General features: G+C 45.6%; 7 protein-coding genes across 7 annotated transcripts; 2 read left to right on the top strand and 5 right to left on the bottom strand.

Moving 5' to 3' along the window:
* Positions 1-15,454: 15,454 nt before the first annotated feature.
* LOC144119572 (Na(+)/citrate cotransporter-like) lies at positions 15,455-31,859 on the bottom strand. Its single transcript, XM_077652151.1, has 12 exons — positions 31,686-31,859; positions 29,976-30,161; positions 28,745-29,033; positions 27,092-27,128; positions 25,015-25,134; positions 23,800-23,916; positions 22,382-22,456; positions 22,088-22,195; positions 21,020-21,203; positions 18,736-18,894; positions 17,176-17,313; positions 15,455-15,652 (listed from the first exon to the last, which is right to left on the bottom strand). The coding sequence occupies exons 1-12, from the start codon at positions 31,857-31,859 to the stop codon at positions 15,455-15,457; spliced, it is 1,785 nt and encodes a 594-aa protein (XP_077508277.1).
* A 5,842-nt stretch (positions 31,860-37,701) lies between these two features.
* On the bottom strand, positions 37,702-38,925 carry LOC144118375 (uncharacterized). The gene has a single exon (XM_077651326.1). It carries the CDS (start codon positions 38,920-38,922, stop codon positions 37,855-37,857), a length of 1,068 nt encoding a protein of 355 aa, XP_077507452.1. The 5' UTR covers positions 38,923-38,925; the 3' UTR covers positions 37,702-37,854.
* A 16,490-nt stretch (positions 38,926-55,415) lies between these two features.
* LOC144120737 (peroxisomal acyl-coenzyme A oxidase 3-like) lies at positions 55,416-79,958 on the bottom strand. Its single transcript, XM_077653399.1, has 14 exons — positions 79,592-79,958; positions 77,086-77,319; positions 75,011-75,085; positions 74,837-74,926; positions 72,953-73,185; positions 72,205-72,301; positions 71,396-71,578; positions 70,807-70,929; positions 67,408-67,528; positions 66,341-66,574; positions 65,610-65,764; positions 62,968-63,100; positions 62,156-62,310; positions 55,416-59,391 (listed from the first exon to the last, which is right to left on the bottom strand). Exons 1-14 carry the CDS (start codon positions 79,739-79,741, stop codon positions 59,275-59,277), a joined length of 2,100 nt encoding a protein of 699 aa, XP_077509525.1. The 5' UTR covers positions 79,742-79,958; the 3' UTR covers positions 55,416-59,274.
* Positions 79,959-82,736: 2,778 nt separating this feature from the next.
* On the bottom strand, positions 82,737-87,352 carry LOC144120736 (RRP15-like protein). Its single transcript, XM_077653398.1, has 4 exons — positions 86,876-87,352; positions 86,246-86,325; positions 85,212-85,362; positions 82,737-82,905 (listed from the first exon to the last, which is right to left on the bottom strand). Exons 1-4 carry the CDS (start codon positions 87,335-87,337, stop codon positions 82,801-82,803), a joined length of 798 nt encoding a protein of 265 aa, XP_077509524.1. The 5' UTR covers positions 87,338-87,352; the 3' UTR covers positions 82,737-82,800.
* A 5,400-nt stretch (positions 87,353-92,752) lies between these two features.
* On the bottom strand, positions 92,753-99,341 carry LOC144120735 (uncharacterized). Its single transcript, XM_077653397.1, has 4 exons — positions 99,208-99,341; positions 97,396-97,496; positions 95,550-95,642; positions 92,753-93,178 (listed from the first exon to the last, which is right to left on the bottom strand). The coding sequence occupies exons 1-4, from the start codon at positions 99,230-99,232 to the stop codon at positions 92,918-92,920; spliced, it is 480 nt and encodes a 159-aa protein (XP_077509523.1). The 5' UTR covers positions 99,233-99,341; the 3' UTR covers positions 92,753-92,917.
* Positions 99,342-101,448: 2,107 nt separating this feature from the next.
* Positions 101,449-111,938, top strand: LOC144118374 (uncharacterized). The gene is made up of 8 exons (XM_077651325.1): positions 101,449-101,709; positions 102,180-102,244; positions 103,767-103,842; positions 104,938-105,032; positions 108,893-108,997; positions 109,103-109,141; positions 109,495-109,545; positions 111,631-111,938. Exons 2-8 carry the CDS (start codon positions 102,185-102,187, stop codon positions 111,808-111,810), a joined length of 606 nt encoding a protein of 201 aa, XP_077507451.1. The 5' UTR covers positions 101,449-101,709; positions 102,180-102,184; the 3' UTR covers positions 111,811-111,938.
* A 1,827-nt stretch (positions 111,939-113,765) lies between these two features.
* LOC144118373 (uncharacterized) lies at positions 113,766-116,932 on the top strand (the record flags this gene model as incomplete). Its single annotated transcript, XM_077651324.1, is given in 4 exon segments — positions 113,766-113,935; positions 114,725-114,797; positions 115,937-116,031; positions 116,828-116,932. Coding segments are annotated over 4 exon segments (333 nt in total), but the record flags the coding sequence as incomplete, so codon positions are not given.
* Between the last annotated feature and the right edge of the window lie 568 nt (positions 116,933-117,500).

Raw genomic sequence — 117,500 nt, 5'->3', positions numbered from 1 at the left:
AAAAGCTTGTTGGTGAGATATTTAAGACTTCGAATATATATATATATATATATATATATATATATATATATATATATATATATATATATATATATATATATATATATATATATATATATATATATATATATATATATATATATATATATATATATATATATAACGCCTGCGATAGATAAATACCGGAAAATTTTCCTGATGAAGTTATCAATGCAAATTACTTCGCATCCGCCGCACTTCTGAAGCATTCATGGCAAAATTACTTTTGAAAGGTAATTAAATTACCTTGTTAGTTACTTCCATGAAAATTCCAACATTTAATAAGTTATTTTACCAAATACTGTTCGGACAAAAGTAATGACATTATACTGAAGTTACTTTAAAAAAGTAATGCAACTGCTCTTAGATTACTTTTTTATTTCTCACACAGAAAAAATACACTAGATGAAGCTCCTAGAATAATTTCATATTTCTGGGTTTATTGCATCTTAGGAGCAGCTGAACTTCGAAGTGGGAGTTGAAATTTATGCCCTGCTTCGAAGAAAGAGCGCGCTTCACCATCCTGAATAGTTGTTCTAGTCATGGATTTTAGGACAACCTATCTCGTGCATGATGAAATACGTTTTCAGCCTCAGGTACAACTAAAAAATCATAAAATCGCGTGCCGGTATATATGTGTTCGTATATAGCGCCAGAAGCAATATACCTTTCCCTTTTCCAATTTTCAAGATGGCGGCTAAGGCCACGCGCGTATCGCCACTCACCCGCGTGTACAACTTAGCTGACTTGCTGGCCCAAGCCTATAGCCCGTAGCTCCTGCTTTCAAGATGCAACACCAGGGAGACGAAAGATCAAATCTTCGCCGGCACAAAAAACAGTGCTGCATTCTTAACAAACGTAATTTACACAGTAATTAATTACTTTCGCTCCCAAAATACTGCCTACAAAATTCATTACATTAATAAATTACAACACGAGAAAAGTAATTAAGTACATTAATGATTATAAAAAAAAGTAATAAAATTATTGTAACTTCGTAGTACTTTATTTACTGTCATGTCTGTTTTGAAGCATTCTGCAGCATTACTAAGCATATTTCCACAGCCTCGTCGAATTGCTTTCTTCCTTACTTTGTTTCTTTTTTTTTATCAGCTTCTTTTTTTCTCCGCAAGTTGGAAGCCTGGACTTGACGATATCCAGAGCTGACAGCGCATATCCATCGGTTAAAAATAGTAGTTCCGTCTTTCGAGATGACCGGGCGGCGCACATGGCAGCGCTTGTGGTCATGAACACGGTACTCAAGATGGGTATACAGGTGTTTATAAGACGCCCAGAGCAGCTGGCGGTGCCAAGGTTGGACTGAACGGCTCCCTTTGAATCGTTCGACGAGTAAACGAACTACCGGTCACGCAACAAAAACAAAGATGAGGCCAAAAAAAAAAACGTATAAGGCAGCGCGCCTTAACACCGTGCAGTCTGGGATGACTGCAGTCACGTTTTACGGGTTCTTTTTTTTTTTACACGAAGGGCCAGGCATTGAAGGTTCATTTTGACGCCAGTGAAAGCCAAATGAACGATCATCTGTTCGAACTAAACAGAAATAGCCCTGAATGCTAGCGATATCAAACTATACGGAAGAAAAGAAAGCGCATATCAAGGAGAACGAAACTGCAATTCGATTCACAAAGCAATAGGCTGGAACGCTCAACAGCATAGTATGTATTGTGAGGTAGGCTGGCCTTGGCCTGTTTCATTGTGACACTGAAACAGGACATTGCATTAAAATTTAATTACATGTACGTTTTTAATTACTTCCTTGTATTAAATGCACGTGCGACGGTTATAGAATTTGCGGCCTCATAATCGACGACAGAATGCCATAGCTGCAAAGCCACCGTGGAAACTACGATAGGGTAGGCGTGAGATGGCATGGTATGCTGTTGTGTTGTGTGGCGTGGCCTGGGTGTGGGTGTGGGTTTCGGTGCGGGTAGGGGTGAGGGCGCGGGTGCGGGTTCTGCTCGGTTCGGTGTGGTGTGATGTGGTGACTGTATTACAACTCGCTTCCAAGGACAGAAAACTGAACGAATTTCCGTCGCGAGATCCCTAGGCCCAAAGCATTGGCAATGTGAGCGAAATTTAGTGCAACCCTTGATGTTTGCGATTCAGCTTTACAGTCTTCATCCATCTACTTACGCGCACGATTTTCTGTTGACTTATACTCGAGCGCTGCAAAAATAAAGTTTAATTCAGGGCTGTCATTTAGGCTTTCTTAGCCTGTGTATCGTTGCAGTGCGGTATGTACATACATGGATAATAACACAGAGAGTGTAGCGATGTGCTCGCTGCAAACCTGCAGCTCACTTATAGTGAGGGCTACGAAAATAGTAATGCACCAAAGCTGCCATCCAGCCGATACTGAACAGTTCCGGCAACGAACACGCGCACAAGTATGTGAAGCCGTTCCAGCCGCCGACAAGCGGAATATACGTTAAAAACAATAGACCACATCTTCCTTTCAAACCTAACCTGCCTTTCTGAAAAGCTCCATCAATTTGAAGCCTGGAACGTTTCGCAGCATTTTTATCCTCAATAGGGCTTAGGGAAGCCCGCTTAACTGTCGGCTGTTCTTCGCCTTTCGCGAATACTCTGGAACTTTCCAAAATCAGCGTGTAAGCGTCACAGCCGCTGGAGGCCATCGTAGCCATTGCGTCAATGTCGCACGTAACCGAACAGACACCCACGAGCTTCATCCTGGACTCACTGACGGTGCAGTTGGCTCTAGGCAGACAAGGAGGACACAGCGTGAAGCGTGACACTGAAGACAGAAACGATGACGTCAGTGTTTTTTGCCTGTCTTGTATCCGCGAACCAAGGGCCGGTGAGCGTTGCATAAAAGAGATTGTCAAGTCGATAGCACCGTTCACGCAATGGCCTCAGGGCGGCTGAGTGACCTCAGTCCCTTCATTACAGAAGCTGAAAACCACACAAATCGACAAAATATAACAGTGGATCTGAGTTTCATGCTTCATCAAGGCGGTAGAGATCTCGAACATCGCTACATTTTTTTTATGTCTATGTTACGTTAGTCGGTTGGGATGAAATGATTATGTTGAGCAGTCAGGTAAGCGCACTTTTGTGATATACATCGTTTTTTTTTCAGTATAATCGGAACTAAATAAAATCCGACCCTTTGCAGGTATAGAATTGAGGGCCATAGACAAGTCAGGGCAGCCGCTTTGCAAACTAAGCTAACGAGAATGGTTAGCTAACCGGATGACTAAATAATACCATGACTCGGGAGTAACATCTAGTCTCAGGAGGTCCCTGTATGAAGCATTGCTCCAGCTAGGTGCAAAGCCAAGTTATAAATGCCCTTCGAAAGGATTCTCGACCATTATCACTACATTCCGAGGGCGTACCCAATTGGGAGCCGTGTCCCACGCAGAGCTGGAAGCCAAGCGCATTGCAAACAAAAACCAGGGCTAGGGCAACAACAGGGAACGAAGGAAGCGCCGCCTCCTAGCCTCATTGCTTCGGGACCAATTTGTCACCAAAGCGACCATCGTTGTTCGTCCTTTGTTCCTCTCGAGAGAGTCAGCCGTGGCGGCGCCAATTCCCTCCCTCCCAGCCTCACCCTGCACATTTTCCTCCGCCCCAGACTCTTCTCCTTTCCGCTTTCTATCTTTTACCCACCTGCGTCATGCAAGCGCTGCTGAGCTCTGCGATCTCTGCTCGACAAATCTCTCCGTTTCATTGGACAGAAGAGCGTGCTTTTTCTAGCTACGCCGCGTTGCTGTTGGGTTCCTTCTTTCTCCACTCCTCCTCTCCAACATTCAACCCCGCGCAGCTGCGAAGGAACAGAATAGGTTTTGTTTGTCATGGGCTCTTGTTTCGTGTCCCTTGTTATCTTAGCTTGTTGTTGATGATAATGTTTATTGACTAAATTCAAAGTGAACCCCTTGGTTGGAGTCCCTATTTCAGGATTCTATTGGTGAAAGGCCCCGCCGCGGTGGCTCAGTGGTTAGGGCGCTCGACTACTGATCCGGAGTTCCCGGGCTCGAACCCGACCGCGGCGGCTGCGTTTTTATGGAGGAAAAACGCTAAGGCGCCCGTGTGCTGTGCGATGTCAGTGCACGTTAAAGATCCCCAGGTGGTCGAAATTATTCCGGAGCCCTCCACTACGGCACCTATTCTTCCTTTCTTCTTTCACTCCCTCCCTTATCCCTTCCCTTACGGCGCGGTTCAGGTGTCCAACGATATATGAGACAGATACTGCGTCATTTCCTTTCCCCAAAAACCAATTATTATTATTGGTGAAAGCTGCTACAGCCGAAACAAGGTTTACGGGTACAATTCCGTTTTCTGCACATTCTGCATAAAAAGCCGGAAATGTACGTGTTTTGTTGGTGGCGATGAAAATACAGCTAGTTGCTGAATTTATCTCTGTAGTCCCCTATGTAGAAGGTGCTGGACCTCTTGATGTAAGCATCGTGTTTTCGTGTGAACTTCAGAAAATTTTCAGCACAATTTCTGACCTTCCTTTTCAATTCATTGTTGCCCGGTTGCTTTCTTTTTAATTTACCGTCTCTAAATAGTCTATCTGATCTGCTGCATCATGTCTGAAAGAGGCACACAATTTGCTTCATTAATGCCAGATATTTTTTCATGCATATTTTTTTTTACCGATCCAGCACCATCTTAGATTATTTCTCTCATTATTCTTCGTCTTATTGTAGTCAATAAGCCCTGAGGTTTAGAAAGGCACGTTTTGAGCCTTCGTTTTCGAGTAAATTTGATATGGCAAAATTCTTGAACATAGCAAAAATTTTTTAAAAATCGGTTTAGAGACGACTTTTACCCGGAAATGCGCCTTCTGGAGAATGCATGTTTTTCAGTCCACAAATCTAAACACACTGCACAAATCTTAGCGCATATGTTGTGCTTATTTCAAAGGCGTTTTTTTGGCTGACTGGTGACCCTGAACCTATTTTAGCTTTTGTTATTAAAACGATAACATTGCAGGTACTGTGCACGAGAAAATACGGCGTCTGTCCGTCCGTCTGAACGCCCTTGCAAATAAAACGAAGGTGGCACACCTGCCCACCATTGCAGGTGGGAATGAAATAATTCAAATAAATTCAATGCGAGTGCCACCTGCATACCGTGACATTGCGCATCAGCTCATTGGTTGAGAGATAGACAGCCTCGAGAAAAACTGTCTCTTCAAAAATGAGCCTTACGGGAGCTCATGCTCTGGCCTATCGAAGAAATCAGTTAAGAGCATTGCCGACCCACCCGAAGCTTAAGACGGATAAACGGAAGTTTTTTGAATAAGCGCCGGCGCCGATGTCTCCCGAAGGTGCCGCGGTTGGAAGGGCTTTGGACTGCGTGGGGAGCACTTCGTACGCCGAACGTTCCGAGGGAAGTGCAGTGGTTGGCTACTGGGAGCGTGCCCTCCGGTCGCCCGACCTGGTTGATCAGCGCCAGCCGGTCACCCGGGCTGCGGCGGACACGAGGGCTGTTGGGGCCCTGAACTAAGGGCTCAACTCCCAGGCCGAAGTTACTCACGACCGGACCAATAAATATATGTTCCACCATCCTTGTTGCCTACTGATCATTTGTGCTTAATGTGTAAATAAAATCAGTGAGCTAAGTTTTTATCGACTGGATCAAGTTTTATGATTAGGCCATCGAATAGCGGCAGCGACGCATAGTTACAACAGGTGCCCTCCACCAAATAGCACTCAGCATTCAACATATAGGTCTCGAATAATAGACCACCAGAAAAGGCTGGCATATCTTCCCTGGGCATTTTAATCCTGGTAGTTTTTACTACAGATACACAATTTCAAATTCTTGTGCACCCTCTTAGAACAAGGTACAATGTATCTTATGTCTTCAATGAAAATCGCAAGCTGCACTATTTGGTTTCACACTGCTTTTAGAAGTGAACAGCGCGATAAAACGACAGGAACAAAGAAAGGCAACACATCACAAGCGCTGCCAACAGCACCTTATATTTCCGTAACTCTTAAATAAGTATACGTGTATTCTGCAGGTTACCTTGTAACCTTCGTTTTTTTCCCCCTCAGTGGCTAGTAATTTAGAAGTCACGCAATGTGCCAGTCAGTCCTTTTTTCTTTTTTCCTGAAGACAGAACGACTAATACGTAACGCTAAACTTGAGCGTCTCCGCCCAGAGACTTAAACGCTATTTTGTCGCCCCGCCGTTCTCTAGGTGTTGCCCCACCGCGGCAGGCAGGCACCGCAAGCGCCAGGAAGAAGAAGAGCTTCTCGCGTTATTGTCGCGTCGCCGCTGCCCTTTGTGCCGTCCCAGCAGCCCCTCCCCCCTTCACCTCCCCCACCCTTCGTCGTTTTGGTTATTTTCGCCCGTTCTTCGCCGTCGTCGCAGCCTCCGCGGCGCTTTCAAAATAGAGCCGCCGTGCCCTGTGTCCCAAACGCAGGCCGCGGGGCGCCCGAATCTCTCCTCTTCATCGGGCACCCCTTCCCTTCCCTCAGTCCTCCTTGCCCCTGATGGCTGCAGCGCGATGGCCGCGGCCGCTGCTAAATCCGATCGCTGCGCGCAGGACGACGCAGATCGGCGCACACCTGCGCGAGTTTGGCGGTCCTACCATCCGCTCGCGCGTGGCGACGCGAGCCGCACGAAGAGCCAGAACAGTTGGCCGAATGTCGAATGTCGCAACGCCGAATGTCGCACACGCAGTGTGACGTTGTTTCCAATTTGCCGCAAAACGAGAACCTCACGAGCTTCAGCAAGTCAGCTCCGATGAGGGCCTCATACTCCTTTCGAAAGACCCCGCCGACATACTCGCGAGTCTGCAGAATTTCTAGCACGAATGCATGCTTCACATCATGCCACATGGAACGACCCAAGCTACACAAAAGCTAGATCCTCACCAATCCAATGCCCCTATCATCCCATTTCCCCTGACAACGGCTTCAAGCCTTCCTTTCCTAAAAAAAATATTCTCTTCACTCAATGCATTAGCATTGACAGGCTCAAATATGTACCCCTACTCCCACCTGTGGCTTAGTGGCTTTAGCATCCGGCTATTAAGCGTTGCAATCTAGTGGAATGGAAACCAGGCCGCAGAGGTCGCATTTCGATGGAGGCTGAATCCTAAATGGTGTCCGTGCTTTATACGGTGTCAGCGCACGACAAAATAAAACTCAGGTGGTCGAAATTACTCTGCAGAGCCCTTAATCACGAGTTTTTTTATGTATCACGCTTAGTTGCGGGACGTGAACGCCGCACACCATACCACGCCACACCACACCACACCACACCATATCATACCACACCACACCATACCATACCATACCATACCATACCACACCACACCACACCACATGATACCATACATACCATACCACACCATACCAACTATCCCTACCATACCGCACCGCACCACACCACACCACACGATACCATACATACCATACCACACCATACCAACTATCCCTACCATACCGCACCGCACCATATAGTGTCATACCACTTCATATTATTTTTAGCGTTGCGCTCAAAACCGTACCAAACAATTTTCGGACCAATATCCAGAGCCTAGTTTTAGGCCTGATGACACACATAGGTCTGATACACACTGGCAAAGATTGAAAAGAAGCGTATGACAAAAAATACAAGCTAGAAAAGGAATAAGCGACACCGAACGAAAAGCTAGACGGTCAGGTAACAGCAAAAATTAAGGGGATGCTTAATTATCTTTATAGAAAGACAATGCGTTAGCATTAGGTCCCTTGCTTTCTATTTCTCCTCTTGTTTTCTTATCTTCTCTTCATATCTCTTACATATTTTGCCAGGTATTAAAGATTCCTCATTAAAGATTCCTCACTCAACTTTGCTGTGTTTTTTGCTGTGTATTTCGCTGAGTCATTCGTATTTCTTCTCGTTGCAGCCGCCTTCGTTCTAGCCTTTCCCTCTTCTCCTCAGAACACGTGGAGAGGGGGATAAGCCTCCCTCCCCCTTCCAACAGTGGCAGGTGGAAAGTGTAAACAACACTACGCCACCGGACACTATTTTACGATGAGGCTTCTGATACTAACACGTTAAAAGCAGCAAATTATCTTCTTTGCAGCAAAAATAAAATGAGCCTGGCACAAATTGATTTAATCAGAAGTCAATTGGGGAAATCCCGAACTAGCCACGCTTGCGCATGCTCATTTCTGGCCGGCCGAGGCCGAAACGGCAGTAAGTGTCGAAGCGGGCAACATTGTGCGGAACTTCCATCCCTTGTTGCGGTGCAGCGTTTTAGGATATCACCGGCCCGGCCAGGCCTGACCCGAACCAACCACGTTTACTCGCGCTTTGAATCGAATCGAACTGGTTCATGAGGCTGAATTTGGCCTCTCGGACTTGCGTGTTTTTTTCTTTGAAATGATGCGCTAGACATTATTATTCACATAGATCACCGCGTGATATTCGCCATTCGCCTACGACCACTAAATAATTTATAATTGAATTTAGTCTTGACGCTATTTAGGTTTCATCAACCGGACGATGACTATGACGCGTAGTTGGCCTTTAGGTAACGTGAGGCACGACAAAGAAAAAACGGAAATATAACTGCTGGTACGTCGTTGGCGTCATTCCAGCTGTTGAAACATGCTGGTTTAATTGTGAAATGAACTAAAACTACGCATCAGCGTTTATATTGGAGTTTTTTTCGTGCATCATGTGACCTAAAAGCCAACTGCACGTCACAGCTATCGTTTGGTTGATGAAACAGAAACCGAAACGTCATGAGAAAAGAAATTAAATTTATTTAGTGGTCGTAGACGAATACCACGCGGTTATGTATGTGTTCTAATGTCCAACGCATCATCTGAAGGAAGAAAACACGCAAATTAAATCGGGTGTTTATAGTCCTCTAAGCGAGCGTCTCATCCGGCTGACTCTGCCCATTTCCCGAAAGCGGCTGATTCCGTCGGATTTGACGTTCTTTCAACCCGACCCTCTACCCGATAGGCGAAATTCTACATGACGAGGCAATTCGGCTCACTTCTGTGCGGTTTATTTCGACGTTCTGCATCACATCTGTGCCAAATAAACACACACGCACGTCTCTGAGCGCATGCTTACTGTTGTTGGCGGTACGCGTAGAGGCGATGTTATAAAGCTTTTAAACAACGAGAGGGGCACGTCAGTGTTCCAGTTTTACAGGAGAGAGGCCTCTTTACATGTTCCCTCCGGAGAACCCTTAAGAGCTTCGGAGAGCCAAGAAGCGACTGCACAACACGGCCCAACGACCTCCGAGAATGCGTGGTGGCCTATGTGTGTTCTGAGCAGTCTGAGACAATGTGCGCCTGCCTTCTCCAAGTGCGCAGATACACATTGAAAGGTGGCGGAAGAACAGGCTTCAGCAAAACAAACGGTTCTCGATTTCGTTCGAATCGCACATTCTTGCATTCAGAAACTCCACAGCCGCAACGCTGCTCTGTGCTCCTAGAGCTTTTAGGGATGGCATTACCTCGTGAAAATTCCTAACTGGTAAATGATTCTCTTTTAAAATACTTTTAAGTATGCCCCCCCAGTGTTGCAGCTTGGTGCACCGAATGTACATGTATCCGCGTTTATCATATGAGTACATTAATTTGTGAATGTACGTTCTGTATTCAGACAGTTGAAAACACTCGTTTCACTCCAGCCTAATAATGTGACAGTCCGGTTAGAATATAAAAACCCTCGTTATGGACAAAAAATTGGCTGGCGGTTTAGCATCGCTAAGCACGAAATATTTAGCCAAAGCACATTTCTTTTGTTTTGTTTCTTGCAGGCGGACACCACCGCCACGTACTTGAAACAGCGAGTGAAGTGTCCACTGCCCTAGGAAGCCAGTTATGCGTGTTTTCAACTTGTTCATCCTCAGTGCCAATTTACCCAATGTATGCCGGTGGCCTATGTTCCAGTGCCGCGTTTGTGCAGCAATGTTGTCAACGCCAACGCGTGTCGCTCTAGTGCCATGTTTCTGCCACAACGTTGTCCACGCCAAGGCATGCAGCGCACATCTCTCTGTCACTACCGCCACATAGCTCAAAACGCGAATATTGGTTTGACAGTTGATAAAGACGACGATGTGCAATGCATAGGGCAAGAGTGTGTTGCAGTTTACCACGAGGCAAGATCGGCTGCGGCTATTCCCATGGAATAAAGAAAAAAAACTACGGCGATAGCATAGTGCTCTCGTGCAGTGGCCAGCGCGGCTGGTCTGTTTGCGCAGCCGCGGGTTCGAATCCCTGTCACAGCATATTTATTTTATTTATGGCTTGCCCAAGGTCATCCTCAAGGTCAAGCTTCACACAAACCGATGAGCCGGTTTCACCTCGTGCAGTAGTGGTTTCGTACTGAAAGCGCACTGGGAAAGGGCACTAAATAGAAGTCCTGTGCACGCGCATAACGCTAAATTTCTTCTCTCACAATTTGCCTAATTTCCCATCGGTAGTGCGATATTTTTTGGTACGCTAGAACAAAGACCACCACCCACCGATTTCGCCGTTGTCTGTTTGGTTAAACTTGGCTTGAAATAAAAGAAATAAAAAAAAAAATTATGCCTGCGAATGCGCTTCTAATCCGCGGCGGCGCGAACCTGTACTCCGCCTTTACCCCACCACTCTACCTCCTTATGGGAAGCTGTTCTGTCCAACTCTAGCCCGGGTGATCAGCAACGGCTGATCGCGTAGGCCTGCAAGATAACAGAAGCTATCGGAGTCGTGGACAGAGGACCCCGAACACGAAGACGTGCCTCCCGTCACCATTTCTGAACAAAGTTTTAAGTGCGAAACCACTAGTTCACGGTGTCAAGCCCAGCCAGGAATCTTTTGGCGTCCTTGATCTTGAGGGTGCAGAAATAAATTAAATATTGCCGCAAATAAGTTTCGAACCCGCGGTGCCGAGATCAGCTACGCTGGCCACTGCACGAGAGCAGTACGCGATCGCCGCAGCCGATCACGATTCTTGTTAAACTGCCACATACTCTCGTTGTTGTTGTTGTTGTTGTTGTTGTTGTTGTTGTTGTTGTTGTTGTTGTTGTTGTTGTTGTTGTTGTTGTTGTTGTTGTTGTTGTTGTTGTTGTTGTTGTTGTTGTTGTTGTTGTTGTTGTTGTTGTTGTTGTCCACATACTATGGCACATGCCCACATAGGGGAATTGGCCAAGAATTGGGGAGCACAGAGAGTTTTTGAGGTAAATAATTCCTGGACGAAATTCAAATGATTGGTAAGGACGGAAGAAGTAAACAAAAAGGAACAACAAAATGAAACTTGAAACGCATAACGCACGCAGGAGATCGAGACTGATGTTTATAGCCCAGTAGTTAAATGATAATGATAAATGTAAGAATAAAAATAATATTGAAGAAATTTAAAAAAAATTAACAGGGTAGCCGTCTTGATTCCATTAAAAAAAATTTGCACAGCAGTAAAAACAGACTTGTGGCTGTACCAAAGTATAGTGGCTCCAAACGACAATAAGACTGGGCTGCTCAAACAAAGGCCAAGCTTTTGCAGTGGTTCCTCTAAAAGCCGTCTTCTCATCATGGCGTATCGGGGACAAAACAGCAACAAAATGGTCTATGGTTTCTTGCTCACCACAGAATACACCGACGGGATTGAGCTGCGCATTGTTAATCGTAGTCTTCATCCATCTGCGGCGCTAACAGATCAGATCAGCTTAACCTCAGTCTGATATCGTCGCCAGACGTGCCGACGACTGTGCAAAGCGAAATCATTAGCCAACGAGGCTAAACACATGCTTTCACAAGTCTACTCGTCTTAACTACGTTAAAACTATACCACTTTTTTCACTACCAGCACCATGGAATGAAACTACGAGGTGTAGAACAGCCGTTGTGGAGGATATTATGACCAGGGCCCTTATCAGGTAGTTTTCAGCCTTGATATAGCTGCAATGCTTGACTTCTAGGTTCCTGTAAAAATATTAGTACAGAGTCGATCACACTTGTATAGAGTGCTCAAAAGGCGCCGTCCGAGGGAATTAAGGCGAAATTCTAAAGCAGCTATTAACTTTCACAGATAATGCTTGCGCTGGAGAGCAGCCGAATAGACACGTGAACCGCACAGGCATCAGCGCCTTAACGCTAGCATAGCGGTTGCGAAAAGATTTCGCTTCATTTGCTTCGCAGCACACGACCCGAGCGCTCTAGACAAGTGTGATCGACTCTGTACGCGTTAAAGTTGTTGCTATTTTCCAGACTCTTGAGACAGCATCCAAGAGCGCGAACCGAAAATTCACTGCAACGCCCGTCGCCGTCGAAGCGGTGGACCCAACCCAGCCACTCGGCGCCCTGGCAGGAACGGCCGGAATGCCACGCGGTATGGAGGGACAATCTTCGAGCCCCATCGGCCCGCTGCGCAGCCGGCGCGACCTGGCCGAAGGCACGCGCCAGCGACGCGGTGCGGATACTTGGAAAGCTGCCGCGGCGCGCCACAGATAAGTCGGCGTGTCGCTGGGGGGGGGGGGGGGGTTCGCGCTGCGCAGATCGGCATCGGTCCCAATCCCATTAGGCGGCGCGGTCGCGAGTGCGACGCGCGTTCGGTTAATGCTGCGGGCCGCCTCCGGAGCTTGAGCTGGAGTCCGGTCACCGGAGACGCTTATATCCACCAGGCCAAATATGGCTTCGGGAAGGCGTCAGGAAGGCGTCGGGAAGGCGTCGCGGCGTACGGAGGAAGAAAAGCTGACGACCCGCGTATCATTTCTCGCCCAGGGAAACGACTTCAAGAGTTTGGATGGTTTCAAGAGGCAGAGCTTCCCTAACGATCGTCGCCATATGAGGTCCTTCGGCTTTGAGTGCATAGCATCTGTTGTCAGCGGTGTTGTCGTCTAGAAACGGCTGGACGCAGGGTAGATCGTGTGACAACTGATGTTTGAAGACTTCGAATACCTCTACAAGCAAACAGGGCATCGCTCGTAGACTATGGACTAGAGCACTGCAATGGCCGTAATTATTGGCCCCAGCCGGAGCCGCCACTGAAGCGCAAATGTTTTTACAAGAATTTCAGTGAAAAAAAGTGAGTCCCTGTTAGAATAGAGGTCTAAAATTCTCCAGTGTCTGCTTGTGGTTGCTTTGGTCCTGTTTTTTTTTTTACCATACACAATGAAGTACACTGCCCCAAATGCCACACATACCAATTTGCTGAACGTAATCAACTGAAGCCAGTTTCCGGCCTCTTAGTTTCGGATTCAATTTTCGCAAGCATATGTCAAAGCAAATGGTTGCGGGCCTGGCTCAGGCCCGTCAGTATACACACACCGAGCCCGACCCGATCTCCGTGCCCTGCATAGACCTGGTAAAAAATTGCTCTGCCCTGTCTGAGCCCGTGCAGTGCTCTACTCTGGGCCTGGACACACAAACTAGATGAAAGTTGTGCGGGTGTCTCGTGTTCTTGTGCCACATCAAATGTCTGACTGTGACGGATTCACAAAATATTATGCCTCCCTTTTTGGCTGCCCTCATACCTAACAATTCTGGGCAAAAGCATTTTTGAGCAGGGAACAGCTTATTAACGCAATTTTTTCATACAATGCAAGATTTCGCTTTAACAATCGGTATATCTGCAGGTTACACGACGGCAGTCGTGTATTTTTTTTTCTATTAACATTTTTGCTATCGTCAAAAGCGTTCCCATTGGTTTTCTGTGACAATCCTAATATACATTTTGCTATATATCTGAATAATGGACCATTAGCTTCATTATTTCTAGAACAGTGGATTACAATTTTCCAATTTTCAAAATTTTTGTCCGAGAAAGTTGGAAATGCACTACCCATATTATAATAAAGTTTGAGGAAAAATCAGCTCAACGAGAACGGTGCAAAAAATCATAACAGAAGTCTTGAATCGGCTAGCCTTTTTCCATTAATTTAATCATTAGTACATCTCTCATCACACCTTCGCCCATCATTTATGCCCCGAGGCAATAAATCTCGCTTAAAAAAATAAAACTAGCGAAGATTGACTCAGAAATACGGTACTGCTATTTTCTTTCCGTAAGCTTGCACTTCTCGTCCTACACTACGCCAGGATTCGTAGTGTCACGTCGAAGTCTCGTGTTGGCCTCGTGCCGAGCCAGTTTATCATTCACCAACTCACCCACCCATACATACTGTACATACTAAGGCCACGGACGTGGCGAACTTGAGCTACACTCGGACCCAGCCGCGGCGGCAGAGTTTCGATAGAGGCAAAATGCATAGGTGTCCGTGTGTTGTACAGTGTCAGTGCACGCTAAGATCCCCAGGCGGACGGGGTAACTCCGGAGGTCTCCACTAAGGCATCTTTCTCCTCCTTTCACTCCTACCTTCCTCCCTTCCCTCAAGGCGTGGTTGAGGTGTCCACCGAGTTACTCCGCTGTCATACAAAATTTTGTGGTGCCGGTACTGGCACTGCACAGACTACGTTTTTGTAAATAAGCGACCGCGAGTGATCTAGAACGAAAAAAGCCACGCTGCCACATTGATCAGCCATGCTCAGCTGTTATTTCTTCAGCCAAATCAAGGTGCCGAGACGTCTGCATCGCAGGCAACCAAACCCGGACCAGGCCACCCAGCCTCTACATGCGCACGAACGAATACACACTGAAGGAACTGCGCCTACAACAAAAGTTCACGATGTGAAAAGTTTTGCAAAAAATGCCACGAAGCGGTCAGAATTCACGATATAGCCCGATTTCTGCATAAGGACCGATCACAATCATCCGCAGTCTCAATCAACCCAGCCTTCACAGCGGTAGTTCAAAGACCGCTTACTACCGAGCAACAGCTTCAGACAAAGCATTTGAGAAAACGCAGGTAAAGTGTTTGAAATAGTTTTCATTGCAAAAATTCAGATTTTAACCCATTAAGGCGCTTCGTACACATTTTCGCACATTGCGAACTCAGCTTTGTTTCAGAGTGTGCTTTAGCTAGCACTAATTTTTCATAGAATTTAGCATCCTCGACCTTACAATTATATTGCTTTCAATGGCACCTAGCGGACGCAGCAAAGAGTATTTCACACGGCGGTCACCTTGGTAATACGTTCTCTGCCAGTTTCTTGCACAGTTTTTGCACGAATACAATTTTTTTCTGGATTTCTTGCATCATCTAGAAAAAAACTGTATAGGGATCGTTGTGTATGTAGGGATTATACACAGAGATCAGGGATGATTCCGTGATCCCTTCAGATTTGATTTCATAAATCCTGGCGTTTTATTATTAGAGTAACTATTCGGACAAGTTTTGTTTGTGCGCGTAACAAATTAACCATTGGTGTTTTCCGCTGGAAAACTGTCGAATTCGCTTTGGAATCGAAATGATAAATAGCTTCTGAAAGTGCATGGTGTTTTCCGACGCCATATGCTAATGATGGTAACAATCGCACTTTATATACGCAAGCGCGTCATAGTGACGCTCGCGACGCCGTCAGAGAGGCCACTCGGTCGTTCTGGGCCCGGCGGTAAGGGGCACCGGGTTGGGGAAGCCGTTCTGCAGCCGCGCCGCGTTGAAGACGGACGAGTTGTCGGAGGGGTCGTTGATGCGAAAAAGCACCACGCCCGTCGTGAAGAAGGCGACCATGCTGAGCACCAGCGACACCGTCTTCATGAACAGGCCCGGGATGATCTGCACAAGGACGCGCGAAGACCACTGTAGCAAGGGACATCGGCTCAACGCGGCAACAAATAGGATGTGTTTCGAAACAGTACGGTGACTAAGCGCATTGTGATTGAGGGGACTACAACGCACGTCTTCCGCGTTTAACAGTATTTTATTTATTTATTTATTTATTTATTTATTTATTTATTTATTTATTTATTTATTTATTTATTTATTTATTTATTTAAACAAGAACCCACAGCGCCAAGGCATTGCAGTGGGGGGGGGGGGGGGTACAATAAGAAATACATAAACTACACAAAGTACCCACTAAGTTCCCACGGTACACAAAGTACACACAGTAACTATTTCCATCCAGTAGCGCTGATTGAGAAAGGAATCAATCGAGTTTAACCAGACAATAAATAGGAGTTCTAACGTGTTAGCGTTAAGGGTCGTCTTGTTCAGGGCGTCGTCGTGGTGATCGGCGGTGCCGTGAGCGAAAAAATCCCCGAGAAATCTTCACACGTGACCTTGCACGTCATCAAAACCTGTCCACAGTGGCAGGTGGCAATCTTCCCAACGGATTATGAGCGAACTGACCACCGTGGCAGGCAGTTACATTAATGATTGGCCGCGAGAGGTTGCTCTGGGTCGAATAAGCCCCACCGATCAAAGCAGCTGCCATCGCAGCGCAGTGACGCATCTACGCCACTGCGCCAGCAGTGGTATGAGGACTCCCAGCAATCTAAGTGTGTAAAGTAGAGAATTACCAATTCCGCATATAAAGGGAATTAACCCTTTAACGCTATCGCGTCATAACATTAAGGCGGAGCTTATAAGTGTCCCCTCCAATTTTTAACAGGCGCATACATATGACGTTCGCGTGTGGCAATAACTTCAGCAAAAGGCACAGACAAAACATTCTTCAGGTGAAAAAATACTTACTTAAAATTTTTCAAATTTAAAAATTTTTATGCCTATTTCTTCACCATCACACCCTTCCCTCAGAACGCGGTTCAGGTGTCCACTCACAGTAAAAAAAAAAAAGTTCTGCGCACTTCCTTGCCAGCCTTGTACAGGAAGATAGCCGCCAGCAGGAATTGATTGCCTCCTGTACAATTGGTTTTTGTCCTTCTCGAAGTGAAAACAACGTGGCTGAGATCATAGCTTTCCATACTACATTTAATTTCATTTCATTTATTCTACCCTCTGAGCTTTCGCATTACAGAGGGCGTGGGCCAGTGAAAAACAATACATGATCAAAAAGAGCACTATGTGTACGAGCAATATCTAAAAATGCTAAAGACAGAGTGCCAAAACATTGAGAACAAAAGTACAGAAGTAAATAAAAGGATTACGAAAAGAAAACCTTAATTATAATCTACATATGGATAAATAACACATCACAATTGGTCTGATTCTAACAGTCCGAGTAATTTGCTTTTAAAACGCGCAGGGCCGCTAGTACAAGTGGCTGTGGGTGAAAGATTATTCCAGTCACGACACGTTCATTTCAGTTAAGAAGCATTGCTCGCGATCAGCACTACCATGTCAATGACGGAGAGGCCGCCAATCTCGAACACAATGGCGTTCCAGGCCTCGGACGACGGCAAGATGAAGGCGAAGTTGTTGGCGAGGCCCATGGGCAGCATGAAGTACATGCCGTTGGCGTGGGTCTCGCGTTGCTGCGTACGAGGGAAGGGGCGAAGTGTAAAAGAGTGAGAGAAATTGTACGATCATGAAAGTCTATTGCAGTACAAAGCGTCAAAAGGGCTATTACGTCAGCGATGACAATTAAAAGATGGCGCAGGGAACTCTGCCTCTCGTATGCTTGTTTTGGGGCCACTGTTCTTTTTTTTCTTTTTCTACCCTTGAGTTTACAGTCGAAGACTCGGCTGGGGCTTTTAAGCGAGAAACAAGGACGACGCAAGCGCTGTCACTCTGTTTACGAGTCCTGTACATTTCAGTCGCAGACAAAAAAAAACGATTTCGCGAGGCGAAGTTCCGGAAAACAACTGCACGCTAGCACTGCTGCCAGAAAGATTTAATTACGTTACACAAACGTCATCAGAGGCTTACAGTCGCTTATTCAGCCACAAACTGAACAAGCCAACAGCAACGACAAAAAAATACAAACATCAAGCAACACTTAACATCTTCCCTCTACCATGGCTCTGGTTCTATTTAATGGAGACTTTTTAGTAACTCAATCAGGCATCCACTGAACTGCGGAGCAACTCTCAGATTAAAGAACATTTTATAATTTCTAGTATAACTTGGTAATCACAGTTCTGCTACGAGGCTCAGGAAGGCATTCAATGGTAAGTTTTTTTTTATAGCCGCACAGTGCTAAAACTCACATTCAGTTGTATCAGAGTCCCTGGTTATATTCAATTCTAAATAAGCTTACGGCTCAAACGTTATGAGTTCCTTCGCAAAAAAGGAACAACTGTCTCTAATTTATCGGACAGTCTGCGAAAGACTGAAATCTGATCACGGCGCCTGGTGAAATAACCACGAACTTATGGCTGGTGAAATACAACTTAAGGTTCAGATTTGAACACGTGATAACGTGACAATGCGACTTCGAGACAACAGCACGATTTTTGTAGAGGGAGGTCGTCGCAATTATTGTTTCAACGGATCAGAGCGGAGAAATTGAAGTTGGCCTGTGCCTAGAGATCGGCTCGTTCTAAGGACGAAGAGGCTACTATCAGTGAGAGCGGAGTTTTTATAAAGTATAAAAGCGAAAAAGAAAAAATGTATAGGTGGCGCTCTCACAGGCACATTTCGCAAGCAAACAAACAGCGGTAACTCCAAGAAAGAATTCCAAGCGTGTATCCCTGAGGCTATTCTACAGCGCTATTCACTTTCGAACAAGTTATCCCGGAGTCCCTTCCTCTGGCGTCGCGGGTCTTAATCGAGTGTTGTGACCTTTATATAATTTTTTTCAGCAATAAATGTTTGTTCTGCTGCCGAAAAACATCAACAATCGATCTTTATAGTACGAGCAGAAACTGGGTCCAGTCGTTCTCACTGTTCCTCTAAAGCGTGACGCGCGTGGTGCATACAAGGCCGCGGAGCCACGCTCACGACTCGCAGTTCACCTTGGTCTCGGCGATGTTCAGTATATGATGGAGGGTCATCTCCGCGTTGGTGAACTCGCTGATCACGGAGCTCATGAACACGGCCACGAACAGGTTGGACACCTGGTTCAACTTCACGGCGCTCGCCGCGTTCACGGCGTCGTAGAACAGCGTGCTGCGCTGTTTTCGCAGATGCGGAAATTAATTGTTGAGGAGAAGAAGAGGGAGAGAAAGAAAATGGAAAGGCCGAGAATGTCTACAGGACGGTCCACTGTTAAAGGGAACATGCGATAATGTGGCCGCATTTCTAACATCGAAAAAAAAACGGGCTCACAAGTATATACAGAAAGTCTAAGGTAAATTTAACCAGTGAAGGTCTGAACATATGCGTGCAAGAAAAGAACTCGGGGAACACTCTTAACGGTCATCGAACGCGCGCAGAAAGAATTTGATAAATGGGGGTTAACATCCTGAAGTTACATGTTGGTTATGAAAGACGTCGTAGTGAAAAGCTCCGGATTAATTATGACCATCTGGGTTTCTTTAAAAGAAGTTGAAATTATTTTTTTCAGAATTCGACAGAGTTAAAAGATTCGCAAGCATGAAGTTTGTATATTCGGATACAACCGAAGTCTGCAGGGAAGCTGCGCCCACATTCAGGACCTCCGCTCAAAATTCCGCCACAACAAAAAAGCAGTCCGTTGTTAAAACTTCTTGTTACCTAAACAAGAAGCTAACCACCAGGCGAAGATATTTTGGTGCCCCTGGCTTGTTTAATGCAGTCTAAAATTAAAAATCTTATTCCGTTTGCTGTTTTCATTAGTCAACGCAGTAACACAGGACGTCGCGGATCGTGGCCTATGGTTGCCAACTGCTGCTGTTCTTTTTTTAAGTTTATTCTGTTTTTTTTTTCTGCACCAGGACGCAAAATGGTGACGTAATCGCTAAATACAGGGAAGATGAAATGGTTTTTTGAGAATTCGAAGTTATATAATAATTCGAATCTACGAAGCTTCTTGTCGTTTCGCGCTTGCTTTTAAAATGATGACGTAATAAACCGCGCCAATGCTCAGGCTTCTTCTCACTGCGCTGGAGTTGTGTGAGAAAACTCGTGGTGGCGTCATTGTTGCCGAAATTTCAGATGTCTGCCGCCTTCGCCTATATGCTGCCATGCGTCGTCCGATGCCTCCAAACAATGCTTCGTGAGCCTCATCTTCGATGGCGTGGGTTTTCTTTCTTGAAAAAAGTTTCTTCGCTCAAAAAGTAGCCGCCGTATGTGATGTCATCACTGCGGCCTCTGCTTGTTTCTGTGCACTGCAGAGAAGCCTGAACGCCGACGCCGCTTTATTCGGCGATTACGCTTCGCATGCTCTACCTGCAAGTTTCACAAATTCGGCCCCTTTAAACTCATCGAATTCCAAAACCTCTTCAGTTTCCCTTTAATGCCGCAACAATCTTAATGCTTCTCCTCACCGCTTTGATGACGTGCGGTGAAGCTTAGTAATATCATGGTTTCCGAATTTTCAGATTTCTGCTGCCCTCGCCCAAATCCTGCCATGCGTCGTCTGATGCAGCCAAAAAACGCTTGGCGTGCTTTGCCTACGGCTCCCATGTTTTTTTCCCCCTTCAAGGAAACGTTTTCGGGTTGAAAGTGTACTGCCGCTGTAGATGACCTCATCGTAACCTCGCCCTACTAGGCACTGTAGCGCGTTTGGCGTTGCAACAGTCTATACTTACCGTTCACCAATGATGCTAGTTCTATCCTCCCTGATTCAAGCCCTCTTAAACTAAGACTAAAATAGTGTGACGCACCTTGTACGTCGAGCAGGCATCGGCGGTTTGAAAAAAAAAATCCGACTAAATAAGTTAAGAGCACTGACATTAACCATAACTGCAATCGAATCACGTAATTACTCTGCGCGCTTCGGCAGCATTGCATTTTACATCGCTTTAGGTGCATAAAGTGTGTTTTATTTATTTCCCAAATGACTTCACAGTCGTGTGTGGGCCCTAGACGTCCATATGAGTTAGGCCACTGCAGGTGATCTATAAAGTCAGTTTAATTATCATTATTATTTGTCTTATTATTCTGTAGAGTGCCCATGACGTCCTTTTCTTCGGACCACTGAGAATGGAGCGGTTCAATGACGTCATGCGTGACGTCGCTGCATGCTGCCCAATCAGAGCGGCGCGTCATCACCGTGGAGTGGTGTTACGCCAAAGACGCCGACACCGTAGGACCAGGAAATGCGCCCTAACAGTTTTCGCTATAAAAGAACTAAAGCAACCGTTTCCGCGCACGTACTGTGATAACTTCGGTGAGCGTGGAACCGCCACCTATGATGAAGATGATGGCCCAGGGCATGTTCTTCTGGATGAACTTCCACTCCATGAGGCGGTGCTCGAGCGAGAAGTTGAAGCTCTTCACCGGGATCATGAACGCAATGAATACAATCAAGAAGCCCACCGATGAATCTGTCACGTAGCTTCTGCACAAACAACAGAAAGTACACAAGTATTTTAAGCGCCGAGATTTCCAGGTCTCATGACATAGATAAAGCAATGCTAAACGCGAAGGCTATACAAGAACCGTAGCGCTCCGTTCCCGGTGAAGACCACGTGAAGACTTCTCGCCGACGATGGAACGCTTTCAAGAGGCCTCTAGATGCATTGCATATTGAAGCACGGCACACGCACATTTAAGCGTTTTTAGTACTCATTCCGAGTGTACAAAAAGCGTTACATTAAAAGGACACTGAGGATAACTCCATCCAGTTTTTGTTCTCAGAAAAAAGAAGTAATGCTATGGCTCTCTCTCTCTCTCTCTCTCTGTTGATGTTTGTTATGCAGCAAAAGACGAATTTGTACCTGAAAAATTGAATACAAATATCCCCCCTCCACTAAATTCAAACTCGTGACATCAAACACGGCAAAAAGGACTCCGTGATCACCGTGCACCGTGAGGAAGTGAATGGTGGTTCAGTCTTAGCCTCAGGGAACCACGCACAAAAAAAACTGCTTTGAACCCCAAACGGTCGCCGACAGCGACACCCGTATTTTATTTTTGACTATTTCTAGCTTATGAAAGCTCCGTTTCGTTGAAAGTAGTTCATTTTTGTCATTAAAAACACGCCAATAAATCGATTAAGGCCAACTTTTAATTGTCCTCGGGTCACCTCTAAATTGCAAGAAGGACTTTTTTTAGCGCCGACACGCCAGCGCGCACTGCTTGCAAAGTATTTGCGACGCTTCGTATTTCATGAATAAAATAAATTTTAGTGCCCGGTATATTGTGTCACCGCTCAAAGTTTTCGCTTTCCAAAAGTGAAGAAATCGCTCGAAATAAATGAATGCAAGTAGCTCTTTTACTGACTCGTCAAGTCCAAGAAAGTCGGACCATCCGCGGACGAACACGGGTCTCTTGGTAGCCCACAGGAACAGGCACAGGCAGAAGAGGAACGTGGACAGGACTTCGGCGTGCCTGTCCATAAGAGAGTTAAAGGAGGAAATGACGAGTCTGCCGTTGTTTTAAGTCAATTTGGTGAAGATGACGATAAAAAATTTTTGTTGGTATACAGTGAGTCAGTTTGAAACAGCCGTCTACGTTGAAGTTTGGAACTCGGCAACATGCAGCTGAACAATGGAAACAAGCAGCTTTCCCACTTACGTCCGTGGCATATTTTGAAGTTTGTCCTTGACGACGTCCTTCACTTCCCTGATGTCCAGACGTGACTGCTGCTCACTAGAGCGGTGGAAAAGCATGGGTCGACACGATCAGTGTGCGCGCCAGTACAAGTATCCGATTCCTAACAAACAAAAATAATAAAGGAAAGAAACTGTGGAAAATGTTGAGTCGACACGATCAGTGTGCGCACCAGTGGAGGTATCCAATTCTTAACAAACAAAAATAATGAAGGAAAGAAACGATGGAAAAGCTAGGGCTTTACATTGGGCTAGTTAATGTTGAGTCGACACGATCAGTGTGCGCGCCAGTGGAGGTATCCAATTCTTAACAAACAAAAATAATGAAGGAAAGAAACGATGGAAAAGCTGAGGTTTTACACAGGGCTAATTAATGTTGCAAGACTGGGCAAGCAAAAAAATTCATAGTCTCGTCGTCGACAGTAGATGTAAGGATTAAATGCGTTTCAAGAGAGAGAGAGTATTCTAGCAAGGCTCATACATATACTGACAGCCGCACTGGAGTGCTGGTGAGCGTCCCACATAAGCCAGTTTTCTTTCTAAGCTTCCATTCGCGAGCGAAGCGAACGCGCTCGGCTATATTTGCCGCTTTTTATGCATGGAGGCCCGCGCGACCAGAGCTGGTTACTGGCAGTGCTGATGGATGGCGCCTAGGGACTTGTGTTGCCAGCGCGTGTTTTACGTAATGACGGCAACTCACGCGGCGTGGCGCTTTCGCCTCGCTCATCAAGTTCTACTTGGACTGCACGTGCGCCTCTCGGGCTGCAGGGCAGCCGCCAGAGCGCATGCGCAGATAGTCCAAATGTAGCAGGTGTGCCCGCAGATGAGTACTGTGGCGCCTTGGAGCGGTCTGCACATGCGCATAGGCGGCTGGTGGTACGTGGTAGCGGCGGCGCTATACGCTATGCTAAAGGTGTGCTGTATACCGCTACTGCTGGGTCGCGTTTAAGTAGGGCCATCTAGTACCTGAGGAATGTCTTAAACCTGTTGCGCATGCGCAGGAGGCGTCCGGTAATCCGGTATACGTCTACGCCCGTACATCTCCGCTATGTACTGTATCGACTGTTTTAGCGCATACTATAGCCGGGCAGCTGTACGACAAATACCGTAACGCGTTGCCGTTGCTACCATTGCCAGTCTTGCCTAGCAACGTTTGCCGTACGGTACAAGTACGGTACAGCGCATGCAGATATGGCTAAGTGCGACCGCACATGGTGAAGGCCAGCACCAGGCCAGGTGGCGGATGGCGTTAGCTTTCTATAGGGTGAATTCTAAATTTTTCTTTTACAACGCGAAAAATGTTGACAGTTGATCGGTTCACGTAAAGGCACAAAGGCTACCAACGTCCACGTTGCAAGAACAGTGCAAGCAGTGTGCACTCACTATTCCTTGAGGTACACGGTGTAGAGGAAGACCCATCCCATGAGCATGGAGATCATGCCCACGGGGAAGCAGTACAGCATCCACGTGAATGACGTGATCAGGTTGTCGTGCGCCACCCTGCGGGAGGTAAACGCGGCTCTGACAAGACGACAGACGACGCAGATGTGTACGATGGACCACGAGTAGGTGGCCAAAGACTGGCCTCAAGGACGGCTGGTATGAGAGGCTTCAATGCGTGATGCCTATACATTTATTGATCGGGCCGCGAAACGTGATGACCGCTGTTTGGTCACGCCACGCGCTGGCTAGGGAGCTAGGTAGCTCCTAGGGAAATACTAGCGCGGCTGCCGCCGCCTCGATAAACACTGATTAGAACATTTCGAAACATATTAGACAGATTAGAACATATTAGGCTGGAGCGCAGAAAGTACCCACCCCCTCACAAAAAACTCGACTCCTCCGAAGCCATAGACTGGAGGAAAATTCAGACCAACACTTTCCCTAACCTGTTCATCCTACACAAGATTAGCCCCACTCAATATCAGAATACATGCCCTTGGTGTGGAGCTTGCCCTACGCTCTACCACATATCGTGGGAATGCACAGCGAAACCAAAACACTTAACTGTGTCCAACCCGACACATGAGTAATGGGAGGTGGCCCTGATCAGCGAGGCCCTGGATCAGCAACTACAGTTGGTTCAGCAAGTCCGTCAGTCAGCGAAAGCCAGTGGCACCTTCGACTAGGGGTGCCACCCAAATTGCTCAAGAAACTTTCCCGAATTACAATAAAGTTTTGTCTCTCTCTATACATTTATTAGTAGAGCTCAGAATCCCAGCGCCAGCGCTCGAGCGTTCCACTGCAAGTGGGTCTTCAATAGCGCAGCTGGGAAGGTGGTGTCTAAGAATAAACGCAGAAAGCCCCAGCAGCTATACGCAATCGCTGCTTGCAACACGCTGTTTGCAAAGTAGTGCTTGCAACACGTCCATGCACTCGTCACTTGTAGATAAGAAGCAGCAATGCATGCGGGCTGGCGACCTGCACCACTATACTTATGTACTTGCACTGGGCTAGTGAGCTCAGGTAGGCCTCGTCAACACTACTTCGTTTGAACAATCCCGTGCCTTTCACAGCAAAGAACACTACGATGTTCGTAACGAACTTTTAACGCCGCTACCAACGACGTGAACCGGCGCGCGCAATTAAAATACGCACCTATTGATGCGGCTGGTCATCTCGTTGTTGATGCGGTTGCCCGTTATGAACGAGATGCCTCCGAGAGTCGCCGAGTACCCGATGCTGAGCAGGAAAGTCTTGCGTAGCTGCTTGCTCTTACTGCGGGTCGAGAGAGCGAAGAAAAAAAAGAGCAGGAGGGAAGGCAAGGCTCCAATGCGAGAGAGAGAGAAAGATATCGTCACAAGCGAAACAGTACTGAGTCTGAGAGCGAACATCAGGTACAACGCTGAGCAATAAGAATCGGGAGAATGTCTGAGAAGTAAGATGCATGAGCGCGAAGAATAAAAGGGGGCAAGCTGAACGCATAACATAAGTCAGTGCAGCAAATACCTCAATAAAAGAAAAAGCAGTCTTCTTATTCTCAGCTGCTTGCTATAAACTATGTGATTCGCTCTGTCATGAGCTGGAAATCTAGGCATTGCTAACATGGCCACACAATCAGTCTGATGTAATGAGGCTCGTGAGTGCAGTTAGCTTCAGTGCTTCACAACAAGCCATTATCAACACGACCCATAAAGACTACACTATTAGTGCTTAAGTACTGATCCGATGGGTGCCAACCCCGGGAAAAATCGTCCGTTATCTGTTCTTTTGTTTGTTGACAGCTAGCCTAGAGCGAGCGCTCCGTCCCGCAGCACTGCCCGCTCATCGACATCTTCAACGTAGCTGAAATCCGTGCTTTCGCTCTAATTTGAATTTAGTAAACATTGTCTTTTTCTATTTATGTTGTGCAATATTGGAATACACAGCGCGCTTGGAGCGCATGCCGACTGGAAGGTGAACTCTCCTTCCCAGCTTGGGCAACGATGAAAGACGATGAAAGAACGAGGGGACAAACTAATGTATTCAGAGAAAACAAGCATGATTTTTCTTTTTGCAGACCTTTGGCGGGAAGCAAATGACGAAACCGAGATATACAATTGGCGCATTAAAATCGGTGCAGGAATTAAAACTGCATTTCATGTCAGAGAAGTGCACACAGTGCATTAGTGAGGCCTCAGTCATTTTTCATGGCTGAATTTTTTAACGGTCGCGGCAATTTAATATCAGCTGTTAGGAAGAATGATTACTGCTATATCCAAGTCTTGTCTCTTTTCATACGTGCTCTTTTGTTGCCCACCGCAGGTGTGTAAAAAAGAAGAAACTCGCGTTTCTCCATGAAAACCAGTTCCTAGTAAATGCTGGTCTCATCGTTACTCCGTCATTTTCTCTGTTCTAAATTTTAAGCCAGAAAGGACAAAATGAGTGCGGGGTTTTGTCCTTTGAGCAACTAACGGCGCTGCCAAGCCAGTAGTCCCTGAAAGGATAACCGTTCCCCCAAAACAGACTAAGTGCAAAGGAAGTTGCTACTTTCCGTGGACCAACTGTTCCTCGCGAGGATAGTGTGCTAAAACTAGCCTCACTTTACCCCTTTTTGAGTGAGTGTACGTGCTTGTGCTCAAACATTTTCTCCAAAGCACCTTATTTTGTCAGCGCTCACAAATCGACGCGACATGCCGTACTACGGGTCTCTTATAAGGCAGTTTGCTATGCATCAAGATATAAGGATAACCATAGAAATTGCCCGCCCTAAAATCCGGCACACATCACGCGAACCCGGTACATGTCACACGATGCTTTTATGGCGGGTGCGCTAATTACCAAGCAGCGATGAAAAACTATAGCCCCGCCGCGGTGGCTCAGTGGTTAGGGCGCTCGACTACTGATCCGGAGTTCCCGGGTTCGAACCCAACCGCGGCGGCTGCGTTTTTATGGAGGAAAAACGCTTAGGCGCCCGTGTGCTGTGCGATGTCAATGAACGTTAGAGATCCCCAGGTGGTCGAAATTATTCCGGGGCCCTCCACTACGGCACCTCTTCCTTTCTTCTTTCACTTCCTCCTATATCCCTTCCCTTACGGCGCGGTTCAGGTGTCCAACGATATATGAGACAGATACTGCGCCATTTCCTTTCCCCCAAAAAACCAATTATTATTATTATTATGAAAAACTCCAGAAAGGAGATGCCCTGTGAATATCTGAGGGGAACGAAATGTAGATGTTTTGGAGTGATACGTACACTGATTCGATGTGTACAACCTCTTCGTAGTCGGGTTCTGCAACAAAAAACAAGGTCCAGATTACTTTTCGCGTTATTTCCACATATGGAGATGAACATTCACTTGTTTGAAACTCCTTACAATCACTAGCAGCTCTTGGCATGCAAAAAAAAAAAAATCTGATACGCAGTACAATGAGGCCTCAAGTGCGTTTTCAGATATATAGGCGAAACATTACCCTCAAACTGCATGTGCTCTGCCGGCTAAGCTTTGTTCTGATAGAAGGCTGCAATTTATATGCTAAAAGTCACGAAAACAAGCGCTGTTTAAGCTGATTAAGTCCTGATTTAATCTGCTTAAATCGCGAAGCTCACGGAACGGTCACCTCAGCCTCAGCAGTTGTGGAAAGCTGGCCTAAAACTAAGAGGCCTGTATTTAATAAAAAACAAATTAAAACCGCTGATCTATTTTGAGCTCCACAACCGACGACTCATAGATTAAATGCAAGAGTGTTCCGTGAGAAATAAGGTTCACATAGGTAATATAGAGGCTTTTGTAAGGCGGCTTTATGGTGAAGCAAAGTGGGTTTCTATCACAGTTTTAGCCTCAATTGATAACTAAACCATGGTATTAATTTCGCCTAAAAGAAAATGATCGCTGTTGTAGAAAGTTACGTGGGCGACCTTAATTTCTGAATTTTACATGCGGCAAAAACTGTTGCTTTTTCTGCCCTTGAATTTCACGCGTTTAAGGCGACTACAGATCACACAAACAGCACCTAGTAGTTCAGAAACGGTTTCATAAAGTTACGAAGCAAGATTACCTGGTTTTACTTTAACTCCTAAATTATAACTTTCATCACGATCTCATTCTTACGATGTATGTGTGTTTCTATGTGCAGGCGCTTTAATGTGCAACAGTGAACGCGCATATTCACGTGCTACGCGCGAACACAAGAGCCGCATTTTCTGAAATTTCAGCCTTTTAATTCGCTTTTAGTTTTTCTAATGGAACGACATGGAAGAGCCAGGCGGCCGCTCTTGTCTTTTATGTCTTCCATTTGTCCTCATCTTTTGCGCCTTTTTACAATCTTGCAAATGTGGACCAACAAAAACCCAAACCGAATCTCTACACGAATAATATTCTAGTGGAGGAAGACTCGAAGCTTCTGCAATCCTTTCGAGTAACAGCCAGATATTCGAGCACTTTTCAACGCACCGACTACCCAAGTTTGACCTTTTACCTCTTCCAATCCCTTCGTTTAGAGCTAAAGCTCTACTCTTCACACTGCAACTACCAAGGTCAAGTTTGGTGCGCGTTTGACCTTGAGCCGGCGCAGCGGAGGTGTGGAAATTGACGTCATACCACGTTACTCGCTGTGGAAAGGCGTCGCAGCTGCCCGCGCTCGGAGCCTCGCCTCTGCTGTACCACGTGACTAGCGGGGAGTGTAACAGCTGCTTCGCTAGCGCTCGCTCGCTGTCTTGCCATTGCCATGGATGAGGAACGCGCCGGACCGACTCCGGCGCCAAACAGCGCGCGACCATGCTTAACAGAGCTCTCGCTCGTATCACTAGGTTTAACAAGAGCTAAACTTCTGCTAGTTTTTTTTCTATCTTTTTTCAGCAAGTCTATTGAGTTTCGGCAGAGGAGCCGACAGTCGCAAAAGGCGCTACCGTCAGCCTGGTTTTCCCGCTTGCGGAGCAGCTCGTTGACTCGCTTGCGCAGCTTGCTCTGGGAGATCTCGTAGATCAGGGTGTCCACCACGGTCATCATCATGCTGGTCACGGCCACGTTGCTGATGAACATGGAGAGGAAGAAGACCATGCTCATGAAGGACAGCATGAGCCACTTGACGCGGGGCCCCACGAGCAGGATGAGGTTGTACGAGAGGCGCCGGTTGAGGCCGCAGTTCTGCGCGATCAGCGCCACCGTCAGGCCGGCAATGGAGTTGGCGATGGGCTCCTGCAGCCGAGGAAGAAGAAGTACAGCGAGGGAGGTGTAAGTTGGTCGCGACTCTTGCCATACTAGGTGACCCGGTTAGCTGTGTATAGTAATGTAGCCATTCGCCTAGTCAAAGCCGGGAACACGCACATGCACACACGCACAGAAAAAGAAGGCGCTACTTTTTACCAGCTGCTAGGTCTTGTGAGAAGAGCAGCAACACAGGGGCATCCCTCAGCTCATTCCTTAGAAAGATTTAGCATAGTGGGAGCGTATTAGCTCATACGTATACCGGTTTACCGTATGCGTGCTGCGCTCAAGGATGTGCGAGATGTGCTCCCTGTAAAATTAGCCGCGCACCGGCCACTGCGCGTGCACACTACGCATACGGTACACCGGTACACGTCTGGGCTAATACGTCTCCACTATGCTAAATCTCTCTATTTTAGTGAAAAATACGCTGTAGAAAACCGAAGGCTGGAAGATGAGGAAGAGGGGCACGACGGGCAAGAAAATCTTCGATTTTTTGCGCAGAGAAACTGCACAAAGCAAGCGGCATTCACCTAAGACGATAGAATCATGTTTCTAAATTGTTATGTAATACAAAGTTTACCGCGAAATTTTTCAACCATTTTAAGAAACCTTGATGCGCAATCATCTATATGAGAGCTTCGTACGAAGCGTCGAGGAGAGCATAAAAAAGAAATGCAGCTTATTTGACAAAAAAAGTCGTTCTCCAAACAAAGGTTATGTCGTAAATGAAATCAATGCATATAAAGCCACTTGGGACGCTACCACCTATCAAGGCATCTACCACCAAAGCAGCTTACAAAGGAGCTTAGGCAAGTTTGCGAGGGAAAGTCGAGGGAAGATCCATCGCCATGTTTGGGCCCTCGAGAGCATTTGAATCATCACAAATGTAGCGCAGGCGTCGCAAGTATTGCATAAAGAAAGGCGGCTCACGTTGAAGTAGTACCTCGCCAGGTACCGGGTGGTGGTGAGGTTCAGCATGGGCCCCATGATGAGCGGGAAGAAAGAAGTGATCTGGTAGGGCACCGGCTCGAAGATCCACAGCATGATCATCACGGTCATTATGTAGATGCACTTGATGGGCTGCGTGAAGAGCACAATAGCCCCTATTGTGCCCTGCTACTGGCGAGCTGCAGTCCCCTAATCTGGCGATGGCCTTCAGCAGCTGTTATAGAGGCAGCACCAACTGCGCGCATTGTCAAGTCTCTTGTTACATCGCGATATAAAGCGTGCTGAAAATGCACTTGCGAAAAGGAATAAGTGGCTAGAATTTATACAAAAATCTAGCAGGTAGACGACATCTTACCCGACAACTGGGAATGCAATAAAATTTCGTTATCTGTTTCCGCGCAAACTGCTTCGTGTAAAATGAACTTGTACAGCTTGATAGTATTGGCAAGACATTTTTTATTTTTTTCAAATCCGAACATTGGTATACGGTCAAATCTCAAGAAGCAAATGAAAACGGTCGTAACTGCAAGCCTTGTTTTCGCTTCCCCACAGTTTCGAGAGGCTTGATGCGAGGAACTCCCGAATATTTTCTTCACGCTGCCCGCTAGTCCCCATCCATGTAACTGCGTTGAGGAAATATATGGGATCCGCATTTCTGGTGTGTGGAGATAATGTCCCCTCTTCAGCTACCAGCTACTCACGCCCCAATTATTTTCACACTGCGGCAGACTCAACCCGCCAAGCTCCGAGGCTGCGCTTGAAGCATGCGGCCAGGCAGTGCCTTCGGTGTGAAGCAGCCATCGAGTCCCATTTAATAATAATAATAATAATAATAATAATAATAATAATAATAATAATAATAATAATAATAATAATAATAATAATAATAATAATAATAATAATAATTGGTTTGGGGGGAAAGGAGATGGCGCAGTATCTGTCTCATATACCTTTGGACACCTGAACCGCGCCATAAGGGAAGAGGTAAAGGAGGGAGTGAAAGAAGAAAGGAAGAAAGAGGTGCCGTAGCGGAGGTCTCCGGAATAATTTCGACCACCTGGGGATCTTTAACCTGCACTGACATCGCACAGCACACGAGCGCCTTAGCGTTCTAAAGATCCCCAGGTGGTCGAAATTATTCCGGAGCCCTCCACTACGGCACCTCTTTCTTGCTTTCTTCTTTAACTCCCTCCTTTATCCCTTCCCTTACGGCGCGGTTCAGGTGTCCAACGATATATGAGACAGATACTGCGCCATTTCCTTTCCCCAAAAACCAATTATTATTATTATTATTATTAGCCGAGCGCCCTAACCACTGAGCCACCGCGGCGGGTCTCCAATTTATCGCAGGGTGAGCTTTACGGCTCGTATCCCGCGCATCAATATGTCCGTCCGTGAACCGTCACGCTACAAGAGAGTTGCCTCGTCCGTCATGTCATGAGAAATCGCCATACATCCTGTAATACAGTGTCGCGAAATCGAATAACAACCTTCAGAAATACGCTGTCTTCGTAGCACTCCCGCGCGAAATGTCCTCGGGGGGGGATTCCCGACGGAGTGGGCAATGTATACCACACCTGTACATGCATCCGACAACAGGTATGACCTGCCGTCGGCGGGCGATCCTAACTTTTCTTTCTCCGTCGCAGTTCGCGTTACTCGCGACCCGCGAGTGCGGGTGGTAATGCTCGCCTTGGTGCCGAACACGAAGACCATCGGCAGCAGGAAGAAAGGCGTCATGTATCCGACGGCGAGCTTCATTAGGCCGAACGTGGAGCTCTGTTTGACCGCCTCGCCGCGATGGTGCTCGGCCTCTCCCTGTGCACCCAACGGCACGGCGGGAGCCTGGTCTTTGCGACGCATCATGGCGGTCTCTCTCCTTCGCCCGCAGTGGCTGTGCGAGGGAACGCGGTGGGGACGAGCTCTGGTGCTCTTCCGACTGAAAAGTAGAAGATACGGCCGCGTATATGTAAAGGAAGTTGCAGCTAACCTCTCGGAGAACAATTTCTCCTCGGTGATAATTCATCAGTAAATTGTAGAATCTTACACCAAAAGTTTATTTTGTTTCTTAGCTTATCGAGACGGAAAAAAAGAATGAAAATTCGTTTCAAGGAAAAAAAAAAGCACAGTAACTGTCTCACATATCGGCGGACGCCTGAACCGCGCCTTCCCGGAGGGAGTGAAAGAAAAAGGGACGAAAGAGGTGCCGTAGTGGAGGGCTCCGGAATAATTTCGGCCACCTAGGGATCTTTAACGTGCACTGACATCGCACACCACACGGGCGTCTTTTGCGTTTCTCTCCACCAAAACGAGGCCTCCGCGGCCTCACTTGTCGGTGAAGAGCACCTCAACTGCGCCGTGAGGAGAGAGAAGGTGGGAGCGAAAGAAAGAAGAAAGAAATTGGAGCTGTAGTAGAGTGTAGAACAACTGCACGGGCCGCATGTTGACGCCCGAGCCCTGCCCGAGCGTGCTTTAAGCCTGGGTTCGCAGCTTTAAGCCTGGGCCCAGCCCGGATCCGCTACATTATCACCCTACGAGCCCGATTCCGGCCCGCCAACCGGGAACAGAAGCCCGGCTCGGCCCGGGTCCGTTCCCGCTGCAGATCAAGTGGCAAATTTCTCACTGAGTACAAGTAGTCTCCTACTACAAGCCTTAAAATCGCAATACCACTTGAAAAAATTCGTTTGCTAAACACAGAAAGAAGAGAAGGCACGTTCGCCCGCTCGGCTTTTTGAACAGCGATGTCTGTGAATATCGCCGAAGCACCGAGAGCAAATTGTAAAGGGCTTCGAACTCGCGCAATAAACTTTGCCTAATCTCTAGATTTTAAATAAATCATTTTTATGGTAAATATTAAAACAACCTCGTAGCTGCAGCAATGACTTTTTTTTTAATGAGCACGATTTCGCAGGTTTAATTCATGATGGTCGTACCAACCGCGTTTCTATGGAGATGAAGAGCAAAGGCTGCCGTTTATTGCGCATACAAGTGTTCTAAACCAATATGCTCTAAGTTCAATGACGCTTCTGGTAGCGTAGAGATACGTTTTTTGGAGGCGAATGCAGACATTCAAAGAGCATCCTGGTACAGACGGCTGCCCGTCCAGCAAGTGAAGGTCCTTCTCCAGCGGTTTTTATGAGACTTCAATTGCCCAATCGTGAGTGCAAGCACATAACCGAGCAGATGTGGAGCGCCGCCTGGTAGATCCGTTGGCGTGTGCTCGCTGAAAGCTCAAACAGTCCAAGCCAGCGGCGCTGTGTACTTTAGTAGGCAAACACCCCAGCAACCCATTATTCCACGACCTACGGATATTACCCTTCGATTCACTACGCCTCCTAGAAACAGCAACTGTCGTTAACAGTATCGTAAGAAACAACCACCCCTTCCATATGTCCCTCTTCCATACATCATCGCGTACTACCCGAAATGTAGCATTAGGCAACTATCTACCGCCCACGCTCAACGTTTATGGAGAACGACGGCTCTCTTTCATTGGTGTTCAGATATGGAATACTTTTCCACAAGAAAAAAAATGCGCTCAAAATTTTTCACTTACAGCTAAAAAGTTCGTTCAGCGCATGCATTGGATATGTTAAAGGACATCTATCTGCTGTTCGCATCCCATTTATTATTGTAATTGAACATGCACAATTTTTTTAATTGAAGCGACTGTTCCTTGTTATGCTTTCTTTTTCTCATTTGTATTATGTATATATCACTGTCTCCACTCTTCCAAGTTTTTATTGTGCATGCAACGAAGTGTCTGCATTATAGAATTTCATTCTTTGGACCCATAACTAGCCTGCGGGTGCGGGTCCAAACAGTGCTGGACACACTTTTATTGTGTTTTCATGGATAAATAAAGAATTTGAATTTGAATAAGCCAGGTTTCAGGCAATACAAAACTCAACTAAGGACGTCGCTCTACTGCAGCCCGCTGCTGGATTTTACTCGATTTAACTTCTCTTGCATCGTTCAACGCGGCCAGGCGTGCGCGTCTGAAGTTATTTTTTATTTTTATTTATTTATTTCAACTTCAAATGCCCGATTAAAGGGGTGTTACGTTAAACGGGTATTACATGAGGGAGTACAGTTCAGGGCACATGGTTGATTCGATGCATAATCTGAATGATGGGTCGGAGTGAAGTACGACGGCGTTGGGCAAGGCATTCCAGTCCTTTGCAGTGCGGACAAAAAATGAGATGACCACTAGTCCGGACAGGGGGAGGGTAAACGGCTTTCTGGTGGTTCGTGTGGCTGGGGATGCGGTAGGCAGGGCTGATAATAGACTTTATCATGGGGTGATAGTAAAAGTTATGAAAAAGGCATAGTCTTGCAATAGTACGGCGGTCTGCTAATTTTGTAAGATGAGCATTACGTTTTAGTTCAGTGACACTTACATGAAAGGAATAGGCCGAGTGGATGAACCTTGCTGCGCGGTTCTGTGTTGCTTCCATAAGTTTGAAAGGTTACTTTGATAGGGGTCCCAAAACACGCATACGTATTCCAGTTTGTGAAGAATGAAGGTTAAATAAGTTAATAATTTTACTGATAGGGTAGCTATAGGCGAAGGGTTCGGCGCAAATAACCGAAAACATAATTAGCATCGTTAATGATCTGCGTTATGTGATGTGACCAATTGAGATCGCGGGTTAAATGAACACCCAATTATTTATATTCCATTACAGCAGTGATTACAGCAGTGACTTAGACATAGCACTGTAAGTGACGCTGATTAAACTCGGCCTTTTTCTAATTCTTTCTAAGCTATCTCTAATTCCTAGTCAACAGGAATGTTGTAGTAGTGGTGGTTTTAAACCACTAGAAAAATTTTAGTGGCGCGACTCCTATACTTTTGAGATTTTCTGGCCAATTGCACTAAAAAAAATTATTGTTTATAATTTTGTCTCACGAGGAAAATACAAATATAGCAGACGCCAAAAATAAGTCAATAAGCACCGAGCAATTTTCTTCACAGCGAACCATAGCCCTGATTCATCCGTGTGGATACTGAACAGCACCACGTTGTTGTTGTTGTTATCCTCACACAATGGCACATACCCACAAGGGGGATTGGCCATAACCAGGCGGTGACTATTTAAATGACCAGTTGCATGTGGCAAGCATGGGATGACCTACCAAAATTTGGATCGCACAGTTTTCGTAGCCGAGGTGGTTGCAGGAGGTTAGGGGGGTCATACAAACTAAAATTTAGGCAAAGAAGGGGTAGGGATTACTATAAGAGGTTGTAACAACCGAAATACAGAAGCTGATAATGGGATGGGCAGGACGAAAGCTCATGAAGGTAGACGTTTTGATTCTAGTAAATAATTTTGAACGGCAGAGCAAACATTCCAATTGGTATGGCCAAGCATAGAAGCGCCAAGAGACAGAACAACCTCAGAAGACAGGCGCAAACTGAGATTCTGTATTGGAACTTCTAATAGTCGCCTCCTAATCGATGAGTAGCGACGGCAAAAAAGAAGAAAGTGCTCTGTACTTCCCTTTTGCAATAATGAATCAAAAGCCGTACTCAACACTTTTATGTAAGGCTGCAGCCCGGTCCGGGACCGCCATTTCAAGACCGGGCCCGGCCCAAGCTCAAATTCAAAGCTAATTTTCCGACCCGCCCAGCACGGGGGCCGGGTCGGGACCGGGTTTTGGGCCAAACCGAGCCCGTGCAGGGCTCTAACAAAGGGCTCTCGAATAATTTCAAACACCTGAGATTCTTTAACGCCGGCTGATATTGCACAAACCGCTGGCTTCTTTTTGCGTTTCGCCTCCACCGAAACGCGGCAGCCGCGTCCGGGATTGAACCCGCGTCCTCAGGATCAGCACAGAGAAGGCAGGAGGGCTCGAAAAAGCAGCAGTGCTTGCAGCTCCTCCCGCACAACCCAGAAGGCGCTTGAGCTTAGGAAGCCGCAACCTATATAAGCCTAATCAGCCGTAGGGAGCTTGACGAAGCGTCCGGCAGTCGCAGAGACAGAGTAGTGACGCACTACTCTTTATCACAGGGCAATGACACGCAGGAAGCACGGGACAAATGGGGCCCAAGTCTTACCTGAGTCGATGATTGCTTAGCTGGCCGGGTTGCCGCAGCAGTGGACGTTGAACAGCGGCCTCTGCTCTCTCGAGGCTCCTCGCGCGCCCTCTACCGCGAGGTGGTTCCTTCTTTCTCTTCGTTCATCTCGCGCACCCTCAAGGCCCGTGCTACCGGCACACACTATATTGTGGTTGCTCACAGCCTGTGCCTACTTTCTTTTATTAAAACAATAGTACTCTGAGTAGCCTGAATACTGCTCTTTTATTAAAATAATACTACAATGAGTATTCATAGCATTAAACAGTAATACTCTGGATAAAACACACTCAATAATTCATCCCAAATTTCTTTACATAGCTCACTCTCAGAAGATACTTAAGAATGGCAAGCTTGGCGCCTGTCCTGTTGTGTCTCCCTTGTCCATGAGTACTCAGAGCATTAAAGAGTAATACTCTGGATAAAATACACTCCTTAATAATTCACACCCAGTTTCTTTACATAGCTACACTCTCAGAGGCTTTCATTGTTCAGTATGCTTAAATTTCGTTGTTTTTCATTTACTCCACTTCTCCTGAAGGTAACAATATGCGGCGCTGCTGCCATCACACTGGATCCAGTGACTCTATCGCCACTGCTGTTAGTAACGGGGCGTGGTTCCTGACATGGCAACGATTTCGTTGGCTTTTTTGAGCACCTCCAGAATCCAGAAATGATGCTGACTAAACTGAACTCGAACTAACACGTGAACAGCCAAGGAAGAATTCACCTGAATTCACCTTGCTAAATGGCTAGCCCAATTAGCAAGGAGCGCTGTTAAAATCCTGGACAGCCGATGTTGTTTCATTCAAAACATTTGCGTCTGGCACGAGGGGATTGGGCCCAAGCGAGCCCAGGTCTGCAACGGAGAGCGGTATCTGACCCCCGGACGGTCAAGGAACTGGCTGCATTTGCTCTCGGCTTGCAAGCGGCTTTGTCCGTCTTTTCCGAGGCTTGCCGGGCTAGCGTACACAGAGCATAAGAACCAATGAAGGCTGCTATAGCTGCTCGTTGAGCCTCAAAAGCTAGTACGCATACGTCCCGACTGTCCTGGCCGGTGGTCAGCAGTGCAACTTAGAGTAGCCACGGCCTGCCAGACTCATATGTGGGGGCTTTAAATTTCACGCCATGAACAGATTTGTGGCGGCTGAAATGCGGGGCCTGCTGTTTAGCTCACAAAGCCCGCGCCGTGGTTTCATAATGCACACTTGCAGCACCGTGCATATCGCTGATATATTTTTTTCACGTAAAAACGTCTCCTCACAAGTGTCATTCATTTCTTAAAATTGTGGCGGTATACGCCACACTTTTGATGTCTGCGAATGACAGCTGTCACAACCAGCCAGCAGAATGAGGTTGCGACATAATGCTTACCTAATATCAAGTAAAGGCATCATCTGAATTTGCTCACCAGAACATCCTGACAGTGATTCGGTCGCTGTCGAGTTTTTCGATGACTTCATGACAGTTCAAAGGCAAGTTTCGAAAGTCCGTCCGTTTATTCATGGCACAGGTACAATATGATTGCTTAAAAAAAAACATCGTATTCAAAGACTCTACCTCCGGAGTTCGTTAGCTTTTCATTCTCTCAACTTGAACGTCTCCGTTTTTCCTGTCAGTTCTGCTGCTTCGACATACCCGCGACGTCATTTAGACGAAATAGCCTCATATAGCGTGCGATCTATTCGCAGTGATGTGACGAACAATGAATGTCTGTAATCAATTCCATATATCCAATGGAACTCATGGCACTGCAGCCTTTCTGACCAAGACCGCCATCGACTAGCCGTACACGTAGGGCGGCAGGCGCGGTAAGCTAAACCGATCTGGCAGTTTAATCAGGAGGGCATCACATCCAGGGCAGTATGGACGACCGAAGCGGTTAAACAGAGCTCGAGTGGCAAAGAAGCTTTCCGGAACCACTAATGTGTCTGATGGCGGGCGCTTGGTGGTACGCCTTGTCGACGCACCGTGCGCAACAGTGGGGTTCTTAGACTCGTACATAACAGTCACTCCATGCTTCGATGCGGACTCAATCGTGGAGGCCTGTTGTGTATCAAGTGAGTCACGTTCGCCTTGTGGACGGACAGTCGTAGAGCTCGGGGTCGCAGTGACAGCAGGCGTACTCGACGGCCTGCGTACGATGATCCAAGGGGTAAACCTTCGCACGTGTACTGGTTTGTACCGCCTGGATGTACTGGTGGTAGCTGTAGTAGTAGTAGTGCCGTAGTCCACTTCCTTGTGAGATGAGCGGGTTTGTCCTGACGATGAAGACGACATAGATGAACTAGTCGGTGCTTGCTGCAGCACCGAAGTAACATCAAGGTCTACGTAGTCTTCGCTCGGCGTAACATTTTGAGGCTTTGTGGTATAGCTAGTGGGAGAGGCTGTCGTGCTGGTATCCATCTTAATGGAAACGGCACTTGGAGCAGTGGTAGCAGGTGGCACTTGACCAATCTCTTCAGCAGAAATTGTACCAGGGCGAGTAGCTGATAATGCAGTAGCGAAGGTCGTATAGTCTGCTTCCGGCTCTGTTACGGGAAGGTATTCGCCATTTCCAGTCGTTGTGCTGCTGTCATCCTTAGTTGCACGAATGGCTGTGACTTCCATATCGTTCGATGTTGACGGAGACTGAGACATAGCAGTCGGCGCCACTGTATTGACTGGTGTAAGTGTGGACATATCCGTTGCAAAAGTCAAGCTCTCTATAGTGGCGACAGTATAGTCATCTGTGGGTGTCCGAAATGTACCATCAGATGTCAGTACAGAAAACATCGTGGACCCTGTCTCAACTCCGTCTACTGTGACAGTATTCGAAGCTGAACCAACATCAGAAACATAAGGAACCATGTACGTCTTGGGAACACTGGTCTGAGTCTCGGCAGCAGACGTGGATACATCTTCGAGATGCTTTACGTCATCGCTCGTTGCAAAATGAGAAGGCGAAGAAGCAGTTTCTACACCCCCGATAAAAGGTGATGTTGCTAGCTGACCAGGAGCAGCCGTTTTTGTGTCCGAATTAACTTCATTTGCAGCCACTGATGTAGTGCTATCCATAAATCCTGAAGCAGGTGCTGGCATTGTAGCATCAGCATGCTCCAGAAGAGAAGGGCTTGATATAGTGGTCATATATTGGGCTGTTGGCGTTGGTTCAGTGGCTTCCAAAGAGGTAGTGGCCACGTGGGCTACGGAAAGATCATCCGTGTGTGGCCTGAACGCTCCGTCATCAGGCGAATCTGTATCAGAAGCGAACACGTATGTCTCAACAGGCGCGAAGACACGCGTCGACGAAGCTGTCACTGTCTCCGTCAACTGCACATGTGTCGTGGCTTTTGGAGTGAAAGTTGTTGCTTGCGACGTGCTGTCCGTGCTAACGATGGCGCCAGCCACCAGATTGTCGGATAAAGGCCGGGGAACAGGATCTCCGTCGAGAGCTTCACTGGTCGCTAACGTAGGCGTCACCGCGGGATCAGCCACTTCTTGGTTCGTCGTCGTGGGTGGCGCGGTCTCTGGAGCCGAGGTGGTGTGGTGTAGAATGCCGTTCGCCTCGTACAGCGCAGCTGTGGCTGCGGGAAGAGTGGTTTGATCGTTGCTCCCGAAATACCTCTTCAGTAATTGGCTGGGCCACCAGTAGGCTGCGCTTTGAGGCGCGAAAGATGCCACCGTCATGGCCAGAAATAACGTCGCCACTGCCTGCGTGAAAAAAGGCGCGTGATTAGATGGCAGTTAACGGCGATATCGCCACAAACACTGTGCGCAGAAAATAGTTTACCAAGTCAGATCTTAGGTAAAGGAACACAGCCACAGTTCAAGTGTTTTCTGCTTCCTGCTTGTTTCTCAGTGGTCGTCTGTTGCGTGCCGCTCAGTTTAATATTGTCACGACCGAAGGAGAGCCGGGCAGGTATAGGCGTAGGGGAGAACCCAAGAATGAGGTCCGTCTTTTTAATCCATAGCCAGGTCTAGCCCAAGCTGTTGTTTTTGTTGCTGTTGTTGTTGCCTCAAAAGCGATGGCACATACCCGCGGTGGGGGATTGGCCAGGGTTTGGTGCAGATCCAAACAGGAGAAAACACATCTAGGTTTATCTCAAGCGGCTCATAAATATAAATAGAGGAATCTGTGAAGAAAAAAAACAAGAATTTTGAGAGATGCTAGGCGGTGGCAGTATAAAAGATGTGTTGCTATAGCACGTAGTGAAAGACTACCCGAAGCTTGTGTTCATCGGCTGCTCGTCAATGTTCTCTAAACAAGTAGCATTTCTGAAAAAGCCTCGTGGTATTTTGCTCTTTTTTTTAAGCGTAAGCAATATAGAACAATATACCAAATCTTAAATTTCAGTCACCGCCGTACTCACATTTTTTTTTTTTGCTTCAGGTCCCGTAAGCCTTATTATAGCGCAGTTGTTGCCAAATATGTTTCACTGTATTAATAAAGAAATGGGTAAAGACGATGGCGCAGGCAATGAGAGAATAAGTCGTCTTTAAAACTTGCGAGATGTGTTACTATATAGTGTTTGGATAGGACCAAATAGCGGGAATGTAACATACCTAAGCGAAATTTAATCAATATTTAAGCTGCAAGTAAATTCTGCCTGTTCTCTGTTCACAATATGCAATCCATCGGCATTGAAGACATTCTCGTCTCTTTCAGGCGATCTAAAGGCTTCAACTGGTGGTCACCGTAGGCAAAGCTCATTTTGTTGAAATCAGTCTTTGTTTTGAGTTTTTTTTTATGACTCCAAATATTAGATGGGCCTGGATGACGTCTTAGCTAAGCATATATGCATTCAAAACGTGATTCCATAATGTGTCATAACAGTCATAACCCGTTGCAGCTTAAGGCACGCACAAGACATATGGGTACATTTCCTACTGGACGGATTCCTGTAAGTGAAGCATAGATTGAATAGATTTCGCTAGAGCCTTGAACACTGCTGAATACTTCACGCGAATAGCGTGTAGTTTAGTGTATCGGAACATGCAGGCATGTGCCGTCACTAACTGACTAAGCATGCAACGCGTAAGTTATGTATACAGGAGTAAAACGACACGTCCTGACTTTGTAAAGCAAGCGACGCGAAGTACGGCTGAGTGTGCACAAATACGTTAAAAGCAACCAACAGCTCCGATATTTCGGCTTACCTAGTCGTTTATCCTATATGTCTTTCTTTACTCCCTCTTACAGGCAGTTCTGCTGCCTTTGTTACCATAAATCAGGAAAAGCGCGCTGAAGATGATCGCACCACGAATTATTATCCGTGTATCAGCAAAATGCTGTGTGACGGACTTTAAAAACAAGTCGTTACACCACTATACAGGGTGTTTCACCTGAGACTTTACACAATTTTTAAAAATAGGCTTTTTGGGTTAGAAGAGCGCTTTTTTTTCGGAGAAATTTCAAATCAGCATCAAGAGATGTTAAAGAAACACTTTATTTCTTGCACGTGAGATGCATCCTCGATTACGCCTCCATTATTTGGGCCCATATCAGGCATACTTGATTGAAGCAATAAAAAACTCCAAAATCGGGCTGCACGCTTCGTATCAAATAATTATAACCCCTTCCAAAGTCTCACTGAGATAAAATCATTGCTGGGCTGGGAACCGTTAAACATCAGAAAAAGAAATTTGCAACTTAAATTCTTCCACCGCATCTTCTATAATCCAACAGGAATTGATAGCCGGAACTACCTTTTGGAGGCAACTTACGTCTCGACTCGGCCCGACCACTCCAAGAAGGTGCGCGAATACAATTCTAATACAAACAGTTTTTCTAAATCAATCTTTCCACAAACTGTGAAAGATTGGAACTTGTTGCTGGAAGAGTGTGTTTCAGTGTTTGATAATCGCGATTTTATTGTCGTCTGTATTCCTGAGAATCTACTCCTGTCTTACTATTGTTCAAGCTTTCTGTTACCTTCGATAATGTTCACTGATTGTTTTGTTTTACTTTGATGTTAACTTCGCTTAATGTTCTTGTTGCATTTTCTGTGAACATAACACGTTGTTTTCAAACTGTCTCCCCTGCGATAATGCCTTCGAGGCGACGCAGGTATTCTGTAAAAAAAAATAAATATAATTGTCAGCGGTGTAGTTCATCAGAATGCAGCAATGGCGTGCTAACTAGAAGGCTAGCTAACTAAAACTAAATAGTTAATTTTTTAACAATTACTGCTATGCTTCTTAATAGTTGAGAGGCGTGTAGCCCACCGTAATTAATATCCATATCAGTTTTTAGAATTTCGAAAACGCTGTTACCATAGGCGCTGTGGCCCAACAAATTTGGACTATTTAGACGAGTTACGTGCACTGAAGAGCATGGTAGAGAGAGATTGGTAAGATGGTTATTGATAATCAGAAAGTGAACAAGAGAGGGAGGGAAAACCTCAGGGTGCTTGCCAACGTTTCGACAAGTAGACTTCTCTTCGTCTGGGAGGTTGCTATGCCTGCAAGCTTCTCGAAAGCGCATGTATTTTGGCGCGATGTAGCCAGAATTTGTAGGCACGCAGTGCGGAAGGTAAACGCGTATTAAACATTCTAAAAAACTGATATGGACATAACACACGGTGAGCTACACGCCTCTCAATAATTAAAGAGCCTAACAGTAATAGTTAAAAACTTAACTATTCAATATTAGTTAACCAGCCTGCTAGGTAGCACATCTTAGCTGTATTATGATGTACTTCACCGCTGACAGTGCTATGGCCGAAAAAAGCGCTCTTTTAGCTCAAAAAGCCTCTTTTTAAATATTGCGCAAAGTCTTAGCTGAAACACCCTGCATAAGGTGACGTCGTCTTTGTGCTCTTGAAATTTAAAATTGGTTTTTGAAGAAAGTAAATGGCGCAGTATCTGTCTCGCATATCGGAGGACACCTGAACCGCGCCATAAGGGAAGGGATAAAGGAGGGAGTGAAATAATAATAATAATAATAATTGGTTTTTTGGGGAAAGGAAATGGCGCAGTATCTGTCTCATATATCGCTGGACACCTGAACCGCGCCGTTAGGGAAGGGATAAGGGAGGGAGTGAAAGAAGAAAGGAAGAAGGAGGTGCCGCAGTGGAGGGCTCCAGAATAATTTCGACCACCTGGGGATCTTTAACGCGCACTGACATCGCGTTTCGCCTCCATCGAAACGCAGCCGCCGCGGTCGGGTTCGAACCCGGGAACTCCGGATCAGTAGCCGAGCGCCCTAACCACTGAGCCACCGCGGCGGGCGTGCTCGTAGCACAGAAACACCCCTTTTACGCGCCCGCGCTTCCTTGCGAGTTGAGCTCTCACCAACTATATAGTCCACGCGTGTTGCACGCTACACTGACCGCGATAGTACGGCCAATATCGGGACTTCTCGGCTCACCTTCATAGCGGAAAATTCCGATCTTCTTTGCTCCGTTCCCAAAGCATGGACTTCGACCGTTTCCTTTCGTGAGCCGACTGGTCCCGATGAGCACCGCGTGAACACTAACTACACCGACAAGACGCCGCCGCTTGCCCCGTTCCTCACACAGTTCCTGGAAGACGGCGAGGCGAGGACAGAGTGCGAGGAAGCACGCGGAGAGGTGACAAACGCTGACCGGCACCCCCCTCAGAATGCCGTGCGCGGTCTTTGTAGAAAACTAGCGCGCACAATGAACACCATCGGAAGAATGGTTCCCGCAAGACGAGCCTTCTTCGAGGAGGAGAGGCAGCCCCTTTTGTGCGTGCCGCGAAGCCCGCTTGAAGAGGAAAGTGCGAAAAAGACGTCGTGTTGCCGCCCACTTTTCTTCGCGAGATTCTTTTTCTCCTTCGTTCTATTCGAGTAATAGTAGGAAGAGGACGGCGCCTTTTGGTACGCGGCAGAAGAAAAGCGTCTCTCTTTTTTGCGCTTTTCCCTGTTTACCGAGTGGCGCGGGTTGCGAGACAGACGACATTGACAGCACGGCGCCGCCCATTGCAGCCGGTCGGTTTCGATAGCAAAACATGTGAATGCCTACGATGCGAGTGTCTCTCGCCAGTAAATATGATCACTGCGGTGGACTCCTCATAACTATTTTGAACGACAACGGAAATTTCACTCAAAAACACGGCCTTGCAATCACCGTAATTGCAACCATGGACGCTCTTTCTAGAAACTGCGGCTCAGGTAGGCTGTCCTCAACGACTTCGTGCTGTGATTGGTCGGCTAGCCTGGCACGCCGCTGGGTGCCGCCAATGGACAGCACGCGGAGGCGGGGCGCGCCGCTGGCAAATCATTATTCAATCTTACCAAACAGTCCAATTTATCCGTCAAGAGCATTCTGAACAACCCATCGTTCGAAACCTGCAATCAGTGAATGCCACGAAACGAGGGCGCTATGGCAGTTGTTACATGTGGCCAGCCATGAGGTACCAGCTGCACCTGACAAGTTAAAATACGAACCAAACGCCACTAAACGCAGATAAACGTCTTTCAGACATTGGGTGTGAAGCTATCACTTCACGCTACTGTAAATTTCAGTGCGCCGCGAACTATTTTAGTGCGATCTAAAGTACGCGTTTTTGTCGCCGTTTTCGCATTTCTTTCACCGAGTAGATGTTTCCTGTACGCCTTACGTGGCTTCCGTGACGTCACCGTTTGCACATAAGGGTAGGAGTTCGACTTGGCTTTATTTTCTGAAAATTCGGTGAGCTTTTGTTGGTGTTTATTCCAGAACGTGCTTTTTTGGTTTTTTCGCCAAATATTACTTCCCATGTAAGAATTGCGATTTTTTTTTCGTTGGTATATGAGGCACCACTGTGCGCTCACGCTATTTGGCTCGTTTTATTGCAATAGCAGCTTATGCACAGGGTGTGTGAAAAGTTACCAGGCCGACTAGTGGAGCTTTTACGAAACCGCGGATCTCAAGATTTCTGTAAAGAGGCAGGATAATTATCATTCAAACCTCTAAGAACCTTGGGCGCCTCATATACTGTAGACGTCTTAAGTGCCAAAATATACTGCTCAAAAGCAGACCTTGTGGCCTGGCGCACCCTGTAGTAGCAATTAAAGCAAAAATTGCTGTTTTTAGAACAACGGCTGCAATTGGAAATGCTTCGAAAAACTGTATTGCGTAAAAACACAAATAAACGAGAAAAAAAAATGTGACAGCTACAGGTGAATGACACACATACACTCGTGCCAAGAGACTCTGGAAGAGGGGGGAGGGGGAATCACCCCCACACCCAGAATTTCTGCTGATGGGGCGGTGCCCCCCAACCCCCCAATTCCTACTGTTTGCACCCAGTTCAGGTTTCTCAACAACGCTTCATTACAAACCATAGTGTGGCTAAGTTAGATGGCTTCATACAATCAATCTTAAAGGTTTTCGTTTGAGTAACCTAAACCAATCATTTCCAAACAGAAGTCATTTATTTCCTGACCCCTGTTCATGAGCATGAACATGATACTTTTTCGTGATGCTTACGCGCGGTTTAGCGTTGACGCCGGTTACGTGTGTTGTCAGCGTCCTTACATGCCGTGAGAAAACTCCTCAGCCAGGTAGCGGCTCTGATAGAGTAATGACATTCTGTGAGCAGTACACGAAGCTTGACGAGGTTTCAGGGCATCTCGGTGGCCACCCGACGTTTGTCTAAAGCAGTTGCGCAATGCGTCAAAACGTACAACTGCGCTACTCAATCCGGCGATCATGTTAACAATTGTCTCACCGCGCTTCCGACTTGCGCAGTTTGTCAATTCTCTTTTGTGACCGATTGTAAGTCGTACTCATTTGTCAGAAAGTTGGGCATCGCAAGGATGCGTACCTTTTTCGGCCAAAACTGAATTCTACACAGCACACGGGCGCCTTAGCGTTTTTCCTCCATAAAAACGCAGCCGCCGCGGTCGGGTTCGAACCCGGGAACTCCGACTACTGATCCGGAGTTCCCGGGTTTGAACCCGACCGCGGCAGCTGTGTTTTTATGGAGGCAAAACGCTAAGGCGCCCGTGTGCTGTGCGATGTCAGTGCACGTTAAAGATCCCAAGGTGGTCGAAATTATTCCGGAGCCCTCCACTACGGCACCTCTCTCTTCCTTTCGTCTTTCACTTCCTCCTTTACCCTTCCCTTACGGCGCGGTTCAGGTGTCCAACGATATATGAGACAGATACTGCGCCATTTCCATTCCCCCAAAACCAATTATTATTATTATTAAAATGAGTTCGTCATACATTTAACGTTTTCTTTCTTTTTTTGCTTAAACCGAAAACTCCAACTTCTGTACATATGAGCCAAGGTCTAAAGTAAGATATGCGGATACGCAATGAAAATAGAAGCAGTAATTCATAAGTACGAACTCTCCACCCTGACAATGACATGACATGCGGAGAAGAGTAATGCGACGTTTGGCCTGCAAAATAACGCGACACCTGCAGGAGGCGTGCCAGTGGTGCCCGAACTGGTTCGACCGCTCTCCCCATACGCGCTGAAAGGGCTGCGCAAGATCACATGTCTACGCGCACTTAGGTAAAGGCAGCAAACACGGCAGAGTGCTGCTAGCAGGATAAGCAAAATGCTAGCCAAATATACAGAGCACGCCTCGCCTACTTGAGCGAATATACAGAAATCGACGGTCTTCTCACCGGGAGCGAGTGTAAACATTGAAATGCTTCCTATATAGTTATAGCCACAGACCGGCAACAAATACATCGCAGAGATGGGCATGCCGTGAAGTAATAGCTGACAACACATGGGCTCTGTTAACGATCACTACTAACAATAAAGTTCGTTAACGACCACGAAAGCACGTTTTCGGTTACCAGGCATGCAGCCAGAAACTTGGAAGCGCCCAAGCTGATTTTTTATATCGAGCGGGAGGGGGGTATCGGATACGTGGTTATTGCTGTCAAAATCAGTTATTGATGCTGGTGAAAGTCAGTTGTTGGCTTATCTGCACCTCTAGTTTCTCATTTTTGAAAATTTTTCGACCAAAATATAGGTGGCCGACACAATACCGTCTCAATAAAGGTAGTACATAATCTTCAAACGGGTCGCGGTTTCTTCAGGCGCGCAACCTTTTGTCGTCGAAGATTCAATGACAGCCTTTTGTTGGAACCTGAAGTCCACGGCTGTGGGTAACAAAATATGAAAAGCAAATGGTTTCGCATGGTCGGGACACAAATAACACCGTATATGAACAGTACCAGTAATCTCAAGCAGGCGAAAAAATTACGCGGGCATTATACTAATTTGAGCACCTCTCGTGAAACTAAAAATGCATGATAACTTCGTTCGGATGGAAGAAACAATAAGAAAACTTACATCTCTAGACTAAATATTTAGATTGACAGTTTAGTGCATACAGAGAAGCGGGATGTGATGACATGAACACATACAATCCTGCACAGATGCTCACGCAACATCCATAGCGGTCAGCGTTGGTGTGTCATCTATTGGTTTTGAACACTTTTTTTTAGCTTGAGCCAACGTATTGCTTGCAAGATTCGGTACCGTACGTGTTAAGCGCCTTATCTGAACAATAATCTCGATAAGGGTTAAAGGTGTCATCTTTTTCCATAGGCGCTAACACAAAAGGAAGGCAGGACAAATTAGAGGTTGATTGAGTCGTCATAAACAATACCTGCGTCCAGCGCCACTTCTAATCGCTAGCTTGGACGCACGGAAGGATTTCTGATGGCATGACTTCTACCACCGCTTTGAAGGGTGCTATTTTGTGAGAGACTCAGATGAAAACTTCCTCGTTGCGCCGCGCTTGTAAAAGGGTTACACCCGGGACCGGTTTGACCAGTGTATAAAGCGCGTGAGACCTTTCTGGAATGTTGTAACTTCGGCAAGGCCCAGTGAGCAACATGGCACGCAATACTTGCATCGAAGAGAGCTCACGTCTTTGTTTTTGAAACTGCAAAAAGCATTACGTTGTCTTCTGTGTGTCGCCGTTAAGGGCCGGTGTAACTATACTGTAATTTCATTCAATTATTTTCTTTTGTGATGTCCTGTATGTTAACTCGGTCTGTTTTTGGAGCTGAAATAAGCAATACGTTGTCTTGCGTGTTTACTATTTAGGATGTAATTACTATATCTTTTTATCAAATTGTTTCGTTTTGTAATGCCCAATTTATAATTCACGTTTTGAATTCTTTCTCAAATCTTTACTTGATGACTATTGGTGCTATATCTATTTGTGCAATTTGACTGCTACTGTCATGTAGTGGTCTCTTGGGCCTCGCTTGAGCAGTTTTTAGCCCACAAGACCATCCACCTTCCGTTCTGGAAAAAGAAAACCTATTTATCGATTGATTGACTAATTTATTTATCGATTGGTCGATTGACTGATTGATTGTCGGCGGCCAGGAAGAGCCACGTAAAGTAAAGGGATCCGTGCCCATTACAATGTACCAGTTCTTGCTAACACCTAGATTTTCTTGGAATCCGTAATCCGCGCCGTCATTGCCAATGCATAACAAGCGCCCTCTGCAGAGTGCGTTGCTCTTCTGCTCTTAGACTGGCCCACCGTCTTTAACACTAAGTTATCTTTTTTTTTTCCGCACGAAATCAGAGTTTTTTTTCTTTCGGTTGCAAAAACTGCATTCCCCGATTATTATTATTCTCGCGCAAAAGTTTTTCCATGGCTTCAGCTCTGCACAGTGACTACGAGACTCCCGAGCCGATTTTGGGCAAAATATTAAAAAGCTGCACATGCATACGCGAACACTTGTTTTGTAAGCGCTTTCAAGAATGCAAGAAACTACATATAAAAAGCGACGACGGCCAGGTAATCCATTGCGAATAATAATAATAATAATTGGTTTTTGGGGAAAGGAAATGGCGCAGTATCTGTCTCATATATCGTTGGACACCTGAACCGCGCCGTATGGGAAGGGATAAGGGAGGGAGTGAAAGAAGAAAGGAAGGAATAGGTGCCGTAGTGGAGGGCTCCGGAATAATTTCGACCACCTGGGGATCTTTAACGTGCACTGACATCGCACAGCACACGGGCGCCTTAGCGTTTTTCCTCCATAAAAACGCAGCCGCCGCGGTCGGGTTCGAACCCGGGAACTCCGGCTCAGTAGTCGAGCGCCCTAACCACTGAGCCAGCGCGGCGGGTATCCATTGCGAAGCCGATTGCCATTTTCGAAATTATTCCCTGCTCCTTTAGGACTTGTTTGCTTGCGCTGAAGGCTGTACAGCCGGCAGGAAATGTTTTTGAGGCCCACATGAGAAACTAAAAAAGATAAGTTTTTCTTTCAGTGCATTTATCAGTGCGGAGCCCAGAAATGATCTGTCCTGGTGGCATAGACCCAGTTTTACTTGTGTATTTTTTATACATGCTTAGGCAGCCAGGAAGTTTATTCGCAGTCACCGTGTTCAACTTTGGAACTATAAGCGTGCGCGGCAGTGTCGCCGCAATATACTCGCGCTCCGAGAGTAGCGTTTCGCCTCCATCGGAACGCAGCCGCCGCGGTCGGGTTCGAACCCGGGTACTCCGGATCAGTAGCCGAGCGCATTAACCACTGAGCAAAGGCGCCCGTGTGCTGTGCGATGTCAGTGCACATTAAAGATCCCCGGGTGGTCGAAATTATTCCGGAGCCCTCCACTGCGGCACCTCTTCCTTACTTTCTTCTCTTAGTCACTCCTTTATCCCTTCCCTTACGGCGCAGTTCAGGTATCCGCCGAGATGTTAGCCAGATACTGCGCCATTTCCTTTCCCCAACATAATAGTAATAAAATGAAAATTGGTTTTGGGGGAAAGGAAATGGCGCAGTATCTGTCTCACATATCGGCGGACACCTGAACCGCGCCGTAAGGGAAGGGATAAAGGAGGGAGTGAAAGAGGAAATGAAGAAAGAGGTGCCGTAGTGGGGGGCTCCGGAATAATTTCGACCACCTGGGGATCTTTAACGTGCACTGACATCGCACAGCCCACGAAACTCCGGATCAGTAGCCGGGCGCCCTCACCACTGAGCCACCGCGGCGGGTACATAATAATAACAATTGGTTTTTAGGGAAAGGAAATGGCGCAGTATCCGACTCATATATTGTTGGACACCAGAACCGCGCCGTAAGGGAAGGGATAAAGGCGGGAGTGAAAGAAGGAATAGGTGCCGTAGTGGAGGGCTCCGGAATAATTTCGACCACCTGGGGATCTTTAATGTGCACTGAAATCGCACAGCCCACGGGCGCCTTAGCGTTTCGCCTCCATCGAAACGCAGCCACCGCGGTCGGGTTCGAACCCGTGAACTCCGGATCAGTAGCCGGGCGCCCTCACCACTGAGCCACCGCGGCGGGTACATAATAATAATTGGTTTTTAGGGAAATGAAATGGCGCAGTATCCGACTCCATATATTGTTGGACCCCAGAACCGCGCCGTAAGGGATGGGATAAAGGCGGGAGTGAAAGAAGGAATAGGTGCCGTAGTGGAGGGCCCGGGAATAATTTCGACCACCTGGGGATCTTTAATGTGCACTGACATCGCACAGCACACGGGCGCCTTAGCGTTTTTCCTCCATAAAAACGCAGCCGCCGCGGTCGTGTTCAGACCCCAACAGCCAATTTTCAATTTTCCGAGAGCTGTAAAGAAACTAAAAGGCGCGCTTTCGCCCATACCCCGACAGAGCCTTTATAAATACACGGAGCCGATAGATAAGCGCGCCAATATGCGTACGCGCGCTCGCCACGCAGGCGGGAGGAAGGCGTCGCGCGAGAGGTGTTCGGGGCACGCGGCGCGCGCTTAATTTAGCCGCCCCAATGATGTCCTCGACATTTTTTGCCCTCATCCAGGAATAACCGATCTTTCTACCGCGCGCCGATGACGCCTTCAGCCAGCCAGAAATACGCGCCTTTTGCCAGGAATACCGATCACCGCCAGTGTGCAGGCTGCCGATTAAAAAAAAAAAGATATGGTAAGATTTCAGCACATGCACGCTATTGCGGTTGTGAAAATGTGCGGTTATTGAAATTTCCCTTTGGTATGAAATATAAAGCTCAGGAGAAAATAATGCAGCCCGGCAAAGTTGCATCGGCATCGAACCCACAACTTCTTGATGTTGTATGCGGTGCAAAGGAGCTCCTTTTTTTCTCCAATTTATACCTTATAATTTATATATTGGTTATCAGGAAACTAAAGGCTTCATTCCTTCCCTTACGGCGCGGTTCGGGTGTCCACCGAGATAAGCGAGACGGTTACTGCGCCATTCCCTGAACCAATTTTATATCTTATGAGACACCCGCCGGCTCAGTAACCGAGCGAGTGAAAAGGCGCACAGCACACACGCTTTAGCTCTAGCAGCAATCAACCAAGCGGGGCCATCCAAAAAATTGGTTTTGGGGAAAAGGAAATGGCGCAGTATCTGTCTCTCATATCAGTAGACACCTGAACCGGGCCGTAAGGGTAGGGATAAAGGAGGGAGTGAACGAAGAAAGTCTCTCATATCAGTAGACACCTGAACCGGGCCGTAAGGGTAGGGATAAAGGAGGGAGTGAACGAAGAAAGTCTCTCATATCAGTAGACACCTGAACCGGGCCGTAAGGGTAGGGATAAAGGAGGGAGTGAACGAAGAAAGTCTCTCATATCAGTAGACACCTGAACCGGGCCGTAAGGGTCGGGATAAAGGAGGGAGTGAACGAAGAAAGTCTCTCATATCAGTAGACACCTGAACCGGGCCGTAAGGGTAGGGATAAAGGAGGGAGTGAACGAAGAAAGTCTCTCATATCAGTAGACACCTGAACCGGGCCGTAAGGGTCGGGATAAAGGAGGGAGTGAACGAAGAAAGAGGTGCCGTAGAAGAGGGCTCCCGAATAATTTCGACCCCTTGGGGATCTTTAACGTGCACTGACATCTCACAGCACACGGGCGCCTTTGCGTTTCGCCTACATCGAAACGCGGCAGCCGCGGTCGGGTTCGAACCCGGGAACTCCGGATCAGTAGCCGAGCGCTCTAACCACTGAGCCACCGAGGCCATCCAGCGCATTCCAATTCATCCCTATTTCCTCCACGTACGAGTTTCAGCGTCTCCAGCGCCAAAAATACCCTCCTCCTCACACAAAATTAGACACCCAGGACGATATATCTCCTGGCGTCAGATACAAACGAAGAATTTCCCTCACCTCCACAAACTTCACCCCATGCACTCAACACTATACCCTGACACATGCCCATGGTGCCAGGCCCGCCCAACACTCTTCCCCATTTCGTGGGGATGCGGGGCGAAACCGAACCACTTACAGACGCAGTACTACATGTCATTTCAACGGTGGGAGGCGATGCTGACCAGCGATCGTATCGAGGACAAAACAGCCCTAATAAAACAGGTCCGTCTCAAAGCTCAAGCCAGTGGAGTGGGCACAAGCCTCAAGAAACATTCCTCCGATTTTAATGATTACAGTTTACTTGCCTACCTGCCTACGGGCATCTTTCGGGTCAGCAGCCGAGCGCCGTAACCACTGAGCCACCGCGGGGGCCTAGAATTTTTTTACAACCCAGACAGATAAATGCGGAACGCGTGGTATAAATTTACCACACGCGCAGGGAGGAGTTGAAGGGATTCACATGAGATATACTACTGCGACGATTGCAGGACAATACATTTTTCGTAGTGCGCATAAAAAAAAACGTTGAAGTTGAAGCAGTGCAACTTTCCCGTAGAAAATTTAGACCCGCTCCTGAAATCGACGCGGACGAGGACACATTGCAGTTTCCAGGCAAACCACAAGACCGTACTTGTAGACGGTCTCAGGTTACAGGCTTGTAGTCGGCCATTAATAACAAGAGATATATCAGTTTTTACAATGTCAAAAAAGCGATTACGCTCGATGCTGTGGTGCATACAATTAAGGGCATAAACCGAAACTGCACGGTTATCCATGGGGCGCATGCAGCTATGCACTCAGAAAGGAGTAAAAAGGGCAGAAGCTGCCCTCTAGCGCACTTCCTTTTATAAGAGGGGGCGCTAGGGGACCGTACACTCCCTTTTTACTCCCATATAGGCGTATTCGTATTCAGTGCCAGGTGACCTTTTCTGTTTCACCCGTCACACAAAAGTTAGCGTGGCGGAGCAACGAAGATGTCCCTCCATATAAACCTCCATTTAGTTTTTCATCCTCCGTTTTCGAGAATGCCGCGGACAGCCCGACGTGTGGCGGCGGCGGCAGCGGAACCGACGAGCGCATATCCGTAATTCGTAGCCGCTGCTCCGTCAGTGTCCCTGGCTCATATCGCTGTATGCATCGCACAATCCATTTAACAGGTGGCGGGCGGGTTATTGGGCAGGCCGGCGTTTGACATGTGGACTGGGCCAGCTGCAGGCATGGTCACACATGTAAGCATCCGCGCAGCGGTCCTAGCAGAGACGCTCGTTTCGACGTTGCCGCGGTAAAATCGCTGAGGTAAGTTGCTCACAGAATTCAATGAAGAAACGCGGGTGTCGGCCCTTCACAAACAAGTTACAGCGATGCATAATAAAATTAACGCGAACCACAGTCTGCGTTACTTCACGAGAGACGGTCATCACCGCAATGGCGGGTACCCGCGCTCTAACCACAATGTGTCAGCAGATTCAAGGGCGCGCAGACACACACTCAGGTGGCATTTTGTTTTAGAGCGAAAGCTGTACTCCTCCCGTACAGATCTGAAGGTCATGTGGCTCTGAAATTTGACATTCAGACCAGGAGGAGTGGAGACTTGGCTCTGACGTCATGCCACGTGACTCACCTCGCCACAGCAGCGCGCGTTGAGCCGGCGGCGCTCGCTCGCCTCGCAACTATCGAACCACGCGACTCTCTGCGCCTCGCCCCAGCTGTGTATGCGGAGCCGACGGCACCCTCGCACGAAGCCATGGATGAGCAACGTGCCGAAACTTGTGCTTCGACGATTTATGTGCACCGTCCAAGCCACACCACTGATATGCAATAAAATTTAATCGAACCTAAACCATGTATAACTATGCTTAACAGAGCTTTCACTAGTCTTACTAGGTTCAGCTGGGTTGAACCACAGTTAATTTTTTTTTTTAATTTCTCACGCCTTCTTTTGTGACAAAACAATAAAAAATATACAATTGCCTAGTTGTTTCGCACACTTGTGTCAGATGCTTCTAAACTTCCCTTACACTTTGAAACCTCGGCAGTTAGATCAAATAATTAAAAGTAAGTCGATTACTTCAATTCAAAATACCAGTCGCGGTGGGTGCGTTTGGCTGCTAAGCATGGGTTTCACACCGATCATGGCAGCCGCATTTGGATGGAGGTGAAGTGCAAATTAAATGCCTACTCACGATTACAATGCACATCAAGCAGTCCTCCACTAAACTATGCCTTGCGCACCCTAGGCTAATGTGCATAAAAATTCATCAAAACTTCAATGAAAGAATTACCAAAACCCACCAAAATAATACTGACACATATCGCATGTTTTAGCATGCACAATAAAAATTCCTAAAAATAAGGAAAGTGTACTTGGCACTAGCACTGCAGCCTGTATAATAAATGTTGAATAAGACATTAATGGCAGCACAATTTAAATTTACATCATGAAACTGGTCATAGTCATTCGGAAGACATAACAGTGAGCATGTCATGGTCTGACATGCACTCGTTAGGCGGCAACTGAGGACAAATAGAAGTTGACGCGCATTGATAGGGTAGTGTATTCATATCACAAAGGCACCTCTCACCGAAAATGGAATTTTTATAAGACATGAAATACCAAAATAAGAAATACAGGTGATGCCATTACCAGCCGATTTTGCCAATAAAACGCGCACATCTACGCCAGTTTTTGCGCACAGATTAGAGATGCTAGACCACAGTGCAATTAACTTCAAACCAGTGGCAATCAATCCTGTTTAGTAAGGCGGTCAAAGAGTTTGAGTCGACTGGCTGGAAGATATTTAAATCCAATTTTCACGCCGATAAATGAGTCTTTTGCTGCTGTACAAGCATAAACAATGCCAGAAAGAGCATGATAATTCATTTTTTAAGAGAAAAATAATTTGATGTAGTTGACCTCAGTGTCACTTTTACATGGTTGCATAACTGCATAAGTGCTATGTCCTTGTCATAATAAAATGGACAACAAAGGATGGTTTTCTGCCTCACCTAGTAAGCATTCGGCTGCCGGAGCGGCGATTACATTTAATAACAAAATTTCACCTTTTTTTTATTTTAGAAGTACAATTCAAACACTGCGGCACTTGAATGAATGGATGAATTTACGAACTGCTTTTAAACAATGCTTTTTTCAGTTAAAGCACTGCATCAATAGAAAAGTGATTTGGTGGTTTCGAGACTAAATGCATAATACATATGAATGAGTAAGAATTAAAGCACTATCACTGCTCAGCCAAACTGAAATGCTTGTTACATCATGAACTCGTCATGCAAGTGAGAATTTTGTGCACATAACACTTGCGAAAATCATTTATTTATGAATAAAGTCACAATGCATTAAAGAAGGTATTAGCACTGGAGGCAAACAAAACATTGTCCCATTCACCACACTTTATTTTTACTTTCAGTGCTGACAGCAACAGGCACACAAAAGGCGTGTGCAGAGAGAAAAACTCGAGGTATCCAACCGTGAACTGAAATATGTATATAGGATAACAATAAAAAATATACGTTATTAAGCTGCAAAGGAAGCACAGCTCGTGTCTGCACATATATATTATATAATCTCTATGCCTATACATATACACCAGAACTACCCTGCCTTCACTCCCAGAAGGTTCAATCAGCTGGCAGAAGGGCATCTGTACATGACCAATACCGGCACACAGTCAAGTGGTTCCCAGGACACCAAACCTAACATGAGGCATAGCATGTAAAGAATGCAAAGCCCACAAGGTGGTGAAATGTGGTGCATAAAACAGCATCCTTCAGGGCCCTATGTCAATAAAACTCAAAAGCAAAATGAATCACAGAAAAACCAGTGAAAGACATGACACAAAGTGCACAGCTCACTATTACGTACATGGAAAAAAAAAGGTAGGAGATAAAATGGGCAGTAGGGAACCAATAAGTATAATAAAACCTCGATACATTCCCGGTTCATATGTCAAAATCGCGGGCAGTAAAAGTGCCTCATAGAGTTACACTATTTTCCTTTTGGTTAATATGTTCCCAGATAACACAATTTCTCAGGTACTACACTCAAAATTTAGAAAAATTCTGGTCGTATAATATGTTTAGTGCCCAAACGCGCACATACACATACACATGGGCTGTTCCTGCAGGGACATGATATGAAGAGAACGCAGCGGCTTCTCCACCATGCTTAAGGGCAAGGGGGCGAAACATCCGAGAATTACAATGCAGTGCTTGCGTACAAGCAAGCCAAGTCTGGGGAACCCAGCCACTGACAGTGCCATGGGGAGCCGAGGGGTTGTGGAGGACACCCCAATATTTTCCAGACGCTTCTTTAAATCCCTGATGAGGAGTTGTATTCACAAACAATTAAGTGCCTTAAACATCTTATCATGTGCATTCATTTATGGCTGATGCAAATGATTCTCGTTGATCTTTACGAGCAAAACCATGAAGGCATAATGCCAGTCAAGTACGTTACTCATGCCCACCCCCCCTCTTTGCGCCACCCCAATGTCAACACCCCAGTGTCATTTTTTAACGCAGCATGAAGAGCAAAAACGCTGCGGCAGTCAGCCACCACAGCAGATTCACCACATGGCACTGGTGGAAGGGGGCGAAGCATCGAAAAACAACAAGGATGAGATCTCAGCTACTTCCACCATTGCCGGTGACGGACCGGATGTGTTGCAGAGTTTTTTCTGCACTATAGACAATGCAAAAGCGGACTGAATACTCTTAGCATTAGAAACTGACCTGCTCAGTCTTGTGCCAAGAAATGCTACTAAACATTTTTGTGAAGTGAAATTGTCAATAAATACCTCTGTACCTTAAACGGATATTTTCCAAAATCATGTGGTTTGGATCACAAGTTTTCCCTCCGATAATATGTTGTTACCCGCATTTGTCTAAAACAATATCAGTGATGTTTTACTGTATTTGATCAATATATGCATATTATACCGCTACCATTTTTATTGAGCATGAAAGGGCACGAAAGAGGTTCTCATATGCCGAGTCCATTTCTCATTTAAAGTGAGATGATAATGCCTTTTCTGGCGTTTTTCAGGCAAGCGTCACAAAAACATGACAGAAGCACCTCCTATTTGGTGCCATGTGAAGCTCCGTATACAATGAACTTTTCCATTAGTCAATTAAAACTACAAAACAAATGAGCACGATGAGACATGCTTTAATTTCAGAAGCAGCGTGCTATGGACACATTATTAATAAATCTTTAAAGTTCTATGCTTGAAATATATTGGGTTAAGCAGTATTACTGCACTTAGCACTAGTCAAACATGTAAACTAAAACTGCTGCCCATTTTATCCCCAGAAATGCTATGATTGCACAGGCACCATACAAATACAGTCTTAAAGAAAAGAAGAAAAAAAAAAGCTACCAAACAAGAATAAAAGGAGCAAGCAATAGTGCACTTAGCTTAAGAAATAAATCGACAGCTACTTCACATATAGCTTAAAATAGGTGCTTTCAGCAAAGTGCATTAGTGAACTCTAAAAGTAAAGTGAAAAATCTCGAAGTCTCAAACAGAGCACATGATAATTTTACATCGGTAAAGCAAGGAATCACTATTCTTGCCATGTTGCCTTTAAATGTGACCTTCATTACTGATGCAAAATCAAAAGCATGCTATTTATAACTCTGGGTACATTGCTAAAAAGGCAGAAATCATCGAGTTGAGCATTCAAGTGCTGTTAACCAATAGCTAGACAGCTGTGCTAACAGTGTATTTATAAACCATCACCAGCATGCTGCCAGCACTTCACAAGAAATTACCAACATGCGAATTATCAAATTGCAATCATTGAACTGATAGTTCTGAATTGCACAAAAAAGAGTAAAATAACCACGTTTCTTACACATATATTCCTAGGCTGCAAAAAAATAAAATCGCAAAAGCAACAGGGAGAAACAGGTGGGGCTAGCAACAAAAAGTTTGCAGCTAACATTAAAAGCTTCTCCAAAATAAAGTAGCCAACATTTATAAAAGCATTTTTAAAATTAAAAAAAGCTCTCAGCAGCAAAAGGGCATTTGCGATCCTTTTCTTGGTGATTATCAACTGGGAAATGGACAGCCACTCCAGGTAGGTTTAAACTCACCAGCACCTCATTCTTCATTTTTTTTCGGCAGGTGATGACTGCTTAAGGCACTGGAAGTGAAGAAGCTAAACACACGGTGTTCAAGCATTGGACAGAATCACACAGATCATGGGTGGTCCTGTGTACTGTCTAGTAATATACCTGGGGCTCTATTCTAAACAACCACTTTTGAAGATATTGCTCCAAACCAACATACCCGCTGAAAATGCATGATCAAACAGGCACACTTTCTGTAAATGATAACAGGTCGAGAAGCTGTTGAGTGCACTCACACTAAAAACAAAGAAATGGAACAGTCTCCTCTGCTAAAATCCTGCTGATACCGTCAAACAACCACCATTTTTGTGAACCCTGAATGGCCCAAATGGTGGAGTACTTGTACTCACTAACTGCTCATTGACCACTATATACATCACACACAAAACAACTGCCACATGCCCTGCTGCAAGCACTGCAGAAGCTACCCCGATAATACTCACACATTCCAAGACTGTCCACATATCCAAGCGGCTCCCATCCAGCTTCTGTCCTGAATCCCCAGTGCAGGACCACTTTATTTTGTGAAACGGACCTTCTGCACCATGTATGCTTCACCAAGATACCAAGAAGCTCATTAAACTTGGCAGAGCAATCCTGCATCCTTAACACCAGACTTGGTGATGTATTAAAGACACCTCTTTTCTCCAACAGTCTGCATGCCAACTAACGAAAAACAAGCTTCATCACTCTCAAGTGATAATCTTATTACTGCTGTTGCCTGTTTCATGCAACCACAAAAGCATTCCAACTGCATTTTTAAGCCTACAGTCAGGCCACCTATGTGCAACAGAATGCACCATGCATGATGTTCCATAATAGAACATGTCAAAAGGAATGTGAGGAAATTAAGTAGACTGCCTCTGCTGCAGTGTTACACACTGCACGTCACACCAGAAGAAAAGTGACACCGTCGCTGAAAGTGGTTGCCTGAGAATACAGCCTCTGGTAATACAAACCCGTTGAGAGCTGCTGCACTTCCGCTGGGGCCACCCTGTTGGTAACACACGAACTTCATCTCACAGCTTCGCCAGCAGAGAGCCCATGACAGGCTTGTCGAGAAACTCTTTCCACCAGGGAGCACGCTGTGTGCCTCCAGGAGAAACAACAAAGGACTGGAACAGCTTCTTGTAGACCTGCAACCGGTAAAGGGTGGGGGAAGAATAAAGAGAACAAATGCTTGCCACAGCATCACCGCCATCATCATCATCAGCCTACCGTAAAAACTGGACTATAGGTCGGACCGGAATACAGGTCGACCGCCCAACTAACCAATTCTAAAAATGAAAAAAATCTTTGTCAATGGAAAAAGTACAGAAATACACCCGTACCTTGAAACAAATGCGACTCGACAGGTTGCACAATGGTGACAGTATTTATTTTCATTTAAATGCTGCTCGTATGTACATCCAGCCAATTATTCAACAGTATCGCGCGCCCATCGACCCGCGTGTTTGTTTCTGGCACACAGAAGTATGGCGCCGTAGAGCAAAGCCCTTCCTCTTCATGAATCGCCGCACCCGGAATGGCGAGCCCTTGAATTATGCCCTCATGAGTCTAGAGGCACGCGCGATCTCTACTGCTTTCATGCGGATGCATTCGGCAGTCACAGGCAGCGATCTTGCGTGCAGCGCAACCTTTCCTTCCAATTCTGGATAAGCTGCGGTCTGCCCGCGAAATTAGGTTTTCTTCTGGTTGCTACAAGTTGTAATACGCAGCTTCTGCCTCCACCAGTAGTGAATGCTCTTTTCGGATACTCCAAATTCACGCTGTGCCACCACCAGGTTGCCGTGAGATTCCACGTACTCAATCGCATTTTTCTTGAAGGCGACGGTGAGTTGCCACCGGCTTCTGCTCATTCTGAAGTGAAAACGCAGCCTTTAACCAAACAACGGAAACGCAAAATGACGGTGCGACAACGTCGCCACGCTGCACTGCTGCTGATGGCAATGGTGATGGAGGCTGTTGATTTCAGCCGCCCATTGTTGCAAGACTTCTGCAGTTTTTCTGCCAATGACCGGTATATAAGACGGGGGTCAACTTTTCGCCATGGTTTTTTGAAAAAAAGCTCGACCTATATTCCAATTTTTATGGTAACTATGTTCACTGCAGGACAAAGGCCTCTCCCACTGACATTCAGTGCCAGCTGTGGCTACCCTGCCCCCATAGACTTCTTAGTCTCAACCACTCACCTGACTCTCGCAGCCCCTGCTATGTTTGCCTTCTCTTGGAATTCATTCCTATACTCTAAAGGACCATTGCTGAAGGATAACGGAGTGGATTCCAAGAGAAAGAAAACGCTAAAAAAAAGTGCAGCAACCAGCAACCCCTAAATGCAGCATGAACGAACCCTATAAGCACTTGCACGACAGCAGTGCCTGATAATGTACAGCCGCCCACAAAAGCCTTCAGAACATAAAAAATTGAAAAATGCTTAATTGCTTGGCAGTCCAGCAAGCAGCTGCGATCTGAACGATGTGCATAGCCCTTCCCTGTGAGCCCTGCATTATGCTTCCCTCAATGCCTGCCCACACCAGTAGGCAGCAAGGAAATGCAGATTTCTCGTGGTTTAGATGTTCCGAAAACTTTTGTGGGCACCTATACAGCACAATGCAGCGGCCTCATAAGCAAATGACACTGCATATTAATACCGCATACCCACATAGCTTGTCTTGAAAAAATAAATAAAAATAAAATAACGAGCTATTTTTACATTGCTGATCAAGCACTGCATATTACACATTTGTGTGGTTGTTGTGCTGCAACTGGTCCACCATTCTGCAGCTTTCTTTTGATGCCACTATCTGCATGTTTAGTATAAATGATGCTCGGCCACTGTCCTACTTTTGTTGGGTGCCTTAAGGGGACATTAAGGACAAATTTGAGTTGGCCTGTATGAACAGGTTTAACAACAACTGAAAATAGAGTTCTTTAAGCCAGAAAAGACCAAAAACTGAAACACAAGTGTTGACAACACAGGCCAATTCCAGAAGCAAAAATGCATGCGACACCGAATTTTGTGAGCAGATCCCAGAACCTATGCTACACAGCCACTCACTTCAAAATGACAACAACCAACCTTCCTGGTGTAGACGAAAGGAGTTTGCAAGAAAGGGGGGGGGATTTTCAAATTCAATTTTCTGAGCCACAAATGCATCTTCTGCTCCCGGGAAAACGTTAAAATACCCACAAAGAGCCAGAGAATCAATTTTTACTGAGCACAATAATTCGACGCAGTTGTTCACAGTGCCCCATTAAGCCACACAAAAAAGCAGGTATCAAGTCAACCTAGAGAGACACATTAATGCACTGAGGTAACAATTATGTCACTTTTACAAATGACAGAGCCTTAGTAAACCAGGTAATTATGTAAAATTGAAAGACTAGCAGTGATGCCATCGTTGCAGGCAAGGAATATGTGCTCTGCCCCTGTGAAACGCTGCTGTATGCAACAAATGTAGAGGTGCAAGCTCTCACCAATTATCCAAAGTAATACAGCTCAAATCCCTGATGTGTAATCCAGTGACCAAAGCTAGCCATCGTCGAAGAGACAGCAGCAAAGTTCATTATGCAGAGAATATCTTCACAACAAACACAAATCAGTCATACACACTGTTCTCCTGTTTGCTTTTTTTTTCTTTTTGTTGCAGCACTGACTCAGTTTCCAAGCCCCATTCTCTCAGACCGAGGTGCTTCCCATTTGTCAAGAAAGGTGGCAACAAACAAGTCAATAAAATTACGCTGTTATTTTTGCACCGTGCAGGAGATTCAAACGAAAGCCTCAAAAGTGACTTTCTCAGCTGAAAAGTCACTGTTTCACGCAGCAAGACTGCTGGCAGAGTTCTGAAAGGATCTGCTACTATGGTATGACTTTGCATTTAGTGCTCCTTTAATCCTCACCTGTCCATCAGAACAGCCAAGAATAGAGTTCAGGGCGACATCAGGCGGCGAGATGACATCCGCCAGGGTGACGGCGTCGTCCTTCAACTCCCGGCAGAGCTGGAGAATGCCTTCACGCATCAAATTCTTTGCTGCCTCACCTGTACAATATCCACCTGAAACGAGGAGCAGAAACAACAAAATCTAAATGGAAGCTAAACATTAAATTTCAGAGGAATTAAAAAAAACCTATTGCAGGACGCGTACATGAAAACAAAATGAAAAGCAGCAATTATTCCATTCCACTGCAACCAGAGGTCATGCCTGGAAATGACCACCTGGTAAAACAATTTGACTATGACACTATCACACAATGCAAAAGCTGCTCCTTTGTATTGCAGCAGCAAAAATCACTTGCTGATATCACTGCGCTGCCGCTGGCAAATTTTTACAAAAGTGATGTTCACGAAGAATTTCAGTGAATATGCCAAGGTTTCAATAATACTGTTTGAACACCCCAATAGGTGTGTCACATGCCTTGCACTAACAATTAGTGCCAATGTGGGTGCATTTATGATGCAGAGAAAGAAAAATATTTCATCATTCCACAAAACATTTTAGGAAGTCTTGTGCTCTCTTGTGGAGTATTTGCTCTATAATTCAAGCAGCAGTTGGGATATTATATTGAACAGTACAACAAAATAGGAATTTGTTCAATCGTGTTTCGGGTATTACAATTTCTTGCGAAAAATTTGGGAGTCATCATGTAGGTGCATACAAAATTCACTCTCAGATGCACGCTGCGTATGAACATACACAACATTCAAACTCACCCCCATACAAGTCCCCTACGCGCTTTTCCAGGCTCCAAAGTGCAAAAAGAGTGTTGAGTCGCTGCAGCACGACACACAACTGGGGATCCTTCAGGTCAGCAATGAAATTCTGAAACTTCTCCACAATTGTGTGCTGTGAAAAGAAACAACAAAGATAAGCATTCATAACAAGGCAAAGTGAATGCCATTCCTTTGCATAAAATCGAAACACATTTAACAGCTTTCATATGGGTATAAATTTCTGCACAATCCTTTCATGGCTGCACAATTACCACAGGTATTTGACAAGAAAAGAAGCGCTAAACGTTTGCTTAGCTGGCATACACTGCACAACCAAGTGAACACGAGTAAATACCCTCCAGGCATCCATATAACATAAAAGCAAGCAGGAAAGTTCAAGGCAGCAGCAATCCTAAGCTCTATAAGTGCTTGCTCACTAGTGTGAGTTAGTGTGCTAAGTTCAGAAACGAAGGAGACAGGCCTGTCTATGTGTTCAATGCATCAAGTGAAAAAATAAGTTTACCTCCACCTTTCGCAGAAGTAGGAAAGCTTGTAAGAGATTCATTTGTGACATAAGAATGCCAACACAACTGTTAGTTCCCTTAATACACTCCTCAACAACCTTTTCCTGGCAATGAAGCGGTAGCTATGGAGCAGAAACACACCCTATCTTCTACGCAGCAGAATACATTAGGATCTCAATGATACGAGTCTCACAGCATTGCAAAAAATATTCGTATCATACGAAATTTGTATAATCCGAAAAGAACAAAATTCGTTTAGAGGTACAAGAAATGGATTCAAGCAGACCTTTTCACAGATGATGGAATTTATTTACGGCCACATGGTCATTCAGGTGATGTATGGGCCCCACACCGCCTATCACTCACATCGTCGCTGATATAAGAGTCATGTACCGCCACTCACTGCTCATAGTGTGTTTTGTGCAGCTGGCAATTCCGATGTCGGCGATGCTCAAAGCACTAAGTGCTCTACGGTGCAGTTACAGCTCATGTGTTCATATTATCTGAAGCGGCGCAGGAGGGTGCTCGGAACATTAGCAATTCTGCACACTGTAAATAATGCACAAGGGTGTTGTTGCGGGCTAGTTGGTTTAACATTCCTTAAAAGGGAACAGCGCAAACACAGGACAAAGAGAGGAACGTACAACACCAGCGCCTGTGTTGTACGTTCCTCTCTCCGTCCTGTGTTTGCACTGTTCCCTTTTAAGCAATAAATAATGCACCTCAGACAGGGAATTTCACAAATTAGTATCATCCCCAAAATCATATCAACTGTAATTGTATCTTCAAGATCTTGCACTTAATAGTTTTCTCTTCAAACTTAGTATGTTCTCAATATTCGTCATTTAAGACATATTTCTAACACAACTGCCAACTTTCAGCGTTAAAATACCAAGGAAAAAACAGTTTTCATGTATACAATGAATTTGCTGGGCAGGTCTTACGACACAAGAAAGATACACAAGAAAGATAACAGGGAAAGCCGGTCTAGTGGTGGTTGGTGCTTGTATATATGCATTATGTAACCGCACTCCGTCCTGTCTGTTCCTTTCTTCGCCCCTTGCCTTTCACGTGGTTACAATATGCATACAATTACACAAGAAGCTTCCATAGATGGCGCCAGCTACGTCAGTGACGAAGTAGAGTTACCGTGGAGACAGCGACATGCAAACTGGCCACGCACACCGTCGTGCGAGCGCACTCTTTGGCGGAATGGCATAGTTACAGATGCTCCCTCCTTGCAGCATTCCCTTCATTGCAAAGCAAAGCTGTCACCGAGTATAGCTCAATACGTTTTCAACAATCAATACTGCAGCATTGGTCACAAGCAACAAACAATTCTGCTTGTCTGAGCGAACCGCTTAACCCATTCGTTTCCAAAGACTGCTATTCACCATTCTCGCTAATATGTGCGTGTTTTAAATACACATCAACAGATGGTGGCTCATGCTTGGTTGCTCATTTTTGCATAGTAGTTTTCACGCTAGATGACAATAGTAGTTACTCTCTAGTTTTGAAAACAGATTTCAGGAAAATATTCTTTTTTCGCCAGTTCTTTTGAACACAACCATGGCATTGCAGGAAGACTGAAGTTTCAGGAACGCTGAATTCATGCGCTGCTTTTTGGCAGTGATCGGTATGAAGACTGCAAATTAAAAGCAGTGAGTGTGACTTTACCCACAAGGTGAGAATTATTACTTGGACTCTGAGCCTCACAATTCAGGCGTAGCTTGAGTCCCAGCTCAGAAATCCAAAAGCATGCAAACAAATATTCGTCAATGTGATGTATTTGGCTGTTTGCATCAGCTATATACTCTACCAAAAGCGATTGAAAAAGAACGTGCTACACTGAGAGACAATTTCCTCTCATCAAAAAGATCGTTCGCAAGGTTGTGTTGCCCTGATACAAGAGCATGAGAAACTGCTTAAGTCTTTTCACAAGCAAGAAAAATTTTACTTGTTCTAGAGCCGAATAAAATACAAATTTCTCATATGTGACCTCTTCAGCATGAGTTACCACTAATTCTTTCTTGCAACCCAAAACCGTCATGCTCTGCCGTAGCCGACAGGCCGCGGAAATGAATGGTTTAAATGAGTCACTGATGCATGGCTACACACCTCAATATATGCCAGAGCCAGCTCACGAAGGCAGAAGGCCTGTGTGTTGTTCTTGGCCGAGAACTGGTCCTCTCCCTGGGACAGCAGTGCCGTGTACTTCTCATCACTTGTGCGCAATAGATAGCACACCAGCCATTTGTATGCTGCCAGGATCACTGCACATGAGTAATGGAATCACAATAAGCATGACAAAACTAGTCCAGCGAACCCCAGTAATGTTCTAAGCTACAGCCAGAAAGTCACTTAATTAAACCCAAAATTCCCTATTTTAGGCCCTTTTTACCTGCAGTAGCTTGAAAACTGCATCGATTTGGAAAAAGTAAGACAATTTCGGTTCCCAAAATTACTTGAAACTTCGTAAAAATTCCATTCTAGCCAAATTTTACCTTTAAAAGTTAGAGCATGTGGATTAGTTAGAGCAGCTTGGATTAACAAGGTTCCACTGTAATGAGTAATCCTGCCATAGCTAATGAGTGATTCTGCCGTTGCTCTCTGTGGTACTCATTTTGTAATCTTCCAGGTGATGCTAGTCAAAGGTGGCTGCCTTGTGGTTTGCAGTTTTTTTTTTCTTTCTATTTTTACCAGGTGGGTAAGGAAAGAGCTGTCATGTGTTGAATTCTGAAACAGAACAGGAGGGCTATAAAACGCACTCCCACAACAAGGCTTGGGAACATATGAGCAAGGACTGGACCAAGTGAAACTTTTTTCCGTTAGGCTGGAGCATCACCAACCATTGATGTCTGTCATCTCGCGGACAGTGGTGGCTTTAAGGCTCCCCTGCAAGATGGTCTCCATGTCGTTGAGGAACTGGATGGTGGCCATAGAAGCCGGCAGCGGCTGGCCTGCCTTGCGCCCCTGTACCAACGACAGCAGCACGTTGCTCGTTTGCTGCAGAAGCACGTTGTTGTCTCCTTCGTAGGTGCAGTTGGCATCATTGTCATTCCGCAGGTCGCCCAGGCCTGATACTGCAATGCAACGAGGGCCACGAGGCACACAACTCGTCAGTGTATGCCCCAACACGATACTATGCGCGCACAACTTAAGAAACAAATGAAAAACATTCACTTCGTACATTTTACTCTGGGCCACATTCCACCTGCAAACACAAAAAACGTTTTCACTGTGCTACATAACACGAGAACCCAGTGAGAGCTTTCATACTGTCCTACATATGCAACAAACACAATGTCAACAAAAGGAAGCAGCATTGCAGAAATAGCACCTCCTCCAACCCCATTCACACTCCTTCGTTGAGTACACTGACGTCGCGGAATTGATGGTTGGTGCCATATAAGCCATCACTGCGAAATGTATATATCAATTACATACCAGATTAGATGCAAGAGCACATTATATGTAAATAAACAGGAGCCTTTAGCAGAGTTTCCAGAGGAAAAATAAAAATTTCATCCAAGCAGTAATCGGTAACACAAAGCAGTCAGCCAATTCAATGCACAATGATGATGCCGGCTTGAAACAGGCGGTGAAAAAAAAAGATAAGAGGCACTATGACAAAGACATGCCCAGATAATAAAATATGTGAAGGCAGCACATCACTATACATTCATCAAAACTGAGGAAAACAGAAAAAATGCTGGTCTTGCTGCGTCCCAAAGGGAGATAGCCTTTACCAAGTTAGTTGATGGCAGTCCCAAGGCAGTTATGAAAATATGCTACTAGTGGGTTAGAGAATGTACAAATAGATGTCCCGGGTGGAACACCTGCTAGCACAAAAATTTGCTGACATCATGAGCCTAGGTTGTGACCAGCACAAAAACCAACACAAGTCACCACGCACCTTTGAGGTAACCATGGCCACCACAGGCCTCACGGCTTTCCTGAATGGCGTCCCTTGCCAACCAGCCTGCTTTGCATTTGGCAGCACACGATATGATGTGGAGTTCCACACCCTGCTCCGACTGCATGCACAAAATGCATGACGAGGCTTTTAAGAACACTCAAATCTTATAGCATGGTCAAGCATGAACAAAAGGCCTGAAATTTTAGCAAAGCAGATGCTTATTCATTCTCATTTGCTTATGCTCCACCATAAATGCTTAAAGGTATACAAAAAAAATAAACTAAGCAAGACGGATATATTATTGCAGGGAATACTACCTAAATTTTTCCTGCGCGGAAAGGTAGCTGCATTGCTGGAAAAAACCTCAAATGAAAGTCCTAAAACTCTTCCACATTCAAAGCACCAGTGAAAAATGATCTGCCACGACGTCATTTCAAGAACACCTTTGCAATCTGGCCAGTCAGAGATGCCACTTCCAAATACCGGAAACATGGCTGGAAACTGAAAACCAAAAGTCAACAGGCCAATGGTCACGGCAGCAACGTGCAAGTGCAAACCGCCTCTGCTTCCCACTATTTCGATGGAAGCTCTCTGCTGCCTCTCATGTATCTGCGTCTTATTGCAACATGCACATGGTAGAAATAGGCTTCGTGGGTGCAGCACGCCAGCAGCAGTTGTGCTCAAACATGCTTCATTTACCATCACATTGGGGTGAAAAGCTGCATGCCCATTCCTCACCAAACAAAGCACTGTGCTGTCGATTATCATTTGTTTGTTGTCTAACTATGCAGTAAGTATGGCCACAGACAACCACTGTAGTTGAAACTGCTGTGGTGATTGCGATTTCTACGTTTATGAATTGCTTCCTGTGGGTTGTAAGCGGAAACGAATCAAGGTACGTTCCGTCCAACTGTAATCCGCTGCCTGCCAGCTATACCTGTCAACAGGGGATGCACGCATAATCTTGACGAACACGCATCAGCTGGCTGAAAGTTTTTCTCGTGAAAAACCCTAGCTTGCGTGTTGGCGCCTCACATACTATGTGCATGATGACCCGTGCAGGGAAACTTATGAGCCAAATGAGGGGTGATGGTGCATGCATTTGCAACTTCTGAGCTAATCAGCACATCTAAAAGCATATTAGCCTTTTCACTGTGCGCAAAAGGTTGACGACCACGCACTCGCATAGCGCTTCATAAGTTGATGATGTGCATGCATGCGCATGACTGTATGTGTGGATACTAAATGTAAAGAAATAAATGCTTTGCAATTTCATAAAACCAGCAGCCTGCACAAAGTAGCCGATTCGATGGCTAAATTGAGAACGAAACCACTTCATTGGCCATGTAACAAGCCTACAAAGTGTGAATAACCTTAAAAGCTTGGAGTTCTGAACTTGCTGTGCACGATGCCTACATGCAGCACAAGCGCACAGAATGCGAGGCAAAAGATTCAGCGTTTGTGTTTGCGACTAACCTTTCTCTATAGCGTCTGTTGTGTGTTGTTTTAATTACGAGACTTTTTGCACTGTTGGCCATGCTTTCCACACTGCTTTTGTTCCCGACAGCAATTAGTGTTCCTCCAGAAAGCTCATATATACATAAGCTGTCAACGCTGCATAAATCTTCAAGTGTCTGTGCCCCGTGCACCCCGCTTTTACACCCCTTTCTGACTTATACAAGCGTTGCTGTCAGTAAAATTGCCATATTTGCTATTAGGTGACCCTAACCTATCAGTCTAGCCAGACTTAGTACTCCCCTTTAGTGTCTCATTAAAAAAATACTTTCTTCTCCTTCCTGCAAAACAAAATCTTTTGCTATACATATTGTGCATAAAAAACAATTTAGCCCCAAATCATTTCCAAGTTAGCTTTTTAGTAATTCAGCTTTGTAAATTATGAATACTTGCACGTGACACACAGTCTCTGGCATTAAATGAGCTAAAATAACCCTCTATTTGTTTCTAGTACAGCTGAACCACAAGGTAACGAACCTCAATTTAACGAAATCTGCGAAGTAACACATTTTTTAATTTCCTGATCTCTGCCCCATTAAAAGCCATGTTTTTTTTTTCTGTGAACGAAGTAATTTTATACTATACTTTCAAATTAACAAAGTCCTTGCGCATCGCATACAAATACCAGGAGCCTCCTTGACTCATCATCATCATCATCAGCCTTACTACAACCACTGCAGAGCAAAGGCCTCTCCCACGTCTCTTCAATAAACCCTGTCATTTGCCAGCTGCACCCACCCTATGCCTGCAAACTTCCTAATCTCATCCGTCCACCTAACCTTCTGCCGCCCCCAACTACGCTTGCCTTCTCTTGGAATCCACTCCACTACCCTTAAGGACCAGCGGTTATCTTGCCTTTGCATTACATGCCCTGCCGAGGCCCATTTCTTCCTCTTGATTTCGACTAGGATGTCATAAACCCGCATTTGTTCCCTCACCCATTCTGCTCGCTTCCAGTCTCTTAATGTTATACCTATCATTTTTCTTTCCATGACTCGCTGCGTTGTCCTTAACTTAGGCTGAACCCTTTTTGTTAGCCTCCATGTTTCTGCCCCATAGGTGAGTACCGATAAGATATAGCTGCTGTACACTTTTCTCTTGAGGGATATTGTTAAACTGCCATTCATGATCTGAGATCCTTGACTAGAAGCTGAAAATGAAAACTTCAGCCGAGACAGGCCACGATTTGCATGTACCCTTTTATGCATAAATGTTGCTAGTGGGCTTCAATCAGGAGAGCAGAACAGGAGCAGAATGTATCACTGCACCATCTGTTGTGTACATATGAACTTGTGGCAGGTGCTCTACCACCAGCCATTAGTGCAGCGCGGAAAAGCCTGACACCTGTCATTGGTGCAAGCACTGCTTAGTTTCTGGGGGTTCGAATCCTCCGAAATTTTTTTTTTTACTCAATTATTTTCTGCCAAAGAACTCCAGAGTGCTCTTTTGGACCTTTTTTTCCCCTCAATATGTCACCAAGTAGCCTCTTTTGAACGGTGTCATCATCGCCGGGCATCAGTGGTAAATGCGTGGTGCTTCGCAGTTCGTATCATCCACCGCAGGTTGTGAAATTATTAGCATTATCCCGAACCTTGACAAATTTTATTATAACGCACCAAGGCCAGGATATTTTTAAAATTTGCATCACTGCCAAATTATGGCCAACCATAATCGTATCATTAGGTTCTACTGCATTTACAAGGTGCCATCGACTAGGAGTCCTCAAGAATCGGTAACTCTTATTTAGATTGCTGAAGGATAGGAATCTTGACTTAAAGAAACTCGAAATATAAGAAATTTTTTGGCTGCAAGTATGACTCTGTTATATTGAGATTCAACTGTGTCCAAGTGGCACTGAAGGAAAAGAATTTGGGCACTCACCACTTCAGGTGACTTTTCACCAAACAGGACTGCAATGTGGAAGCTGACAAACTCCTTGTACAATGCAGTCGAGTAGTAGTTAAGCACATAGGCTGCTGCAAGGAATGGGATCAACCTCCATTGCTGAAAGCACAGGTTGCAAAAAAGAAAAGTATGAGACTGTGTTAAGTCGCCATGAAACATTGCAGTAACTTTTCCAAACCACCACTGAAAAATTGCACGTCAAGGTGGTTGCTTCACCCACACATAAATTCAAAAACAGGTTGAAATTACCAGGATATGCCAGATAAGCACTCGAAGGGTTGTGCATTCACTTGACTCTATTTCATTTTTTTTTTCTAAGAGGCGCTATCGGCAACAAAGTTTGCGGGGTGCATGTGTCCGCTTCCAGTAAACTTTTGTGGCCTATAGGATATGATTCTAGAAACTAAGGCTAAAATGATGATGTTATTACAGGTTGCAAAATTTGCCTGCATGAATATGTCAAAGGACAAGGTGTCGACATTTACGTTCTGAAAAATATTACTCGCTGCATTCATGCCATTTGCGATATGAAGAGTGCTGAGGAGTGCTGAACCTGCTGACGTACCTGCAACTGGTACTCAATGACTGGCAGCTCCTCCTGGTTCTCAGGGCCAAACTGGCGACGCACTGCTGAGTATCGAGTGGAGATCACGACACTCTTGATTAGGTTTGTGGTGCAAATACCCACAATGCTTACACGCCCCATCGACAAGGAGCCCAGGGTCATTCCAAACCTCTTCTTTGGGTCCTAAATCACCCCCAGAGAGAAGTCAAGCACGTGGTCAAAATAAAAAGAGGGAGTGACAAAAAGAATATGCAAAGCAGCCAGAGCAAAGCTGCTGCATCTACTAAAAAATTAGATATCAACCAGGCAGGAAAAAAAAGCCTATTTGGCTTTCACTGAACAGATTCTTACACGCACAAGAAAATTATCTTTTCCATTTTGGCGTAATGTAGTGCATTAGTATCAGATTGGAAAGAAAGCAGACACTACTTGTGAACCAAAACACATTCTTTTGCCTTTTTACATTCAGCTGTAGAAGTAAGGAAACAGAGCAATTCAAGTTTCAATGTATAGCATCCTGAAATGGGGACATTCATCAACTGGTTAAAAAAGACTTTTTGCTACACAGTCGAGGAATTAAACAAGAGCATGTTTGTGTTTGAATTTGACCTAATAGTACGGAAGGTTTTCAAATAAGCTTCAAAAGAAATGAAAGCCTTGTTAATGACTCAGAACAACAAAGTACGTCGGACAATTTATTATAGATGCCCCAGTGCTCTGAAATACCCTTACGCTTGTCTGTGGGGCATGTAAAAAAAAAAAAATTGCCGGTAATGTTGCGCACAGTGCAATAATTCAGGATGTCTTACCTTCAGTGGTGTGACGTACTCTCCCTCAGGTGTCACATCTGCTGTCCTATTCAGCAGGTTCTCCCGAGGAATGCGATAGTTGTGGAAGGAGAGGAACCTACAAAAACCAAATTTCATGATATAATGAATAGAGCATCAGTAGTGTGCGCCTCCAGCTTGGCAATGCAATAATGCCCATATGACAGATAACAGATACTAACCATTCATCAAACACTGCTGCCCAACACTGAGTTTGACCATTGCACGTGAAAGCTCACCATGTAGTTCTGCTTAACATTCATCTTTTCTTTAATACCTTTTCAAGATCAGTGTACATGTGAGAACTACTCTGGCTTACTTGGCTGAAACATAAAAACAGATCCACCAAAACTTGCTCACACCTGGACTCGCAAGTGTTTGGACTAGAAAACATGCCAAGTTTGAGCCTGGCTTAGCCCGGGTAAAGTTAACTCATGAGCAAACATACCTAGTCAAGCATTAAAGAACACCAAAAAAAGAAATTCTACTTTTCATCTCGAAAATGCACTGCGGGTCGAATGCTGTAGTAAAGAAAGGCTCTAGGTTGATTTTGTCCACTTGTAGAATGAGTATAAAAACCTAAACAAGTGGGTGATGTTCACATTTCCCACACCCCAAGTGAAAATACAACCATGCAACCTAGTAGCACACCAGCATTCAATATGTACGTGTGAGATAGAGTAAATAAAAAATAAATATAAACAGGTAAACAACACGTGTGAAGGCTCACCCATTGTCAATGCCATTGAGGCCCAACTTGGGACCCATGTCTCCCACGAGGACACCTGGGAACGGAAGGAGTGTCTTGCGGTTCCTGATAGGCACCACAAAGGCGTGCAGCCCTCGGTTCTGCCCATCAGCCGTGAGCAGTTGAGCAAACACGATGGCGTCCGTAGCTGTCTGACCCATGTTTCCCGACCACACTTTAATGGCTTCAATATCAGGAGTGTTGAGAACAAACTCCTGAAAGTTACAATGGCACAAAAAGATTTGTGTGATGTAGAAACAAACGAACCTCCTAGGGTTTGTGCATCATCAATACAGGTGTAATGTGCTCACACACCATGATAGCATGTACACAGGTAATGCATGCAGTGCAGATGTACACACATAGATTTTCCCAGCATCTTCTTGGTCCTTGGAACACCTTTTTTTTTTCTGCCATTAAAAAAAATCACGCCGAAAAACTCCCAATTTTCACTCAGCAAAATTCCGCAAAAAATTACAAATTGTTACAAGCAACACTGCAAGCAGTTGTGACCACTGGTAGCCTGGTTTTCTGACTTGTCACCTTAACAACAACCTTCAGTTCCGTGATCATTCCTCCTTTCATCTGTAAGCACTTTGCTGATGGACAGGTACTTTTCAAATGTAATGTCATAGGCCTCTACCTTTGTGATGTATGAGAAAAGTACACAGGTGCACACGTGTTGGTTAGCTACTTGCGCACCTAGATTCAGCAAAAATTCACTGAAGTAGCTCTATACATGTATGCTGTTGCAATTTAGAAAACATGCACAGAAAATATACTCAATGAATCTAGATCAAGTGCTCACTATTCTTTCACTACAGCTTGAAAGATCTCAACAAATGGGAGAGACACATCACGTTATGTGGAAAAAGTCATATGCATCTGCCTAGCATCTCCTGGGGAACTTCAGCACACAGGAAATTTCTATTCATGCATTCCATTCACAGGAAGCTCGGTTATTTTCATGTATACTGAGTATAGGTAAGCAAACAAAAGCTGCATTTTCTGTGAGTCTACACAACATCTACATAATGTCAAGCATGAACGCAGGAATCAAACTTTCTAGATGTTAATACATTCCCATGACAGAGAAGCATGAAAATCAGAAACCAGATCTAGTCGTCACTGTTGGACTGAACATTTCCACAAAAAATAGGTCTATGTGTAATGACAAGTCAGTTTCTGATGTTAAAAACTTGACTGTAACAGCCGTGACACTATTACGAGAGCATGTGTTTCAAGAATTTAATTTAGCAGAACCACTACAGTACCTAATGTTGTTTATCACACTAGTTTTCTGCCTGCAGAAAGCACAAGAGCTTAATCATGAGTGGTGCTTCTGTTAATGACAACATAAATCCGACTATAGATGGAGTTGCTATTACCGGGCTCAATTTAATGAAATGTGGTGGCATGGCACTGGTCAGCACACACCCCAATCTGAGCTTTTTCAAGCACATTATTTGGAGGGAAGCAAACAGAACACTGTAGCGAACGCTTCTAAATTACCCCTAAAAGCTTGCACACTTCAGTAAAACTGCCTCGGGAAAAAATTTTATTCTGTCCCTTCTTAACTCTGCATGCAAAAATCGGCATGCAGACACATGGCCTCATAAAAAGATGCCCAAACTCAATAATGACTGGCTGTATGGCAGAACAGCCTGTCATAAGCAACAGTATAATTGGTCCCATGACAAAGAGGAAAAGGAGGTGCAGGGTAAGGTATGCATGGATTTAGGTGGTAACAGGCCCCAAAAATCACTGCGGGAAACCGTTGGACCCATTCTGAAAACCCCTGGTGAAATGAGTCTTCAAGTGCGAGCAAATTTTAATGCATGCAAGTACCGAAAGACAGTCACTTGCCTGAGTCCAGGGGTCATATATTGCTTCGGTCCGCATTGCTCTTGTGTTTGTTCCATGACTAAGTTCAGTCAAGGCAAAACAACCAGCTGCCTATTCATAGAAGGTCACGCACATTAGCATGAAGTTATGAAGTGCACAAATTGATTTTACAAAGACATTTTCTGACAGCCTTACCTCAAAATTTAGTATTTCATCAAAAATCTTCATGTGCCGCTTTGTGCCCAGTCCTCTCACAGCCCCTATGAACATCTATAAATAAAAAAAGACCAAGTTAGTATGCCACTATAAATGAAATTTGGAGCTGCTAGGCAAACCAACTAGTGAGCCTCTCCGAGTCTTTGAAACACCTAAAAATTATTCCTGACCAATAAAAGTCTAGAAGCATTGAATGTGCTATTTTTAGAGACTCAGAATGCACTTCGTGAGCTAAGCAAAGAAATCCTGCGATACATTTTTAGAGCTGACTTTCCCACTCTATACTCCAACATATTACATAGGTGACAGCCTGGCGTGCGTAATAGAGGCTATTCCACACAAAGCCGCTCATATTTTATAAGCCGAAAGAGCTAGGCTAAGTTACATAAAATGTGACAATGCTGTCATGGGCTAACTATGTCCAGACATGACGGTGCTAGAGACCGACCTGCCACAAGCAAGCACAGTAAATAAATAAAGACCAGTAACTTCTTTCCTAAAGGGCACTCGTAGATACATTGTTTTTAATTCTTTCAGGCACCATTTCTGTTCCTATCCAAAGAAAAAATTTTTCTGCACAAATAACATAATCAGAAGTGAGAAACAATTAGCCAGTTTACCACTGAAAAATACCAGCGGTTAACTTTTTACAGGGCTGTGCAGTATTTCATACAAAGTTTCACAGTGGCTGAAATTTGGAGTGCCAGGATTTGCAAACTCCTGAGGGACTGTGGAATCACTTTCTTCTTTGAAGATGCAAATTTTATATAAACAGAAAAATTTATGTTATTACCATGGTCAAAATCTGTCCGCATAAAAATGATGGAAGACATGCTAGCTGGTTCACTGCTTCGTGAAATAGTATTTACTGCATTCGCTATACGTATGGCATAAAAAAAAAAACAAATGTTTGGTTCATGGGTTTCTGGGGTCTTGGGGTTTAACATCCCAAGGCGACTCAGGCTATGAAGGCTGCCATAGTGGAGGGCTCTGTAAATTTCGACCCCTTATGATTATTTAATGTGCACTAACATTGCACAGTACACGGGCCTCTAGCATTTCGCTTCCATTAAAAATGGGACCGCCACGGCCAGGATCGAACCCGTGTTCTTCAGGTCGGTAGCTGAGCATCATAACCACTGAGCCACTGCGGCAACGGCATAAAAAAAAAAAACTAGCTTATTTGCTGCACGAAGGGTGCTGAATTCACCTGAAACAAAGAAATCACTGCTAGGTGCAGTACATTCTCAGAAAAAGCTACAAGTTCCTTTTGTACTCAACTGTGTATCTTTTTTTATTGTGCAAATATGCCCTTTGACATAAGAGGGTATACGAAGCACCTTACAGGGTTAAAAAAACAACTTATGAATGTGCAGATCATTGTTATCAAGCCATAGCTCAGAAGTTATTAATTTTGTTCCAAGAGGATTTAGTGTGGGCTAGTTGCTTCATACTTTCTACGGCATAGATTGACAAAGCGAATGGAACGAGGACGAGAAGAAGAAACACGAAACACAGGACAGCGCCCGTCCTGTGTTTCGTGTTTCTTCTTCTCGTCCCCGTTCCGTTGCGCTTGTCAATCTGTGTCGTAGAAATTATTCATTTTGTTATGCACCAAGCCAGGACTATACAGAAGTTACTCCTTTATTCTTTTAGTTTAGCTCGATTCAGGTAAGGACTAGTAAATAAAAAAGCAGGAAATAAACATTATTTCGGCAACAAACTGCCTTGTTCAAACTATGACGCCACCGAATTTCAACATGCCATTACCGAAGAAGAAAAAAGGAAATATAACTGGGAAAGGCCTTTTGCACAGTGAGACAATTTTTTCCTTTGGTAAAGTGAAAGATAAAAACATAAGCACATTTCGAACAATATCCCAAAGCACATAGTTGGAAAATAAATTACTTAAAAAGTGCAACACCTAACATTTTCACTGATGAAATTTCTTCTAAACATTTTAAGCAACAGACACAGGAAGCATTACTTCAAAGGTAACCAAGTTTGGTTCATGAGGTTCAGAGCAACAGTTTATGACAAAAACACCCGCTTACATCGAAGCACAGGACTTTCTTTATAGAGAGTGACCAGTCGTAAGCACCAATGCAGTTGTTGCAAGCCAACGACAGATATGGATTCTGGAAGAATTCCTCCTGTGTGTAGAACTGGTACTCAAAGATGCGCTTCATCCGTTTGAAACATAGATGGCGATGCTCTTCCAAAGTGATGTTGTCATAAGGCTGGCGTGCAAACAGCGGGTCTTTCTCTAGGGTATTGAACACCTTGGCCTGCATGAAGAAGCAAAAGTGGGAACGCTCATGAACTCAGCAGAAAACTGCAACATTGTTGTTGTTGCCTGTCCCTTGAGGTGCTTTTGAAGCCTAAATATATTTTGTTCTGAGAAGCTTAACTATGCAGAACGATCCACTTATAGAAGTCATCAAACAACAGAAAAAAAAATTGTTTGAAAAAGTTTTAAGAAAGGAAAGTTTCAAGAATTGTTCAAATAAATTCAAGTATCTGCTACATACTACCTAACATAGATTAAACTTCTGTAGGCAAACTTGAGTAGAAAAACTAAATTGCCCTTCCTTCCTGGTCTATCCTACACTTGAAACAGTTAAAATCTATGCCAGCATAAAAATTGGCAATCAAGTATATTTACTGAACACATACAATTGACACATTCAAGGATCACTGATAAAAAGGAGAAAACATAATGAATAAGTAGTATTTATGTATCACAACATGTCATCCTCCGACACTTAATAACCAACATGCAAAACTAAACCAAGCATATCTGAAATGACTATTATCAGTGACGACAGGGGAAGGAGAGGAGTGGCAGGTGCTACCCCAAAATGTTGTCGGGCTACACCGAAGATTTTCCGATTTTCCGAGCGGTTCCCTCAGACCCTAACTAGGAGGACATTTCATTTTTTTGCCTTAATGAGCTGCGGTGCCACATAGGCACCATATCAACGAAAAATTTGCCTCGCCCCACCCACCACTCCGTTCTTCTCTATGCCACCCAGCCACGTATATCTTGCCACCATCCCAGGTTATAATATATGTCCCTTGCTAGGAAAACTGGTATGTTTTAGGAGTGAAATTAGACAGGTGTACCAAGATGGATTCGAAGCAGACACAGGGTATACACAACAGCAGCCCCATTATGTTTCCTGTCTCGTTTTTGTCTGCATTTTCTTTTCATTGTGACACCCGCAAATGGACACATAATGCAAGCACTGAAAAGTGAGACCTTAGCAAACAAAGTGACGCTAGCTTTCCAAAACAAAGTGACGCTGCATCCCATCAAAAGTTAATGATGCAGCAGGAGGACTTTTCGTGGGGCTACCTGGAATACGTTATAAAAGAAGACATCTGTTCCCATTAACGATGTAGCCAAGAAAACAGAGTGCTAGAAGTGTGCTCACATTATGTAGAACAAAACCTGCGCATTTACACACGATTAGATTTGCTTGTTTCCAGCAAATTAAGCAGATGCAGGTGCCTAATGCAGACGCCTTTTTTTGATTGTTAAGATTTGCAGAAAATGTACTTGCAAAAATACCAATGCTTAAGATTCCAGAACACTGGCCCACAGAGCTAGCTAGGTGTGCACTGACCCTCATATGACCTGCAATGTGCTCTTGATTGTACCATATGGTACAGCGTCACAAATGTGCCAAAACATTCCTGGGAACTACATCGTTCGAAATGACAGCCAGACACATACAACTCTTTGTCAGTGCATTGCATGCGCACTGCTTTATGAAGCAATTGCCGACATCCCTGTGTGTTGCAGACTTTATTCAGTACTGCTCGATTAGCTGCTTCTTACAAATTATGAAGTGAAAAACTTTGTTTTCTTCTCCAACTAAATGCAACCAAATTTACACAGACATTTTTCCTCGTGCTTTCATTTCCACTTTCACCTCTTTGAAAGCTGTATGGTTTGACGGTGCAGGGCAGGTTACAGGCAGCCAATATAAAGAGAGCAATACCATTTTTTTTTTTTTTGCGTTTGTAAAATTAAAACAGCATGACGAATGGAGCTAACAGACTTGAAACATTTAGGCTACATTGCTACACAAATGTACGCTCCCAGATCGCATTTTGTGTGCGTTGTTTGTCCAACACAATAATGGTTCACTATAATTGATATATAGCCAGGTTGCTGTCAGCACGACACTTTTTTCTTTCACGTGCTTTGCGTACAAAATTCTCGATTAAAAAGAAGCTACACGTTGCCAATTGAAGCGGTGCCACAAATGCGGGCTCAGAGCAGGAAAATTCCTTCATGCGTCATTAAGGACAACTGCATGGCTACTCGCCAATGAAGCAAGGTCGCAAGATTATGAAACAAAAGGAAAGTTCATCGGTACTAAACGAAACCGACCAATGCAATTTTTTTCCTGGTCTTCTGAGCTGTATTCAAGAAATTAACTTTAACGCTGACGGCCGGTGCAAGCGGCCCGTTATAAAACCGAAGCTCGCGCGAAGCCGCGCGCGCAACAGAAGTTTTTACGAGTGGAATCGCTCGTCACTTCTCCATACCTTGAACCTTATGATGTCTTCGCCCTCGAGAGCCACTTTCAACTTTCTCCAGTCAAACGAGGCCAGCTTCCTATAAGTGTCGAGCGGTCCCGGAGGAAACGGCGGCATGTATTCAAGCACAGATGCAGAATTTTCATCTTCCGACGACATCGCGAGCGGACGAGTGCCTTGCCCTCTTGTTCAACTCCGATCACACTGAACGCCGAGCAGAGAGTTACGACGTACTACACCCGTTCTGTCCGTTTGGAGCGGGGTCGTGAGGTAGACCGAAGCGAAAGTAAAAACAAAGAAACGATGCACTTTTTCCTTGGCTGAAATCAGCAAACAGGTTCCGATTGTCACACAGCCGCCCTGCCGCTAGGGCAGCGACAACTTTTTGTTCCGATTGTGGTGATTGCGCCATAGAGAAACATTCTTGTAACGTAAGTTTGTTTCTCTATGATTGCGCGATGCAGTGAAGAAATGAATGTACGACACAATCACATCAATACTTTGTTTTTTTAAAATTTGCACGCAATCCAGAGCAAACATTAATGAAAAAAAAAGGCTTCAACATGCCTTCAGCCATTTTAGCCAAACGTTTAACGTAGTGTTCAACATAAGAGCGCAGAGTAGTTGTAGTTCGAGGTTCTGCATGTAATTTTGCCATACCGTCTCGTCCCGCATGTTATAAAACGTGCTCGTAAACTTCCAGCCGAATCTGCAGGCTGTTTGGACCACAGCAGCTCCGACTAAGCTACTTTCACTTCTCACAATTGCGTCCTTTGCTTGCGCGTAGGTAGTACGTCATACAACGGCCAGACTCGACATGCCGCACACTGTGGTGAACGTCGCCTACTAGCCTCTCGGCATGTGTAGGCATGATGGGGGTTGAGTCCCCTCCCGTGCGTTGAAATATCGCTGGTGAAGGAATGCTGCCGTCACAATGCAGCAAGCTCGGTTCGCTGCGGCTGGTCCCTGTTGCAGTATGAGTGTCTGTTGGCGAAATTTAAGAAAACTAAACTAGGCATGCACCAACAGCTGTCTCATCGCATTTATCTTTTCTGCTCTGCAGAAGCTTGCCGCATTTGAAGTGTTTCAAGCTTGAAGATGTGCTACACTTATAAACAGAGAGGACACAGGAACATGAGACACAAAAGTGTATTAAAAAAAAAAACGGCAAATAATTGCTTGTTTACAGAGTGCAGTTATTTCCATCCCTGTATTTCTTTTGCACCAAGTGTGCAGAGGCCAATCATATGCTTTCTAAGATGGAAACTTTGTCCTCATTATTGATGATGGTAGTGAATTTTTATGGCATCTGCCGACAAAGAGTGCCATGGCACAAACTATATTTAGTTTGCTCAAGGTGGGGTGAAAGACCTATTTCCAAAGCATTTCACCCTGATTAAGCCGAGCACCAGGCCAGGGGACGCTTGCACCCATTGTATCACCGGTGGGTACCCGGCGGCATTGGGGATTGCACCCCGCACCTCCCGCATGCGAGGCGGATGCTCAACCACTAGGCTACCTCTGGTCTTGTCCTCAATACTTAGTGCTGTACAAGGTCTTCAAGCATCACGGTGCACTGTACACAACAACACATGATCTTGCATAGTTCAGGGATTATAGGCAGATTTAAGCGACACTTTGAAACATACTGAGGGGTCACCCATTAGGTCAATGGCAAAAAAGTGGCCAAAGCTGCCCTCTTCAAGCCGGCGTTCACTGCATAAGCACCCCGTCAATTTGTATGAGTGAAAAGAATTTTTTTTAGGGCTATCCAAAACAGTTCCTCCAAACTTTTGTTGATTGTTCTGTTGAGCAAACAGGTGAAATGTAGAGAGATTTTTCCATGAATAAACAGTTGGCATTTGGTGCCCATCTGTGCCTTAAAGGAGTATAGACACCTAGTTTTAGTTGCATGTTTTCTCCTCTGTAATGATGCATAAAACATTGGATTACATGTATCACCGCGTGGTATTTGCCTAGGTCTTCTAAATAATTTACAACTGAATTTCTCTCATGCTGTTTTGGTTTCATCAACTGAACGGTGGTTGTGACATCAAAAATGGCTCTAGGTCATGCAAGGCATGAAAAAAGTCAACACAATTGCTGATAAGCAGTTTTCACTACAACACCCAAGCCAGTGTGGTTCAAGGGCCAAAATGATAACAAATGATGCATCGGCAATTATATTGCAGTTTTTTCATCCATCACATAACCTAAAGCCATCTTTGACACCACAGCCGTCATTCAGTTGAAATCGAAACTGCAGGAGAAAATAAATTCAATTATAAATTGTTCAGCGAGTGTAAGCAAACAAAACATAGTGCTCCATGTATTCTAATGTCTTGTGCATCCTTAAAAGGAACGAAATATGCAACTATATAGAGACATCTATACTCATTTAAATACCTCTCTTATCTTCATTCTGTTTGTGCTGGCATCTTTTCAATTTGAACCGCAGCAATCCCTTCGTTCTAGCGGATCACTGCAGCACTGCATACAGTGTGGCAACACTGATGGAAATGAAAACCAAATTTCTTCTATTCTATAAACACTATAAATACCAAAATACGTCAGGCTTGAAGAGCTCACGTTGAACCAACAGTTGTTGCCACCTCAATCGGCCTGGACTCCCCAAAACTTGATGTGGTCATGTATTGCATAAAGTGAAGCATTAGACAATAATAGAGATTGCTTTTACAGTTTATGGTTCATGGGGACTTTATATCCCAAAGCGACTCAGGCTATGGGGGTCGCTGTATTGAAGGGCTCCGGGAAATTTCGACCACCTGGGGTTCTTTAACGTGCACTGACATCACACAGTACACAGGCCCCTAGAATTTTACCTTCATCCAATTCGACCGCTGCGGCCGGGATCGAACCCGTGTCTTTTGGACCAGCAGCCGAGCGCTGTAACCACCGCTGCGGCTCAGTTAGTTTGTATTGACTCCCGAGAAGTGTGAAGATCAAGCCACTTTACAAATGTGTAAGCTGAAATGAAAGCATAGGCTCACATCTGGATACAAAATCAACAGCACAATTAATGCAAGCTTGTCGGTGTGGGTCAAGCCCATTACTGCCACTTTGCAAGGGGAAAAAGAAGACCACTCTTCTGGCGCTGTGCCAAACTACCAGTATATTGAAAGAGCACACAGAATAGGCTTAATAAAACTGATTTTATACACTATGTACACAGTGCTGCTTGTAAAGAAGCAAAGAAGCTAGGAGGCTTCCTCTTCTTCCTTGTCCCAGTCCTTCATTTCAGCACCAAGCATGAAATCGTCTCGAAGCACTCCCCATGACTGCTGTTTTTCCGCCGGTTTTTCCTGCAACAAACATCCTGCAGTTACGACGGGGCAGATGAAATTATAGAATAGTCAATATAACAATACCAATAGCTGAGCAGGATGAGATGCTCCAGTGTTTTGTTAAAAAGGCAGACACGTGAATCGTAAGCACCTAGTTTTGTAGCGATAGCTACATTACGGTAACATTTCAAGCATTCAGCATGGCGGCACCGCCACCTCGCCGTGGCTGCGCCGCCACGCTGTCACGTGGTGCGGAGCAGCTGCCGGCGGTGCAGCACCGTGGCTGATCACGTGACCAGCCACGTGGTGTGGAGCAGCTGCTGCTGCTGGCGGCGCGGCGGCAAAACCAAGCTGCCACAGCTGTGCGCATGCGCCGTGTCAAGTGGGACAAAGATGAAGAAGGAACACCGAGTGAAACGGAGCGGCAAAAGACTGACTTTGCAATTCAACTGAGCAAGTTCCACTCGGCCAGCTGTAGCTATAGCGTTACTCCAGGTTTAACCACAACTAAACGACCGCCAATTTTTTTTCAGCGCAACAGAAAACTTGGGGTCCAAGGTGCCCAATTCCACAATGGTTTTATTAGAAATGCTGTAGAATATTTTTACCCAAAATTTTTCAATCACTAGACGCACTCATTTGTATGTATCCTGATGCTGGAAACCATGATCACCAAGTGTGATAGCGACTGCATTCTGGCAAAAGCAATGAACTAAAGATTAATACTATCCCAGCTGCCAGAAAGTAATTAGTTAGTTTTAGTGCAGTGTAGCATCATGGCACTGTGATGAACACCTTGTCGATGACAGTTTAGCGGAGTGTGGTTGCTGCTTCAACCAAGGGATGCAAAACATTGTGCGGTTGTCCAGTAACGAAATCTCAAAGCACCTCATTGGCGATGAGAAGGAAGAGTTGCTTTTCATTGAGGGGCACACTACAGAGAATGTAAATTATAACACAATAGTACTGCAAACACTTCTAGAAAAAAAAAAGCATTCACTTAATAATAATAATAATAATAATAATAATAATAATTGGTTTTTGGGGAAGGAAATGGCGCAGTATCTGTCTCATATATCACTGGACACCTGAACCGCGGCACCGTAAGGGAAGGGATAAAGGAGGGAGTGAAAGAAAAAAAGAAGAAAGAGGTGCAGTAGTGGAGGACTCTGGAATAATTTAGACCACCTGGGGATCTTTAACGTGCACTGACATCCCACAGCACACGGGCGCCTTTTCCTCCATAAAAACGCAGCCGCCGCGGTCAGGTTCGAACCCGGACTTAATAACATACAGGTAATATTTTACTCAGATGTGGTCACATGGTTGGACATACCGATAATGGCAGTGCAGGATATTGGTTCAGCTTGTGTTATGCGATTTTCATGCCAAATTAAAGCAATAAATCATCTCCTTGATATTACAGTGCTCAATTTTTACAATTTGAGGTAAGGTGTCTTCATTTTCATCGTAATCTCATGACATGCTATGCTGAGTTGCAGGAACATCACCAGAAATTTGGGGGGGGGGGGGGGGGGGGGGGGGGGAAGAGCCCAAGGCAAATTTACCAAGAGAGGGGGGTGGGGTGTACCCCCTTCCCCTGGATACATGGCTGATCGGTAGTCAGGCCCTTTAAATACTTTTTACAAGAGCACAGACAAGTCAAGATGGAAGTGAGTATTTATTTGTTTGTTTATAGGGTTCAACGTTCCAAAGCGACTCAGGCTATGAGGAATGCTGTAGTGAACGGCTCCGGAGATTTCGACCACCTGTGGTTCTTTAACGTGCACTGACATCGCACAGTACACGGGCCTCTAGAATTCCGCCTCCATCGAAATTTGATCACCGCAGCCAGGATCGAACCCGCGTCTTTCGCGTCAGCAGCCGAGCGCCATAACCACTGAGCCACCGCGGCGGATGCAAGTGAGTAAAGTAAATGCAGTTTGCATCGCTGAGAGCAACATAGGATTTGGCTCATAAGTAGATTTCATTAAAAAAATAAATTGCCTTGCTTCACAATTTCACTGCACACGAATGACACAGGACATTACAGATAGTTTTCACATGATGTAGCGAGTATATTTTCACTTCTCTATAACGTATGATCTTTTCAGAAATCTGCTGAAGCGAATGGAAACACGTCAAGTTCTGTGCTAAAAAAAAAATGAAACTATTCTGGGAGTTACATTACCCAATACGAATCATAGAAAGGAGGAGAGATGTTTGCTTTCAAGAGAGAAAGAGTTATCTTCCCTTTTCCACCAGGTTTCACCATGTTATAAAGCATTCAAGAAGAGTAATTAACAGCAAAATTTCTAACACACCTTGTTATCCTTGAGCATGTCTAGAAATGCCCCTTTGCTGAATGATTTCATGACTTTGTCACGCTTGGTCTCCGATCTACCAGCCGAGCGCAGCTTCTCTTCCACTTCCTTTTGATGAGTTTTAACAGCATTGAAGAGCTGTACAACACCCCTGAAAAAGCATTTGAGTTTAGTTGTCATAGTGCACTTTTAAAGGAACAATGAGGAAAACTACATCCAATTTTTCTTCCAAGTAGAAATCGTTTATGTATATGGGTCTTTCTGGCTATACTGATGCTTGTTTGGCAGCAGAAGATGCATTTATTGCAGAATTAAACATGGGACTTTTTTTCCCTTCATTTTCCGTAAAGCAGCCTTTCTGGCATTGATACAGGCCAGCTTCAATTTATCTTCTGTCTCTCTAACTCTTTCTTTACTGCACTCATTGAGCATCGTTAGCTCGCAAAGTGCAGCGGCCGTGCACTCCTAGTTTCCCTCTAAATGTGAAACAGCCTGTACATGATGCCAACTAGCATTAGCATTCAGTAGCACTGACAATGAGTGGCACACAAGGCTAAACACAAGCGTTTTTCCGGTGCTTAAGAAGTGGCTTCCAGCTACAGACGTAGTAAGATACGGATGACAAAGGAAATGGGATGGGACAAGTACTTCCCATACCCTTCCTTGTGCCTTGCCTGTCACATTCCTTCTGCTTCTGAAAGTCAAAATATACCAACTAGTCCAGCAGCGCAAGTGCCATGAAAACAGCTCAACTTGCGGGCTTTGCCATCATTTGATTTGCCACACCATTAGAGACCCATTTCATCACCATACCAGCAGGATGAATTCAGTTAGCACATAAGCAACGTGAACGTTGAAATCTCACCAATTGGGCTGGATTTTATATTAGATATGAGGCCTGTCCCTTTACAACAGGTGAACACTAAAAAATGTCTCAGCCAAGTCCTAAACGCTGTGGCGGAGTCTGTTCTGCCGTGCCATCTACACCACTTATCGTCAGTCTGTCTGAGAACAGAGACAAAAAAGTTGCTCACTTTGTAGCAATACGTGCCAGCCGCTTTTCAACTTCATCTTGGGCTGGTTTGACCCTGCTCATCTCCTCCCATTGTCGTTTCTAAAAGAAAATAAAAAGAAATGTCAAGACGAAAACTGCTATACATAATTTGCATTAATGACACAGCAGCCACCATGCTGGCGAACCAGCCCCACTGCAAGAAGGTGCGCATTTCTATAATTCGTTTATTGAAACTTGTCCTGGCCTACACTGCCAAAGCTATGCGTGGTTCACGATCATGCCGTCTGTGAAGTCAGGTGCAAGCTACCTATAATATATCACGCCAAGCAATTAGAGACGATAAAAATATGTTGTGAGTACGACCACAACAAAGAGCCCAAGGTCCATTTTCTCAGCTTCACAGACAGAGGGCAAATGTAAAATGTTCAGCACAAACGTCTAACCAGAACCATTACGATGATCTTGCAGGTATGGGCACTTTATGAACTGCTAATTTTACAACTACCACGAGCATTTTCGCAGCACTGATAATGTTATCTGTGCACAGAAGTATTACTTCAATGCCCTATCCCTACACTAATTTTTTGTAGCTTGATAAAAATTTGGTCTTGAAATCGATCCACTGTACGACCACAAAGCGAGCCCAAACCTTCTCTTTCCTTTCCCGCAGGGCTCGTTTAGACAGGACCTCTGGCTCGTCAGTTATAGTCTCCTTTTCTCGTTCTTTTACTTCGCCCTGGTCGTCGACAATCTCGAGGACAGTGGCCGGCTTCTGGCGCGTTTGTCCGTCCTTCTTGGCCTTGAAAAGAATGGGCGTCTTCGTTCTCGGTGCCTTGGTGTGCAAAAGCTTGCCAAGCACGTCGGCCCATGCCTCGTTACCCTCGGCGGCCGACTCGTCAGAGCCGCTGGCAAGCTCCGGTCCCTCTTCGTCAGCGCTATCAGCGCTATGCTCAGCTTCATCATCTGAGGGGAAGGAAAATTTGCTAACTTCACGACAAGCATGTGAAAGCGTTGTGCCTGTACGCCCCTTCCTCACCCCCCCCCCCTTTTTTTTTAGGTAATGCTTTCGGACCTTTAAGGGCAAACAAATAAATGAAATAAATGAAAGCATGTAAGTACCTAGTACTGCTGAGCTGCGACCGATATTACATGTACCGAAACAAAGGCGCTAGACAAACGACTCTAATTGAAAAAAAAATAGAAGCCAGAAGTTCTCTCTATTGAAGGCGACAGCATTACCGATGCAACAGCTGCCAGAAAACGAAAAGCAGTAAATGGAAAAGCGTTGAAGGATGCCTGTTCGCTGGCGTAAGATTCGTTTTTGCGCGGCCTTGCAGAACAACGATTACTCAATAAAACTGAACTATACAGACAGTTTAAAGAACACTGCGGCCAATAATAAACACTTTCAAAACCGACGTCGCCAGTAAGCAAGCGTAATCAGCAACACGTCCAAGACCACGCGACTGCTCTCACCTGTGCTGTGTGCCGCCATACTGAAATGAATATGAAAGTGACGGAAACGGCTGGGCCGGCGCATTCAAAGTCAAGTCGAGACAAGCCAAGTCTCACACATATCACGTGGTACTGAAATACTCGCTCAACTTTCGCGCGGCTTCGTTGATTGCTCATAAGGTTGAGCCGTCGTTGAGTTGTACCACCTGCGACGTGCTTTTATCGCTCAAGACAAATTGCGAGATTAGTCGGTTCTTCGCGTTTCACTTCACTGCAGCGCGCACACACACACACACACACACACAAAAACAACAACAGATGAACAGGGAGAGACCACAACTACGCTGGTGTCTTTCCGTCCGTCCGTGTTCGTTGTTTGTGCGCTGGATGAAGAGAAGCCTTTTATCGGCCTGTCTCGAGGCCACTGACACTACCAATCAGGTTGTAACAACCGACAGTGAGGTGTGCGCGCATCCGTAGTTTCAGGTCCCAGAGCGGCCACCGACTGATTCCATGGGCATTCTGGATCCTTGTGCTGCCGGCCGTCGACTCGCCCGAGTCCGACACTGCAGCTCTCTACTACCGTCTTGCTTTGATCTGCGTGGTAAACTAATGTTATTTTTTCTTCATGAAATGTCTGTCGTGGAGCGGTGGCCGAGGCGGAGGTGGCGGGTTCGCGTTGACTGAGGCTCGCATAGCTTTTTGATTGAAGTACGTAGACACATATTTGACATCTTTGATGGATTCGTTATCGTGAAATGTCAGATCGATGCATGTGCCTCTTGCGGTCGTGATTGTCTTGCGGGCGTTGGCGAATTCAACTTGAAGGTCTTGCAGTAGTGTTTAGAATTCTAATTTGTTGTTGCTTCGAGCGCCTACCGGCTTGTTGAAGTCCCCAAGAATGACGAGCGCGTTCGATTGGATTTAGAAAGCTATGTTCGTGACGAATGAGGCAGCGTCGTGCTCCGAAGTGTTGGGTGCGATATACACGCTAACGATGTCCTGTCCCGTGGGAAGCGCGACCGCACACATTTCGCCGTGTTCGTACCATTCTCCGAGTTGCAATGGAGAGACTTCGAAGCCGTACTTGACGTATAGATACCCAGCTTGTTGGCAACGCAGAAGGAAAAAAGCAGTATTGTGAAGGACAATTTGGATAGCAGCTTGTAGAGGACAATTTCGGTAAAGAGCACTACATTAACAACTACTGCTTGGAGGAATATCAGTCCTCCTTCTTGTCACACCTGCAACGAGTACATTTTTGTCGCGGTCCAAATCTGTGCTTTCTAACAGAAGGGTTTCTTAGCAAGATGCATGCATCAGCCTCTTCAGTGCAATTTGTGCACAATACCCTGCGACATAGGTCGCAGCCGACATCCTTGAAGCTTTTTCTCAATGCCTGCATTGATTGATAAGTTACTTGAAGCTGCTCATGAACTGAATTAACAGTTGTCTTCGGTCGTTCTGTGATGTTCAAGTCACGGAGATTAGAACTTTCTGCAGCCTTAGTTTGCTCTTGGACTCATAAATGTAAGCTCAACCGAGGGTACTAAGAACCACTTAACTGGAGATATTTTCTAAACCTCTCTTCAAGAGAAGCTGTCTTCAATTTTCCAAACAGGACTTATTTAATTCCTTGCTCTTGCAGGCACTACACTGAAAGTTCTTGCAGAGCATGGCTTGTGTGGCCAAGAGCCATGTGTGTTTCTGGTGTGAAACGCTTTGCGTCATGCTTAAGGCTTGCCCAGTAAACAAGCCACTTTGGTGTCTTTTTCAAAGATTTCAGCTGAGGGCATGATGTTGAACTTACTGGGTACTGCATGTCATCCCACAGGCACCCTGCTTTTCATGGGGTCTTAATGTTTACATTTTGTTACCAAGTTAGAATTGTGGCAATAAAATCTGCAGTCCCTTTTGTATGGTGTATGGTGGTGGAGTTCTGTGCAGCTTCTGTAGACTCTGAAAATTCTCATTGCAAGCTTCACATTCTGCCGCACCATATTAGATGGGTCCAGTTCCTTTAGCGAGTGTTGGTGCTATCTTTGATAGCTTATTTTGCCCTGCATCATGTATGTAGCTTACGCAAAGCTTTAAATGATACTGCGGGAATAGGCGGCTTAGGGTCCGTGCTATTCTGGTCACGAAAATGCACACTTTTTTCAATGTCCTGCCGGTTCAACCAGCATGTCTTACTGAATTCCAACACATGAATTGAGCCTGAACAAAGAATAGTGGCCAAGAGGGATCAGCTGGATGCTGATAAACAACGCTGGCCTTAAAGAGGATGTGTGAAAAATTTTAATTGCTTTTCGATTATCGAGCTGTTGTCCGAAATAACTTCTACCACTTTCAGTCCAAGTAACTCATGAACAGTGGTGATCAGTTTGTGCACGGATCTGTATGGAATGTTTGCGTCAACCTGTGCTCTGAGCAGAATATGAAAAATGTCTGTGTGGTTTGATATAAGGCTCTCAGTCATGAAAGCGTAAGCTATTTTAGCTGTACTCAAGCTGTTGGCAGCAGCACCTGATAAAACCACATTTGTAGTCAGTATGTTTGCAGATCGATCTCATCCATCATTAGAGTTGCAGTTTGTTTGTGTTATTTCACCACCTTCAAGATTGTCTTTGTATAGCTAAGGAAACAAGAGTTGTGCTGCTCTAGGACAGAGCTCACTTGGTATGGTCTAGTAACAGGATGGGGCAACTCCACTTTCGCGGAACTTTGAGCTTATGACCAGGGGCAATATTTTCTACAGCTGTCCTGCAAAAACAAGTGTATGTTCGAGATACTGTGACGTGTTTTCAAAATAAGCTCCATTTGACTGCTTACAAATTTGGGCAGCATGCCTCTGCCATTGTAGATAGATTCATGCTTCGCTAAGCGAGCTCCTTTCATAGGTCCTCCCATTTTTGTTCCCTCCTACCTCCCTGCGTATCCAAGAAGGCAATTGACATGCCCATTGGCTTTTACCGTTTCTGTCATTCGCCATTGCGTGGGTGTTGCCTCTGATGTGAACCCCCTTGTCTATCTACCTGTTGCTCTCCAATGTCTCGAAACAATGGCTGGAAGGGGGAAGTGTGTGAGGAGCTCGTCTGGTGGCTTAAAGCGCTTTGGAAAGAAACTGGCAGATGGCATTGCAGCGTGCTTACCAGTCAGCTTCTGTTGGCTACAGTGTCTGTAATGTGTATTTTGTATGTGGCGGCCATAGTTTCTTTGCGTGATTATGTTGCCATGGAGCTCACTATCTAACAGAATGAGATTCAGCAATGTTATCAGTGTTTTGTTCAACAGACTCGGAATAGTTGTTGAGTTGACGTCAGTTGCTCATGCTACGAGGCTTCAAATGGTTGCTGATGCCAGACAATTTTTCCCACATGGGGGCACTAATGCTGTCACATTAAAAATGGGGGCATGTTATTAGGGAAGTCTTGGCAATTTGGTTGATAATATCCATCTCATGAAGTTAGTAATCTCATTAATGGGAGTTCCAGCACCTCTACAGAGGAAAAAAGTTCCTGGGAAGAGTACAGCAGGCCACAGTTGTCACAGCTTTGTGAATGTACTGATTTTTGTCAGCACGAGACACAAGGAACTGATCAAAGCAGTCTTTCCAACTAGTTTTTAGGATAGTCTTTCTAGCAACATACCCTGCCATGTAAAACACCAGCGGCTGTCGCTTGTTTTCTCGGGGAACACATAATCAGACTGGAGCTAAGATTTTTTTCAGCAGTTCTGAAGCATCTACCTGTCCTCTTTCAAGAAGCGCATCCACTTCAGTACCTGTCTCCTTCTCACCCAACAAACACTTACAGGTATCTCCTTCGCAGTTGCCATTGTTCAATGCTTTCACTGAACTGTAGGAACTTAGACAATTAACCATTATGAGGAATTGAGTTGCGTTGGGGTGACCATTACACCTCGAAAACTGACGAATGATTTCAGAGTTTTTCCAGGCTGTCCTGACAAAAATGGCTTGTCAGCAAGTACTCGTGCCCGGGCTTGTCAAGGAGCGATCCAATATGGCATGAGAAGTAATTCGTGAGGCCTTCAGCACTGCTTACAGTCAAAAACCTGCTTTTGAAGGCTCCAAGTATGAAGTAATGTTTTAGGCCCTCTACATTGATGTTTTTTCGCATATTTGTAAAATCCTGCAGAAAATAATTTTTCTATACCTTGAGCTTGGCGCACGATCGCTTTAGATGCTTATGCGCCACTAAACCCAACGCAACACAACCAAATGCCTTCCTTCTTCACAATAACCCTTCGTACCACCTTTCGACTTGCAGCTGAGTACAGGTGTAAAACTTTCTCTGGCAGTTTTTTCGTGTGCAATAAATTCTTTCATTGTATTGTCTTAATTTGATAGAGATAATGGCAATTCACGCGTTTTCACGTAATCGTGCTGCCTCAAAATCTCCTCTGTGAGCTCAACTTGCGGCCTGTTGGGGTGGCTGGTGTGGAAAGCATCTCAACTCATGACTACGTCTTGGTTTGCGACTCAGCATTGGGCAGTCGCACGAAGAAGTGATGAATATTTTAGCACCCTCTGTTATGGAAAACTAGTTCTAGCAGTTGAGCAGATCTGCTTTTCAGAATGCCAGATTATTATTTTTTTTTCAGCGCGCACAAATGACTGCTCGGTGTGGTTGGCTCTCCTTTGAGCAGTGATAAGGTGTTCGTGGCCGCCGGAGAAGGTCGTTAGGCTCACGCAGGCTGTCTGTGGCATTCTCAAGAATGTGAAAGCGGCTTGGTTCTCGTACTGCCGACATATGAAAGGCTAGCTCTAGACTTTGCTGCATCAGCCCGTGGGGCCACAAGCATGTCTGCAAACAATTTTTGCGTTACTTGGCACCATGCGGAGGATAAGACGCCATTGTGTGTATGTGTCAACGAGCTTGTCAGCCTTTTGATAAATTGACACACCACTCGCTTGTGGCAAAACCAGAGCAGCCAGCACTGAGATGACATTCGACTAGCCTTCTGATGATTAAAATTTTGTATTCTAAAACAGGAAGCTTAGTTGTTGGACCGTTCGTTCAATATCATTGCAGCCATATACAGCACTATGTTCAGATTTATAGAATTTATTGCCCAGAGGTAGCAACAACAGCGCGGGCTGTTAATTGTAGATTGTGGTAGCTGTTCGGGTAAATAAGGTTGATGGGTTTTCTCGTGCGAGCTAGTTTAGATATTACTGCTCAGCCGTGATTCCAGGGACCCCAGTTGGACGGCCTTAGTCACTGGTGCTGACCGGTCCTGGAGAAGGTGGAGGGCTTTCTGTTTCATTGCGGTTTGCATCTGCATCTTCCAAATCACTCGGGGGCGGAGGTGGAGGCTGTGGTGGTGCGGTACTTCCAGTGCCTACATCTTCACCGCCTTCTTTGTGGCCTTTGTCAGCCTTTTTTTTCTTTTTCCCAGGGCCTGCTTCTTCGGGTCCTGGTGCCTCAGGCTCGATGCACTCCCCTTCCTTGCAGGTGCCATCTTTGCCTTCGGTCTGCAAGGTTAGAGTGAATTCCAAGAAGGAAAGAAAAAAGGCGGACACGCGTTAGTGTCATTAAAATCAGCATTGCTGTCAAGAAATCATTGATAAAAATCCCAAGCTCTTGCTTCTTTCTTGTTCTGTAGCAAGGTGTAGTGTCAGGTTGAGAGTATCTAAATATTACAAACAGGCTTTAGTGACTAACCAAACATTTTCTCTCTCTACGTATTTGACACGCACAGGCTAGCCACGTTGATATAGCAGAATCTCGCAGACATATGTAGAAAAGGCAGTGACCGAGCCTTGTCCTTGCTTTTGAGAAGAGAATCACCCGCCATCGCCTCAAAGCTGTTAGCCTTCTTGGGACAGATACAATTTATTAGCAGGCCTTAAGACAAATATTGAATATTTTAATTATTCGGCACTGAGAGCGTGTATTGTTGATAAGCAAGGAACCGATTTTTCACTGCTCTTGTTAACGAAGGCATCGATAGACTTGCTTGGAGGGTTCTTCATTGTTTGGCTAGCTGAAGCACTAAGACAGTGCTTTAGCACGTTCGTAGTGCTAAAACTGAATTTGAAAATTTAAAAGGTTCAGTGCATCGTGAAAGGAATTTTCGCAGTTCAGTATGGATTTTTATCAGCATTTATAATTCTCGTATAAATTCAAAGTTTCAAATATTTTGTTACTTCTTGGCCTGATGGTTCACGGTCATGCTTCTGCATTAAGTGCGAATTAGAGGAATAGCCTCTATTCCTAAACGCACTGTATAATTATACGTACATTTGTGACCATCCCAGCTCCTTTGCTACACTGCTGCGGCTTCCTGCTCTAGCATATGCTTAATTACATATTTTGTGTATGCATTAGAAGCGGGCACAATTATGGTGAATACTCAATTTTATTGTGGGTCAGTAGGTGCGTTTCGCGGTCATGCTGTTGTTTCTGCATTAAGACATACTGGTCCATGATTTCAATATTTTCTTTATACCAGCAAAAAATTTCCTACTAGTTATTGCAAACAGGGATGATTGGCTATAATTCAGTCAAATACATTTTTTTAGTTTGTCCAATGTTCAGGGAAGTCCCCAAAGTCGAGTAGAATTGTAATAAGGAGTAATTAGTCATTGGCATCAACCCAGGCTACAAAGGAACATTATACAGCTTCCACAGAAACTTCGTAGTTAAAGAAAAATTCATCCTAGCTCGGGGATCGAAACTGGGACCCACCGCCTTACTAGGGCAGCCGCACTACCAACTGAGCTAATTGGTCCAATCCCCCAAGGTGGAGTAGGTTTGTAATAAGGGAGTAACTGCTCAGTGGCTTACACTCTCACCCTACCATGTGCTAGCAATCCCAATTAACTCATTTGGTATAGCGACTGCCCCAGTGAGACGGTGAACCGAGGTTTGAGCCTCGGACTAGGGTCAATTTTTCTTTGAACTAGGCAGTTTCTGTGGAAGCTGTATAGCATTCTTTTGTAGGCATATGGCTGAGCTTGGGTGGAAACCAATGAGTAATTACTTCTTTTTAACAAACCTACTCAACCTTGGGGGATTCCCCCAAACATTGGACCAACACCATTCCCGCGTCGAGTTATGGATCAATTCGCTCTCGCCTTGCCGTATGCTAGCCGTCACCGTTAGCTCATTTGGTTGACCACTGCCCCAGTGAGGCAATGGTCCCAGGTTCGAACCCCAGATCAGGACGAATTTTTAAACTACTTAGTTTCTGGGTAAGCTGTATAGTTTTTCTTTGTAGCCTTATTGCTGCGCTTGGGTGCATGCAAATTAGTAATTATTCCCCTATTTCACTTCTTAGTGCCTTATTTATGCTGAACGTGTGGGAATATGTCGGGAAAAAAATGAAGATGTCAGTGATGATCTTATGTCACTGCATCACATATATGCAGGGCCAAATTATTATGGGAGACTTTTCCGGTGAGGATTTGTTACTCATACACTTTACGAAAAAATACTAATTTCGAACTCTTAATTTAGGGTCAGGCATTCGAAAAAAACATCTGCTCCACACTTAACTTTGACATAACTGGTGGGACAGAATTTTTCCTGATAGCTGTAGTCTTCTGCCTTGCGTATATATGTGTTTGAACCGACTTACATGATGCAGTTTCTTGCATCCATAAGCTACCAGCATGGGTTCTTTTCAAGAGTTCGGAAGCATTGTAAAATGGTGGGAAAGTTATGACTACTTTTTCTGACGGACAGACTTGGAGTGCTTGTCCTTCAGGCCGGATAGGGTGCACCGAGGCAATGAGCACCAGATAGTGGTGGCTCTTGTAGCATTTTCAAGCAGTATTTACTACTTCAGAATAGTCATTGTATTAAGTCGCCAGGCGCCGCTAGCCATTCAAGGCTGCTTACTTTGCACGGCGTCTTGTCGAGATACAGTCCGAAGTTCCAGGTCGAATTATCAGTGCTGCAGAAGTAGATGCACAGATCCGGCTTTTCCACGATCTAGGGACGTAAGAAACAAGAAAATAAATGACGACAAAACAACTAATAGAATTATACTTCCATATGCAATCGTGTCGTGTACCAAACCACCTACTCGCTGAAATATGCATGCACGCTGGAGATCAAGGCCACACAAGGCAGTGTAAAGGCTATAGCCACCTTAATACAGAAGTGATTTGCAGATGGTTTCTACTGCACCGCCTGTTCTGTTTTGACAGCGAAAGCTGTTTATGGGATATCTTCCGCTGTACGATCACGCGTATCCCTTCCCTGCGACCAGGTGACCACCGAGGTCACGCAGCTCACGCCCTATGCATCCTCCGTTGTTATCGGGTAAGACGTGGGGTCAAAAGACGCAGCCACGCGCTTTGAAAATAGAAATTGATTTTCAGGAAAGGAAAGGCGCAGTAACTTCCCCACTTCTCGATGGACGCCTCAACCGCGCCGTGAGGGACAGAAGGAAGGTAAGGGTGAAAAAGGGAAGAGCGAGGTGCTGTAGTCGAGGGCTCTGTAATAATTTTTAAAAAGTTATGACAGAGCCCTCCACTAGAGCAACTCCCTCTAACCTCTTTCACTCACACCTTCCTTTCTGCCCTCACAGCGCGGTTGAGGCGCCCATCGGACTTCGATCACCTGGGAATCTTTAACGTGTACTAACGTTGCACAGCTGACGGAATGAAGGAAATGGTGCAAGAAGGGATAGAGGAAGAGACATGGAGGTGATCTGAATGGATTTTTGGAAGGTATGAAGGTGTGTGCACATGTGCATGGGCTACAAGTAGTTATCACAAAAGCGGTATCAAACTTAGAGTTGTTAAAAGTCTAGACTGTACCATAAAGGAAGGGCTGAAAGGAGCACAAATATAAAACGTTCACTCTTGACGTCGCTGAGTTTCATAACGTAAGCGCGGCCTATACGCTTCGTGGCGTAAAGTACTGTTTAGTTAGGGTTAATTGGAGAGACATGGGAGAGGCCTTTGCCCTGCAGTGGGTTTAGTAAGGCTGATGATGATGAAGCTGAAACTCTTGGTTACGCGTTATTAGCATTGCATCACAGCTCATATGCACAAGCCCCGTCCATAACTTTTCGCGAAGACTTGCACCCTTGTTCTAGATTTTTCTGAGTCATGCTTAACTAAACTGTGGCTGTTACGATGCCAGACAGCCGAGTGCTTTCGCCGCAGCTGAATTTCTTTTGTTCTAGTGCGCCAGTTGCCTGAATAAACATTTTCGAGTCCTACGCAAGCCCGCCTGTCTTTCTCGACTGCTTGCTGTCGCCACTAAGTGACAGTATTGGTTAATGAGAAGATAATAATAATAATAATTGGTTTTGGGGGAAAGGAAATGGCGCAGTATCTGTCTCATATATCGTTGGACACCTCAACCGCGCCGTAAGGGAAGGGATAAAGGAGGGAGTGAAAGAAGAAAGGAAGAAGAGGTGCCGTAGTGGAGGGCTCCGGAATAATTTCGACCACCTGGGGATCTTTAACGTGCACTGACATCGCACAGCACACGGGCGCCTTAGCGTTTTTCCTCCATAAAAACGCAGCCGCCGCGGTCGGGTTCGAACCCGGGAACTCCGGATCAGTAGTGCCGTCCACGCAGTGCTTGTATAGTGATGATGATGGCCTCTGGTTGAATGGCACGTACCCACGGTGCGGGATTGGCCAGGGTACAGCCAGTTCTACACAAGCCCTTGACTACGGCTTCTGTGCTTCCGTAGTTGCTAAACTCATTCCTTTGCTTTACTCACGTGAACTTCTCCCGGGTTGTCTCCTGGCGCCCGTGAGATGCACCTCCAGCGTGGATCACCATAGAAGGGGCTCCTTGCTGCCACCGCTGCCAGGAAGCACGCTGGGGTAGCGATGTGCGCAAACGAAACAAAATTAAATTAAAAGAAAACAGGTACTTGTGAAGTTGGTGACATCGGCAGCACATATGTGTAGCGGCACTGGCACAAAACGCCAGCGCTGATCGCATGTCTCCATATACAAACGTCAGTGAAGGGACACGTCATGTAGTCAACACTACCTTTTTTCCACTCTAGTACACTGTAAAGTGCGCTAGAACGCTACAGTGATTGCCCCCTGGGAACATAGCACTGCAGTATTACCGTATAACCGGTTATGGTACATTAAGGCTAATAATGGGTTTTTGGGGAAAGGAAATGGCGCAGTATCTGTCTCATATATCGGCGGACACCTGAACCGCGCCGTAAGAAAAGGGAAGGGATAAAGGAGGCATATAATATAATAATAATTGGTTTTTAGGGTAAAGGAAATGGCGCAGTATCTGTCTCATATATCGTTGGACACCTGAACCGCGCCGTAAGGGAAGGGATAAAGGAGGGAGTGAAAGAAGAAAGGAAGAAGAGGGGCCGTAGTGGAGGGCTCCGGAATAATTTCGACCACCTGGGGATCTTTAACGTGCACTAACATCGCACAGCACACGGGCGCCTTAGCGTTTTTCCTCCATAAAAACGCAGCCGCCGCGGTCGGGTTCGAGCCCGGGAACTCCGGATCAGTAGTCGAGCGCCCTAACCACTGAGCCACCGCGGCGGGGCATAAAAGAGGCAGTGAAAGAAGAAAGAGGTGCCGTAGTGGAGGGCTCCGAAATAATTTCGACCACCTGGGGATCTTTAACGTGCACTGACATCGCGCAGCACACGGGCGCCTTAGCGTTTTGCCTCCATAAAAACGCAGCCGCCGCGGTCGGGTTCGAACCCGGGAACTCCGGATCAGTAGCCGAGCGCCCGTGTGCTGTGCGATGTCAGTGCACGTTAAAGATCCCCAGGTGGTCGAAATTATTCCGGAGCCCTCCACTACGGCACCTCTCTCTTCCTTTCTTCTTTCACTCCCTACTTTACCCTTCCCTTACGGTGCAGTTCAGGTGTCCAACGATATATGAGACAAATACTGCGCCATTTCCTTTCCCCCGAAAACCAATTATTATTATTATTAGCCGAGCGCCTTAACCACTGAGCCACCTTACATTAAGGCTCTATTAATGGCTTTCAATACACAGTTCTCATGAAAAGGTCCCAGCTAGGACATCATGTCTCGCTCCATCTAGTGCGGCTCAACGACGCCGGTGGTTAACTACAGTACCGATCAGGCCTGCAAGGAGAACTTTTCACCGAAGCTGCAACTAAAGCCATGCCCGGAAAATGAAGAGTTCGTTTGTCGAGCTCTGGGTTAATTTCGATCATCTATCGCTCTGCAACATGCACAGAGGTTTAAAGGGCACGAGCATCACTGCGTTTTTCCGACATAGAAATGAGGGCGCTGCAATCATGTACCGAACCCACGACTTCAGACTTGGCGCGAAAAGCCTGGTGCTTTACGAACACCATGGCACGAATACAATGTGCATGTTGGCGTGAACCCAGATTTCGTAGGCATGTGGAGACATACTTCCTTGAAAGGCAAAACTTTTTCATAGCATCGTACAGGGGCTCAAGGACTTGCAGGATTGACACCATTGCACTTGCCGGGCTCTCAATATCCTTGCTTGCATAGCACCACTAAAATTAACTTTCCAAAAATCAATTTCGAAACAGCCTTACCAATCAGAAATGGTCTGATCTCCATCCTTTCGAGGACTGGCGGCCCATTGGATCGCGCTTCTTATATACGCTGTCCCTGTCCTTAGAGTGCGTAGTGCATCTAGAAATAATCTGCCGCGCTGCACCCCTAAAAAGAAAACATTATCTTCCGCGAACGTTCGCCGGCATTATTCCACGCACATCAATCTTCGCTGCACTTCGGTCGCCAGCGAGACGGTGCGACAGCGACGTGTGTTTTTTGTTTATTTGTTTTTTCGCGGAATCATTTGCGCACTTCCAGCACACTCTGCATTTCTTGCCTGCTCAATCTCTTCAGGTAAAAAAAAAAGGAAATCTGAAGGCATTCTTGCTGGAGATTCGTGTACCCGATGACCAACAATACGCATTCTAGTCTGAAAGGTCAGACGGTCCCAGCAATGTTGATCCATGTCTCGGAACAGTCGAAATATTTTATGCCCGCTGCCAATAAACTTTGTTTTTACTGAACTGTAGGAAATGTCCAAATATTTTAAAATTCTCGGGTTCGAATCCGGCCGCGGTGGCCACGTTTCGACGGAGGAGAACCTCTTGCTATCTTTCTCCTTTTACTCCTGCTTTCCTCCCTTCCCTTACGGCACGGTTCAGGTGTCCACCGAGATGTGAGACAATTACAGCGCCATTTCCTTTCCTCAGAAACCAATTGCCAATTTTCTTAATAATAATAATAATTGGTTTTTGTGGAAAGGAAAATGGCGCAGTATCTGTCTCATATATCGTTGGACACCTGAACCGCGCCGTAAGGGAAGGGATAAGGGAGGGAGTGAAAGAAGAAAGGAAGGAGGAGGTGCCGTAGTGGAGGGCTCCGGAATAATTTCGACCACCTGGGGATCTTTAACGTGCACTGACATCGCACAGCACACGGACGCCTTAGCGTTTTTCCTCCATAAAAACGCAGCCGCCGCGGTCGGGTTCGAACCCGGGAACTCCGGATCAGTAGTCGAGCGCCCTAACCACTGAGCCACCGCGGCGGGTCGCCAATTTTCTTTGTTCGTACTTTTGTGATGCGTTCCTTTGTGTTATCATTTAGTTTTCTTAAAATGACAATCATTAATTGTATCACTTTTGTTTTTCAGGGTGCTCTAAATAGTACTTAATAATGGTTTGATGTTCGCACACTTCATGGCGGCATTTTTCTCAGCAAAGATGTGACATGTTGTGGCCACCGACCGCTGCATTATCCTGATGAAGGGACCCGCCGCGGTGGCTGAGTGGTTAGGCGCTCGGCTAATAATAATTATTAATAATTGGTTTTTTGGGGAAAGGAAATGGCGCAGTATCTGTCTCATACATCGTTGGACACCTGAACCGCGCCGTCAAGGAAGGGATAAAGGAGGGAGTGAAAGAAGAAAGGAAGAAGAGGTGCCGTAGTGGAGGGCTCCGGAATAATTTCGACCACCTGGGTATCTTTAACGTGCACTGACATCGCATAGCACACGGGCGCCTTAGCGTTTTTCCTCCATAAAAACGCAGCCGCCGCGGTCGGGCGCTCGGCTACTGATCCATGTCTCTCCAATTAGCCCGGTCCTTCATATGATGAACTCCGGATCAGGCGCTCGGCTACTGATCCGGAGTTCATCATATGAAGGACCGGGCTAATTGGAGAGACATGGGAGATGAGGCCTTTGCCCTGTAGTGAAATAATAATAATTGGTTTTTGGGGAAAGGAAATGGCGCAGTATCTGTCTCATATATCGTTGGACACCTGAACCGCGCCGTAAGGGAAGGGATAAAGGAGGGAGTGAAAGAAGAAAGGAAGAAAGAGGTGCCGTAGTGGAGGGCTCCGGAATAATTTCGACCACCTGGGGATCTTTAACGTGCACTGACAGCGCACAGCACACGGGCGCCTTAGCGTTTTTCCTCCATAAAAACGCAGCCGCCACGGTCGAGTTCGAACCCGCCCTGTAGTGGGTGTAGTCAGGCTGAGGATGATGATGATCTACTGGCTCTTATCTTGTTCATATATAAATTTATAAGCTTTGTCATGAGTACCCACTATTTTTTAGGTTCAGCCACGTCGCCACCGTTAATTGCGGTCTTCATTCTAGTTTGTTTCATGAGCGCAGGTATTTCCCCTCCTTTTGCTGTTTTCCATACTACATACTTTCATTATCTATATGTATGTTTACCTTGAATGTGCACATGTTCTGCTGCTCTGCCTTCACCGGGCCTCAAGTATCTCTCAAGCTACCCTTGTAACTTTTCACCCGAGGCCCATTTTCTGTATGTCTGGAAATAAACTTTCTTCAATTCAATTCAATAAATCCGGCCTTTCGCTTCTAAATAGCTACTGTCATTTACTATGGCACTCTTCATCAAGCCTTGTCCCATCCCCGCCCGTAAGTGTGAGCCACGTCAGAAGAGGCCAGAAAGAGCGGTTCTACGCAGCACCTCGAATGAAGAAGAAAATCTGGCTGTTTTTCTGACTAGCACTGGATCAAGCATAATTTATTACGGCAGATCCCGGTGAGTATACATGTGGACATTTTACATGGTTGCAGCGTATTTTACGTACGTTGACGTCTACAGTTTTTGCGCAACTGGCATCTGTGTTCGCGGCGGTAGTGTAAACAGCTTGCTAACGTCGAGCCTAATGTTTGTGAAATCTGCACTGAAGTTCGATTAAGTTTTAATAACAATAGAAGCACCAGCGATATTTTGATAGGCGTTAACTATAGTCGGCTTCTAACTACGATTACTGCCTCAAGTGCTGCATCGAAAATGTCAAACGTGTGCTTCTATATAGCTGAACAGTTTTTCCATGATACGGACAATGGTTTGATGGCTGTGGCAGTTTGACACAAGGATATAGATGAAAACAAATTCGTCAAACCGCAGGCAGGAAAAGCAAGGGCATTTTGCGCCTTGTAAAAGCATTGTGATGAAGCGAACTTGACTATGACGCCGCTTTTCTGTAGTGTTTTCCATCTGCGCAGGAACAATGGCTTCCGAGTTCTGGAACAAGAATCCAGGCACGACAAGGGCTATGATATTCTACTCTGTGAGCTCCCTCACTGTCCGTTTCCATATGTATTCCGGATGCGGCTGGCGGTGACGTGGCGCTTGAGGTGAAATGCAGTGCGAAATGATGATAGAGCGTGAGATGGTGCCGACGTTTGGAAGAAATCCTAATTCGAATTTGGGCGAAGTTTCAGCAGCATAATAAAACACGCGTCCAGAGCACGGAAGTACACCCTAAATGTCGCTACTGCAAGCACTTTGGCCTTGGGCTCATTAGTAAGAAGACTAATGAAGACGCTTTTCCACGTGTTGTTTGGGATGTTTAAAATGAAACGCAAAGCGGCTGGATTCAAGGGTTGAAGACTTTATTCTTAATGTAGTTAACAGCAATTTAATGCATTTCTTACCAAAAATACGTCGGCAAGAGTCGAACACCGAGAGGGCCGCTGACTACACAGCTTCTGTCCCCCAAACTGCTAAATGCTGCCGAAGCACACTTTTGGTTTTTCCGAACACAAGCCCGCATTGGCGGCTGCGTTTTTATGGAGGAAAAACGCTAAGGCGCCCGTGTGCTGTGTGATGTCAGTGCACGTTAAAGATCCACAGATGGTCGAAATTATTCCGGAGCCCTCCACTACGGCACCTCTTTATTCTTTCACACCCCCTTTATCCCTTCCCTTACGGCGCGGTTCAGATGTCCAACGATATATGAGACAGATACTGCGCCGTTTCCTTTCCGCCCAAAACCAATTATTATTACTATTATTAAAACGCAGGTGGGAGTGCAGACGCCTGATCTGGGCAGCGGGTTTGGGGTTAACGACCACACACTTAGGGGGCACACGTGGTAATTAATTTTTTGACTACATATTTGGCAAACCGTTATTTTCCAAACTTCTGATTTGTACATCGTATCTGTCTGGTCTTTTCTGTATTTTAGTTACTGCCGCTGGTCATCTGCTACGTTTAGTTCGCAGTTTGCATGAGTGAAGATTGAAAGCTAAAGAATCCGTAATTTGACAGTAGAGTTAAAGAGGACAGCGCAGACTTTTCCCATTTGTGAACAGTTTGGGTTTATGTCTGCCAAATCTTGAACTCGCGCATGCAGTTAAGTTTGCTTCTCGTTCACGTTTAATTCTCAGTAGAGCCTACTGAACGCTTCAGAAAGCTCGTACTAATAAATGTAAACTGGCCCAAATAATGCCTAGAAGAAAGCATATCAATCTCCTGCATTGCATGCCATTGCCTTTTTGTGCTAATTGTATATCATTGTTGTGGTTATATGTTGGAAAGCTTGCGAGTTATGTTTGTTCATTCACTTATTTCAGGGATTCCGCAGTCGTGCTTAATGCTTTACGCAAATATTATTTGTTCAAATGCCGCTAGTGTGCAATGAAATAATATGCTTTTTAATCGCAAATCAGCTTACAGCACTCTCTTAGCATCCACCGAAAGCGATGACGTCCCACTGAGCCTAGACATTGGAAGCTTGTCTTTCGAATGACATTTCCTTGGGTGGCACTGGCATTTTTGCGTGCATGTTTGTATCATTGCGATTCCAGCTCGTCGTTGCCATCGCAACCGTATGCGAGGCAAAACTCGGCTATGATGCAATCTACGACATTTCGGATTATTCCGGTAAGTCAACAAAGCCATGAACTACTTCGTCAGCGCGTGGCGTAAGCGTTGTATGTCCTCCTTTTAATCCTTAGCTGGCACTCCACGGAGACATTTCTTCCAGAGGTGTTAAACTGACGCTGAGGATAAATTGAAGTTGTTCTGCATTGATAAATTACCTCATTTTAACAACAGAGGCACTACTTTAACTGCAAACGGAGCTTTTATAAATCATGAAAATAAATAAAAATAATGACATACAGGTGTCGCTATCACTGGAAGTTTCTGCAACTAAATTTCGGGGAGTCAACGCAGTCAATTGCCGATCTCAGAGGCTATAGGCTGTATCCCCATTCACATGAAAAATTTGATCACGGGTTCCTGGTTGGTGTATACGTCGTGACTTTGAATCGAGTGACAGGAAAATTTTTAGTGCAATTTTTCCCAGGAATAAATGAGTTTTGCTGCGGTATAGACATCAACATATCTATAGAGAGCCATAGGATTAATTTTACCAGGAAAAGCAATCGCCTCTTCAATGCCCCTCTCAGTGCAATATCTTATCCGCAAATCTGGTAGTACGGGAGACAGAAAGGGGGGGGGGGGGCATAATTTTATTCCATGTAATGAGGAAAGCGTTTGCGTAATCCCATGGTAATGTGTACTCTATTTGGTTTGCAATGTCGTGCGTTAAGACTTACGGGACTAAGCTTATGCGAATCTGAACAAAGCATATCAGATCTCGCCGAGAAAGGCTTATCCTTCCCTGCGCTTCTGGAAGCCCACTTCGCCTTCAGCCGGAGCACTGCGCGTAGGAAACGCTCAGCACACACATTTATCTACGTTAGGCTACTTGTCCATATGTATCAAACTTGAGGACGTGTACACTACACAACTTTCGCGGATACAACTACCTGAACATCCGAAAACTGATTGCCATTTTTATGGGCCGTGCGTATCATGAGGAAAGCGCTTTTGGCTGCTGTACTATAAAGCTAGTTGGTGAATAGTTTTGATTATCACTTCCCTTCAAAGTCAACTTATCGAACATGATCGCTATTCCGTTGTCCTCCTAGCAGGGAGCGTGTTTAACGTGCCTCATTACCGCGATCGCAGACCGCCCCGACAGGCTCTCGAGGCTGTGTCTCCATGTGTTCCTGCAGTCGGTGCACTTCGTCATGTGCCTCTATTGGATCAACGCAGCCAGGCATGTGAGTGGAACACGCACTGCAGCTGAGTCAAGAGTTAGGTCTGTCGTCTAGGCACGTCCGCTTTGTAAGGACATAGAAATTTAGTTGGCATAATCACAGCGATTGCTGAGTGCGGCCTCAGGTATACCATAGCATCGTAGTATGCTTACGCAGAAGAGAATTACATGACATGTGTGTTAAATGTACCCGGGTAGAACAGCTTTAGAGGAAGGAGATTGTGCGAGCAAGTTAGCATACACATGCGCTGAATAGGATCTGGTTTAACGTACAGAGTCGATCACACTTGTCTACAGCGCTCGAGCGGCGCAGCTCGGTGGAAATAAAACGAAATTATAAAGTACATATTGACATTCATTGATAATGCTTGCGCTTGAGAGCACCCTAATAGACATGTGAACCGCACACACACCAGTGCCTTATCACTAGCAAAACAGCTTCGATAATATTTGACTTCATTTCCTCCGCAGCACACCAGTCGGGCGCTCTAGACAAGTGTGATCGACTCTGTACAGGTGCCCCAAAAGTAATACGGAGCACGCGAGCGGTGACCGAAATGGAAAAAACTGCGTGCCAGCGCGCTCTATCAGCAGATGCGTACGTCGGCACATCCGGCTGACCCATCTCGACAACTTGATGCTCGCGTTATCGCCGCCACGGGCGAAGCTATGCTGCTACCGTCACTGCTCGCCAGGGGCGCTTTCAATACATGATGCATGGGTTTGCTGTTTGTTCGCGCCGTGTAGAAAGTTCGGCAGCTTGCGCTTTTTGCTTTTTCAGTAATGCCAGCATATTCAGCCTGCGGGTACCGCCGTGGCTCGCTCTTCGCAGCGAGTTTGTGACAATGAAAACAGAAAACTTCACGAAGGACGCAGAACGGAAAGACGACACGCTGAGCTAACAACTGATCGTCTTCCCTTTCTGCGTCTTTCGTGAAGTGTTTTTATTGGGATGAATAACGAACTAGCTATGATGTGTTCGGCGGGTTTGCGCGCGAGCTATAGAATACAAACGCTCGTACATCGCTTTGGCAAGTGTGGTGAACTTTTTCTTGGCGCGTATGAAAAAAGGATAGCATGCATGTGTTGTCTTCGTTATCTTCATTATAAAGATAGGGCCTCATGAGTATAGCAGTTTAGCTATATAAGGATCACTTCCCTCAGCACAGATATGTTTTCTTACACTGGAGGAAAAAAAAGAAACAGAACACGAGGTTGTCGCTTATTCAGTCGTCCGCGATCGGCTATATATTGCGAACATGTAAGAACAAAAGGGCAACAGGGTGGAGTCGATTAAAAAAAAACTTTCAAAGGCACTTTTTATACCGGGTAAAGCTCCCGCTCACGTTGATATCGGCCACATGCGCCGAGGAAGGGACTCGTATAAAGAGTCGACGTATCCGGGTTGCTCTCGGAGGTTGTCCCACTCCGTCTTGACGGCTTCCCAGAGGTCATCTGGACGCGTGCTGTGATTAATACGCGACAGACTACTTTTAAACGTTCCCCAAACGTTCTCAATGATGTTCATATCGGCGCCTTTTGGAGTCCACTCCAATAGCCGCACAGCCCGTTCCTCAAGCAAGGCCTTCACAACTCGCGCAGTGTGGACGGGGCTGTAGTCTTGCTGCAGGAGGAATATTCCATCTTTAAATGGCCCGTCCAACGCGTACGAGATGAGATGGTGGTCCAGGACGTCGTAGTAGCTGGCTCCGTTAAACTTTGTTGGCAGTCTAATGAGGGGGCCGAGGCCTTCTGCGCTGACAGATCCCCAGACGTTCACGGCACAACGACCACTGCTAACTACTTGCGTCGTGAAGTCGGGTAGGTACCTATGTGCGAAAAAATAATGCGTTGATCAGCTCCTACGCAATATATATTTAAAAAGACTAATTTAACTCAAAACCTCGAGTGTCAGGCCAGGGGTAAAAGAAAAACCCTTTTTGGATCATAAAACTTAAATAACTGCTGCAGGAGGACTAGCGAAGAAAAACAGTTTCATTTCTCTACTTATACGCGCACATGGCTTACTGTGCTTTCGACCGCTGTGCTCTTTACTTCACACAATTTAAATCAGTCTTATTCGGACATACCTGCCATTGCATGGACGCCAAACACGCCGCTGCTGGCCCCATCTTGAAGAGAATGTTGACTCATCTGTAAAGATCACTTGTCGCCAGTCGTCCACAGTCCACTGCTCATGGGCGCAAGCAAATGCAAAGCGCTGTTCCTTTTGTCTTGCCGTCAAATACGGTTTCTGCGCCGCCACACATCCACTTAACCCGGCTTCCTGGGGACGGTTTGGAATGGTGCTCAGACTGATGTCTAAGCCGAGGGCATCTCGAATTTCTTTTGCACTTTGAAAAGGATCCGCAACGGCTGCAGCGACGATCAGTTGGTCGCGACCTGGACGGGGAGCATCGCCAAGGCGGCCGCCTTCATCCCTGTAAGCTTGTACTATACGATTAACTGCAGTCGTCAACCTTCCAGTCCTGCGGCATATTTCCCGTTGCGGTACACCCTGCGCGCACAGAACAGTTTCGCGCCTAACTTCCAATGGAACTCAGGGCGGCATTTTTCGTCAAATGGGGATTTTCGCAACGTTCGTTGATATTTATGTGCGTGTGGGCGTGTCTTGCAAAAGGCGTCTAGCCTTCTCATCGATTATCAAGGCGATAGCATGAACGAAGCCAGCTCCTTCGACGTTCTCGACCACCATCTTATCCAGTCTTCCAGCATCAAGACTATTGTGCCGTCCACATTGCGCAAGTCATGAATGTCTTGCTGGAAGAACGGGCTGTGCTGCTGTTGGAGTGGACGCCAAAGGACGCCGATTTGAAAAGTGAGGTCGTTTGGTGAACGTTGGAAAGCAATCTATTCCGTATCAGCCTCAGAACGAGTCCAGGTGACCTTTGGGTGGGAGGCTGTAAGAATATATGGGACAACCTCCGAAAGCGACGTCGACTCCTTCTACGAGTCTGATGATAATGAATTTTTATGTAGCAAGAGCATCGGCGGCCAAAGAGCGCCATGGCACAAAGTTGTTTGTTCTACTCAAGGTGGGGTTAAAGACCCATTTCCCAAGCATTTCATCCTAAAGAAGCCGAGCACCAGGCAGAGGAAAGCTTGTATCGTATCACCGGTGGGTACCAAGCGGCTCTGGGGATCGAACCTAGTCTAGGTGGTATTGATCGAACCCCGCACCCCCCGCATGCGAGGCGGATGCTCAAACGACTATAGGCCACCGCTGCGGTGCTTATAAGAATCTCTTTTTTGGCACTTGGCCTGTCGTCAACCTGCGGGGGGGGGGGGGGGGTATTTTCACCAAAAAAAGGGGGGGGGGGGGGGCGGGATCATTCAACAACGCTGCTGACATCCCAACGCAAGAGCCATACGTATCGCTGCGCCTTGCAACTTTGAACTCATTGCCGTTGTCATTCACACGGCTCCTGCATGCCTACGGATATACTCTTAGAGAACATAATGGTTCGTGTTTGTGTCCAAACTGACAAGCATGCCATTTTTTCAATTGCCCATTGAAGCATTTGGGAGCATCGTAAACGGATGCCGATGGTGGGATTAGGCATCGCGCACGACTCGCACGGTGATAAGTTTATTAATGGCTTCATCACAACAGATCATGTAACTTCGCCACGCATTAGGCGGTTTCGTGATTACTTTTTATTAATCCTCCAATACATGTCAACTTGTTTAAAACGCTCATTTGAGTGCTCAAGTTGTGAAGACTTCTTCTAGCCATCGAAATTTTAACGAGCACGCTTATCTAAAGTGGCGGCATCTGGCGGCATCTGATGGAATGCGTCTGTTTTATTGTTCATAGCCGACTTTGGTTGTGCATGATCGCAGGACTATATTCCAGGGATGTCCTTCGCCTATGCCGCCATGGTCGTCAGAACGTGCGGCAACTTCATTTACACCTTGACTATTGCGTGCTACGAATTCTTCATCTTAGTAAGTGCTGCAGTTTTGCTTGATAGTGTTAACTGCAGCGGCTAGAGTAAGCGATGCTGAGCATGTGGACATTGAGTGATGCGAGCGCATGTCTTTTCATTGCAGCCGAGAACTGTTGTCAACGTTATCAAGATTTCCAGCTGGGTGAGGAACTTTCATCAGGTCTTTGAAAACGAATTCAGGTCCCATGCAGCGCGTCTTTTCGTCTTGTGGTTATATAATATAACGCATCATGTTCCTCTATAGAAAAAAGAAAGCACATTGGGAATTTTCACTTTTCGTTTCTAAAAGCAATGCTGGGCGGGTTCTCATACTTTTTCAGCCACTTTATTGTCTTTAACGTGCATTCTCCTCTTACGCTGCCCAAAATGAGATAGAGCTAGTGTATTTATTTGATTATTTTAGCAGCTTATGACCTCCAGCTAGTGTCGTGGTCAATTTTGCTAGTGATGGAGTGGTTGAATGAGGCGCCTTACTAAATTACTTCCTTGTTGCAGATACCGACTGACCTCCGCGTGTGGTATGCGATCTTCTGGTTGGTCGTCGAGGTTAGTCTTTATCACCTTGTAGTCTGGGAAGGCTCTTGTGGTATCGGGGACAGGCGGTCTGCTTTGAGGCATTCAGTCGTCACCAAACACGCTGAGCAGAACGACGAAAAAGCGCGTGCAGAATAATAATATAATAATTGGTTTTGGGGGAAAGGAAATGGCGCAGTATCTGTCTCATATATCGTTGGACACCTGAACCGCGCCGTAAGGGAAGGGATAAAGGAGGGAGTGAAAGACAAAAGGAAGAAAGAGGTGCCGTAGTGGAGGGCTTAATTTGGACCACCTGGGGATATTTAACGTGCACTGACATCGCACAGCACACGGGCGCCTTAGCGTTTTTCCTCCATAAAAACGCAGCCGCCGCGGTCGGGTTCGAACCCGGTAACTCCGGATCAGTAGTCGCGTGCAGAACGCGGACGCAGAAAATAAGCCACGCATTTCCTTCCTTCATGCCTATCTATATCGTATAGCGCAATGTTTGTTTTTTAACAATGACTATCAATGAACGGCCAAGCCAGTTCGCTATGAAGGCTAGCAGACGGAGAGGACATGCATGCTAAATTTATCCGCTAGAAAGAATACCAGCTGGTTCAATGGCTGGCAGCGAAGCAATAAATTAATGCCCACAACCGCGTCCCATAAAGTTCTGTCCATGACAGCACATGCAGAGTCAGCACTGTTTCGATCAACTGCAAACCGGTAGGTATGACCCTTACGACCATGACTTCAGCGGCAGCGGAGTTGTAAACAGTTGGAAGTCAGCGCTCTCTACTCTTGTGTCCTATCCCGTCCCTTCTATCTATATTGGCCGCCGCGGTGACTCAGTGGTTATGGCGTTCGGCTGCTGACCCGAAAGACGCGGGTTCGATCCCGGCCGCAGCGGTCGAATTTCGATGGAGGCGAAATTCTAGAGGCCCGTGCACTGTGCGATGTCCGTGCACGTTAAAGAACCCCAGGTGGTCGAAATTTCCGGAGCCCTTAACTACGGCGTCCCTCATAGCCTGAGTCGCTTTGGGACGTTAAACCCCATAAACCATAAACCATCTGCGCTGCCACTGAAGTCATGTTTAACCAACTAGCCCAACGAACATGAATCTTAGACCATACGACCAGTATCATAAGTATGCTGTTAGCCATTATAGCAATTATAGGAGGCTGTAACCTCTAGGACTTTGCTGGTTCAAACGTAAAGTGCCTCCACTGCTTGCATTTTGACGCGGTGTGTTCATTTTCACGGTCATTTTCATGCTACGTCTGTGTTCCGTTTGTTCCAGCAACACTGCTCGTCAGACTTACCAGAATAGTGCCGTGTCGTCTGTTGTGTTCCCCTTCCCGGCTTTTGCGCTCATCCGCTCGCTTATGTCCGAAAGCAATACGGGGGCGCCTCGTTCGCTACGCTTAGTTACTTTGCGTGTGCTTTGATGCTTGTTTGCGTGTCTGTTTTTCCGTTCTTTCTGTTTCACTAGAAACTGACGTTTTCTTCATTCACACGATAACATGAAAGCGCGGAAACGTCTTTGTATGCAAAATGCTGTTGTGCAACTTCCCTTGCCTTTGTGCCTCGCGTATCTATTTCAAATATTTACCTCTCGGGATAACTTTCTGAGCTTGATGTTCAGTGTCCCTCTGATTTTTGTACTAATCTGCAAGCTGTCACTGGCCTCTGTAAGTTTAAGCTTTACTGCTGGGATCTTTCGTTCGTAATTTGTTTTCCAGACTTTCTTATTTCCTACTGAATGATTCATTCAGCCGAGCGGACAGGCGCTTGCTGTGGCTAACTCGTTATGTTTTGCGGCCTTTTGTGCTGCCTGAATATGTAGCACTGACCTCCTCACTCACTCACTCACTCACTCACTCACTCACTCACTCACTCACTCACTCACTCACTCACTCACTCACTCACTCACTCACTCACTCACTCACTCACTCACTCACTCACTCACTCACTCACTCACTCACTCACTCACTCACTCACTCATTCGCTCAGTAACCCACCCACCCCATCTCCCACCCACTCACACGATGACTCTTCAACCCATGATCCAGTTTGTGCCTGCTGTAAAGTACGCGTACTCGGTCCCGCAGGTTTACGTCCTTTCGCGTTTGCACGTCTACGCAAAGCACCTGAGCGAAGTTTCTGCGGAGCCGCCGCTCGAGTCGCCGCTCCCGGAGACGCGAGACGATCAGCACGTCTCGCCCACCGACTCCTCGTCCAATAGCCCCGACGAGCAGAGGAGCCCCGTGGCCTCTAGAGCTGCCAAGTAGTGGACCAGCGCCCTGTCGCGCGTATTCATCTATGGTCTCTCATGTGTAGATGTGCGTCTGTTGGTCACTTCTTGCTTCTCGACTCATAATGTTCCCAACTTTGTTAATTTAACTCCTTTTGTTGTGCTTGTGGTATGCGTTGTCAGTTTTGGGAACTGGATATGCAGTTTTAATGACTCAGAATGTAATAAGAAAAATAAAAAAAAAACACGACGTCCACACCAATGCCGTCTCTGAAAAACCTCGGCGCGAAGTTGCGGAGGGTGTGGGCGAAAGGCCCAGCATTGTTTAGAAGTCCCCCAGGCCGTACGGTCTGCTGTTGAGTCATGCAGTGGATGTGCGACACTTTGAAAGGTGCCGTAAGTGACCCCACTCCACACACACACAGTGCAAGAGGAATTCTTGGGGAATGCTTGGGGAATTCTAGCCAAGGCAATGAGCATCAAAAAGACTTTTGGACATAGCATGTATACTCGATATTCTTCGCGTCATGGTTGATGGAGTCATGAGTTTCAGTCTAATTGGGACCCGCATGTGATGCCTTCGTCATTGTGCAGATTAGCTAATTGGAATTCAAAAGTTGTGTTTATTTGTAGCGTTTGTCGAATGCCTCACTTCAAGATGAGAATCAATTTGGCCAGGTTCAACCCCGGTATCGGCTCTCCATGTTAGACATATATGTTAAACTGCCCAGCAAAAATGTTGTTACTGTGAATAAAGGTGTGTCTAACGAGCTGCGTAGATCGGCAATCGAGCAACACCAGTCGGAAATCAAGAGAGACGGAATGAAAACAAGGACGAAGAAGTAAACAGACGAAGGTAAGGGAGCTTGCGTACTTTCAAGGTGAAACTTTCTTTTTTTTTTTGGAACGTTAACTCCTTGTTCTTTCCTAGTTATACGGCGGCGTCGTCGTCTTCCGCAAGACAGGCCCGGCTCCGCCGAGGATCTCCGCAGCGCGACAAGCTGCCGCCGCGTGTCTATGTTATGCTGAGCGCGCCAGCTGCGATCTCTCGCCCTGCGAACTTAGCATCGCGTTAAGTTGCTGCTGCACCAATAGCGGCACGGTATGTGTCATGCTGACCGCGCTGGCTGAGATGGCTTCTCCGGAAAACTTGGCAGCGCGCCAAAACGCTGCGGGGCCACTAGTGGCACGGCGAGTTCCGGAAAAGTAATTTGCTTTTACACCACAGCTGAAACATTCTGGTTACACACTCTTAACTGTCCTGCGATTTTTTTGTAACGAAAGCACGGGCATTCGCGTGGTCACGCACCACGTAGTGTGCTCCAGAGTAGGCCGACTCCTGAACGCGCAAATTGACGGCGAGATTTCGCGGAAAACCTGCTTTAACACTTCACAGAAAGTAAGGGACGCGGGAAGTAGATTATCAGGGGCCAGAACAGAATGTTAACCTTAGCAACGCACCGCATGCAAATAAAAAAGAAATAGAAAAGAACAATAACCTAATCAAAAGAATAGAACGTAGTGCACATGGATGTCAATAGATTAGAGCAGAAACTTATACATTTTGAGATAAAATCGAGCCCCGCCGCGGTGGCTCAGTGGTTAGGGCGCTCGACTACTGATCCGGAGTTCCCGGGTTCGAACCCGACCGCGGCGGCTGCGTTTTTATGGAGGAAAAACGCTAAGGCGCCCGTGTGCTGTGCGATGTCAGTGCACGCTAAAGATCCCCAGGTGGTCGAAATTATTACGGAGCCCTCCACTACGGCACCTATTTCTCTCTTTCTTCTTTCACTCCCTCCTTTATCCCTTCCCTTACGGCGCGGTTCAGGTGTCCAACGATATATGAGACAGATACCGCGCCATTTCCTTTCCCCCCAAAAAACAATTATTATTATTATTATTATTATTATTATTATTATTATTATTATTATTATTATTATTATTATTATTATTATAAAATCGATTTAAGGAAGCACTCAATATTTAATGGTGATTACGGCGATGGCGTTCAGCCGTTTCCGTTCCGAGTACCAGCTGAAGAAGAAGTCAACGCAGGCGCTGTTCGAGAGCAGTTTGCGAGCAAAGCCTCGGCCAAGCACACCATGTTCTTCGAGACTTGCTGTGAGATGCCCAATGTGGGCCTGCTTGTTTTCGTTTACGGGGTAAGTGCTACTTTTCTTTTGTACTGTGGTCGCCTCCATTTGTGATGAAGTGTGCAGTTCGCCTTACATGGGTTGCAAGTTACCTGGTGTGAGGGTTGTGTCTTTATGCTGCTGAGCACGAGGTCGCCGGTACGACTTCTGGCTTTCTCAGCCTCCTTCCAAGGCTTTGGTGCACATTAACGAGCCGCAGCTGGCCGAAATTAGCCATGAGTTCTCCACTGTGACTCGGGCAATAGGCAAGGTACACTATTGGTGCGTAAAAATTAGGGCGTTATATTTTGCAAAGAAGTGATCATGGCATGTCGAACCGTACCAAGCAGGCGGTTGAAGGCAGCTGAGCTACTTCCATGCCGACGGCGCTCTAATAAAGCAAGCTTGACGGTAATAAAAGCGTCGCAAACGAAAACATCAGCACAAAATTTTTAAATTGAAGCTTCACTTCTACAGTGCTTATAGTTGTGGAAAAAATCGACAACACCACTTCTACATCGCTATTACTGTAGCAGTACTTGTACTGGTCGTAACTCACATGTCTGCACTTGTTACTGAATTTGAAGCATTGTTTTGGTTTTGTAACTTTTAAACGATTAAAACAACCTCGCAACAATTGCATTCAGTAATCTGGCTATTGTTCTGTGATATGCTAAACGGAGAAGCAGTAGGTATGGGCTGGTAAAGCATAGCATGAATTCCGGATTGCCTTAATTTTTGCTGAATTAAGTGTAATTAATCATTTTTTCTCCCGTGCACTTCTTTGTTGTCTTCGCTTTGTTTTACTTTTTCTTCAAGGTTGCCAACTTTCTGGCGCTGGTGGGTGAGACAACGTACAGTCTGGCAACCATCGCTGACATGAGAGGAGCAGGTAGGCGTTCTCTCATGGAGGAAGGAAAGAAATGAGTAGAGGCGGTTACGTCACGTTTTTTTAAGCCGGCTCTCCTCTACACCCCCCCCCCCCCCCCCCCCCCCGCCTTTTCTCTTGGCCACCGTATCAGCGCGCTTGCGCATGCGTAGCAGACAATGCAGCAGACGACGCCGCTGCGCACAGCGTTACTATTGGCTGCGCCAGCGACCAAATACTCCCAGTAGTCCTTGCGAGAGCGCGTGACTTCCGGCACACTTTCTGTCGTGCAGCTCGGATAGCGGGGGCCTCTCCTGAGTTTTCTCTGCTCATGCGTTGACTGTACGGAAGCCTAGCAATGGGTCACATCCATCAGTGTGAAGAGCTAGGCTTAGCGGGGTCTTTCGTTCTACCCATGCTAATTTTTCGCATTGAAGACAGCGCGGCCAGAAGATAACCAGAACGTGCGAATGATCATATTTGGAGTGCCTCCCATACTGCCGGTTCAAGTCCTCTAACCGATGTGCATTTCAAGCTTGCATGCTTGCAAGTTTGGGTTCATATTTCAGGCTCGTTTAGCGTGCAGTTGCTTTGCAGGCACATAATCATGAGTAATGCACGGCACTTAAATTCAAGAGTTCCGAGTTTAAAGCCTATAGTACTGAATACAAGACAAATTACGGTCATTCTTCAAGTTTGGTAAATCTAACGGCAGAGCAAGGCACAGTCATCGAGCTGCAAACAAGAAGGTGACTTGATCTTCCTTGTTTAATCACTACGCCTGAAATATGTGAATAATACTTGTTAAGGCAACGCCACTAATGATGCTTTGAGGTTGTGAGGCGATTAACAAAGATATTTGTGATTTTTGTTCAGGCGTTCCGTATAAAGCTAACACCTGGTATCTGCGTAGTTGCGCGAGGAAGCACGGGAAAATATTTTGCTCCCAGACGCTGCCTTTATGTATATTGTGTTTCAGATATTTAGTTCCGAAGTGGAGATACGCCCCGAAACTTATATGCACTCAGAAAAGGACTCGCTATCTAAACTTATCCAAACTAATTGCCAGTTATCATTTCGACGATGCACACTGTGGTGTTTTGTGTGGTAAGACGTAGTTGAGCAAGACGGTCACTCAATGGCGCTCCTTGGCTGTCTTCCAGACACCATGCCAGAGTATCTTCGAGCTGGTATCAATGGCACCGTGCGTGTGATCACGATGTCCATGTGCGCTTGGTGGATACTGTCGGCCAACAAGGCAAGTCTCAACGTGCACGTGTTCATTCTGCGAACTAGGCACGAAAAATTTATCTATTTATTATTGTTTACAAACACTGCTGTCCCATACGCAAGGCATAGGTGTGGGTACAGTTAGTACAAATTAAATAACATGTAAGCTACAACAAAATTTTCGAAACATCAAGAGGTCATACGGTTAGTATTCACAATGAAATTTTAGTTGCTAATGAATTGGCAATTTTATTGGCTGAAGATATTTTATTTAGAATCTCTTTGGCTAAGCAAGAATTTTTGTTTGAATTCGGTCTTTAAAAAAAGAAGTGCAGACTAAGTTGACAAGGAGTAGAAAATGTGGGGGTCAAGTTCTGTCGATATCTGCTGGCCGTCAAAATTTGATTTATTTTTATTTTTAGCATACTTCCCAACCCCTAGAGGGGGTTATTACAGCAGTGGCTGAACAGACATGAGCACTTATTTACGATTCTATTTCTGGCTTGTGTTTAGAGCCAGAAGAAAAATTTCATGCTTGTTTCGCCTATTTCCTATAGACTGCCTCCGTAAAAAATTGACTGTACAAAATCGATGGATAAATGTGATGAGAAAATCATGCGTATCGCGTAATTGTTTTTTTTACCTTTCTTGCTTACGGCTTGTGAACGTTAACTTACTATTGCACTTAAACTTTCTGCAAAGGAGGGACCGTGCGCAGATATGGTCATTTCGAAGAAGTGATGTCGGGTTCCTCACTGCTTTGAGGTTTTCAAAATTAGAACCCTGTTCACAAAGACCTCTGCTTACATAGTGTGTGAACGCAGGCCCAGACAAAGGGAATGAAGGTTGCCTTCGCCTGGATCCTCCTTCGCTCTGTCGGCAACGTCCTTTATGCTTACGGAAACGTCCTCTACGAAACAGTCATCATGGTAAGATGGAGCGCTTTATTATTGTTTTTATCAGATAACATAGTTATCCCAGTTATACATACAAGCCGTGATGTCAAAAGGAGTTCTATGTCCTGTGCAAAGTGAGAAAAAAGATGCGCCCTTTGAAGTTGCTGACTTCCCAACCTTCGGAGTTGAAAAGACGACGAGCTTGGCAGCTAGGCCTGGCGTATGTGCCCTTGAAGGCGGTGGCTTCAGGGATTTCTAAGGAAGATCAGCTAGAACAACGCCCGATACCATCGGTGGATATAACCTCGAAGGATACACGCTGCTGAAGCGTAAGGTCTTGTCTGCACGACCAGGCAGTGCTCTCTCCAGAACTGCATTTGCCAAGAAATCGAGGGTCGTTGCTTCCGTCACTGGAGCAATCGCTGAGCTGTAACTCCAGTAGTGATTCTCGACCTCGGCACTGGAGTTGCAGGGGCACAACGGGAACTTTGCAACAGGCGTCCCAGGGCAACACTATGATTGTGTGCACAGCATCCTCGGATCTTTTGACAACAACAGTACTTGTCGGACGGAAGCAAGGCCATAGTTTTGGACTTCTCTT

Source organism: Amblyomma americanum, chromosome 2 (assembly GCF_052857255.1).
Source record: "Amblyomma americanum isolate KBUSLIRL-KWMA chromosome 2, ASM5285725v1, whole genome shotgun sequence".
NCBI lineage: Eukaryota > Metazoa > Arthropoda > Arachnida > Ixodida > Ixodidae > Amblyomma > Amblyomma americanum.
The sequence above is the reverse complement of the archived record's forward strand: the minus strand, read 5'-3'. Positions and strand labels throughout refer to the sequence as shown.

What these genes read in the sequence shown, in the direction of transcription:
- LOC144119572 (XM_077652151.1), bottom strand. Translation starts at nt 31,859, where the DNA reads ATGATGCGTCGCAAAGACCAGGCTCCCGCCGTGCCGTTGGGTGCACAG. An exon ending in ATGACCAGCCGCATCAATAG is followed by an intron (nt 23,917 to 25,014) that starts GTGCGTATTTTA and finishes TACCTCCCGCAG; the next exon opens with GGTGGCGCACGACAACCTGA. An exon ending in GCCTCTCCGTCATTGACATG is followed by an intron (nt 15,653 to 17,175) that starts GTAGTGCTGATC and finishes GTCCTTGTGCAG; the next exon opens with ATCATCCCGGGCCTGTTCAT.
- LOC144118375 (XM_077651326.1), bottom strand. Translation starts at nt 38,922, where the DNA reads ATGGTTCCTTATGTTTCTGATGTTGGTTCAGCTTCGAATACTGTCACA.
- LOC144120737 (XM_077653399.1), bottom strand. Translation starts at nt 79,741, where the DNA reads ATGTCGTCGGAAGATGAAAATTCTGCATCTGTGCTTGAATACATGCCG. An exon ending in AGTACGTCACACCACTGAAG is followed by an intron (nt 71,579 to 72,204) that starts GTAAGACATCCT and finishes GGGGTGATTTAG; the next exon opens with GACCCAAAGAAGAGGTTTGG. An exon ending in CGTAGGGGACTTGTATGGGG is followed by an intron (nt 62,311 to 62,967) that starts GTGAGTTTGAAT and finishes TCCTCGTTTCAG; the next exon opens with GTGGATATTGTACAGGTGAG.
- LOC144120736 (XM_077653398.1), bottom strand. Translation starts at nt 87,337, where the DNA reads ATGCTTTCATTTATTTCATTTATTTGTTTGCCCTTAAAGGTCCGAAAG. An exon ending in CTGGCACGTATTGCTACAAA is followed by an intron (nt 85,363 to 86,245) that starts GTGAGCAACTTT and finishes ATGCTTTTTCAG; the next exon opens with GGGTGTTGTACAGCTCTTCA. An exon ending in ACATGCTCAAGGATAACAAG is followed by an intron (nt 82,906 to 85,211) that starts GTGTGTTAGAAA and finishes TGTTTGTTGCAG; the next exon opens with GAAAAACCGGCGGAAAAACA.
- LOC144120735 (XM_077653397.1), bottom strand. Translation starts at nt 99,232, where the DNA reads ATGGAGATCAGACCATTTCTGATTG. An exon ending in GATCAGACCATTTCTGATTG is followed by an intron (nt 97,497 to 99,207) that starts GTAAGGCTGTTT and finishes TCGCTACCCCAG; the next exon opens with CGTGCTTCCTGGCAGCGGTG. An exon ending in TCGACAAGACGCCGTGCAAA is followed by an intron (nt 93,179 to 95,549) that starts GTAAGCAGCCTT and finishes CTAACCTTGCAG; the next exon opens with ACCGAAGGCAAAGATGGCAC.
- LOC144118374 (XM_077651325.1), top strand. Translation starts at nt 102,185, where the DNA reads ATGGCTTCCGAGTTCTGGAACAAGAATCCAGGCACGACAAGGGCTATG. An exon ending in CGACATTTCGGATTATTCCG is followed by an intron (nt 103,843 to 104,937) that starts GTAAGTCAACAA and finishes CCGCGATCGCAG; the next exon opens with ACCGCCCCGACAGGCTCTCG. An exon ending in GCTACGAATTCTTCATCTTA is followed by an intron (nt 108,998 to 109,102) that starts GTAAGTGCTGCA and finishes TTTTCATTGCAG; the next exon opens with CCGAGAACTGTTGTCAACGT.